We start from the raw sequence: 139,036 nt of genomic DNA, 5'->3' as shown, positions 1-139,036 counted from the left end.
TCATCAAAACCCCAAAAGCACTGTTACAAACCTACTGGGCATGACTCACTTCCCTTGCATGACAGGAGGTCAGGCTTGTAGGCAATGGAGCCCTCAGTCATGGCTGTAGCCCTCGACAAGGTCATTGTAAAAATGCTTGAGAGTGGGTCAGAATTGTGGACATTGCAGCTCTGAGTCATGGCGTTAGCCCTCAACAAGGCTGAACAGATTGGACACACTAACCTTGTTTACGACTCACACAAAATATAAAGAGAGAAAGGGATTGAAAAAAGCAATAAAAACTGACTTTACACACGCTATATGGGTTGTCTTCTGCTAGGTCACACTACAGGGGACTAGTCCACTTTCTTAATGCTCATTCAAGTTCCCATCATTATTGTGTTCATGTAATGTTGCTTGTAGAGACTCTTTGGGTTTTAGGTAGACTGATATGGAAGAGAAATTTGTTATTTTTTTATTAGCATTTAATTCAGTGTTTAACCAAACTTTTTGCATGGAGACACACTTGTTAAAAATGACTAAACATCTCAACCCAATTCACAGTAGGCCTTTACTATAAATCATGTGACCATATAATTATACAGCCATTTATATATATATATATATATATATATATATATATTTCATCAATCACGTATTGTGTAATTGGAAATGTATACACTACACATGTTAAATACTTTATAGATGATAGAGTCAACAAACAGATTCGTTTTAAGCATCTCATAGAAGTAATTTAGGAGAACTCAATGCATCCACCAGTTTTGTTTTGTATTTAGAATTTTCTCTTAAGTACCAACACAATATACAAACATAGAATATTAACTTTATCAATCCATCGAGAACTAATAATTTGTAATAATGCATTATATCCACAACTAAAGCTATATATCTATAGATGTATATCTTATTAGTCATTTTGGACCAGTAAGTCCATGTTTTCACGAAGACGGCAGCCAGGATTTAAATCTCCCAATTGCCGTTCCTCTTCACGCGCCTGCGCACTCTGGAATAATGAGTCGATTTGGCTTCTATTTTATTTTCCTCTTCTTGCTTATCAAAAGCCCGAGTTTAATCCTTGTCTTGTGTTTCGTCATTTATGTTTACATGCATTACAGAATGCGTTAACAAAAAATAATGATAATTCGTATGAGATACGAATTGACAACAGCTCGTGTTATAAGAATGCGGATGTTCAACGTTATCACCGTGGTTTCTTTTCAGTTTACAAACACGTCACGAGATATCTCGTCCTTGTCGCTGCAGTTCTGCCTGGCGTCAAGATGGACTATGCTGTTCCCGTCTCGGAGGTCGGACCAAAAAACTCAACCAAAATACCGGAGAGGGCGTCGCGGTTACGTAACCGAGCCGCGATAAGAGGCGAGAGATGCGTGATAAGAAGCCGCTATAAACACGCATAGGTATAGAGGATGTGTGCAAACAGCCTGCGCTCCACGACCAGAGAGCGGTTCTGCAGAACAGCCGGTAAGATTCAGAGACAGTTTGATTTTAATAACCTGCTGCAACAGGTGACATAACCTAATTAAGACACCTTTAATGTGTGCACGTGGAGACTTTCTATCGTTGGTTACTACGCTACTTATTTATTTTCTCCGCTAACACACCATATCTGTATATGTTACTTTATTCTACTGTGTCTCAGCCAGTGGTGGAAAGTGAGAAGAATGTTGTTACTTATTGATTTCAAGAGATTCAAGATTGTATTTATGTATACTCCAAATACACTAAATTGTAGTGGAAAATATTGCTCCTTTAACTCCAGTGCATTTATTAGACAGCTTGGCCAATATATATTTAAAATCCCTAAACAGTGTATAACATATCTGCTGGCCCAACTACAACGAAAAAATGTTAAAAGTCAATGCATCAATACATTATAACTCTGACAGAGACCATTTTGCCTGAATAGTGGGTGTTTTTAATTGTGTATTTAATTTAGCACTTTCATACTCAATTGCAGTTTTGATACTTATAATGTAGTATTTTCCAAGTGTATACTACTTTTACTTCAGTAGAATATTTGAATACTCCTACCGCCACTGAACTTACATTTTCTGTTATATTTACCTATCCCGTGTTCTGCTGTCCATTATTACACCAGACTTTTATAAAAAATAGATTTATCAACTATGAAATTGATCTTTTCTTTTTATTATATATGGTCAAACTTATATGTAAATGTACCAACTAAATGTCAAGTTTTGTTTTTCTAGTGTACTTTTACCACATTAAGTGACTGGACTTTTTCCCATGTATAAACGAGTGCCTTGTTGTCTTCTCCACAGTTCTTCTCTGACGATACTTCGCAGTGGTCGCCTGTGTGTTCAGCTCAATGGGTGTCTTACTCTCTGTGTGGCTGTGCAATAGGGCCGACAGCTGCCCTCTCTCCTCTTCATCAGCTTTCACCCCTCTGGCTGTCGCGACATCCTCTCGCCTTGCTGTCACTCTGAACTCTTTCCCGGTTTCTCCAGCGGACAGTCGCTCACACTGGAGTTCAGTGCACTGCTCCCCTCACTTTCTGCTGTCTGCCTGCAAACAGGGAGTGACACGTTCACCTGTTGAGCTGAGCAGCGATGGGGTAAGAGCAGAAATGGGGGTGAAGAGTGGGCTTCATGTCTGGGAGTTGCTGTGGAGTCCCAACCACAGAGGTAGCCATGCCGTCATGGGCATTTCCAGGCAAAGCTGCCCCCTGCAGGCCTCAGGCTACAACGTGCTAATTGGCAGAGACTCACAGTCCTGGGGTTGGGAACTCAAAACCAATCAGCTCTGGCATGCTGGGCAGAGTCTGGGACCTTACCCAGGAACGAAGAAGAGATGCCACTCTGAAGCTGTGGAGGATTTTAGGACGCAGTCTTCCACTTCATCCCATCCAAAGACAGCACAGACACCTCTTCCCATCCCTGAGCGGGTCCTGCTGGTCCTGGACGCCGACGCAGGCACTCTGGGATTTGTTGTTGATGGCAGCTTCCTTGCCGTTGCGTTCAAAGACCTCCCTCGTGGAGTGGAGCTGTTCCCAGCTGTGAGCAGCGTGAGAGGAGGATCCAGCATACGACTGCGATACCTGAACGGCGCCACGCGTGAGTATTACGTTTTTACACAGATATGCTTTGGTTTTCATGAATCGTTAAAAAACTAATCTTGTTTTCTTTCCTCCTCCCTCTCAGGTGATCCCCCAGCCTTGAAGGCTCTATGTGGACATTCAATTCGACAGATTTTAGGGCAACAGAGGCAAACTCAAATGGACAAGCTGCCTCTACCCCCTTGCCTCCAGCACTACTTGCTTTCTACTCATTAATGTACAATTATTTATTCACAAAAACAAACAATAGGAAACAGTTTGTTAATTACTGAAGTGTGCCAATAATTTCTAAATGTATATGTAAAAATGATGTGTACACATATTACAGCCATATAAATGTATATCTTATTTATGTTATTTATTAGAACATAATATGCATTTCACTGAAGTTTCAAAGCATTAACAGTGTGCTGGAAGGCTTTCTCTTTCTGTTTCTTTCTATAATAAATTACTCCCATTTGAATTCAACTTTGTCATTATTATTGTTTTACAGTTCAATTCTTTTTTTAACCCTTGTGTTGCCTTCGGGTCATTTTGACCCGATTCAATATTTAATAAGAAAAACGTAAACGACATTCAGTAACAATAACTAAATTACTATGACGAAGAAACGGTGATTCTAAGGTTCCCTACAAACATATGAACCCGCATCTACTTTCACTGACTGGAAACCTGGATACACACGGATGGAACAGGTAATAATAGAGAATAAAAGAGAGTAGTGATTACATCAAACAGGTTAAGAGATGACGAGATAACAGGAAATTAAAATTGTATCCCTCGAAGGTCAGAGAAATGTAAATCTTGACAAAAACTAAATTATGCAACTAAATGAAACCTATGCCTTAAATGACATGACACGGTTGCTTCTTTTATTTATTAAATAATCAAGCTATATTGCAATTATCAAAACAGCACAAATTCAGTTGCAACTTTAAATGAGAATCTGAAATTAAAGATGACTCAGACTGGCTGCTCAACTGCCAAATTAAATAAATAAATAACATTTAAATTACAGTATTACTCATGTTGTTCCCAACAGCCAGGGTTTAAAGGGTGATAAATAGATAGATAGACATACATAGTACACACTCGGTTTAGCAGGAATGAAAAATGACGAAGTGGCAATATGACAAAGAAAGTGAGCTGCACTAGAACACTTTTGTTCTGGAAGTTACGAGCGTCCTGACGCTGTAACGTCAACGCTACTATAACAAGACCCGTATGTAACTATTTGTCAGCTAACTTTCTACAGCTTCGTGATTTACGGTATTTAACGTCGGTGAGGTCGACTCAAGCTAACGGTAACTAACTGCCGTTGCCCCGGCAATGGTAACTAACTAGCTAACTAAAGGGCAACGATAGCTTATAACTAACGGGTAACGTTATCAACGGTAACGAACTAGCGGGAAACGGTAACTAAGCTAGTACTCATCGAGCGAAAATTAAATGGCGGTTAACTATTGTTGGTCAATGTTTTGCCTTCGACTTCTAACTCGCAACAAGTGTTTCAGCAAGTTCAATGTAACAATTGTTTGTTTTATATAAGTAAAATGACTGATTTATGCGCGTTATTTGTACTGTTCTTATCTGGAGTTAAGAGGTTATGGCGGAACTGGAAAGTCTGAGAGGAGGAGGGTTGAATGTTGGACCACCGGGCATAAATGGAGATGAAGAAGAGGAGGAAGACTCGCCTACAGTAAACTCAGACGACACAGTCACACCGGCAGAGTCGTAACAATACAGCAGTCAGAGGCCCACTGTGTGTTTTGTCTTCCCAGGTTTTACTCAGTGTTTTAGCCCAGCATGGACAGATGGGCCTCTGCTTCTATGACAGCAAGGACTCCTCTTTACGCTTCATGAGAGACACTCCGGACACCTCCGAGCTCCGCCTGCTGGCCAGAGGTACACCGCACAGCGCCGGGTTCACGCTGCCAGTCTCTTCATGGTTCTCAAGTGTTTTCAATCATGGTGACTTGAAGCCGACCGTTGTGCTTGACTTACTCTACCGTGTGTATCTCGTACTTCTTTCTTTGGGTTCAGTCATCCAAGAGGTCGGTCCTCATGTCATAATCACGAGTGCAAAGCAGGAGCGCTGCATGACAACCTTCCTGCAACAACTTGGTGAGTGCTGGAAGACATCTCAGCACGGGACAGAAAAATACCACGCACAGAAAATGTTATTTTGGCATGATATGAAACATGTAGATTGTGGGTGAAGGGAATGAAATAAGATTTGGGTTGCTTGACATTGCAGCCAGATAGGAGAAAAGTGATTGTATGGCTGTTATACACAGCTTTAAAGGGCCTTTGCTGATACTGTAGCGACACAATGATGTAATGTGAAACCACTACTTTAACAATTTATTTTTCTTTCAGACAACATCATCATTTTGAACTGCTTTTTAAAAACTTGCCTCTGTTGTATTACAGGTTCAAACCCAGACTACAAACCTGAGGTTGTTACTTATCCATATGTGGATTTTGGTAAACCGACGCGCACCTGTAATATCCAATATCCACACCAATTTTAGACAGGAACACATTTTCTTTTGTCAATTTTGAATGTTGCAGGTCTGGAGGTCGCTAAGCAGAGGTTACTTTCGGCCCATCTGCCTTTCCTTCCTGCCTCCATTTCAGACAGAGACAAAATGTCCTACCTCTCTTCCTGTATCTCCTTTGACTCACCCCTGATGGTGAGTCGGCTGTCTACACGTCATCCTATCCATCATTCCATCTTTGTGCAGGAGCTGATGACAAACTCAAAACACAAAATTGTGTATGTGTGTGTGTGTGTACATCTGTTGGAATAGCTGAGGGCAGTGGGTGCTCTGCTAAAATGTCTGGACAGAAGGAGAGTGGGAGTGGAGCTGGAAGACGACAGTGTTGGAGTTCCTATCCTACAGTTCAACGCCTACACACTGTAAGACACATGTAGCTGAGCACACACACAAACACGTCATGGGGACCTTGAAAGAGTTTTGGCAATGAGAGAATGCTTTTTTAACCACTTTGTATTTAGTTTCACAGATTTTAGTCTGTAAGCGGTATGCATTTTTGGCATTGTGTTTCGTTCCTTGTATATTTATAGTATTATATTTTCTCTATAAAATCTACGAGATGACCCTTCTGAGATCAAGACATTTTCATGAATGAAAATGACGCTTCTCTGAAATGTGCATTGTTTCTTCTCAATACAGTAAAGGTGTTGTTTGCATTGACCAGGATACCTACAGGTAAGATTGTTCTCTATGACATAGATTATCTGTATGCGTGTCCCTTAAAGCTGATGCTGAACTCCGAAATATCTTGTTTATTGTTCCATAACTAAAACCTACAGTGCAGCTGTATCGTACATTTTAATTGGACTATTATTTGTCGAAGATGTATTGCTTACCCAGGAGCTTTCATTTGACCTTTGTTCTGTCGTATATTTGATGCTTTTCTACAAAATCAAAACATATAGAAAGAGAGAATGGGTGGTTTAGAAATCACCATGGACTTTGTATTTGTCTCAGTGTCCTGCAGGTCTTCAAATCAGAACTCCACCCATCGGTGTACAAGCTGCATTCAGGGGAAAAGGAAGGACTCAGTCTTTATGGTATGTGGCCAAGAAAGTGGCAATTCAGGACATCATTACACACTCACTCTCTCTCTCTCTCTCTCTTTCTTATGTCATTATTACAAGAAATAGATGTTCGTATTGTGTGTCGCAGGGATACTGAACCGCTGCAGGTGCAAGTTTGGCTCGAAACTGCTACGGTGAGAAACACCTGTGGTGTTTTTATTATGTCATTTATCACAACAACAAGAAATTATGAAGGGGCCTTTATTTCTTCAAAAGTGAATATAAGTATTTTATGACATAAAGCTGTAGCAAGTTCTCCATATGAAGTTAAACTAAACTTCACCATGCTGTGTACTGTATTGATGTCAGATACCTGTTGTATTGCTGCAGAACCACCACTACTACCACTAGTATTATGCCTATTTATAATAGACAGGGTAGGTTTATAGATAATTTAAAAAAGAGGCTCTGCATCATGTAAAGAAGACAATTGTACTCAATATACAAATTATAAAAACATAACTATCTTTTTAGAATTATCAGGGTTTTGTCTCAGGTTTGCATACCACTACTTGTATCTATGGAAACAATATAAATGTTTCAGCTTCTCCAACATGATGCTTCATGTGGTATGACACAGTTACAAATCTTATTGTGGTTTTGATTCCATGCTATGATTATTGTAGATATGTACATTTATCTAATTCTCCCATTTTTCTTAGCACAACCATTATTTGTATCTGGTTATCTGGTGGCTGAGGCAGACAAAAGATGTAATTTTGACTAGTTTGTACTATTTGCTTTAAAAGCAACTAGAAGTGTTGGTGGGTTCCTCTCCTTTTCAGCCAGTGGTTTCTGCGGCCAACACAGGACTTGGCCGTGTTACACAGGAGACAGGAAGTGATACGTTTCTTCACATCGCCTCGGAACTCCGACGCCCTCAGCACCCTGCAATCCTCGCTACGCAACATCAGTAACATACCAGTAACTACTTTGGCTCAGGATATTCCCCCCCCCACCAAATATGTGATGTTGTATCTCCACCTGAAAGCGCCTGAACAAGCAAAGTATGACTCCGCCTGAAGGTCTGTGTGTGCTTGTGTGTGTTAGACTCTTCTGCGCAGGATGTCTCTCTCTCACACCAAAGTGTCCGACTGGCAGAGTCTCTACAAGGTTGGAGCAAGTTTTACCACACACACCGTATCCGTGTGACAGGGTCTGTTGAATGAGTGTGAACATGTTGTGTTTGTGTGTGTTTGTCAGACAGTGTACAACGTGGTGTGTGTCAGGGACACGGTGCGACACCTGCCTCAGTCCATTCATCTATTTCACGATGTCAGCGAAGGTTTCTCTGATGACCTCCACCATATCGCTTCCCTCATCAGCCGAGTTGTGAGATTCACACAAAATCACACGTTGCTACAAATCTGAGAAGTCTCCTGGCTTTTATTTCCAGTAGTTCACCATTATGTTGCAGTGTTAACAAATGTGACTCCATCGTTGATTTGTAACATGTAGGTGGACTTTGAAACCAGCATAGCTGAGAACCGCTTCACCATCAAACCCAACGTGGACCCAGCAATCGATGAGAGTAAGCGCCTCCATTCTGAACAAGTGAAAAGGCCTGATCAAATCTCACCGTGTGTTTTGATGAGTTTGTGTGGTGGTTGATTTAAAGTCTCAACCATTCTCCCTCCCTCTGTCAGAGAAGAGAAGCATGATGGGGTTGTCTGACTTCCTGACCGATGTGGCCAGAAAAGAACTGGAACACCTGGACGCTCGCATTCCCTCCTGCTGCGTCATCTACATCCCTCTGGTCTGAGCTTCTGAGCTGTGCTCGAGCCCACATTGTTCTGTATAACTGACACTGGTTCAAATGTCATTGTTAAATTCTCCTTACAGATTGGATTCCTGCTCTCTGTCCCTCGCCTGCCCAGCATGGTGGGGAAAGAGGATTTTGAGATAGAGGGGCTTGATTTTATGGTTTGTGTATGATCTTGTCAACATGTTTTTTATGTTTTGTTTGTGATGTTCAAAATCACAAATGCTCATGTGATGTAATATTGTTTCCTTGCATCCATGTGGGCTAGTTTCTGTCAGAGGACCGTCTGCACTACCGCAGCCGGAGAACCAAGGAGCTAGATGACCTCTTAGGAGACCTGCACTGTGTCATTAGAGGTCTCTAACTTCTTCCTAATCGAAAAACGTTCCCCTGATAGCTGTGTACCTGACATTTAACCGTTGAATGCTTTCATGATTGTACACTTTCTGTCTCTCAGATATGGAGACGGCAGTGATGACACAGTTACAGAGCACAATCCTCGAGAGGAGCGACTCGCTTTACAAGGTCAGGTCCCAGTGTTTAAAACATGACTCCTACTCTGATGAAATGATTGTGTGCGTGAAAGTAATTGTTGTTAATGTCTGCAAAAGGAGTTTGTTCTGATGAGCTCACATCTTTTTCTTGGTTGAGTTGTTTTGAACATATGATTATAAAACCGGTCCTGATCCCATTACGAGTTATTTTCAAGTGATGTTTGTCTCATGACAGATGGCCCTGCAACTATTGCAGATTTTATTGTTTTTCTTAAGCAGAATTTGTATTAAAGTTCAGATGATGAATAATTGTGTTTAGAATATTGTAGCTATTGTTAACATATTGTAGCTATTTCTGCATATAGGCAATTAAAACAATGAGTTTCATTAAAACCAGACTGCAGGGTTTTAAATCTTACCTTTGAGAATGTAACACTAGAACTCCCTCATTGTGGTTAGAATGGATTCCCATAACAACATGTATCAAAAACACACATGAAAGGATTGCACCGTTCCTGTAACACTTTCCACTTCTTTGTTGAGTATCTGTCAGTACGTTCCAACTACTCACATTTGTCACCACGATTTGAGTAAATACGCAGCTGCTGTCTCTTTTGTACGCTGACACTCGAGGTGTGAGATCACTTGCTGCTCTCAGGTTGTTAAATGTGTGTGTTGTGTAGGTTCTGGACCTCATTGCCGAGCTGGACTGTCTGATGGCTTTGAGCACCGCCTCTCAAGAGTACGGCTACACCTCGCCCAAACTAGCCAGCCACAGAAAGATAACAGTCACACAGGGCAGGTAGGCACTCACACACGAGATGGAAACACGTATCCAGTTATGCCCGTTTGTCATGTGATGTCAAATGTTTGATGAAAGTACCATGGGAAGTATCATGTCATGTCAGCTAATCTAGCATTGCTTACTTATCACAGACACTGCCCACACACATGAACCTAAAGTTCCTATTTGTAACGACATTGCGGTACGGGACTGATACATGTCTGTATTTTCCGATTCTCTAGACACCCGCTGTTAGAGCTGTGCTCTCCTGTGTTTGTGGCCAACTCCTTCCAGAGCTCAGAGGCGCAGGGCAGAGTCAAGGTCATCACCGGCCCCAACTCATCTGGCAAGAGCATCTACCTCAAACAGGTGGGGCTGTCAGAAAAATAAACATTTGGATCATCTCAGTCACAGGCACCATGATAAACTGCTTCCGCTATTGACATTGACATTGACTTTTACGGGGCGGCTCAGTGGGTGGGGTAAGTGGGGCCTGCAACCGCAGGGGTTGTGGGTTCGATCCCGCTCTCCCCATTAGCTGCAAGTCGATGTGTCCTTGAGCAAGGCACTGAACCCCACTGCTCCTTAATAACTAAGGATGGGTTAAATGCAGAGAACTAATTTCCCCTTGGGGATTAATAAAAGTGTATATTCTATTCTATTCTAGCTTGAATATACTCTCCCTTTGTGAAACCATGTGCTGGCATGTCTTGTTCTGACCCAGTTTTTACATGTTTCAGTTCTCTGTTTGCCTGAAATTTGCTTGTCATTTGATGTTTTGGTACCAAATATGTTTTTTTATTGCTTATCCTTTGCTACATCCTGGGAAACTAATACAGAGTTTCAAGAAACAAAAAGCCCAATGACATGAGGAAAAGTGGCAGAGAGTACTTTTCAAAATGAAAAAAGTCACGAGCATGATTCCACATAATCAGTTTTTTCACCGCCTATAGCTGCAGTAGATAATAGCAACCTCAGCATTTAGTTAGATAATAACATGATGGTCAAGATTTATGTTTTCGCTCCCAAAACTGTCTAACTTATTAATTAGCGTTATCAGAAGAACCCTTGAAGTGGTAATTTACTAATTCATCAGAACACATTTAGAGCGCTGCAATTAAAGGTGACATAACGTTTCTTAGTGAGAACGTCTTCATTTTACACTCTACTAGGAAGAGCTTTGACTTCTGGGCTGATGTGACTCCACTCCCACGTTTACACCACAGCACTGTTCATCCAACCTGACTGGTTCTGATTGGACTTTGCCAGGTGGGTCTGATTGTGTTCATGGCTCTGATTGGCTCCGACGTGCCTGCAAAGGAGGCAGAGATTGGTCTAGTGGATGGGATTTTTACCCGCATGCAGAGCAGAGAGTCTGTGTCTGTTGGCCTCAGCACCTTCATGATAGACCTCAACCAGGTACCTAAAACACACACACACACACACACCTTTATGCACCCAATCTTATGTGTGTGTGTATGTCAGTGGGTGAGGAAAATATGTGAACTTCCAATGCTACTGTCCTCCAGCTCCACTCCCACTCTCCACCTGTCAAGACATTTTTTTAGAGCAACTGCTGCTTGAAGCCAACACACACAGAATAAAGCGAAACGTAGTATAACACATTGTGTCTCCATTCTCCAGATGGCCCAGGCTTTCAACAGCAGTACCGGCAAATCTTTGGTTCTCATCGATGAATTTGGAAAGGGAACTAACACAGTAAGAAAAACGTGTTCCAGGACTTTGTGAACTAAATACATATGTAAACACATAACAAGGACAAACAGTGTCATTATTGTGAGGCACCTGAAACCAATCCAAGGCGGCGTCATCCAGTTTAGAGCTGCAGCACCAACAGACCTTCAGGTCAGCCCAACATGTGCCACCTATCAGCGAGAAAACAGCAGCAGCTGTTCAGACCAGCAGATATTGAGGCGTTAATGTGCACCATCTCCATGCAAAATAAGTTGTGCAACCTGCAGGAAAAGACTGATATTTTTCATTTAAGTTCATAAATACTTCTGTTTTTACATTTAATACTTTGAGAACTGGGTTATGTTTCCTGCTAGGAGAAGTTCAAGTTCCCTCCGAGTAACATTATCTTCGCTGTCCTCCGTCACTGTTGCCAGGTTCCTCTGTTTATTTTGTAGAGCCCAAAATCACAAATGACAAATTTGCCTCAGAGGGCTTTGCAATCTGTACACATACGACATCCTCTGACCATCACATCGGCACAGGAAGAACTCCCCCAAAATAATCCTCAAAGGGGAGAAAGGGGGAAGAAACCTCAGGCGGAGCAACAGAGGAGGATCCCTCTCCCGAATGGACGGAAGTACAATAGATGTCATGTGTACAGGATGAGTAATGTAAAACATATAAAGCACATCAATGAATATGACAGGAATTATTCAAACAATCAGGGTAGTAGGCATGAAAAAGTTACAACTATCAAATAATGCGTCTGATATTTCCCTGAGGAGTAGGGGGAGACCAAACAGACCTAAAAGAGTGAATATAGACTCACATTATGGGTCCTGAAACAAGTGAATGAGAATACTGCAGTGGTCTGTCACTGCTGTCAACTTAAAAGAAGATAATATGTCAATGCTGTGTCCACAACTTGTTTTGCCTGCTCCATTTGGCCAAATAAAGTCAGTTATTGCAGGTTTAATTATAGATTAATGAAAAGAAAGTAAGTAAGTAGCTTTTATTGTCAATTTCTTCACATGTTAGACATACAAAGGAATCGAGAGGACGTTTCCCACTCTCCCACGGTGAAACATATAAAAGTGCACAGGCACAACAGATAAGACAAGACATTTCCTAATACTAAGTAAACATAAAGATAAAGATTCACGTACAGTACAATAAAAGCTACTTACTTACTTACTCTCTCTTTGAAAACATTTATATCTTTCTGTTGTACACTATCAGAAATAAATGCAAAATGCTCCATTAAAAAAAGGTCTCCATCTGCAGATCTAATCGGCTGCTGTTGCTTGCCCTCCCTGTACGTGTTTGTGGAAAATGTGCAACCTATTTGCAAAACCAAACTTTTAGATTTTTCTTTTATGATTAAAATGTAGATACACTATAATTACTTACAGGAATAATTTATATTCTTGTGTGCTTGGATACGTATTTGTCAACACATAAGCATCAGTTAAGGTAACTTTTGTTTTTGTAATACTGTTGCTCAATCATAAAGAAAGAGGACATTTGGTGGGAGGACCTTTTTATCCAGAGAACAATAGACAGGAATGTTCTGTTCATTGGTTTATTTGCAGCACTAACCTCATCTCAGGCCATCAAGGGTTTGTGTAAAGAGCTGAACCCGTATTCGGAAGGTGGAGTTTGACCTACAGGAGCTTCTTCCACTCAGAAACCCGCAGCTGTTTATTGTTCCCCTTCAGGTTGATGGGCTCTCTCTGTTGGCTGCATCGATCTCTCACTGGCTGAGGAAACCTCCGGTGGATGTTCCTCATGTCCTGTTGGCGACTAACTTCCACAGTCTGATGCAGCTGGGCCTGCTGCCCTCCTCTGGCCTGCTGTCTCTTCTGGTACTGACAGAAACTCCACTGAGCTTACATAACGATGACGTGGAGCCTGAAGCATGTTGTGATTGTGTTCAGGGAGGTTTCATGATAATAAACTAATGTGCTGCAGAAAACTGTCTGTGTGTGTGTGTGTGTGTGTGTGTTAGACTCTGGAGACAGCGGTGGACGGGGATGAGTTGGTGTTTTTGTACCAACTGAAGGAAGGAATCTGCCAGTCCAGCTATGCTGCCAACATCGCTACACTGGCAGGCCTGCCAACTAGCATTGTTCAGAGAGGAGTGGAGGTAAACACACACACACACAGGAGTACAGCAGTCTATGTGAGCAGAAGCATGCTCACATGGAGTGTGCGTGTGCGTGTGTTTGATCAGGTGTCTGAACTCTTCAGGACGGGAAGGCTCATCAAGAGTGTTGACAAAGCGTCATCGGACGAGCAAACCAACCGGTTTGTTAAACTCCAGCTCCACAGAATGGCAAAGAAAACCCACCGAAGAGAGACATTTGATATGAAACAGAGATGCTGTATGTGTGTGACCGACAGGTGCAGGTCTTTGGTGGAGGCTTTCCTGAGCCTCGACCTGGAGGACAAAGATTTGGACCTTCAGCACTTCATGAAAGAGGAGCTCCTGCCCTCTGCTGGGGAGCTGCTGAACCGACGCTGATCGCTTCTGCTGCAACATGTTTCTGCAGCTCTGTGGTCAGTCTGTACCTTCACTACTGACCAGCTAGTTCAGGGAGACGGACGGTTTTAACTGATCTTCTGTTCTCAATACATGACAATAATTATATTACAGTATGACCGACATGTATTATACTGCGTGAGCTCTTTGGTTGAGATACCATGTTAAATACAAACAGATTTGCACTTTGGTTGGATTAAAGTCTTTATGAATTCATTTCTTCATGCCATACTTATCTCAGTAGTATGTTCTACTCCAGGAAAACAAATGCTGTCAACATAAACATGACCACATGAATAAGAGCAGCTTGTTTCCTGTGATCCTGTTGAGGCTTCAAAGAGGTGCCAGGTGGTGAGGAACGCCACAGTGAGATACACATGTGTGGCGATTGGAAGTTTGTGCGCTGAGTTGCAGAAAGGAGTGTTGCAGCAGTTTTTGGTCATGACAAAGATGGTGTTGTTAGAGAAAAGTTGCACAGAGGTCTCCACATCACACTCGTCTGCCTTCACACATCCCAAAGTCTTAACCTCCAGAGTATCAACAAGACGTCGTTTTCAGTGTCACATCTCTCGCTAATAAAAGTTTTCCTTGATAACCTTTGAACTCTTTCTAACGCTTGGATGTTAATGAATAGACGTAAACTGATCCAACATCCAGAAACTCTTCATCCTTTTCAAATCCCATTGACTCCATGAGCTGCTCTAGCTGCTCCTCTTCCCCACCTGAGTCCAAGAAACCACACAGAAACAGGGCGGCTTCATACAACTAGTTTAGTTTAAGTGCTGCCAAATGAGAAAGCCACAAAAAGATAATTAAGGGAAAAAAATACTTAATTATTGACGTTATTATCGAATGATGTTGCCATATTGAGTAAAACTGACCAACTTTGTCTCATTGAGATTGTGAACTTGTTGAGCGAGAAACACCAAGATTCAGGATAAAAAGATTTAGAATCAAGCTAAGAACCGAGAGTATGCACTTGTTAACAGTTTGATGGGTGAAGAGCTTTGAATTATTCAGATTTGGAGACATTTACATAATGTGTTGTTGGACACATTCATTATTCAGGGGGTGCTGAATGTGTGAAAGTATTGGAGCGCTGTTGAAGGACATCAAGCCAAAGTGATGAGCCGCATTCTGCCGAATACTTGAGCATCTCACAAATATTTTGTTTGTTCTGCAGCCGTCTGGAATTTGTTTCTCTGAGTGGATGAGTCGTGTTCTTCAGGGTGGGGTCCATGTCTTAAGGCAGCATCATGTTTTTATTAACCACACAGATTCTGGAATTAATAGAAAGAGTTGGCAGCAGAACGTTGTGCCGCACTGGGACAAACTCGTATTTTTCCGAGCGCAATCCCTCAAAATCCCTTAAAATAACATAATTTGTGTCACACATTAACGCTTTAAAATGCAAAGAAGCTTCTTCCTACGATTAATAATTCATTGGCCGTGTGAAATATGCGACAAAGCACACAAAGTTTTCTCACTGCTCATCAAATCCCTTTGTAGTTGAAGACGACGTTTCAAGCTCAAGCTTTGCCGTTTTAGATTCAAATATACTGCAGAGACGCCATATTTGGACAAACCGGGATTATCCACGTAGTTCTGGATGTCAGAGCATCGCTCCGTGAAGCTGTCGGAGCCCAGCGCTGGAAAAGAGCTAATCTCCATCTCTGGTTTCAGTGAGACTCGTAATCCTCATCCCTCATCTTGTTAGTGCTCGCTCAGGTGACCGCGCAGACAGAGAGTCGTGAGGTCGGGGTCATTGCGAGAGAGCTTGAACGTTGTGAATCTGCACTCAGTTGCCAGTTTATCTCCCTGGTGCAGTGCAACCATCCTGCAGTAAATCCGACCCATGTGATCGTGTTATGCTCAGTTTTTGCTGACAGAGGTTTTGATTCAACAGCATATGGGCATTTCGGAGAATAACATGTGTGGTGCTGTTGAACTGTGTTTCTATATTTTCTTCACCACATTTATGAAGCGGGAGTGTGAGGGTCGGTGGTGCAACGGATCGTGATTGCACAGTTCGGCTCGGATCAGCACACGAAAGATAAAAAGGGAGCAAATGTGAACTTTTTGGAGTTCCTTGCTGTTTTCTTGCCGCCGATACTAACTGCCGATCCCTGCTGGTCTGTATCGGCCGATACGATTCCCGTTGTTCTTTGATCATAGCGGCGGGTCTACAAGGCTCCAATTATTTATAATTTTTTTGCCACTAAAAAAATAATTGTAATCGCTCTGAAGTCAGTAAACGATCAGCAATTCTAAATGTTATCCTTTTACTTTGTTACAATAATTTATAGTTGTGTTAGTGGGGTTATGTCTTCATAAAAACACATAATCCAAATGATAAGGAAATAAAAGATTGTAATTCTATGGATTGAAACAAATCGTGTTATTAGTAGTTTAATTGTGTATTATATACTGCTTATAGCTCATAAGACAGCTCTAATATCTATTGATGTTGTGAAAACATCTTCCTCACACAACTGGATTTATTCAAGATTGTCACCAAAAATAAATGTCACCAGATTGCATCATTCTTTTCATAATTCACCTTTGCTCAGTACTCCTTTTCCCTGAACAGAGCCTGAAGGCATCACAATGTAACCGATCAGAACCATTGTGCGCTGATGTCCTGATGGAATATTTGACTGAATATCGGCAGATAACGATCAGCAGTAAAACTTTATTTCACACGGTGACGGTGAACGTTAAACGTGTCATTAATCCGTAGGTCACGTGGAACTGCGTGGGGGGGGATCCGCACCGAACAACAAGGGCCTGTTACACCAGAGGAGGGTAGATTAAGCTGCAGCCGCTAAAACGACTACGCTATTTTAAAGCACAACACTAGAACCTTCATGAATTTAAGATTGATTGCAACCTGCTCAGCTTCATGGATTGATCCACAGAAAATGTAAACGCAACTAATCTGATCAACAAAGAATCTCTTTAGTCATTTTCAAGCAAAAATGCCAACATTGTGATGATTCCAGCTTCTCCAAGGTGAAGATTTGCTGCTTTTCATTGTTGAATATTGTTGTAAACGGAATACTTTTGAGATTTAGATTAAACTCGACATTACAGGCTATCACCGTTGTTTATAGACAGTATGGACATGAGATTAAAATAGACATTGTTGATATGACACAAATCAAGTATCCTATTCATTTCACATTGACATTGTTTAGAAGATCATTCATAATTCTGTGAAAGACGTAATAATCTGTCGCTCTTGAATGGCTCAACCAGAAATAAATAGGATTATTTTAACTTTAAAAGTTCCATATCAACAATGTTGAAGAACAGATAACTCGTCTTACCTTGAGCCGGTCTGAGCATCGTGATGGCCAAAACACAGAATACTAGTCCTTTCATTTGGAGCGGGATGCTTCCTACATGGACTGCACCGCTCTGCTGAGGAGACTTCAAATAGGATTAGATCAGGAATAGACCTGTTCTTTTCCCTCGCCGCTCTGCTGCTAAAAGCCTGAAGTGAAGATGATCGAACAACGTTTTGGGGAGAATAACTGCAAATTAGAAAATCACGAGGATGTGGAGTGTGGCCACCAGAAAGATTTCATACAACATTCAATATCAGAAAATTGTCATTTGGTTTATTAGCGTGTTGAACCAAAAGATACAATATGAATGTAACATAGAAAACCAAGCTGGTAATCCATCCCTTTGTTTTCATGCTGAATGCCAGATGTGGACAAAGGTTCAAACTCCTCCTTTGTGGTGGAAAACATTTCCGTCATCCAGCCGACGCTTCCCACTCTTTTTTTTTTTTTTACAAAGACTTTTTAACTGAATGCCTCTGCCAACTGGAGCAAGTCTGTTTTCAGTTTTTTTTTTTAAACACTTCTTTAAGCCGTAATCTTTCGGTTGGTTGATCCTCAGACTCTTGCATCTTTTAGAAGAGGAAGTGTTGATCATAGCTCCTCTTGATGAACAGAGTGTCCTGAGTCAGCGCAGGGTGAAGCAGCTTACAGCCTTCCTTCCATCTGTATAGATATGTATCAACACACAACACATTCATCTCTCAGGGGGGGTAGTTATGTTCTCAAGGAAGAAGAAAAAACGTGCTAAATTATGTAACAGCACTGTTGGTAACCTCAAGGGCTTCTTGTGTCCTCAGTTGCTGCAGTGCCGTTGTGCACGTGTGTAAAGACAATGAAATGATCTCCGGTCAGTTTAATGTCCGATTCAAGGCGGACCGATGCCGGGAAAATAAACTATATGCTCCATGGATACGAAGATGCGGGAGAAAAATGATTCCTGGGTCTGAACGAACTGAAATGCAGTTGATTAATCAGTGGTGTGTTTCTTCTGAAGCAGTGTGAGGAGTGTGTGTTTTCTCATAGTATTTACTTTGATAGTAAACTCAACTTGAAGGAATTTAAAGACCTGCGATCGCATTCTTTATAATCATTTTGATGGATGTAGTTTGTGTTGGGCATAAACGGAATGGACGAAATATTACAAACGGCGTCAGTATAACACACGACTACAAACTGCAACCTGCCAAATGACCACGAAGTTGAAAGTCTCTGAAACAGTCATCTTCATGAAGATGGGGTCGACTGCAGGCCTGTTGAATTAAGCCGCGTTAGATTAAGGAGGACAAACCTAATAAAGTGGCAGAAGGATTTTGTGGAGATTAATCATCATCACCTTTGGTGGCAGCTCTGACATCCGTGCAGATCTTTCCCTCCAAACGTAAACACACCAGCGAGGACTCCTGCGTGTGTGAACGAGTGTTTCAGAGCGGTGAGTGTGAAGGAGGCTCGTTGAGATTCACCCCGACTCATACCTGCTACGAAAAGCCAGCATCTTAAAACAGCGTTGTGTACCGACACAGAACCTTCAACTGTGTGTGTGTGTGTGTGTGTGTGTGTGTAAGAGATGGGAGCTGTTTCTCGTGAGTGAAATGAATGGTTGCAAATGACTGAACGCTTCGGTGTCAGTCGTCATCTGGACGGCAGCATCGCAGCCCGAGCAACGAGGAACCGCTCTGCAGTCCTGAAGCACCTCTAGACCCCGTCGCACCGATCCCCTGCAATTAGAGGCGAGAGGAGAAAACGCTGGCGCTAATTAAAATCGTACCTCCTTTTCCTCTTAGACGGTTCAAACATGCTCGCTTTCTCTTAACCCTCCTATTACCGTTGGGGTCAATTTGACCCCATTCAATGTTTAACGTCTCTAAAAAAATGATTGACATCATTTTTTTAATTCATATTTCATGACTTTTCCTAATTTATTGGGGATAACTGGGAAAACATAAAATTCACATGATGATATGTTTTCAATGTCCTGTACAACATATAAGAAATATCAACTTTTTTCCTACAAAAGGGCTATTTAGGTAGTCAACAGACAAAACAAACATACCTCACACTTAAACATGGGAAACAATATAAATTCTAATAATTTTCTCTAGGTTTTAATTGCTGGGGTCAAATTAGGGGTAAAAGATGTTAGTAAATTTGAAGGTAACAGGAGGGTTAATTGGACGCGGTAACATTTGTCCCGGCATTGTTTTGCTCTACTTTGCTCTATTTTGGCAGAAGCCAAGAGGACGAGACGGAGGACGGGGGAATTTGAATAACGCGTAGGAATGGGATGATGAAGCGAGAGGACATGAGAGGTTGTGATGGTGGGAGAGCGAGGAGGCTTCAGCTCCACGGCTCACACGACCACTTTTCTCAGCAAAGCTGCGTCAGAAATAACTCGTAGCACCCTCGCCGGATTCAGATTTGTTTTTCTGTCATTGCTCTTTTCTTCCTTTTTTTCTCCACCCTCTGATTCTTTAAGATCTCGCCACGCCACACTCGAGAGCAGCTGTGACTAAATACTCAGAAAATACAAATGAATTACAGGAACACAATGAAAACTCAAGTCCACAGAGCAGCAGCTGGTATTTATAGCCGGGCCGTAGGTGTCGAAGGAGAGGAGTGCGGCCTTGTGCGCTTCCCTTGTTCAAACCGACTCACAATTTCCTCGGATAAAGAGCCGATAACAGTTCGTGTGAGATTAGATAAAGACTCGTTTCAGAGCTTATCTGGCACCAAACTTCTCCAGCGAGGAAACGTAAACACTCTGCGCGTGTGTGTGTGTGTGTGTGTGTGTGCGTGTGTGTGTGTGCGTGTGTGTGTGTCTATCTCCCAGTGCGGCACCCAAATACATTTTCAGCAATCCTCCCCATGTCCAAATATGGGCAAACAAGCGGTGGCTTTGGGGCTTTTGGGCATTGGTGAGTTCAAAGACAACAAGACGGCGAGTTGACGTCAAACATCGTGGCTCCAATCTTTTAAACGTGGGTGAGTCAGAGAACGATGTCGGACGCCCCTCACAGACAGTGACTCAGTGTCGCCGCTCCACTCAGAGGCACTAAAACACCCCCCACAACGCTTCATCTGTTTACTGAGGAACGCAGAGTCTGGCCTGAAGTGTCCGTCGGCACGTGAAACGTCCAAAAGAATCTCATCGCGCATATTTTATGAGACGGGAGAAGATGAGCCGGTGAGAGGTTCAGTGTTGAGGAAAGCCCGTCCGTATGTTGATGTTTATTTCACTGGAGTTGCAAGAGTCTGAGTGGGAGGGGGAGGGGGAGGGGGAGGGGGGGGAAGGGGTTGGCTCCTGGTGGTGCAGAACTTGGGCCAGTAGAGTGGCCCCTCCTTCCTTCTCCTTCTCCCCCTCCTCTTCCTCCTCCTCCTCCTCCTTCTCCTTCTCCCCCTCCACCTCCTTCTCCTCCTCCTCCTTCTCCTCCTCCACCTCCACCTTCACCTCCACCTCTCTATCTCTACCTCCTGCATCTGAAGGAGGCGGCTGTGAAGACCTGCTGCTGATGTTGTGTGTGTTTCTGTGCGACGGAGGAAGAGGAGCGCCACAGTTCTGGCTTGAGGGGGTGTGTGTGTGGGTCGGAACGGCCCAGGATCCCTGCTCTCCGTCTTTACACTCCCACTGCTCCCGACAGCTGAAGCTGGGCTGCTCCTGCGAGTCCTCCCAGCCGTCGCCTCCCTTCAGATCCTCAAGGTCGTCAGGCGTCTCTCGCCGGAGGACTGCCAGATCCCGGTTCTCGTACAACAGCGTTGCGGCACAGATGAAGATGAACAGGCCCAGTCCCATGACCACGGGCCCGGCCATTTTCATCTTCTCGATGTTGGTGCCGCTCAGGGCGAGCTTCGGAGCTGCGGACACGTAGCCCGCCACCGCCACCGCCATCCCCACCAAAACCACCACTGCACCCAGCAGGAGCCACACGCCGGCGCCAGAGCGCAGGGGCAGTTTGGTCTGGAAGGCCTTGCCTTTCATCAGGTGGCCGTTGCATGCTGGGAGGCAAACAAGTGACGACTTGGAAGAGTGGGAGGATGCGGGGCTGCAGGCGGGACCGGCTGCTGTCATCCTCTGGCTTCACGCTGAGCAGAGAGGAGAAGACACAGGGAAGAGGACGAAGAGCAGAATCAGACAGATGAAGTCACAACGTGTGGCACGCGGCACCGGAGGGGGGAGGGGGGGGGGGCACCGGGGGTGTTGGGGAGAAGATAGTTTACTCTGCATGGGGCACACAACAGGAAATAGCTGCTTTAATAAGACATGTGGCTCTGAGTTAATGAGATGCCAGCCTCTCCGCAGCCGCTCTGGCGGAACTGTGATCACGATCCCTCTCAGGACCTGATGATTTCACTTCGCAGTCTCGGGAAAACAGAGTCACATTATTAGGGTAATTATTCCAACGACCCCCCGTGAACGCAACGTGATTCAACAGGGCGCACACGTAGACGATACATTAGAAGTGCACATTTACGCATGCATCTTTAATGGTGTATTTTAACTCATGAGGCTCAGCAGCACTGTTGCAGGTCGGTTATAACGCAGTCATATGAAAGCAGAGCGGACTTGCCTGGTGTTGGACGTTTCTCCGAAGCGGGAAACGGGCTCCTCGGCATCCTCAGACGAAATTACCCCGAGTTGCGGTATTCCTCCCACTCCTCCGCGTGTTGAATCCAGACTTTACGACGTCTTCCTAGAAACATGAAGACGTCTTTTTTTCCTTCCTGTTCCGGACTGTGTGAGCCAGCGTGGCGCGCAACAGCGGCGGGCACTGCGCAGCCCGAGATGAAGCTTTCTGGAGAGACGCGGTCTCTCTCAAAGTGGTGCGAAGCTGCGCTCCCTCTGCGGGTCCTCGCTGCTTGTGCGCCTCTGCAGCCCGATGTGTTCATGTGTCTCCGTGTGAGGAGAGGAGGGGTCGTGGGAATCTGGCTGCTGCAGGCCAGTCCCACGGGGAGCGCAGTGAGGCGGAGAGGACGTGGATCATCACAATGACAGGCTTCACTGGAACCACGATAATGGGTTATACATGACCCTCACAAATGTATATTTATATATGTCTGTATATATATATATATATCATATATATATATATTTTAGATATATGAATTTTCAATCCAGTCATATATAAAAAAGTTCTATATATATACATGACTTTTCAATTACATGATATAGGTCTACAATTGAGTTTCTGTATGGTATGAAAACCAATTGGCAGATGCTTGGATTTTTCTTAAAGAGAAACTTCAAGGGGAGCATTTTTTTAAAGACTAGATTAGATATTCCTTTATTAGTCACACGGTAAAAAGTCTTTAAGTCTGTTTAAAGTATTGGGGAGTTTTGCTCAACTGAAAAAAGGGTTGCATAAAACCTTTTATGGCTCCAGAGGGAGCTGCATGCTGAAGGTCTGGTGAATCGCCTCAAGTGATGTCACTAGAGTCCGTGTTTTCGGTTGGGTCTGAATATTTAAAGTTAGTAATACAAAGTTCAAGTAACTCCACAATTCAATTTTTTTAAAGTTAGTCAAATGCCTGAGTTTCCAACGTCAATTAGTATTTGTGCTCAATAAATCAGAAGAAAAAGAAGCTCCACTACATACATATGTACTTTATTTTTTTACTTTTCTCTAATCTTTGCTTTTTCTTGTGTAAAGTTTCATTTAACTCCTTCTTAGGCCTCAAACTGTTATTTAAATGAACCCATGTGAGAAGTTTACAAGATGAATTACTCTTTGCTAACTGCTGACAACTCGTACTCTGAAAACTGACATGGAGCTTCATCTTAAATCTTAGTGCATCAATAAAGAAAATTACACAATTAAAATGCACCTCAAGACTGTAAGTGCAGTACTGGAGTAGTTGCACAATTCTTTCCAGCCTTCACTTTGATGCTTAACTTTTACGCCAACACAGACAAGATGTACTAAAAGTGCTTACAATTAAATTGTAATAGCTCCTGAGCTCGCACGTCAACAGATCTTCAAGTAAACGGAGGGAACTCCGTCCGCTGGTGAAGACCCACGATGCAGCTCAAAGCTCCCGAACAAAAGCTCGTAGGGGGAAACTACTGCACCTCAAAGTGTGGCTGTGTTTTCCACGACTGTAGGGAAGTAAACAAAAGCAGAGAAAGACCCCAGTTCAGACGATCTGTGTGTGGGGAACTGGGGTTGAATGAGGACAGCAGACAATGTGCATCTCATTTATTTTCACCCATTCACACACTTTCCATCAAACAGCCACAGCTTTCCCCAGAACCCAAAACCCTTTAAATTAGAACATAAATAAAAGCCGTTTGCATATAAACAGTTGCTGAAGTACACATTCCAACTTGCTGAAGTACACGCTGATTTACAAAGACGCTGACAATGTTTGTTTTATTTATTTTTTCTCTCAAAATCTTTGTCTGAATTGAGGCTCTTCTTTTTCAGTTAATTGCCACAAAGTTCTTCCCCGTGGACAGATGTCAAGCCTTTGCATAACCAAGCAGGATTAATCTCTGAGGGACCGCTCGTTTGTAGCTGTATACTATTTACAATGGGAATGAACCAAACTAAACATATCAACTCAATAAAAGCTGTGTTTTAACATTCATGTTCATGTGCCGTTCCCAAAAACAACAAAGCAGATGAAGGACGGAGCTCGTCTGTTGTCTCCTTCCACCTTAAAAGACTGCAAGTCTCCTTGATTTAGCATGTAGCCCTGAGCCCTGCTCGTCACAAAACTATCAGAAACACATCACACGGGCTGGTGGGAAACCACATCCCCGTTTCTCAAACAAACAAACACACACACACACGCGTCTCTACCATCCCCCATTCAATCTAAGCTTCAGCCATCTCAAATCAAACTCTCTTCTGCCTTCAGGCCTGTGGAGCGGCCCACTTCCTCCATCTAGAGGAGGAAGGCTGAACTACATAGTGCTTTTATTCCACTGGGTTTCACATTTTCTTAAACTCCCGCCACCCCACGATTGTATTTTGCAGATAAAAAAAGGAAAGTCAAATGCAACATAGCACAAACATGCTTGTTCCATCTGCTCTGAGCCCAATTTACAGTTCAAATAAAACAGGAAATGCAACAGAACCGTGACCCTAAATCCAATTAATAAACTGTACAATATTAAGGAGCATTAAAAAGGTGCCTGTAGTTCGTTTCTTTTTTTATGATTTCGTAAACAAACACGATATAATGGTATCATGTAAAACTCGCCCTCAGGTTGATCAGTTCTGTCCACAATGGAGAGGAAGGAGTCGGGGCGGGCCGGAGGGTTTTCTGTGACGACGTGAGCTCGACAGAAGAAACTCGTCTGGATGATTTGATCAAACGTCTTCTAGCGGAGCGTTGATGAAGCCGGAGCTCCGGGGCCAAGGGGAGGGAGGGGGGGATTCCTCGTCAGTCTTTGGGGTCAGGTCTTACTCCTCATCCGCGTTCTTCAACATGAGGATGGAGTTGTAGATCTTCAGGGCCGGTCCCAACTTGATGGACAGGATCTTGACGATGTCCGCCTGGGTGAGCAGCAGGAAGGCCTCGCCGTCGATTTGCTGAGAACAAAACCAAAACGATGTGCTCCATATCATTTTGTTTTAGACGAGTTCTGATTATTTAACGAAGGTCGATCCGCGTGGAGCGCTGCAGGGGCGATGTGTTCCTGGATGTGTTCCTGGAGGCCAACCCAGAACGTTAGCGTCACTGTGGCAAACTAATCTTTAGGATCCCTACACAATGTGTTCAGCCTGGTTTTTTTCACCCACCGAACACCATTTTCATGACGTTTGAAGCGTGGACGCCGTGGCCGGAAGTAAAAAGCAAACGTGAGGCTGTCAACAAACGACACCACGGTCGCGCGAGTGAGAGTAAACACAACAAGGCGGACGAGTCAGACACGGAAAAGCTTCTGTGGAGCTTTAAAAAAATGATTAGTGTAGGACAAAATGTCTTAAGCTTAAGCTTGTGTTTAACCACAAAACTTATTTCAGTCATCTCACCAAATTACATCTCAAGCCCCCCCCCCCCCATTAACCTGGAGAAGGAACTAGAAATGCAGTTTTGCTGAGTCATCTACGGGCTTTAAGACTCATTCCTGCACCACTCACCTAGTTACCCTCATCAAACAGCTGAGGCTACATGGGAACGCAGCATCGCCGTATCAACTGGTATTTTCTTCACAAACAACTGCTTCTTTAGACATCCACACATTATGGAGCAATATCAATATATGTAGAGTTGTGGTTCTGGTAAATCTCCAATATTCCCTCTGCAGAAGGAAGTGTCTGAATCTTCCACTGCGTTCACCAGCTAGTTGCAACTGTGTTATTAATATGTGTGTATCACAGACTACACAGAGTTGGCAGCAATACACACACACACATTGAATGTATTAAGTCAGTGACAATTAATCGATTGGTTGACTGACAGACAACAACTTAAACCTACAAAACGGGCAATTTGAAGTCAGTTTCAGACGAAAACGTTCATCAAGCATTCCAAAAACATTGCGTGTCAGTAGGTTGGGATGTAAATAAGAATGACCGGAGTGCTTACCTCCGTTTTAAACGTAGCAGCATGTTCTTTACATCCTGGAAGTCCTTTGACAAAAGTGGCCACCTGATGAAAACAAGAGAACAACTTACAGCTAAAAGCAACCAAGAGGCTGACCAACACAACATGTGTCATCAATAAATGTTGATCTAATCAAAGTGGTTATTGAGCCGACGGGCGGAAAGAGAAGCTCAGTTGCAGGTTCCCCGAACAGCTGCACGCCTTCATGGTGGATGTGAACGAGGAGCACGTCGGCTTCTCGGTGGCAGTGTGGACGCATGTCTGACCTCCTCAGCGCTCCAAGTGGCCACTCTCTTGGCAGTCAGCCCCAGGACCTCGGGCAGCAGCTGGCAGTGTTTGTCCCAGCAGAGAGCCACCCGGTGGGGGGGGGAGGCAGAGAGGCCGGGGGGAAACACAGACTCGTGGAGGGCCTGCTGGAGGGAGATGGCGTCTGCAGAGGCTACGGCGAGGGAGGAAGAGGAGGGACGGCAGCGGTCAGTGGGAGCGAGTTGGTGGCTCAGGTGCTTCCTCGCGTGTCATTTTACTCACATTCACACGCACCTTGACTGTCATCAATCTCCTCTTTGACGTAGTGCATTTTCAGGTATTTGGGAACTGGAGCAGTCCTGAACACACAAACAAGTTCGAAGTCATTCTTTAGTGCGAGAGAACATCTTCTGCATCAACTGCAGCCGCACAGCTGGCTGTGATGCTTCACCACGGTACCGTTTAGGCCTCGTTCCGTTGTGGCTCTGCTCACTGGCTCCACCCGGTGGCTCTGGCTGAGTGTTACGTCCTAAACGCTCAGCCTCCATCGTCAACGGTTTCCTAGCAACACAGACAACACGCTCAGAAACAAACCAATGAAAAGAGTTAAAGGAGTTCCCTTGGGAGTGTTAGTGACTTTAAAATATACAATGTGTGAGATCTGGCCAGAATCGTTTAAAACGTTCAACAAATGAACTAACACAATAAACAGAACGTGAAGAGGTCACATGGTTCACGTTATCCTCACAAAGTGGATGCTTTGAATTGCAGAGCTATCGACTGCAATGAGGATGCTAAACAGCAGCTCCCAGTCTTCCACTTGTAGCTCGAGAGGTGATAGTGAGTCACTGCAAGTAGCGCTGTGAGGGCTTTTCTGAAATGAATCCATAGTAAGTGTGCTTTTTGATAGTTTGTTTATCAGACTTAAACCCAAAGTGGTCTTGTCCTGGGGACCAGCAACACAGGTTGGACCCCCCGGATCCATCAGGCCGCAGTGACTCTTGGCGCCGAGGCGTTTGCTGGCAAACCTCTAGTTGCTGCGCTGCTAACTAAAGGTTCTTCTCACGGGGCTGTAAGTGCTGACCACTGACCACAAAACAAAAATAGAGTTGTTTCTTGTTTCTGCAACTATCAAAAAGGTATATGGAACGTACAGCCCACCTCACGGCACCTCCACACGAGTGGCGAACGTAAACACCGAGGAGCAGCGGTGCCTCTTGTGTCTTTGGAGCATCTGACCAGGCATTACACATGGCGCCTTTAAAGCGTGTTCAGCGACAGCTGCAGACCTGTTCTGGGAGTCTTCAGCTCCTTCCGGCGGGTCCGCTGCTGAGGAGGCCTGTGTTGTGGTGTTTGTTTGAGGATCGGGGCGGCGCCCCCGTGGATGAGGCCCACTGAGGGCGAGAGGGCGTTCTCCACTGAGGCGGTCCGGCGGCAAGCCCTCCTTGTTCAGATTCATCTCCGAATAGGGACAGCTCACCTGACTGCACACACACAACACACACACACACTTTACCCAGGCCCAAAACAAACTGCCGCATTTTACATTTGATGCTTTGCAAATTAGCAGGCTACAACAAATCAGACCAGAAACGCCACTAGAATTTAGCTTAAAGACTCAGAACTCCCACACAAACAAGCAACACATTTACACTGCGGCCCACACGTATCATTTACATTTAAGAACATCGACTCTTCCTGCTCCTCCTGTACCGAATACATACTGTTCTCAAATATTGTTCAAATGAGACTTAACTATCAATATGCTGTTGAATCAAAAAGCTGCAGCATAATATACAAATAATAATAAATACAAATAAACTGAAGTTTTCCTTCACTTTGACAGTCACAGACTGTAGGAATTCTGAATATATAGGATATAACAATTAAACAATACTTAATATATTTAACAATCAAAAAAGGATTTGGAAAATAATCTTAAATGTACCATACGACATTAGGAGTGAAAAACAATTGGAAACACAGAAAGAGCAACAGTATGTTTAACTAACGTGTAGTGGGTCCCATAGCGAGGTCCTCGAATATGGCCAACCCCGTTGCATCCTGGGGTGGGACAACCTTGTCCTGGGGCAGTTACTAAATCACTGGAGCCTGAAAAACACACACACACACACACACACAAAGTTCATAAAACTTCAAAAACATCTGTAAGAAGACCATTTCCATGTTCAATTCATTATAGATTCCTCCAGAGGTTAAATGAAGCAGAGACAAACTCTGCTTACTTATCTGTTGAAATTACAATTTTGATCCTTCCCTTTAAAAACTTTGACTAACCTCTCTGAATATCAGGCAGAACAGAAGAGTGAGAGTGTGTGTGTGTAGGTGTGTGTGTGTGTAGGTGTGTGTGTGTGTGTGTGTGTGTGTGTGTGTCTCACCGTTAGGGTATTGTAGCGGGTGTCCGGTTTTCAGACACCACCCTGCAGGGTGTAAATCAGGGTAGTCGGTCTCCACCCAATAGTCATATTCTGAGCTCCAGCCATCAAAATGAATCTAGGTGAGCATTAAACTAAATTAGACAGAAGCGGAGCAGAGAAGCTATCGACCCACGTGGAGACAAGGAGACCCGGCGTACCTTTAGCCGGTGGTCCTCTGTGTCTGCTATTGTTGACACACGGATGAGCATGGGGTTCCTCTTATCCACAGCTTCCACTTTCATCCCCAGCTGGAAGCCGTGTGGAGGTCGCTACGAACACAGAGCACAACAACAATCCCATGACTATGCTCCTAGCATACATACTCTGAAGCTGCGTGTACTTGTATATCTGTGTGTGTGTGTGTGAGACAGAATCACACCGGTTTAAAAGCGCGGGCAGGAGCAGCCTGTGTGCCCGTCTCTTCCAGGTATTTCTCCCACGAGAAGCTCTTGGGTTGCTTATATTCTGGGGAGAGGGAATTAGATCCATTAGTTTCAGTCTTTTGACTCTTGCCCTGTAGATCAAAAGTAATTCTAACAATCTGAAAATCCACAGGAACAGACAGCAGCATGCATTTCAGCATGAATGTACTTAATGATCTGTAATATATTTACACTTAACAAGTGTTCAAGTCATTATTTCTTACAGGAGCAACAATATTTAAGAAATACCACAAATGTGTGAAATACTTTCACGTAAAAAAATACATTGATTACACAAGTAAACAAGCATTGAATCAGCAGAATATACATTTGTATAACTTAGAGAATATTAAAATAATGTATACTGACCCACGTGTGTCTTGGTCTGGGTCTTACCAGCTGGAGTGGTCAGAGTGAGCTCAGCCTCTTCACAATATCCTACAGGATGGATGTATGGACTGCTAGCGTCACACCTTGACAAAAAACAACTACTAGTAAACTACGTAGAGTTCGCTTGGATTTAAAGCCTCCAAGAAGACTGGCGGATATCTTTCATACCCCTTCCTTCAGTCTTAAACAAGGCTCTTACCAATAATCATATGTGTCATCCCAGTTGTCAAAATGGATGAGCAGCCGGTTGTCAACAACAGCAGCAATGGTTGCTACACAGATCAAAGATGGGTTCTTCCGGTCAATCGCCTCCAGCTTCATCCCGGCTCTAAATCCAGACGGAGTAACAGACTGAAATAGAAAAAATAAACAAACATTTACCGAATATAAATCCATGAAATGAATACAACCAAATGGCTTTAGAGGACGCAGGTGGTGTGTGCTTCATACTCACTGTGTTGAGACTCTTGAAAAGGTGTTTGGGGGCCAGCTGACCCCGACAGTTCTTCACATACATGCTCCAGTTAAACTCTCCGTCCTTACAACCTGCGAGACAAACCCACTTAGAACATGCGTTTATAAAAGCATGGATAGACGGCTCCATTTCTGTGTATCTGAGACTACCTTTAGGCAACAATAACTTATGCCCATTCTTCTCACACCAGCCGGCTGGTTTCATATCCCACGAGTCGGCGTTGGCCCAGAAGTCATAGCATTCTTGGTAACCGTCAAAGTGGAGCCTTACCCTATAGCCTTGTATCTGAGAATAAAAAGGGACAGTCAAGTTCTGATTCACAAACGGCGATGAAGATGGATGTGGTCTCGTGACAAACAACTATGAGCACACGCACCTCTGCAACAGTGAGTACACAGAACAGGGACGGGTGAGACGGGTCCAGCCCCTCCAGCTTCATTCCCACTTTAAAACTGTTCCTGCTTTGAGGAAGTGACTGGTGCTGCAAGGCAAATGAACATTATCGCACCGTCCGAGACCCAACACACAAACATCTGGTTGTACTTGTGACGAAAGCATATGAAATTGGCCGGCGTATATGGGGGGGAAATACCTCTTTGAATAGTTTAACCGGAGCAGCGATGGCCTTCTCTTCTTCTAAGTAAGAAGGCCAGCTCCATGCCCGTTTCTTATTGGCTGGGGCGGTCCCTGAAAGTTGGGAAAAAACATGAAGTATTATGTCCTGAGCTTGATGCATAAGGACCACCATCAGATTCATGAACAACACAGATGCAGATACACCTCATCCCCCGTTTGAGGATAACTTAATTCAGATTGGCTCAGTTTCCGTGACAATTCTCTTAAATTCTGATAGTTTAGTACAATAAAAAAATATTTGACCTTTTAATGCATACGAAAAAGTCAAAAATCAGAGGACAATCTTCAAAGGGTTTAATTAAATTGTGTAGTAAACAGTGAGTCTGCAAATGCCTTTGATTGAGTTAACCATGGCAGTCAGTTGAAGACTCTTCCTACAGCGGCGGCAGTCTTACGTACCCAGTTTGGCAATTTTGGCACCTCTCCTGCCTTTGGTAGTTTTGGCCTTTTCCTACAAAAGGTGAAACAAAAGAATGTGTCAATAATCAGAGCAATCAACTTTCTCAACTTAGAGACGAAGAGATAAAATATCAGTGTAGAAAAATAAGTATACTTTGTTGCACAATCTATGACAGCAAGACGCCACTGAACACGTGTAGCTCTGAAGGAAAACAACACTAGAGAACAACGTAAGAGTATACTCCCTACCTCTGGTTCCTCTTGGTTGTCTTCCTCTTCATCACCAGAATCCATATAGATCTTCCTCTTTTTGCGCACACGCTTACCCAGCTTCTCCCCATCCACTGCTTGACTCTCCCTCGCTTCCCCTGGGGACGATCTGCCACTGGAGGGCTGCGCACAAATGGAGCTACAGAATTTGCCCTGAAGGAGGGCGTCTCGGAGAACACGGCCGCCACAGGCCCGGCACCTGGACAACTCTCCATTTTGGGCCCCGTCTGCGCTAGAGCCAACCTCAACACTGGGACCAACTTCCACACTAGGGCCCTCCGTACTAGGACCCTCTTCTAAAGACAGAAGCACAGGACCGGGGCCTGGAGGACAAAGTACAGAGAAGGGCTGGAACTGACGTTTGGAGCATTGAAAGTAAAAACACTGCCATTCTTTTACAATAACCATGTTAGAGAGATTACAAATGTGCTGTCCTACCTTTACCTTTAGAGGATCCTGGCTCACTCTGATTGGCTGGAGCTGTGTCCTTGCCAGTCTGCAATTGGCTCTCTGGTGGAGGGGTAGGAGTGTGCGACTGAGCTGGGTCCAAGGTCTCAGGCTCTGCCTTCTGCCCTTTGACCTCTAGGTCTGTGACGATCTCAAGAGTCCCGAACTCTGTCATGCGAAACTGAAAGACAAAAGTAAGGTAGAGACAGATTTGCTCATCAGGGTGTCTCACAGGAAATTGTAAAGCAGTAGTGGTACGTCACCCTAATTCATGTCGACACCTGAAGAATGTAGTGAGTAGAAAGCATTCTATATAATAGTCACTGTAAGAGCCACAAGTGTACATATTGGTTTTTGTTGATTTAATGATGTCATGACGGCGGCAGGTACAAAACAAAGAGCTGCATGGGAGCATATAGTTGTACCGTGTGATAGAGTTTATTATTTGTGTATTTAGTTAATGCTTTGCTGCATCAAATAAAGACAAAAGAAAAAGAGTTAAACGATCTCTTGTCATTTGCGTTAAAAAAAAAAAATTCACTGTGTCTGCAGCTTTTTAGCAGCTTAACAATGAACTATGTCGACGGAACGCCGCTATAGTTATTCTTTAAATATATGGCATACCATGTGTGAAATAGTTTTTTTGGTGGTTCTAATTTAAGGCAAGTGTCTATTGAACACAACAGGGAACCCTGCTATCACAAATCTGTGCAGGGTCAGAGACTTGTGCACAAACATTCCCACAATCAGAGATGCTACAGGGCAGGAACACAACTCTCTCGTACCCTGATGTCACTGCCTGGCAGCGTGGCAATACCGTCCTTCCAGTCCAGAGCACCCATCATATCAAACTCAGCACCCTTGGAGGGACCATCACTGGGTGGTGTGTCGGTCATTCCCACTCCTATGATATCCCCAACCTGCATGGACACAATAACAGTCACATCAAAGACATTGTCATATACTGACACAAAAACATAATGGTACCAGTGTATAAATGGGTTGAGCAGAAAGATTCAGACCACATCTCTGATTTAAATTATGACATTGATCTCTATCCATTGGGCCGACTATGCTTGATTATTACAGTGAAGCACGAATGTATGGTGTTGCCTACAAAGTGCTCCCAACGATAAATGCAGCGTCTCCCTGCACTTGTAAACAATACTACCCAACACCACCGCTAGATGGCGACTGTGTGCTGGCTTGCAGGATACACCATGCACTTCGATTTCAGACAAAACACTCAATAATAATATTGTTTTGCTGGTCATCTAACGGGGCTATCCGTTCACAAACGGTCCCAATGGGATGAACCTTTATTTGGACCATTGACAAACATGAGGAAAGATGTCTCAACTTGAAGTTAACCACACAAGTTCATCTTTTCCTTGTTTTAACAGTATCTCCTAAAACCGGCCGTTTGCCTTGCTATGAACAAGTGAGAGGGTCATTTGATTATCAATTTTAAAGGAAACACTGTTTCCTGCACTGACTGGCCAAACTTAAAAGCGTTTTAATCTGACTAATATTACGACATAACGTTTTCGTCTTGACGCATGTTCAACACCGAATTAAGGAGATATTTTCTGTTTGCATGGCGGTCATAACCATGGGGAAAGTAAATAACAGCCCGAGCTCGTGGATCTGGATTAAGTTTGACTTTGCACATAATACCTCAATTTTATTCTCGCCATAAATAAAGTGTGTAGGAGCGCCCATGATTAGCATTCGTCTTATACAAAATGGCGGAGCATAGGAAGAGGCCACCAACACGTTTAAACTATGTAAATTACTCAAGTTACCCATTTAAACAAATCCTGCAAAGGCGCTACGCGTCGAACAGAGGCGCGTGTTTGCCGTGTAATTTCCTGCCGGAGTGTTTTCCGTGCCTCGAGTTATTTTCTTTACTTTCCCCTTGTCACGGAATGTCAGCTGCTAGCTAGCGCTGCCGTGCAGCTAGCAGCCAGCTAGCTCCCCCCGTCCATCTGAACGGAGGGCTGGAGCCGTAGCATTGGGACTGGATGCAGCCAGCTAAGGACGATCAGTAATAAATAAGTTTCCAGGTTAATAACAATAGGAAAACGCATTCTACAAATCGCCAATATTTCGCACAACCCCGCACAACACTCACAGTTACAGCGCGACGCTGTTTCCAGCTTCAACAATGTTGCTTGATTTATTTCTTCAATAGAAACTTGAAAAAAGAAAAAAAAACGATTTCTTTTCGCCGTTTTAAATCAGAGTGTAAATAATGTGAACTCACGCTAATTAGCCACACGAAGGCCGCTTTTTCAAATTGTGCCACTGTTCACCGCAATAAATGAGTATTAACGCCCGTATTGTTTAAAAACGTAGAACTCACCTCGTTTCTGTTTTAACTCTTATTTAGAGCTGGATAGAAGGATGCGCATGCGTGCAAGATGCGCTGCCTGACAACTTTGGGTCTCGGAAAAGTTCAGTTTACTATCGGTGGTCAATACTCGGCCTGTTTACACTTATAGCACGCCCTAAACTCAGTTCAGTGCCGATATAACGAGTCGCACCGATAGTGTGGAGCTCACGTTGCCCCTTTCCGCTCACAAGTACCCCCCCTCAGAAGTACGGCTGTGTGTCACCGGAGCGCAGTGTCTCCGTGACCGTTGGCGAGCGGTTGGTCGGTTCTGTTGTCCAACGGGAGGTTTTTCGCCCCAGTTACTCGTCAAACTGCTCATTTGTGTGCCACATCAGATGCGATGCGAGCACAGGCGATTATCAGTTTGTACACGCCGGTGCTAACTGTGGGATTTAAATACCCTGTACAAGGCCTGTACAAAAACACACAATTATATATTAGTTGTTTTCACCCCAAAAACGGCCCAAATACGAGGCTGGGCTGATGAGTCCGTTAAAACGTCTCTGCTCTTGTGTCGGCTGCTCTGTACGAGTGATTCTCTTCCCCAGTGACGTTGAATGAAGTCGCACAGGAATGGTTGAGTTTAGCCGACTCAAACCTGGGCAGAAACACTGCGTTTTACACGCTAAATCACTGCTGCGGGGTCACATTTGGCAGAAATTCAACATTCAGGCAGTCGGTGTGTCGGACTGCGTGGTGTCACATGGAGGTGTGCTTTATGGCTTTAATGTGACAGCCAATCCATGTAATGTAACAGTGGGGCTACTGCGGGCGCTTTATTCCTTCCTGGTGTTCTCCGGTTGAGTTGAAGTCTTAGGAGAGTCGCTAATAGTCCAAACACTCACGTTGAACCACATCATCTCTCCAGCTGTCTGGCCGGACTCTCTCCCTCCCACATTGGGCGGTTATGCTTTCTCCCGTATAATAAAGCTCCTGATTCTATTGGCCGTTCTCGCCATCGTATTTGATGAAATGCACCGGATTTAAAACCCACCGCCGTCGTATGAATGGCTACGTATTCAGACGCTGCAGCTAACAGGTACACAGAGAGAAAGTATATATTCCAGTCAACAAAGGCCGTCCTGATACGAGTTGAAATGAGTTCAGGGGACGACGGTGGAAGCGGCGGCGCTGCTTTGCGTCCGGAGTTGGTCGCTAGATGGCAGAATAAATCCAGTTTTCACGGGGATTAACGGGCTCGTGCGTCGTGCTGCAGCCTGCCATTATTTAGTAATATAACAAGTACGAACCATGAGATGGCATTCAAAGGCAAAGCGGTCGACTCGAAGGTGAGAGATCAGTACGTGTGTGTCATGCGTAACGTCTGCGTGAAGTGTCATTCCGGTGGGGGATCGATTGATTGTGGAAATCATGTGCGATTATCAAATGAATAGACTACGACAAAGCTGTGTTGTGTGTTTTTTGTAACATGCGGATTATAATCCTAACTGTAAAAGCAGGTTTTGCAGCAGATAGAGCGGCTGTCCGCCTCCCGCTGCAGCCTGTTAGCATGTAGGACCGCATCGCTTCAGGTTGGTGTTCACGCGGAAGATGTGCGCGTCGCCTGCTCCAACACATCATATGCTGTGTTGTGATGTTGTTCCGTTGCTCTGTTGTTCTGTTGTTCTGTCTCAACTCCGCAGACCGTGCTGTCCAATCTGCTGCTATGTCTGGTGATGTTTTACTCTCTTTTCTACATGATTGGGAGCGTGTGCTTCGGTGCCTTCAGGTGAGGATCTCTTACACGCATGCGCGCGGGTGGTATGCTTCTTTTTGTTTTTTTACTGGTTTTGTAGGCAACATATGTCACGTGTAGTCTGTAGTTATTTGGGGGGGGGGGGGGGCAATATGTACACAATACACAGACAGCAGGAAGTCAAGGGGGTCGATAGGGACCAACCTGTTTATATCATGGCGGAATCATTTGTTTGTGGATCCACCTTTGCAGCAAGTGAGATTTACAGTAGTCACTTTATCCACACCATGCGACCCATATCTGGAGCATATAATAATAATATTTCGAATTTCTATCGCGCTTTTCTAGACACTCAAAGTAGACAACATATAAGGCTGGATATGTAAACACTTTAGAGTGGTTTAACACACTTTCTTTCAATTTCTTACAAGAGTTTTTTTTATTTTTTTAAATAAATTTTATTTGTCAGGGACAAAGCAGCGCACATTATTACACAAAGTGTACATGTGATACAGAAGGTTTCTAGCCAATTGGCTAATTCCTGGTCAGGCCTTTCTAACAAAACAAAACAGAAACAAGAAACATGTCTAGATCTAAAACTAATCTAAAAGTGGTGTATGTGTGCAGACAGCTCTCCATACATAGAGAAGACCTGACAAAACATCCATGCATAGACTGAGTGTTCATACACCTAACCATACACATCATAAAATAATAAGATATATACAAGAGCAACACAGGTAGTAGATCCTCTAAACTAAACACAGTTAATACAATACAATAAAAATACAATAAAAACCCATTAAATTGAGTGTGTGCTAGGCGCGTGTGTTTCAGTGTTGACATCCCTGGTTTACTTTTAGCCAGAGTTTTACCTTGCTATTAAATGTTTTCAGTTCAGTTTGTGTTTTTAGTTCCGTTGGTAAGTCGTTCCAGAATCGGGTCCCTTCTTATTGTACATGTAATCTCGTTCTAACTTCTCCTTCAGGTTGGATCACTTTGATGGATTGATTCCATTCGACTTTAAGACCGAACCTGCTGAATCCAACTCTAAATACTTAGGTGAGCACCCTAAATGCAGCCATTTATGATCAACAATGGATGTGAACCTTTTTGAAATGTTCCGTATTTTTCCGCTTTTTATCTTCCTCAGTGAACGTCCTGTCCTTGGAGCTCACCTACTTTTGCAGTGGCATTTGTTTTGCTGCAGTGGTGAGGAGGAGGGTGTGGGACTACGCCCTCACGGTCACACTTCTTCATGTAATGATCACCAGTCTAGGTGAGCGGAAATCTAACGATATGTCTTAGGGACATAAATTGGTTAATATGTTGTGAAACAGCAACTTTTGTTTCCATGTTGCAGTTATGTTGGAGTTTCCCACGGTGTGGCAATGGTGGCTAGCTTTAGGTAAAACAAAAATGACTTAATTAATGATTTTAACTTTAAGAGTTCAATTGTTTTTGATGATCTCCATTTTTTCTGCTCCACAGGTAGCGGCTTGTTTCTGATGATATGTAACGGTCAGCTGATAGCTTACTTCACTTGCCAGAGTGACCAGAGCTACGCCTCCTTCAGCCTTTACTGACACGCAGGAAGCCACTGCTATGAACTGTATGAACTGCTTCTTAAATAGTCTCGTGAAGTGCTGTAAAAGGATCAGACCAGATGCTCTCATCCTGGAGACACTCATTAGGTTCTCAACAGTGATTGGCTTTTTGTGTTTGTCACTAAAAGTCAGAATTGGGTCCAATTTGTGTTCAAGTGTTTGAACCCACTGGCATCCTGAGGTTTTATGTAATACCAATACTCTCTGCATATTGTTTGTGCACAATGCCTCCGTTACTGTGCATGATTTTAAGGCAGCCTGTGAAGTATTTTCAAAATTTGGAATGGGAAAGTTGCAATACATGTTTGTATTATATTTTTAAAAATGAATATGTCAAGTGTTAAAAAATAAAGCTGCTTCAGATTGAGTGTTTATTCTTCCAGTTTTTTTTACACATTAATGGAACTAGGACTTGAGAAATAGTGACCAGAATATTTTACAGTATGAACTGATGCTTAAAATAACTTATTACATGGAATATTCTGTAATTTAGTGGGAAATCAATGAGAAATGCAGTGTTAGTGCAATCATTCTTTTTGTGTTAAAAAATAGACTTTTATTTAATAATTTCTGACATAACACAATAAATATTTGAACTAAAATTCTCCCAGAGGAATTGTTGTTATGAAACTGTCTCTGCTGCCACCTACTCCGCCGGGTTCATGAAAGAGAATCCTGGGAAGGCCTCGCTGGTCCTGCCCGCCTGACACCGCTCACTCACAGATGCATGGACAGTTCTTAGCATGAACTCTGGGTCAATGTAGCTGATATCACAGGGACCCGTCTTTGTGTGTACTTACAAGGTCATGGCTCCCACCTTATCAATTGGAGACATCTCTTTCCAGCAATCCCTCTGAGAGTAAGCGTCCGGAAAAAAAACCCGACGCAACATCAGAGGAGCATGAAGTATGTTGTCAAACGTCTCTGCTTTGCTCCGGCTGTAAGATGGAGGCTGAGAGAAAAGACAGGGAGATAGAGGAAGGAGAAGATGCTACAAAAGGTGATAAGATGGAAAGATTGTTTCACCTCAACTCACCAGTCCATACAGCATCTCAAACAGTACAGTGCCGAGGCCCCACCAGTCCACTGCTGCATTGTATGGGTGCTCTGGAGTGAGGGACTCAGGAGTCCCACAGAATGTATGTGTAATCCCACAAATGGCAACACCTTCTTTACAAAGCACAAAGTCAGTAAACATACATGACTGCTGTCCAGCAGGATGTTTTCTGGTTTGAGGTCTCTGGTAGACAGATGGGACTAAAGTGTTATTTAGTCTACAGATTCCTGAAAAAAAAGTATTCCAACTGATATTGCTGTTTTTGCTTCAGTTTCCTCAGTTTTCACCTGGATTTCTCTTTACTGTTTTAATATGGTCTTGGAGGACATGGTGTTTTTTGTGTAAACATCGGTAAATGTCCTTGACTTAGGGAAGTGTTCAATTACGGCTTTTTTTTCTGTCATCAGGTGGTAAAATTACTAATTGTGAGGTCTATGTTCAATGAGCTCTGAGGAGAGAAAAGACACATGGACGGAAAGGTCAGGAGGTCAGATTTAGTTTCTTTAAAAAACAAAGTCCCTGTACTCACTAGTGTGCCTCTCTCATCTTTCTCTCTTCTCATTCTGTTGTGTCTACGCAGGGTTTTCAGTGCCCAGAGTTCAATCAAGGTAAAAAACAGTGGTTACATGGTGTTGTTCTTTTAACAATAACCACTTTATCCCAAACGTAAAAAGCTCTAAACATTGTACTTACTGTTGGCAGAAGAATTGACTGGAAACATATGTATGTAGAAAGTCGGTGAAACCAACTGTCTTCGCCTTGAGCAGAGCGTTAAGCCAAGCAGGAGGTTAGCTAGCTAGCTAGTAACTAATAGCTAATAACTAAACCTAGTCCCTGACAGAAGAGGTCAAAAGCTGAATCGATATTTAGCGTAAAATACTCATTTAACGCCGTTAATCTGACATAGCGTTACTCTAATAAAGATACAGTTTCAACCTAAATATGACTTGAACATAATATTATTAATTCCGTTTTCTAATTCCTCCTATAGCGTTAGTTAATCGTTACTTTTGACTATTAACCTACATGAACTAACGCTAACTTCACGTAAAGACTTTACGTAAGGCTTTTACGTAAAGACTTTACGTAAACACTTTACGTAAGAACGCCGGTAAACAAGATATCCTTTATTTACCTGAGAAAAATGACACAATCCTCGGAGACAGCCTGGCTAGGAGGTGTTTTATAAACGGCCAGAGGAGAGGAGTCTGGTTGATAGTGAAGGAGCGCCGCCTTAATTGTCACAAACTTTTAACGTGTGGCTGCTCTGTTTAAAGAGCGTTGACGTAGGAGACGCAGTTACATCCACAGTGCTGCGTTAAAGTGCCCTCGGAGATCTCGGAAACGATGACGCGTGCGCACAAGAGAGGCTTAAGGGGAATCCTATCGGTTTGTCTTTTGTTTCTGATCTTCAAAGCATTATAAACTCCTAATACATCCATTAATTACAGCGTATAAACCCTTAACAAACGGTTTCCTTTTTAAAAGGGCCACCAAATTAATAGGCATATATACTCCCAACCATGTACAATATAGTACTCATTTACTTGTCAATAATACCACAGCGTATCACATGGTGAGTATAATTCATATTACAAAGAGGGCAACAAAAACAAAGAGAAAAGTAGGCTTCAGGTCTTGAGGAAACAAGGTGTCAACACGTGAAGGCAGACTTAGCTCAGTGCCTTGTACCCACATGGTCGGGGAAGGGACACAAATGATTTTGATCATTTGAGCATCTTTCTCCTCTTTATTTGTTAGAGTTATGGGAACAATGTATACCCCTGTAAGTCTAAGAGTGGGTGGCAACACTCATAGGCTACTGAAGTAATGTGTGTGTGTGATAGCCAACTTGTAGAAAAAGATCAACACTGCACAACACATTTTATTTTAATATGACCAGAGATTTGCAGCACACAGTGTTCCTTTGAACCTTAGTTTAGTTGATTGGTTTTGGATACTACATGCCATAAAGTAATGAGAGCATTCCAGCACATGACAGCTCTGTATCTGTCCTCCTGTCTCATGTGGCTGCTGCACACTTGAGTAAGAACAGGGCCTGTCCACGCCATCATAGGCCCAATTTCATGCTTGTAATATATGAATAAAACAGAGTAGAATCTTACGTGGGTTACGCTGGTTGTTGCATATCACAGCAGTTTATCTGCACTCAAGACATTCAGGTACAATTACATACAAATAATCCAGTTGTTGAATGAATAACTTTATTTTAACATGTGATTATTTCATTGGAAAATACAGAGGAAATATCTGGAGTCTGGCACAAAGTAATTATTGAGAGACGGGGAGAAGATGCTTCTCTTTCATCAGTTAAAGCAAAATAAGTTAGAGACAATACACTCTTTTCAGAGATGAAACTTGGCTTTGTCAATATGAGCGCAACAGTTTAAATACAAGTATCGTCTTGAACTGGATGTAAAAGTAATGGATGACTTTATTATGAAAATAAGAGACTGTGAATCAGATACATTAAACATGAAGTGCAGAAACTGAAATAACATCAAGATTGTTCCTGTCGGTTTCTAAATTAGGAGCAGCTCTGGATCAGAGTTGGTACAGGGTGTCTTGTCTCTGTGACGGAAAGATGATCCTTGCACAGCAGCAGTGGGAGTATCCTCTTTGTTACAGTCAGCGCCGCCGCTCCCATAACGCGCACTACACTCAAAGAAATGACTCATTGGATGAACTCAATTAAATTGTTGGCAGGTTTTCCATCCAATAATTATATGCAACTCAAACTCAAATTTAGCACATCAGTTCAATAAAATGTAATTAAGTTAGTCCAACTCATTTGTATCAAATACATCGAAAATAAAATAACGATATTCATTAAATTAAATTAATTTATGTTTGTCCAACTCAAAATATAAACTAACTAACAAAATATGAAAACTCCACACAGAAGGAACGCCCCGACTGGGAATTTAACCCACGTACCTGTGGCTTTGAGGCAACGGTGCGAGCCACTGCACCACCGTACAGCCCTGAAAGTGTCTTCACCTCATGCAAACAACTGATTTTCAGAAGGCGCATGCGCAAAGGGTAGTCCTCAATGAAACACATTTATTTTTAGTTGATATGCACACCATCTAACCTAAATAAATCGAATAAATGAAAGTATTCATACATTTTGTGTTACACCCATTAAATATAAAAATCTATTTTTGTAATTGATTTATTTAAATGTATCAAACAATATTTAAATGTGTCACCTCGAAGAAGGGCTTGAATCGTTTTTGTGAGTGTAACCTAAATAAATCTAATAAATGAAAGTATTCATACATTTTGTGTTACACCCATTCAATATAAATATCTTCGTTTTGTAATTGATTTATTTAAATGTATCAAACAATATTTAAATGTATCACCTCTAAGAAGGGCTTGAATCGGTTTTTTTGAGTGTATACGCGCTGTGCGTATAGGGCACCAAGTCCTGAGGGGGCACCCCCGCCCCCTGTCGACGCCGCTCGCCGTGGGTCCATTTCCTATCTCAGGGGGGGCATCATGAAGGAGTTATGCTTAGGGCACCAACATGGCTAGCGGCAGCACTGGTTACAGTGCTATAGTTTCTCCTTGTCACCCCAAATAAACTAGTCTCTGCCGGTCTGACTTCTCACTCCAACGGCACTGGAACTAGCTGGGGCTGTTTTTTGCATCTCCAAACATGAAACAGGCGACACTGAACACAGCGCATACATCTCTGCAGTCTAACAGCATTCCCACAAGAGAGGAAACCCAGCAGATCAGTCAATGCCACCAGAGAGAACTGACTCGCTGCTTCAGCCTCAAGCCTAACAGAATCAGAATCATCAGAATCAGAATCAGTTTTATTGGCCAAGTAAGTTTGCACAAACAAGGAATTTGACTAAAGGTAACAGGAGGGGAATGTTGAAGCACATTCAAAATATGCCTGCAGATTGACACCTAATACGCCGTGTAACTTCTGGTCTCAATGGCAGCTCCATTATCTTCAGCCTTCACTGTCCCTTTCGTGCATTATCTCATTCAAGAATCAAAATTAAATTGAAAAAAATAGAAATTAATAAATGCCGTCCATAAATGCCGTCAACATCTTTTCTGAGGGTGTTACAGATTATATGATTTATTGGGTGTGTTTTATTCGTCAAGTTATTTTTTCAGTGTACAGTAGGAAGCGTATATGAACTTTCAAATTGTTCATGCTGAACACATGTGACAGCACTACTTATTCTGTCCTGTAGATGGAGACAGGAAAGCAGATAATGTCTTGTAGTAGACTTACTTTATTTTTCAATGGGTATTTGTTAAGACAACAACAAAATGTCCATTAGTTCAGCATTAGACATGTACACACTGTTCTTTGGCTTCTCTTGGTTTGAAGCTAAAAGTACTTTTCTGAACTTTGAAGTGTGCCACCCAAGAGAAGAACGCAGGATCCAACACCTCATACTTTCCCTTGAGAGGAACAACAGAATAATAGTTAATGGTGATTGCAACTATTTGTGATAATGACCGTCTCAGGTTCCAGCATCTCAATTGTGAGTGTTTACAAGTTCACTCAATTGAACATCATAATAAATAGAGCATCTTTGGGATTTGCACTGTTTCACTGTACAATTAGAGCAATTTGGCGACGTCACCTTGATCTGTGAGAACAAGTGCTCAGCTTTTTTCTCTTCATAGACAAAATGATGAAAATAATAGTTTGATTTATACCTTTAATGCATGTCAACATTGTATGATAAAGTAGTCATTATTAGAATAAAAATAACAGCAATAATCATTAAAGTACATTTACTCAAGTACTGTGTACAAATGTGTGATATTCGTACTTCTCTTAAAAAAAATTATTTCACTCTCACGTTACACTTCTACACTATTAGCAGGCAAATAGTGCGATTTTACTCCAATAATTATTACAACTTTAAATATAATTACTTACAAGTTAAGATTTTAGCATATACATATCAAACATAAAATATAGTTGTTATTATAGATTAAAAAACAGAACATTATCTACAATTAATGCTGAACAATTCGCTGATTAACCAACAAGTTAAAAATAGAAAAATAATTGGCAACTTATTGTTTCAGAGATTACCTTTGCAACAATGATTCCGGTTTCTCAAATATGAGAGTTTGTTCTTTTACCGTAAGCCTATTGTATTAACTTGAATTTATTCTTAATGGGTTTGAGTTTTTGACTGTTGGTTGGACCAAACAAGCATTTTGAAGGGTTCATTCTATGTTTTGGTTGTGTATCGCTCTGCATATTTTTCCTTTGCTTTGCGCGCGCCCCTATATCGGTAGCGCGCACGGTGAAGGGGCGGGGCCGCGCGAAGTCAGCGCAGCCAGGGATGAGAAACTTGTCCCGGATATTTACCGAACTATACCTGGCTCTTCCGACGCGCCCCGTCCCGAGGAATATGATCCGTCTCTGAAACGGGACGACTGAGGTACACAAATCTTTTTTTGGGTCTTTTAAATATTCTCTTCCCAAAAAGCAGTTACTCGGCCAAATTGTTGTTACGAGGATCGCTGTGGTTGGAGGAAAGTTGGCCAGTGAAGTGTCCCTCCTTTTGGGTGGAGGTTAGCTGTCGAAAACTTCAGGTTGTCAACAGGTTCCTTGTTAGCGCGGTGGGTCAAAGTACAGCGAGGTCGCAGCAGAGTTCATTATCGACAGCCGGACAATATAAATATGTGCCGATTACACATAGGCCCTGTTGGTTTATTGGTATGTGGACATGTTGGTGAAGCAGTGGGCCATCAATGCTCGGTGTATACATGTCCTACAGTATGCACGTTTGACTTGTGCAGACAATGTGTGTAAAAGTATTTTAACGTCAGATAACCCGTTTATGTCTTAATCTGTATATATCTGCATGATATCAAACATAGATGCCGAAACACCCAGTGAGGTCATACTTCTCCACACCACGGTGATGTTTTTAAATGTAGCATTCACTTGTAAGTTCATTAGAGGCCTGCCTGTGAGAGGGGTTATAATGGAAAACAAGTCACCGAACTGGGAACAGCTCTCTTTTAACATATGCAGAGTGTGTCACTTTGTTCAAACATTAACCCAAACACTGCGTCTTTTCAGAATCAGTGTGAGACAGGCTCGTCTGGTGCCATTAATCATTCACCTGCAAACCAAGACCGGACACATGTACGGACACACACTTGCATGCACATATATGCACTCACCCGCACCCATACACACACACGCACACAAACACACGCACACACACGCACAATTAGATATTGTCAAAGCCGAGGTACCTTATTAGCTTTGAGTATGTATTACTCGTGCATGTAAGTGTTGGTCCTGCTGTGTCCTTTTCTCCTAGAAGCTGGTCTGAGATCAGTCTTAGTGTAGATGGGCGTGTTCAACTGCGAACATGTTTAACATTCTTATCATTCAGCTGCCTGTGTCAGGAGCAGGAGACACAGCAGGGAGAGCAGCAGGGAGAGGGAAGAGACATGTTCAGACCCAGGCCAAAATAATAAGGAATTACACACACACACACACACACACACACACACAAACAAACAGTCACTCCTTCGCATTCACGCTGCATTACTCACTGGTGATCCATACAGCACATATATCACTCATCACACAATGCCATCCTGAGGGAGGTGCATTTGAAGACAACAGCCTGGAAACATCTCACACTGTTTTGGTGGTTGTTGGTGTGTGTGTGTGTGTGTGTGTTTCCAGGTCCCCGGTCAGTGACGAGCTGAGGGCAGGGTTTTGGTCTTGAGGCAGAGTTACCGTGGGAACAGACATGCCAAAACCGGACTTGCTTTGCCTAGTTCAGCTACTGGATGGCACTATCGAGACCTTCAGAGTCAGCGTGCGTAACACACACACACACTCACACACACACACACACCCATACACACACATGCACTGTTTCCTGTCTGTCGTTGAAGAGATCATATGTTATTCCAATCTGTCTCGGTGCTCTGCTAATAATCCTAACGTCAGTGTGTGTCTCTTGTGTAACTCTGTGACCTTGATTTTAAGTCACGCTCACCAATCGCTACTTCCAGAGCTCGTCACACAGCCTTTAAAATCATCATCGTACATGTCATACGCCGCTTCACCGCAGTATACCCACACACATTGACAAGCATAAACACAAACACATGCAGGCAATCACAAATACTGCTTCCTAGGACGGAAGCTGTGCAGAGAACGTTGCGGTTGTTTCCGATATTAATATTTTAAATAAAAAAAGATTAACAGATTAAATCAAAAGTATCCTATCTATATATGAGGCCCAACTGCAACATCTGGCACAGTGTTTATACATGTACTAATAAGCAACGGGGAAATGTCAGTCAAAGATTTGGCTGATATTAATGTCTGTTTGTTGTTTCCATCCTTCAGAAGCAGGATGAAGGTGTGGTTCTGTTGGACCAAGTATGCAACCACCTGGGCCTGCAGGAGAGGCAGCTCTTCAGCCTGCAGATCAGAGAATCCAGCTCAGCCATCACCTCAGTCGCAGCCAACACACACTCTCCTGTGAGCTCACTGTTCATCTGCTGAGCATTTGGGATGGGAATGTAACGTATTTCACTCCCTGATTGCTGTTTAGACGATGATAACCACAGGGTATGCTTCCATGAATGCTTTTTTTGAGCCCGTTCGTCATTATGCTTAATTAATTTCTTTCTCTCAGAGATGGTTGGAGCCTGAGAAACCCTTGAAGAAGCAGATAAAAGGTATCTGTCCTTTTCTCGCTCCAGTGTTTTTTTAATGGTTATTTCAAGTATATTTTTGTTTTGAAATATATATTACAATACATTTATAGATTGGGGGTCTAGAAGAGAAGAGTATTAAGGTGGACCTGCAACTATAGATATCTACTGTTTCTCTACAGGTCTTGCATCTCCTTTTTATCTGAACTTCAGAGTACGATTCTTCATGTCTGATCCTAACTCGCTGCAGCATGAACAGACAAGGTTAGTATATGTGCCTCTGAGTTATGTTTGTTTTTGCAACAGTCATATATCACTAGATATTGATCCGGAGAAGTTTTTTGACTCACAAAGGTCCTTTTCGGTATGGGAATATGAATACAAATGAAGGTGTCGGTTTGTAAAGTTCCTCTTGTCTCGTACCTGCAGGCACCTGTACTTCCTCCAGATCAGGAGTGACATTAGAGAAGGACGGTTAGTAACGCACAAACTCAGCCAATCCTCCCCCATCTGCACAGAACGTGTTTAGCCAATACAATGTGTAATCATGGAGTGTGATTGTAGGTTGCAGTGCCCGCTGAGTGCAGCTGTAGTGTTGGCCTCTTACGCCGTGCAGTGTAAGTCCTATCTTTCCTCCGAGAAACAAATGATTAATGGCTTAATAATAACTGAGTGAGTAATTAGTCATGTTGAGGATGCTCAACACATAGCAGCAGCTCTCTTACAGTACCCCAGATGTCACTGGTGAATGTGTGCATCTGGTGATTAGTCAATGCTCAGTGTCTCTTTCCATCGCCTGCAGCGGAGATGGGGGATCACTGTCCAGCTCGCCTCCCCGGTTACCTCTCCAAATGCCACTTCATTCCTGAGCAGGATGAAGACTTCCTGTCTAAAGTGGAGGATCTTCATCCACAGCACAAGTAATACAGGCAGTTTCATTACATCTAGCTTCCACCGACAAAAAACAAGTTTGTTGTGCAGTTGGTTCCTGGTGATGTACATGACTCTGTGTATGTGACTCTGTGTATGTGACTCTGTGTTTGTGACTCTGTGTATGTGACTCTGTGTTTGTGACTCTGTGTTTGTGACTCTGTGTATGTGACTCTGTGTATGTGACTCTGTGTTTGTGACTCTGTGTATGTGACTCTGTGTATGTGACTCTGTGTTTGTGACTCTGTGTATGTGACTCTGTGTATGTGACTCTGTGTTTGTGACTCTGTGTATGTGACTCTGTGTTTGTGACTCTGTGTATGTGACTCTGTGTATGTGACTCTGTGTTTGTGACTCTGTGTATGTGACTCTGTGTATGTGACTCTGTGTTTGTGACTCTGTGTATGTGACTCTGTGTTTGTGACTCTGTGTATGTGACTCTGTGTATGTGACTCTGTGTTTGTGACTCTGTGTATGTGACTCTGTGTTTGTGACTCTGTGTATGTGACTCTGTGTATGTGACTCTGTGTATGTGACACTGTGTTTGTGACTCTGTGTATGTGACTCTGTGTATGTGACTCTGTGTTTGTGACTCTGTGTTTGTGACTCTGTGTATGTGACTCTGTGTTTGTGACTCTGTGTATGTGACTCTGTGTATGTGACTGTGTTTGTGACTATGTGACTCTGTGTATGTGACTCTGTGCATATGACTCTGTGTATATGACTATTTATGTGGCTCTGTGTTTGTGACTCTGTATGTGACTCTGTGTATGTGACTCTGTGCATGTGACTCTGTGCATGTGACTCTGTGTTTGTGACTCTGTGTTTGTGACTCTGTATGTGACTCTGTGTTTGTGACTCTGTGCATGTGACTCTGTGCATGTGACTCTGTGTTTGTGACTGTGCATGTGACTCTGTGTTTGTGACTCTGTGTTTGTGACTCTGTGTTTGTGACTCTGTGTTTGTGACTCTGTGTATGTGACTCTGTGCATGTGACTCTGTGCATGTGACTCTGTGCATGTGACTCTGTGTTTGTGACTCTGCATGTGACTCTGTGTTTGTGACTCTGTGTTTGTGACTCTGTATGTGACTCTGTGTTTGTGACTCTGTATGTGACTCTGTGTATGTGACTCTGTGCATGTGACTCTGTGCATGTGACTCTGTGTTTGTGACTCTGTGCATGTGACTCTGTGTTTGTGACTCTGTGTTTGTGACTGTGTTTGTGACTCTGTATGTGACTCTGTGTTTGTGACTCTGTGTTTGTGACTCTGTGTATGTGACTCTGTGCATGTGACTCTGTGTTTGTGACTGTGTTTGTGACTCTGTGTATGTGACTGTGCATGTGACTCTGTGTTTGTAACTCTGTGACTCTGTGTTTGTGACTCTGTGTATGTGACTCTGTGCATTTGACTGTGCATATGACTATTTATGTGGCTCTGTGTATGTGACTCTGTGTGTCTGACTCTGTGTTTGACTCTGTGACACTGTGTATGTGACTCTGTGTTTGTGACTCTGTGTTTGTGACTCTGTGACTCTGTGTTTGTGACTCTGTGTATGTGACTCTGTGCATGTGACTCTGTGTTTGTGACTCTGTGTTTGTGACTCTGTGTATGTGACTCTATGCATGTGACTCTGTGTATGTGACTCTGTGTATGTGACTCTGTGCATGTGACTGTGTTTGTGACTCTGTATGTGACTATGTGTTTGTGACTCTGTGTTTGTGACTCTGTGACTCTGTGTATGTGACTCTGTGCATGTGACTCTGTGTTTGTGACTGTGTTTGTAACTCTGTGACTCTGTATAAGTGACTCTGTGTTTGTGACTCTGTGTATGTGACTCTGTGCATTTGACTGTGCATATGACTATTTATGTGGCTCTGTGTATGTGACTCTCTGTGTCTGACTCTGTGTGTCTGACTCTGTGTTTGACTCTGTGACTCTGTGTATGTGACTGTGTGTATGTGACTCTGTGTATGTGACTCTGTGCATGTGACTCTGTGTTTGTGACTCTGTGTTTGTGACTCTGTGACTCTGTATAAGTGACTCTGTGTTTGTGACTGTGTATGTGACTGTGCATTTGACTGTGCATATGACTATTTATGTGACTCTGTGTATGTGACTCTGTGTATGTGACTCTGTGCATGCGACTCTGTGTTTGTGACTCTGTGTTTGTGACTGTGTTTGTGACTCTGTGTATGTGACTCTGTGTTTGTGACTCTGTGCATGCGACTCTGTGTTTGTGACTCTGTGTATGTGACTCTGTGTATGTGACTCTGTGTTTGTGACTCTGTGTTTGTGACTCTGTGTGTGTGTGTGTTCCCAGGGGGCTGAAGCAGAGCGAGGCAGAGCTGTGTTTCCTCAACACAGCACGGACGCTGGAGCTGTATGGGGTGGAGCTGCATGCTGCCATGGTAGAGAGACTCCCTCACACAGACATTCATGTAATTCCTCTTTATACCCCTCTTTTATAACTTCTGTTGTCATCCCCTCATCGTCTCCCAGGACACCAATGACGCCCCTCTGAAGGTGGGTTTGGCCTCCAGTGGTGTTGCAATATTCTGCAATATGATTTGCTCCAGTTTCTTCCCCTGGTGAGTGACGACAACGTCAATTACATTTCTTTGTTCTTGTATTTCGTTTTTTCCTTCAACCAATTGCATTCTTCACATGTAGGGGAAACATCATCAAGATTTCATTCAAGAGGAAACGCTTTCTTATACATCTGAAACGTAAACACGTGAGTCACTCTATCATTGATTTATTCTTTATAGATTGGAACAAAATGATGCTTTTTATTGCTCTATACAATTGTTCAATTGCTTGTATGTTGAGTTGAAATTATAGCAAAATCTAGAACATAACAATTTATACACTTTCCTTTTTAACAACATTTCACAGGCTTGTCATGGTCTACATAGTGTTTGAATGGTTCAGATCCACACTTTATATGTAGCACCATTGATTATTAATAGCACCATTGATTATATCTAAATATTGAATTATATCTGAGAACTAGTGGTTTAACATATGGCCTGTTTTATTAATTAAGGATCATAGTGTCCTGTAAAAAAACACTAATAGTCGTAGCAGTTGTGTGAAAAGGCTGTGATGGCCATGACGGGGCAAGGCTGCTTGGGCTGTGACAGAAGGAGTGGGCTGCGCTGGGCGCAACAGACGAAGTCTTTCAACTCCCACGAGAAATATGTTATGAAAAAGCTGACTGACAAACTTGTCCATGCATACAACCATGCAAACATCCCTCACACCCACATGGCAGGGAAAGTCACACACTGTGATATACTGGGTTGAAGACAAACATTTTGAAGTATCCGGGAAAAAGTAGAAGAGTAAATCCTGTAACATTGCACTCTGTTTGATGCCAGTTCTTCAAAGATCATCATGACACCAATAGGTGTTGAGTATAGAATAAGAATAGCGTTGTAGCAAGAGTTTAGACTTCATCAACCGGCCCAGTCTGAACTTCTATCCGACATGACAAGTAATAAATCATTCATACAAAATGTGAGAAGAAGAGAAGAGATGTGACCTTGAATAAAGCATTATTTAAAAGATCTCTGTATATTGCAGGGGGAGACCCAGGATTGTGAGGTGTCTCTGGTTGTGCCCTGTCCCAAGACCTGTAAGAACCTGTGGAGGTCCAGTGTGGATCATCACTCCTTCTTCTGCTCCAACCGGACGGTCCGGAGCCCCAAACACAACAACAGTACAGTTCAGTCCTACAAAGAGTTGATAACGCAACACTTGGGACTTGGCCACAGTAAAACTGAGAGGTGAGTATTGCCTGTACGTACATATTTGCGTGCATATTTTTGTCACGAACACTGAAACGATTATTTTGCCTTCCTTTTCGCAGTGGTCCAGTGTGCCAGCGTGTTGTGGGGGGGATGGTGTGGAACCCAGTCCTGCGGAGGTCGATTTCATCCGAGTACCTCGAAACCAAGAGCCTGCCCTCTAGATCGCCCCCAAACACCCCCAACTGGTACGATGTGCAGGATTAACCATGACGTTGTGTTCTCAGCTGCAGTCAAACATCCATCCAGTCCCTCTTTTCTTTTTTTTAAACTCTGTATCATTCGATAAAATCTTACACGTACCGGGTTTTTCTGGTTTATCTCTTCGACAGGCGAAGTCCTCGAGTTCGCCACGGCATCCGTAAACCTCGCCCGTCCTCAGTCGAGCTGACCAATGACATGAAGGACATGTCGGAGGGGGAGGACGTCTTCTACACATACAGGGCGTCTGTGAGCAGCAGCAAGGACAGTGAGGGAGACACTTCACCGCGTCAGTGAGTATGAGTTAGAGAAATGTGTCTTCTTCTGAGACACTCTTAAACTCTCTCTCAATCCTTTCGGCTACGAGGATATAGTCGGAGTGAAAGTGTAATAATTTAAACCGACAATGTAATCGGATGAAGTGCAATTTTTGTATCGTGAGATGCAATTGTAAATACAGAATTAGTGGAAGCTGTTGATATCAAATGTAGCTAGTTAACGTGATATTCAGTAGGCCAGACATTTTTTTCAAGAGAAAAGAAGCTCCTCCTTGTACGATTTTAAATATCTGCATGTTATGAAAGCTAGAAAGTTGTTACATTTCTGATAAGTGGTTCTTAATTTATCATGTAGAACACCAAATAGTCAAAATGTATCAATCAAGCAGGTCAAATGTGTGTGGGTGTGTACAAATATTATGTTATGAAATTAGTCAGAACTGCATCACATCTGAAAGTCATCTGTTAACCTGCAAATCAGGATGAAAAAACTACATTTCAACTCTTTCTCTTCCAGCCAGGTGACAGACGAGGCTTTGTTACGAATTGATGACAGCATAGGGGAGGAGGACGGTGACCACAGCTCACAGCACTACGATAAGGTCCGTTCTGTCCCCATCAACTCTAAACTAGTGTATGACTGTGTATCCATCACTGTCTCCATTGATTCTGAGTACTGTGTTTGCAGGGAGCTCTCGGCGATGGCGACTTGATGCTCATATGTATCGCCCCCGACCATGACGGCAAGTTTGGCTTCAACGTTAAAGTGGGTCTCTCTCTTACGCTCTTTGTGTGTCTCTTGCCTTCATGTGTGGCAGGCAATGTTTGATATTATTTACACACGTTATGTTTGAGGTGTCACTCCATTTCATTTCCCAACTCCTCCTAGGGTGGAGTGGACCAGAAGATGCCTCTGGCCATATCCCACATTAAACCCGACTCTCCGGTAAGAACCGACTTGTTTGTGTTTCGAAAGCGTGGCGTCTCCAGGTGGTGATGAAATAACTCTGTGATGAAATGTAAACACAGTAATGATTGATGAAAAGAGACGTAACAATGAGTCAGTTCATTGATCGCTTCATTGGTCGCTCACCAGAAATATTAATTGTTAATTACCTCCACAAGGAGGCCATGTTTAAGGTAAACCATTTAGTTTTGAACTGTCGATTGGACAAAACGTCACTTTTGGCTTTACGATATCGTAAACATTTCCCACTATTTTTGACGATAAGTCGATTAATTTGTACAACAAATGGTAAAAAAACTTGGTGTAGCCTGAACACACTCACTTTGTAAGGCCTATACATATTTAAAAGTTTAAGGATACTATAACCATATATCGGCCAATGGTAATTAGAAATCAAGAATAAACAAAATATCTCTCTTCGCAAGTACTAGATTTTTTGGGGGATAAATCCTGAGCAGACATTTTTTGACAGTGCTTTCTGGTGGACAAGCTATGTATGATCACACTGTTTCTAAAGTACATGTTGTCGTTTCTGGACTACAATGTCTTATCTGCCAACCTAGAGACTGATGTATAATAAACTCATATCAGCCGATATATCGGTTTAGCTCGAAGCCCGAGACTAAAAGACAGATTTGGAGTGGAGATGTCAGCTGTGTGTTGTTTGTAGGCAGGTCGGTGTGAGCCCAAACTCCTGGAGGGAGATCTGTTGGTGCTCATCAACGGCCGAGACATTTCTGAACACACACATGATCAGGTTGTCATGTTCATACGAGCCAGCAGAGAGTCGCACTCCAGAGAGCTGGCCTTGCTCATCAGACGTAAAGGTGTGTTTTGTGGGTGTTTGTGTGTGTGTGTGCGTGTGTGTCTGTCTGTCTCTCTGTCTGTCTGTCTGTGTGTGTGTGTGGGGGGGGGGGTGCTTGCTCATCAGATGTAAACGTGTGTGTGTGTATGTGTGTGTGAGTGTGTGAGATACACAACTGCTGAAGCAGCATATGGTATCACAGTGCACACTCTTATTTCTATGAATATTTATTACAGCCTTGAACCGTCCTTGTATTCCAGGTCCTGGCCGGGTGGCCCCCCTCCTACAGTTGCATCCCGCCCTCACGCTCACCAGCCAATCACAGGGAGACAAGCTGTCAACTGGCCAGTCGGAGCGGGTCACGACAGTGGAGGAATCGATGAGACAGCTGGAGAGAGGAATACAGTCCGGCACACTCTGTTTCCATTTTGAGGTATTTAAAAGGAGAGGGGAGCTAAAAGTGACTACTGTTCAATAATAATAAGCCAAACTACACCAAATGCATCATTTCTTTTAAGCAGTCTTTCACCTGTCTCACAAACACAGTCATTTTAGATCAAACTGAGCCGGTTTTAGAGCCCTAATCTTAAACAAATGCAGTCACCGGCTTGGAATTTGCATTCTTTGTTTGTGTATATTTCTGTGTGTGTTTACGGGCAAAGCGTGTGTTTGTATGCTTGTAATTCGTAGAATTTATACAGGAGGAAGCCTGGTCTGTTACTAAACTGTGCTCGGCTCCCCGAGAACATGGACAAGAATCGATATAAGGATGTTTTACCTTGTAAGTGCTGCTTATTCTTATTATCTGTGTGTCTGTGCAATGCTACTCGCCCCCTCCCGCTGCTCTTAGTTACCTTTCTAACCTTGTTCTGAAATCTCACAGCTGTAGCACCTTAATTGGTTGACCCTGTCGTGCTTCTCAGGCTCTATCGTGACGCTCACACACTGCTGCGCTGCTCTCCTTTCAGATGATGCCACCAGAGTGGTGCTCCAGGGCCCGGAGGACTACATCAACGGCAGCCACATCACGGTGCGCATCACTTACATGAAATGTCTCTTCCCTGGATGACATTTAATGTAACCGTCTGTGTGGCATGTGTGTATCTGTGTGTGTGTGTTTATTTGTCTGTCTCGCAGGTGGTGCCTCCAGTGTCTGGTGTTTGCTTACGTTATGTTGCGGCTCAGGGCCCATTGCCACAGACCTGCGCTCACTTTTGGCAGACTGTGTGGGAGCAACAGATACACACCATCATCATGCTCACAACTCTGACAGAGAGGGGACGGGTAAACACGCGTTCATACGTTTACACCTTAAACAGCCACATTAACGTTGCATTGACAGTGATTACTGCAGCACTACTATTACATTATTACATGATGTTTTATTTGCTCTGGGATTACTGTAATTATAAGGTTCAGTGGCAATGTTTGCTCACAAAAAGGATAAATTGGCACATTTGTGAGTAATTACAGGGTTTCATAGTGTAGAGAGCAGCTAAATGTAAAGCATGAGCAGGATGGCAAGAAGAGGAATGATTTGAGGGCGAGGAAACATTCACACAGACAGAGGCAGCGAGATATCAAGGTCTTGTTGAATGAAAATGTCTTTGTCTCAGCTGTTGCTTGGTAACCAAATGCTTTCATTAATTGTCAATTTCCTGATGTTCGTCTAGTGCCATGAGTTTCGATCCACTTGGCGATCTCACACACACACACACGCACACACACACACACACACACACATTGGCAATCAGTTCACATCCTGCACCTGATGAATCAGACTGCTGGGTTGAACATACGATGCTGTTGAATATGAGTTTGATTTCATGAGAGCAGAGCACAGCTGATGCCGTCGTACACTGTATGCTGACTGACGACTCGCGTCACATGTTATGTAATTTGTCGGTGATGTCATACACTTACAGACCAAGTGCCACCAGTACTGGCCGCATCCGCCAGAAGTGAAGGATTACGGACACATGCGGGTGAAGTGTCACTCTGAGGAGTGTAACCTGGCGTACGTGACGCGGCAATTCACTCTGACACACACCAAGGTACAGGAGCAAATGATTCGCCGATTGACAGAGAATTAATTGGCAACTATGTTGACGATCAAAAAATAATTTCCGTTACTTTTAAAGTACAAAATCACTTGTTTATTCGTCTCAAATGTGGAAATGTGCTGCTTTTAATTGCTTTAACATCATTTGTCAGACAAAACAAGACCAGCTTGAGCTTTTACACAAGTGACTATGATGGGCTCTTTAAATTGTTTTATTTTTGAACAGTTTGTAGCATTTGGAAGGATATATTGGCAGAAATGGAATATAATATTAATAAATATGTTTCAAGAAGTTTCAGCCAGATCCCCCAGTCTGCAAAAATAATTAGTACCAACTCAACTGTGGTTCCCCTGAAGTTCAAACCTGCTTCCAAATCCACTTGAAACCTGAGCAAAGCATGATCACGGTCCCACAACACAGAGATTTTCTATTTGTATGTTTGCATATGTGCCATATTTGTCCCGTATGTTACATGACAGAGCGCACCACAGGCAGCAAACTATCCACAGCCAAGCATACAGTCCCCTCCGTATGGGTGGCATGGTCTGTATGTGTGTGTGGGTGGGCCTGTGCATGTAGGTGTGTATTAACTGTGTGTAGGTGGGCAGGTCCTTCTGAGAGGTTGATTAAAACAAGTTTAAAACATTTAATAAAATGGTAGATAATCTGATTAAATTACCTGTTTTCCAAACTGACTTCTGTGGCAAATTGGTAAATATGCAGATAATGCTCAAGGAGGCATGAAGTATGAAGTCACACACATGCTCACACAGATACTCCTGTGTGAGCCCATCTGCTCCTCTGGCGGAGCGAGTTAATCCCTGCATGGAGTCAGAGGCCACATGACGATTATAAACTCTAAATTCAGCCATTCTCCCCGCCACCTGTTTTCGTCTTTCTGTGTCCCACTCCACTTCCTAATCTCAGTGTCGCCTCCTGGTCACGTGCAGGTTTGTTCTCCTGATCGGCTCTCAGCTTCCACTTCGTTTTCTCTTATGCTGAATATTGTGAATTAATAGTGTTTAAGCCTGTAAAGCTGCAGAGTTTGTCTCATGTAGGTGATATATTTCCCAATGGTTACATGTCTCTGATTATCTTCCTTTGTGTGTGTGTGTGTGTGTGTGTCAGCGGGGTGAGGAACGTGCAGTCACACACCTGCAGTATGTCGCGTGGCCCGACCATGGCGTACCCGATGATCCTTCAGACTTCCTGCTCTTCATCAGCTCGGTCAGGGAGAGGAGGAGAGGGGACGAGCCACTTATGGTACACTGCAGGTAACTCTCTCTCACACACACACACACACACACACACACACACACACACACACACACACACACATGTACTGTACCTGCTTCTACTATATGCTTTATGATTTGTTTGTTTTTCATTTCAGTGCTGGGATTGGACGGACAGGTGTTCTGATCACCATGGAAACGGCTCTGACTTTGTTGGATGAGGATCGGCCGGTGTTCCCGCTGGACATTGTCAAAACATTGCGAGACCAGCGAGCCATGATGATTCAGACAACGGTACGGAGAAGCAGGACAAGGATTTCTGCCACAGTGATTGTTCTCTCCTGAAGGAGAGGAGGCTTCACTTCACTGTGCCCAGAATTAGTGTACAGTGAAGTCGACAATGTATTTGATAACTGCAGGATCCTGTCATCTTTAAGCTTCATTAATTCACAGAAACGTGGCTGTAACCGTTTTATACTGACAAGCTGAGGTTTGAAGCCTTGTTCTGTGGCACCTCAGCGGTATATGTCGAGGGAGAGGAAAGTGTTACTCATTGCTCTGATGGGAGGTAATGCTGGAAATATGACAACCCTTCAGTCACAAGCCTGCTTCAAGGCCAATGCTACCACCACTACAACCCTTATTTTGAAAGGCAATCCAGTCCCAGAGGCTTCTTCAAATGGAAAGCTTCCTCAGGTTTCCCCTCATATCACGTTTTGTGATGGAAACACTCAGTCAGAGGACAAACCTACAAGTGAAGACATATGTTTAAAGATAAGGATGGCGTTATTCTACAACGTGTTAGTCTCCCTTCCGTACTCTCGGCCACACGGCTGTTGGTTCCTACTGAAAATGTAAAACACTGAAAATGGGTCACAAACACACAGTTGACAAGTCTCATCACTCAGTAGCTGTTCTGGAGCTTCCAGTCGTATCATACAATCTTCCTGAACAGAGGGGGTTAGTTCCAGCAGCATGCTTGTGTGGATGGAAGTGTCGGTCTGTGGGTCAACCACTTTGGTTCAGACTGAAATATTTCAACAACTGATTTCTCATGAAATATTGGACAGATGTTCAAGGTCACTAGTCCTGCTGTCTTTTGTAATTCTCTGACTTTTCCTCTATTAAGTTCACATTTTCGAGTGAAATGTTGGAAAAACTGTTGGATGGATGACTGTGACATTTGGCTGAGGCATTTATGTCCTCCTCAAGACAAATTGACTTTTATATATAGGGCCATCATCAGGTCAAATATTTAGTTTTTCAATACTTTGGTTTTTTAGAGTATCTGCAAAATCAAAGACATTCCCATCAGCCCCAGCTGTGCTCTGTGTTTAGTGCTAATTATCAAATGCTAACATGCTCAACTAAGATATTGATAATTGTGAACATCATACATGCTAAATAACAGCTGGGTGCTGCAGCTTTTAGAAAATGCTTCTCGAACTGAACTAAAAAGTACAGTACAGAAAAACAAGTGTTTCCCAGGCTCCTGGTTTCATAGACAACACGTGTTCGTAGGATCAGTTCATCGTTGATCTTGTTCTTTTCCTGGAGTTTAATGACAAGAGAATGTAAAATATAATCAGTGCTGCTCTTGTTGTATCACAGCTAGTAACACTTTGTTTGTTGTGTGTTTCAGTGTCAGTTCCAGTTTGTGTGTAAGGCCACTCTGCGAGTCTACAAAGGGGAACAAGAGGGATCTACAGCGCCGTAGCCCACATCAGCAACAGGACCAGAACAGACTCACTTAGCCTCATCTCATTGCAGGCGACTGCCACAGAGGGACTATAACAGATTAACCTCTGCCGCTGCTGTGGGACTGGTGCGCAGACTGGATAATGAGAGTATAACCAGCTTCCGAGCACAGCGGTCTGTGATCTGTGTCGCCTAGATTCAATGTCAGAGTATGAATCGTACGCCTAGTCGGCCTTAGGGTTTGCTGATAGTTCATTAACCATGTAGAGGCTGTGGTCTCCATAGAGACTGATGTCAAACTCATCCGGGCTGCTAACTTCTGTTCAAGAGGCCTCGCGGGAATGTTGCCTCTACTTATTTAGCCGTGCGTGCCTTAGACTGACGCCGCCCAGTCGATGGATCGAACTGGGCGGCAAAGGCAGACCAGGATCAATATAATCTGTAGTTTACATGTGTCCAAAGACGAAGAGCGAGGCCGACTTTAGATCAAGGCAGCAGATACCGTAAGGTCACGATGGTGCAGCATCAGAAGAGCACCGAACCCGACTGTTCAACACTCTTAAATTATTAAGACATGAAATAAACACACTGATTTATTCTCACGTGTCAGCGCTGGCTTTTTCTATGATAGTGAATGTCATGATTTAGATCATTTAACGAGGAACATTTTATGTGTAGGCGCTTGAGACTGCGGAGTGTAATGAAGCTGCTCACTGAAGTGAAGAGCAGTCTGCTCATTTAACCTTCTGCTGACTTCCTCTGAAGCTGGCGTCATGTCGGTGAAACTATCTCAGCGTCACAAATCAGCCCTAAGTGCGTCTGGCTGGGACAACATATTGTTTTTAAAGAATAGCACCACAACCAAATGTAATGTGAGGATTTCAGTTTCTCTGCAGGTTCTAAAATAATGTATAATTATATTATTTACGTACAGTATAATGCAGGTATGAAGAGTTGGTTTGTAATTTTCAAAGTACTAACTAAATATCAAAAAGTATGATATCATCATTTCCCCTCTATGTTCAGAAGTGACTGATGCTCAACAATCTTCATACATTTTGTCCAACAGATGCACATCTGCAGGTGTGTGTAGTTTTTTTGTAAATGTATACAAAAATAAGGATGAGGTGGAAGTCAGTGGTGAGGTTATGGTTTTGTACTTTTTCACAATTGAATAGTTTATTTTTCTCTTCATTTATTTATGTGTGTCTTTGTAAGGTGGGGAAATGGGACATTTCGGAAAGGTACTGCCTTAATATTTCAAAATGAAAACAAATTCAGTCATAAACAAATATGCTGATTTAAATATTTTTAAGGTGCAATAAAATGAAATTAATATTTTTAACCCGATTAAAAATAAATAAGCTTTTTCGACACAGCTTTTTGTATAAAGCTTAGTAAGTTCATGATGATACATGTGTGTGGTTTTGACTCATGAGTTCAGTATTTCTCCAGTCCTGGTTCCAGCTTTGACAAATATAATGACACAAGTCACTAGCATTATGTTCGGGGCCCCTTGAGGCCCCTTGGACCCCACCCTGGGAACCAATAAGGACCCACTGCTGAGTGCGCCCTCGTCAGGCGCAAACGTGACCGACAGGTGGCGCAGCTTCACCGGCACCGATCGGTCAGCCTGTCGCGAGGAACTGAAGTTTGTTCTGCGTTGTGTTTGTGCGCACGCGCAGACCACACTGTTTGTCCAGTTTCGTTGGTTGACTTTTACCTGTGAGGTAGACTAGTTTCGATTCGCCGGTGGAACAGCGAACAACAACCACCGGGGTCCGGTTCAGAGGTCACTCGACTCCCCGTCGCTCTCCCGGCCCCGCGCGGCTCCCACTGCGGGGCGTCGGACGGGTTTTCGCCGGTATTTTAGAGCCGGTGCGCAACATCGAGCAAAGCAAGAGGCAGGTGCACGGGAGAGGACAGGGCGGCGGGAGGAGGAGGAGGAGGCGGCAGCTGGTATTTCCGTGAGAGTCCCGCACCGGGCGGAATGGTTGAATTCAACTGGTTGGTCTGTGTTAGTTTCATTAGTATGCGGCTGGAGTCCTCCTGCCGCCGGAGCACCGATCGGCAGCCCTGAAGTCACCTCCGTGCCTGCTAAGTGACTCCTCGCCCCGTGGAGGAGGAGGAGGAGAAGGAGGAGGAGGAGGCGGCGGCGGCGGCAGCAGCAGCAGGAGGACCACGGCTCCGCCGACTGTTGCGTGGAGCAGCTTTCACGGACAGCACGCGGACCTCCTCGCCGTGTGGCTCAGGAAGATGATGGGCTTTCTGCGCCGGACGTTCAGCCGCCGCTTCCAGACGAGAGAGAGGGACGAGCGGGACGGTAAAGGGGGAGGAGGAGGAGGCGGAGGGGGGGCCGGAGGGGGGGCCGGAGGGGTGACCGGGAACCCCCTGCTCCTGGCCCATCAGCAGCAGGTCGTGCATGTGCCCGCCGTGGTCAGCGGGGGAGCGTCGGTCCACATCCCGGCGGCCGGGACCTCGAGGACCACCATCACCTGCCGCGTGCTGCTGCTGGACGGCTCCGACGTCAACGTGGACTTGCCTGTGAGTGTTTTGCTGGTGGCTCTGAGTGTGAATAGAGCTCACGGCGCAGGACGAGGTGGGAGACCAGGTCAGAGGGGGTCAAAGGGCGGCGCGGGGACCCCGGAGGGACCCTGAGAGGGTTCCTGGTGGAGTGGTGGTTTACTGCGATGACATGTATGATATTTAGCCTGGAGTCAGACCTGTTGTCAATTTACTTTAAAACTTTTTACATTTAAAATGTAAGAAGAAACTGAGGCTAAGGTTGATTTTAATAATTACAACTTAAAGTTGAATACTCTCCTCGTTAGATAATATGATACAACTGAATATGATGCCCTATTCCTGCTTTTTATTTTCACATTCATCCAGCAGACATGCAGCTTAAATTAAGGCTCAAACTATTTTGAACGTTAATCAACTGTTCAAGGAAAAGGGATTTGCTTCCTTTCTCCGTTTTTATTATAACTAACATTAAATTAAATATGTTTAAGTTGAGGACTGATGGCCAAACAAAATGAACTTCAACAACGTGAAGACCGTATCTCTGGATAGTTTTGTGTGAATAACGTGTTATTTTATATTTATTTGGCTAGACAATTATAAACTGAGTCATCAATTATGCAAATCACTCGTAGTCCAAGTTCAAGTTGTGTGTGTGCCTCTTCCTGTATGGTGAGAGGAGCAGCTCCAGATGGTGTTATGATCGGCCAAGTCATCACATTACTTCCCCATATCTGACTAAGATAGACCTGAAGCTGCCCAATCCTGTTTGCTCTTTTCCAACATCTTCCTTTCACTTTGTTGTTTTCTCTCTCTCTCTCTTTGTCTATTTGCTTTGATCTTCCTCAAGCAATCACTGCTCCCTCACAACCTCCCCTGTGCCATTTCGCCAGTCGATCTTCTCGTACACTTCCTCTGCGGCCTGCGGCCTGCTCCCTTGCTCATCGTCTTACTCTTTCACACTCTGCTTCATCACCCTCCCCTTTCTTCTTCTCCTTCTCCTTATTCCACCTGTTCTCCATCCATCTCCCTCTATTCCCTGACTCCCCGATCTGATTTATAACTGTGGGAACTCTGTGTCACGGACCGGTGCTGAGAGTGTGTGAGGGGTAGGTGGGATGATGAGTGGGCATTGGTGCGCAGAGTGGCTTCTCGTAAGATGTTTTCATGTTGAAGGTTGTGTGTGTCACCGAAGCTACTGCGTGCATGAGTCACCTCTGAAAGGCTCGGACGGTGTATAATAGGTTATCAGAGGAGACATTATTTCTCTTCTAGACCAACGGGGAGATTACAGCAGTAACGCTAAGCCACAGCGCCAACAACAAAAGAACACAGGGCTTGTCGAGCTGGTAGCTTTTGTCAAAGGTGTGCTGAAACAAGTTCGTACATGCCATGTGTGCTGAGCAGAGCTGAAATCTTGCCAATTAAAGCTTATTAGCCTGTCACTTCAGGCTGAATGCAGCCGTCATACACGGTGGAATAGGAACAGTAAAGATTTCAAGTGTCTGATATTTTTGGCACACACACCCCCCCCCATGATTCTCGACAACTACATGCTGCAGAATGAGCAAGTGTGTGATCCCCCCCCCCCCATCCCTTAATACCACTGATTTCCTCACACATGCATAGGGCGCACCAGGAAGTTCAGACTCGTTATCAGGATCCAAAGTACAAGGATGTCATCTTTCTACACGCCCACTGCGTGTTATGTGGGTCGCACTGGGGTCAGGGCTTCATGCTGGGGGATGAGGCACATCTGCTCGTGAATTGTCCTCAGGAAGTTTGGATCAGAATGTGGCCCGTTGTGCTTAAGTGCATTGACTTGTGTGTTATTAACCAATGCCTGGGTAAAGGCCTCTCCCTCATTGGGTTGTCCTTCTCTTTTTGACACACAAACAGAGCCACCTTCATATCCACTTTTTGACTATTATTGTCTTTCATGCCTAAATTACTGGATGGGGAAACTCAAGTTTGAAGACTCAATTTATCTTGAGAAGATTAGGTTACGACAGCCCAGGAGATAACAATAAATACCCATAAAGCTCAGCTGAAAAATATTTGACCTTTTGTTCTTCCTTTGTAGTGCAAGTCTAAAGGGCAGGACCTTTTTGACCAGATCATGTATCATATAGATCTGGTGGAGACCGAATACTTTGGACTGCAGTACATGGACACAGAGCAAGTCTCAGTGAGTAACCAGCTCTTACTTCTCACAGTCGACCACTCGCTCATAAAACATATTTACACCTTCTTCTTATTGTCTTTGCTCCAGCATTGGCTCGATATGTCCAAGCTTATAAAGAAAGAGATCCGAGGTAAGTTCTCTCTGTCTGTCTGTCTGTGTGTGTGTGTGTGTGTTGGAAAATGTTTGCATGTGGAAGCAGGTAGGTGGGGAGCAGGTGGCGTATTATCCGATGTTGACCTGGTGATTAGCATGTGGAGCCGTACCCTTGTTTACCTCTCCAGCCTGTAACAGAGGGATGAATGGAACAGGAGAGACTGACGTTGTCCTTTTGTAGTTCAAGAGCCTCAAAAGAAAAAGTCTGAGCGATGTTAAAGTTAAACAGGAACTAAATAATAAAGTAGGTTACACATAAATGCAGTTGAATACAGATTCGTGGCCTATCTGACAGTGACGGGTGAGGTGCAACGGATAAAATAAATCAAAAGACGATTTGATTTGATTGTATACATTTCCGATAAATGACGACTTCATCTCCTCTTTCTCTCTCTCTCACTCACACACCTCCACAGACCGTATTGCATGACACTCTGCTCTCTCTCATGTCTTTTAGAAGGGCCTCCATACAGGCTGTTTTTCCGAGTGAAATTTTACTCTTCGGAGCCAAATAACCTGCGTGAGGAATTTACAAGGTAAGAATCTCACACACAAATCAGACACTCACACACATGGTGTTCTCAAGAGCCCGGTGCAGAGGTCCAAAGGGGACGGGTGGCTAATTACTTAGCTGCCGTGGGTAGATTCCAATCAAGGCCAAACGGACAGGGACTTGTTAAAACAAATGATGTGTCAGAGTTATGAGGAGAAGCCTGTGATGCATCATGTATGTCCAGTGAGCCTCACTCTGAGTGTTGTTGTTTTGCACCAACAGGTATCTGTTCGTGTTGCAGCTTCGACAAGATATTCTGTCTGGCAAGTAAGTTCCTTTGACGCTGTGACAAGCAAATCTAACAATGACATATGATATACCCAGAGAACGATAGACATGTACACATAAACACAAGTAACTCCATTTAACATATTAATAACATGTCATATTACATATTTTGTGCACATTGGAAACACATTTAGTGGCTCTCAGTGAGAACTTGGTGCTGTATAAGTCAGCTCGACATGTGTGTTCACTCCGTTGCCCTGTTCCTGAAAAAGTAACTTAATTACTTAGAAATGATAAGGAAAGGAAGAGAACATGACTTCCTATCATAATTATTCATTATGAAAATCAACGTGGTCATTAGGAGGTCAGGTAACAGATGTATGTTTGATATGCTCATGAACCCAGACGTAACAGCTGCCAGTGGTTTAGTCATGACAAACGCATGGTGTACAACCATTTATTAAAAATTCTAATGGAGAGCCAAAAGTTTGCAACAATACTTAATATGCTAATGAATTCTCAGGAATGTGTTTCAAAATGATGCCAAAGACTGGAGAGCTGTAGCAATACAACACATTGTGTCAGAGTCTTGGCTTTTGATATTCTATTACTACACATTAATACATAATATATACATGTGATGGTGTGAGACAATTAACATTCTAACAATCGTAAAGCTACTTGAGGGTAAACGTAAGAATAAAAACTCATGTTAATGAGGTTTAATGTTAAGCTGATAAAGTGAAAATGAGTCGAATGGAAGATAAAGATGCTTGAACTCCAAAAGGAAATTTAATAAAAACAATTTCTGAAAAGACTTGTGAACAGAAGAAAACATTGCCCTAAAATAAAGTAGTGTGTGTATCTATATATTAGTCGTCAAGAATCATTTTCAGGTAATTTCTCTTTATCTGTCAAGTCTGGTTCTCAAAAGTAGCGTTAAACACACTCAGCTGTGGAAGCGTACACACGGGTCACCTACATTAGAGTTTGGGGCACTTATGTACCGTGGGGCCTGCTTTCTTACACACAAACACAAACCTGCATGCTCAAACACACACTCAGACAGCGTGTTCCCCCTCTCCCTCCTCCTGAGTATCTGGGCCACGCATCCCCAGAGTCCAGCTCTATTATGAAGCTCAAGATCAGGAACAGCAGAGGGCTGCTTATTTTAGGAAAAGGGTTGCTCTTCTTCTCCTTGACACACGCACATACACACACACACACACACACACACACAGTGTAGGCCGTAGGGCAGTGGTCACCAACCTTTTTGAGCCCAAGATCCCTGACCTCCGCCTTCATGACCGGCAAGATCTACCTATTGAGGCGTTGAGAGAAAACGACTGTCCAGACTGGACTTACAACTTTTTATTTGGCCTAATTGTCATTTTGGTCCAGCGTTCAAATTGATGTGACCAGGAACACAGAATTTAAGTGTAATATAACAAGTAAGATATTTGTTAACCGCACACAATATGTACAAGAAAAAACACATTTGCAATGAGCAGCTGGATGAACTACCAATATAAATGTTGTATTTATTTACATTTCGTTGCCTCTGTACCTGTACTCTAGCAATGACAATAAATTGAATCCAATCCAATTACAACATGACACTGACAACATGATCAGTCAGTGGAACTCATGTAAGTTCAGCTCTCATCATAATGCCATCAAGCCATGTGACTCCAGTCAGTGCATGGCTGTGACTGAACTCTGTCTGTGAGCTTGTAGTTAGTTCATAATCACAGACAGCCAGTCTGAGGCCGTCTGTCAGCTGTGTCAGTAATCCAGCTCCTGGTCTTTGATTTGGTGATTTTCTCAACTCCACTGATGAGTTTTTCGGGGCAAATTTGGTATTCATGAACGTTTTCTCATCTGGGACTGGTTCTGAACTCAGACCGTTGGTGATTACGTTCACATCAGCTCAACAGACATCCTCAGATTTAAATAATTATCATAATAATAAATATGAGAATCACCATTTGTGACTCCTGCATCTGTCCCTTTTCAAATAATAGAATAAATTCAATTGCTATCACTTTCAAGTAAACCAGATTGCTCTATCGGAGAACAACAAAAAAGCTCAATGTTGAGATTTTGTTTTGAAGGACAACAGCAGAAAAGCCGAACTCACGGAGGTAAGACCTGGCAAGTCGCCAAGAATCTCGGCTATCGCGCATGCGCAGGCGTAACCTGTTAATGCCATAACGTAAACATTTACACGAAGGTACAGGCATTTCAACATTTATTTATTGATGACTTAGTTTTATGTCGGTGTACTTTGAGCTTGTGTAATATGTGAAGTTATCAATAAAGGTCTTTCTGCATTTCCCCTGCGCCCCACCTGTCGTGGTACGTTCCCCTCTTTCAGGGAGCACAGCTGAGAACACGGCTGTGTAAGCGAACCCGTTTTCAGGCATTCATGAATCAGGCGGAGATCTTTTCTGATGTCAATCTTCCAGTCAGAAAGAAAACATTTCAGAAGACACTTTAGAAAATGTTCGAAAACAAGGAACAATGTGTTTCTGAATTTATTTTCATTTTATTTTGGAGATCGACAGAACGTCTCCGCGATCGACCGGTCGATCGCGATCGACGGGTTGGCGACCACTGCCGTAGGGCATTCAGATGCTTTTATGTTTATCCAACACATGAAACATGTATGCTTTGAATGCACTTCCACTAAAAACAGCTCATGAGCAGTGTCTCTTTTTCTCTGGTCAGATTGAAATGTCCGTACGATGTCTCAGTGGAGCTGGCGGCATTTTGTTTACAAAGTAAGTCGACTTTTCCAATGATGTTTCATGTTTTGGGAGGCCATTAATCTCCATTCATTTCACTGTGATATGAAAATTAGCTTGCAAAATTCCGTCCACTCTTATAGTTGATATTTTTTATATTCATTGTCTAATTCATCACTTGGTGGTAAAGGTTCTCAGTGGTGCATTTACTTCATCTAAGCAAGATATTTATGCACGCTAGCCAAACTTTATTTATAGAGCTCATTTCATTACAGGTGGGAGCACAACGTGCGAGCTGGCACGGAAGTTGAAGCCACAAACACTATATTGATATTTTAAAGATAAACCATTTATAGACATAAATATAGTCCATGCTATCTTAAAATCAAATGCAGAGGTCAAGCAGTAAGCTCAGATGGAAAAGAACTTTATGAAAAGTACAATTTAAGTATGATGGTTCCTTGCATTAAAATAACCTTTGATGCAGCGTGAACCCAGGGTTTTTCCTGCATAGAGAAAATTTGGGCGAGCGCTTAAGCCGTTTTCCCGAACGCCTATGACAAATCCCGAGCACCTAAGGCAAAAAAAAGTCTGCGATGGGGAAGAAAAAAAAGAAGAAAAAACCTGTGTTCATCACGTGCATGTCAGCGAATATGTTCTCAATAGTATGTTTCAAGGAGGCTACAGCCGAACCCTCGTTCTGTTTTGATCAATAGTAATCGAGTTGATAAGCGTGTCTTCTCGTCTGATCAATACGCAACTGTGAGGTGCGCGAATGGACAGAGCGGCCAGCTGCTGATCACTCAACAGCCCGACGTGCACGAATACACCTGGACTATTGTCAATCTATTAGCCTATCTATTTGAATCTGAAGTGGAAGTAAAATGATTTCCTCAAGCATAGCCTCCATTATTTATGGAGAGAGAAAAAAATACATAGATGTCTGCTAATTACGGTGACATGGCAACACAGACCGTGTTTATACATACAAAAAAATGTTTTGGGAGCACCGAAGACCCATTTTGACCCAGGAAAAACCCTGGAACCTGCAGAGAGGTTATGACATTGTGGTCATGAGGGACAACGACAGGATAATGAGAACACGTAGAGTAGAGTAGAGTCTGCTGCTCTCCCTCAACTGTCTGTACTTGACATCTCTTTGTGTCCACGTCCAGGTGAGATGGGAGACTGTGACCCCTTGGAGCACTCTCCTGAGCTGGTGTCCGAGTTTCGTTTCAATCCCAAACAGAGCGAGCCCATGGAGGCGGACATCTTTGGCATGTGGTTGGACCTCCGGTGAGTTTAATCATGAATTCAGTGACAGACTTGTTGTGGAAAACGGGACTTTTTCAACCACATTTCTACACGTACAAAATGCAACTGTGTCAAAGCAACGTATTGGAGGGCGTCCTGTGACCGGAGCAAGTTTATCTCCTCATTGAACAAAACTACTGGCGCAAGAAGCTGAGCACTGAGCAGCAAAGTAAGACATTGTGCTGCTGCCTTTCAGCGCCAGCGTTTCTACAGATGGGGGCGTCTACATTTCACACACACACACACACACACACACCCTCAGCCTCGATCTCACTGGTTTGTATGAAGGATTAAATGGTTAATCTCTGGAGGTTCCTGATTGATTCTGGGCAGTGATTAACCCAGCCACGGTCTGATTGCTCCCATCTCGGGTTAGATTACATATGTTTCACCAAGCCGACTGAGACGCACAAGGACAAACTCCCTGAGTTCACAGTCCTTCTTACGCACAACACCGAGACTCAGGGACTCAGAGGGTTACCCACTCTGAGTTTACACCAATTACCAGTAGAGGTCGTGTAGCAATTGGCGTTATTGACAGTTTTCTTGTGTCAGAACTGATGTGATGGACAAAGTAATATTTATGTTGTGAAAACTTAATACGGTGTGTGATTTTTAATCCACAGGGGGAAGAGTCCGTCAGAAGCAGAGATTTCTTTTCTCAACAAATGCAAGTGGCTGGAACTTTACGGAGTAGATATGCACTTTGTCAAGGTGTGTGAGTGTATTTTACTTTCACAAGTGTCGCTTAATTACAAGTGTGTTTGCCAATTTAAGGTGTGTGTGTGTACTGTTTCTTTAGGGCAGAGATGGAGGGGAGTATGCTCTTGGTCTCACTCCGACTGGCATCTTAGTATTTGAAGGCCCAAACAAAATTGGCCTCTTCTTTTGGTAAGTACATCTGCAAACCAGTAATGCCCACTTCAAAAATGTTTTTACATTATGTTTAAACGCATCACGTTTTTTTAATGAACTTTAAACACTAGAATTTCTTAATTGAAGCATTTGCAGTTATGTTGCAGCGATGACATGACAGCATGACACTAACTTGACATGCTTTCTGACTCCTGACTTTTCATCGCAGTAAAAGTCTCAATGGATATTTCAATATTCATCAGTTAGTCTGCAGAGCAGCATAACTCTGGACCTTTTGTTGTTGTTGAGTGAATGAGAAAAGGCCGACTGTATATACATGATCTTGATATTGGTTTTATTGTACCTGTTGAAGGTGCTATGGTTTCCACTGCTCTAATCATCTTAAGCTTCTGAAATAAGAAACGAGCCTGCGGTACTAATGTAGAGCCATTGGTTGTGTTGTTCATGTGTGTGTCTCTGTGTGTTGTCCAGGCCCAAAATCACTCGGCTGGATTTCAAAAGGAGTCGACTCACGTTGGTTGTGGTGGAGGACGACGATCAGGTTTGTTTTCCTGCCACAAACTCTAACAAACACCTTGCATCCAAACAGTCACAAGCACACGCACACACACAAGGAGGCTAACACTATATGTTTGTTTTCCGACCTCAGTGTCGAGAGCAGGAGCACACGTTTGTGTTCCAGCTGGACAACTCCAAGAACTGTAAACACCTGTGGAAGAGTGCCGTGGAGAGCCACGCCTTCTTCCGGCTACGCCAACCGACCGCGGGCAAGGCCAGCAACAGCGACTTCTCACGACTCGGCTCTCGCTTCAGATTCAGGTAGAGCTCAGAGATGGACTCGTCATTCTCCATTCCATTCTCCAAACCTCTTAACCCTTTTAGGGTTGCGGGGAGCTAGAGCCGATCCCAGCCGAAGGCAGGGTCGACCCTGGACAGGTCGTCAGTTTATCTCAGGGCACATATAGAGACAGACAACCATTCACGGGGTCTCCAATTAACCTGAGCCGCATGTCTTTGGACTGTGGGAGAACAGAGTACCCGGAGGGAACCCACGCTACCACAGGGAGAGCATGCAAACTCCACACAGAAGGACCGCCCGGGTTCAAACTCGATCGTGATCGGGGTTCGAACCCGGGCCCCTCTCGCTGTGAGGTGACACCGCCGTGCAGCCCCACTCCTCATTACGTTTATTATTGACAGCTGAAACGGCTCTGAAGGAGAATACAAGTTGTCTCACTCAGGTAGTTATGGCCATCACTAGTCCCAACACATGGGAGATAGCGTGTCACATAAAACAGAGCCTGTATCTATGGTTACAGTGTATCTATGGTTACATGGACCTGTTCCTATGGCGACTGAAAGGTTCCCTTCAGATTGTTTGTTTTCTTCTGACTATTATCAGAGATGGTCAAAGCAAATTCTCACACTTGAAGGGCACTTCTGACATTTGTTTGAGCAGCGAAACAAAGCAAAGACTGTGTTACATCAGGGTCGATGGGTTTAGGGCTCAGGTGGTGGAACTAAAAACAGGAACACCTGTAGCTTGTAACATAATCAGTGTGATAAACACACTATCTGTGGTGTTTTGTTGAGTGACAGTTTTGTTTTTATTTAGAGTAATTTCATGAAGAAAGTGAATGAGCATTTAGATGTACTTAATAACATATTTTAAGAGAAAAAAAGAAATATATTTTTTAAATCATGGTTTGCTGTCTTTTTTCAACTTTTAGAATGATAATCTCATCAAAGACTATGCTCATGAAACAATTTAAGGAGCAGTTTTCCTGATAGTGCATCAATAACACCTGACTTTTTTTCTCTGGTGAATTGTGAACACATGATCTGAGGTCTGACTGCAGTGTGGTGGCTGTATAATAACGGCGTTCATTCTTTTCACCCTCTTCCGTGTGTTGCTCTCAGCGGTAAGACGGAGTATCAGGCCACTCATGGAGGCAGAATGAGGAGAGCCAGCACTTTCGAGAGAAGGCCCAGCAAGAGATACCCCTCCCGCGCACATTCACTGGGCAAAGGTGAGTCTTATACAGCACATGCACAAGTTGATGACTAACAGCACCTATTTCGTCCTTTATGTGCCTTCACGTGTTATCATAAAGGTCACATACTGTTTTAACTCTTTGTGATTCAGTACAGCTTGGTTTTCTCAGAGAAAGGGAAAAACTGCAGCATGTAAAATATTCAGCCCTTCAGAAAATGTGTAAATTGAAGTGCTAATTCAACAGGTTCCTTATTGGATTTTGGATTGGATTGGATTCAATTTATTGTCATTGCTAGAGTACAGGTACAGAGGCAACACAATGGCAAGAAAGGATGAAAGATTACAGCATAACATGAGGGGAGAGAGCACATAAGCACATACATTTTAAACATGACTTGCAACATGGAGGAGGGGGGTGGGGGGTAAGCCAAAGACTGGGTGATCTTAGCCCAGCCATTGGGGGGCAGAAGGTAACCAGCATAGACATATTCTAAAGCAAGTTTGTATTTCTCACTTTCTGTGAGCTACAGTAGCGTTAGAAGCCATTAGGAGTATCCCATAAATTGATGATCAGGTGCAGACTGCAAACTGTGTTTACTTTTATTTCTCTGACTTTAAAAGTCATTCAGCCCTGCGAGACAACAATAAATTTAAATTCAAGTGTTGATAACACATTGATAGCGACATATATGCAAAGAGACTGGAGTGAAAAACAGACTTGCACAAGATAAAAGTTCAGATAAAGAGGATAAAGTGACCAATACTCATATTTCCAGCTGCTCTATTTTTCTTCTCTCTCTCCGTTAGCTTCCGTTTCCCCAGCTAAGCCGTCACACATCAGGTAAAATACACAAAACAACCACAAATACACACGGCACCACATGCACATTCATGTTACTGTGTTTTTGAGGACATTCCATTTATTACATTAATTCCTTGTCCTCAAACATTGATCTTAATTCACATAACGGCCTGGATAGTCTTAACACCAACACAAAAATAGCCCTTTGTAAAAAGAAAGTAAAAAGGCCGTCACTTCGTCGGGTCTTCCTCACCTTGTAAGGATACTTGGCTTGGACACATAAAGAAGTTTATGTTTTCAGTTGGTTTGATAATCTGCTAACAGTGATTGTTGTCCATATTTTACAGCTCTCACGCCAGCCCTGATCCCAGCCTACATCCAGTGAGTGACCTCAGACAACCTACTTTTACACACACACACACACACACACACACACACACACACACACACACACACACACACACACACACGCAGCAGCCACTGATCTGGCTTCGCTCTTGTGACATCATTTAATTTCAACGACTCCAATCCGTCTCTCCAATCCGTCTCTTCTTCTCCCCTGCAGTACCAACACAACATTCCTATTGGCCACGAGCCGTGGCACCCGTCCCACCCGGCTCTCACACCTCCAGTTTACCTGCACCCTTCCGGACACACACCACCACACAGGTAAGACACCCACCCACAGAGAGCAGGGTTTAGACATACTCTCAGACAATGATTTTTCAATCTCTTCAGGAATGTCCTCGAGGGTATATTTATATCTTTAGACAAAGTCACTCATCTCACGTTCCAAATGATCTGTTTTCACCACACTTCACCACACTTCATGTCACTCATGAACCTCACGTGAGTGTGTGTTTGTGTGTTTGTGTGTGTGTGTTCCTCCATTATCCTGTGACGTTCAGGCCTTCTGCCCAGTTTGCGAGTCCCGTGTCCAGTCATCCTCCCGTCCCACAGCGAACCAGCGGCACCTTCCCAGGATCGATCAGTGTGGTTTACAGGGATAAGGTCATGACCGCACTTTGACCTCTGTTTGAACTGGAAATCCGTTTCCAACCCAGACTCTGAACAATGAGAATTACACAGACTGGTATCCCAGAGAAAGAGGCTCATTTGATGGATTCACCGGGAGAAGTTGACCCCATAATCTTCATCCGCCGTGTCATCATCCATTTGTCACATCCCCTCATGTGTTTTAGTGTACACCTTCATGAGATATACCTGAAAGGAGCAATGGGAGAGACGCCAGGTGAAAGGGACAGGTGTAACAGAAAGTTAGTTATTGTGGCGCTCTTAACAACACACGCAACAGTTGCATCCACAGCTGTGGCTGTGACACACAGTTTATGGAGGCGATTTAATGTGCTTTAATTAAAGCTGAACACCTTTGTAATGATTGCTGCAATTTGCTTTAAAAAAGCTTCTTTCATGGGTTCATCAATCAGTCAAATCTGAACACAGAAATGATACGATAAATGAAATGCAATACAAAAAGTGTGACTTTCATCCCCCAATAAAATAAAACTTCCTTTCATCCACATAGAAATCATAGAGAAAATATGCACCTTATAGCTCCAGAACTTGTAGAGAATCATCACATGTTTATGTTAAGTGATGCAGTGATGTCTGTATATTCATGGGTGCAAGATCCCAAATCCACCAAATTGCTGATCTACAAATTAGAGCATGATTATCCTGTTGAGTAGGAATTTTAAAATAAAAGTGACAAAATAAATGAATACTTATTTTCTTCGGGTTGTACCGAATATTAGCAGTTTTTTTTCTTCTTTTTTTTCCCACATGACTAAGGCTTAGAATGTCTCCTCAACATGGTTAATTTACAGATATAAAGTGTCCGACTTTTAAAACCTTTGAAATAGAGCAAAACACACCACTAATACACAGATTGAATTAGGAAAGGATGGAGTTTAATAGCTTCATGCTTTGCTTTATTTGTGGACCCTTTCATGTCGTCGTGGTTGGTTTTAATCCCTCAACGTTGTTTACTGCAGGATCACACATCTGCCTTCAAGATAAAATCTGTCTTCATGCCTGAGAAATCGCATGACGCTAGTTTATCAATGTCACTTTAATTTGAGTACGATAAAGTGATGCGAGTTCCGAATGAGGTCATTCTCAACAGGTGGACGCGTTAATTACATACTGCATGCTGGTTTAGGGATTGAGCTGCTTTAAAATATATGTTTTAGTTCAGTGTGAAAAAAAGCATGAAATATAGTCCTGTATTATGTGTTGTTGTGCTTTCAAAAAGAGGTTTTTAAATAAACTTTACATTATTATAGCAGGTTATGAATTTGCTGATTTAACCAACCAATTGTTTACATAAAAATGTGGCCAATGTTTTGCATTATAGTGTGTTGACTTAGTCTACTTTTCAAATAAACAAAATGTTTATAATTGCAAAAAAGGAGTACACATCTGCAAAGAGCTGTCCTTCATTTTTTTTAAATAACTTAAGCCGACTTGTAAAAGTAATATCAAAACCTCCTATCTGAAAAATGCACTTTCTTGAGAAAAAGACTGAATGCTATTTGTTAAGGATATCTATTACGTTTAACAAAATACAATGAAATACCCAACAATTTGCAGATGGAAGGTTCCCCACACTTTTCCTGGATCGTTTTGCAGATAGGAGGTTATGCACTTCGATAAACTCAATTCAGTTTTCTGTGTTTCTTTTCTTTAAAAGCTGAAGTCAGACAGTTTGAATGATTAGATGATCACAGTTTGTGGAAAAGAAAACCCTTTGATTGCACTCGTTGTCTTTAGTTTCCCTCTGAGTGGTCCTGCCTCAGACCATCAGTTCAGCATTGAAGAGAATGAGACTTCGTATTCTGGCAAAATCCACCACCATCACCGCCACACACACAGCCAGGAGACGCTCTGTCACACACACTCCAAGAACAGTGAGTACTCTCCGCCTGAGGGAGAGCCGGTGAATCTGTAATAAGTCAATACACTGCTGAATGAATAGCACAGAAAACATGACTTTTCCACTTTGAGGATAGATTCTGCTCCACAAAGAGTAACTATAGAAGATACCCAGTTGCTTTGATAAATCCCACTGCTTCAGCCTCCAACAGGCTTCAGGTGAACGGAACATGATTTTGCACAGAGGACTGCAGATTGTGGCCCCATCTCTTACACTTAAAGTGAATTCTGAAGGTATCTCTTATTGTTCATGGCCAGTAGGAACAAAGGAATGATTACAGCCAGACAAAAGCAGCTGACGATCGTTTTTGGGTGAACTGCCCCTTTTAAACACAATTCATTGATTTCTTTTCTTTTTATGTACAAAAGCTTCTATAAAAATGTTCCACTGTGGATGTAAATCCCTAATGTAAAGCATTTATACAACTATTCAGACACTGATTTTATCAGGTATTTCCTAAATAACCAAATTAGCCTGTTCATGTTAAACAATCAGAAATGACCTAAACATAGCATTTCTACACAATTACTATTGTTGCCTAGAGTTCATTGTCTCAATAAAGTGTGTGTGCTTCAGAACGTCGAGCTCCTCACTGCCCTGCAGAGGAGTTGGATACCTCTTCGTCTCTGCTCAATGCTCTCGAGTCAGACAGTGAATCTCTCCCGTGGCCTTCGCTGCACGTCAACATGGACAACAAGGTCAGGGACTGTCCCCAGCAACACTAACTGACTGTTGAAATGAGGAAGATTCTGCTACACAATAAGATCACACTTTTCTTTACTGCCTGTTCCCCTGCCAGGGAGAGGAGAAGCAGCTGTCTGAAAAGTCTCTACATCCTCCTCACTCCCCAGCGATGCTCCCTGATCATCTGAAGTGTAACATCCTCAAAGCCCAGATGGAGGCGGCCTTCAGGGTGAGTACCGAAGCAGACTCCCACCGACCCATCAGCGCCGTGTGTCCTGTGCTGTGTAGCTAACAACAGTGTCCTCTTTCCCTCCACGATGAAGAAGGACGCTCCAACAACGCCGAGAGGGAAGAACTCAAATGAGACCTTTAATGACAGGCCGGTGCCCTCATCCTTTCGTGACATGCCTAAATATGTTTCTGCACGTGTGTGTTTAATACTGACTCTCTGGTCCTCAGGTATCAGAGCTCATCCCAAGACTCTGCTGCATCCAGTCTGACGGCAGAGAAGACGCCATATTGGCAAGACCGCAACCCAACGCCGGAGAGGCTGCAGCCTGCAGCCAACACATGCACCAACCGCAGAAAGCGACTGGTCAGGCAGTTCAGCTTGTGAGTACACATCACCTTTGAGTACCGCCTCCCAACTTGAGCTTTCACAAGAGGAACATTGCACTCTGGAAGACGATACTTGAAGCAAAAGCAAAACCGTCTCCGCTTTAAAAAAATTGTTATTGAGATCAATCTGCAGGTCATGTAAGTGATTTAGTCTCTCGCAACTTGTTTCTTACACAGTAACCACGAAGATGAAGATAATCTCCCAGAAGCACTTGCAGCAATCTCCTCCCAGAGTGCAGGAAGGTCAGGGTCGACCAGCTCATTGGACCAACAGATACAGCCGTCCATTTACCCACAGGTGCCCTCACACATGCACACACACGAACCTCAGAAATCCAGAGTGCATGTTTGTTGAAAACCTCTCAGCATTACATGTAAGTGATCTAAGGAATGTATCCCTCTTGCTCTGTGTGTGTGTGTGTGTGTGTGTGCGCATTGATGCTTATTCCAGGTGGATAGTATGCCAGCACTGGAGCTGGGTAGTCCATGCTGTCCCTCTCCTTCGCCTTCTCCCCATCTCTCCCCTTCTTATTACCATAGCTCTATTCCTCGCCTCTCCCCTTACCTTTCTGCCCATAACGTCAGGTAACACACCTCAATTTGTAACACATCAACATGTAAATATTTGTCATTTGTGCTTTAAAAAATAAATTACTACTGTACACTACTGTCACTGTCCATAAAGGTTTTAAAGCTTCTTTATATGTTAGTTAACTTAACTTTTTCTGTAGTTACTTCTCTTTCCGCCTTTGTGATGCAGAGTTGTCTTACCTTGTGAATATCGTTTGTATCGTTTTGTATCTTTCTATGTTTGCAGTGGAGAGGGAATGCGGTTGGACAGAGAGAAACTACTCAGAGCCCTCCTGATGACGGAGCTCTGAGACCTTGACCCTTGACCCCTGTGACATCATCACCATGCGCAGCAGACCTGGCATCTAGTGAGGAAAGTGGGAATAGAGGACCCAAAGTCGCTGGCTACAATCAACATTTGTATATTTGCATAATACATTCAGCAGTTAAAAATATATATTTCCATAAAAGGCAATTGTAATATACAGTGTTAGCTTAATTGTTTATTTTAGAAGGATTGTTCTTTTTATCCATCAAAATGAAACTGTTAAATCTATAAGTGAGATAAAACTAAATTCTCGCTCTCTCTCTCTCTCTTTCTCTCTCTCTCTCTCTCTCTCACACATCACAGAGAAGCTACTGATGTGACTGGTGCTGCCTGCATGATAAATACGTTACATGATGAAATATTTACGTGACTTACTTTGGGGTTATGTTTAACTTGTATGTCATCCTCATGTCAACACTGTGTCCATGTTCAGGCCTAAACTGTGTTTCAGACAGCGACTGTTGAAGCATTGATCTCTGCACTTTAAATTACAGAGGCTGAAGTGAAAGTCAATTTCAAATCAATTTTTTCAAAATGTAAAGAGACGTACTTAATATGCTGAGAACTGAGCAGGCTAGAGTTGTTGTTGTTGTGTATTTTTATTCAGTCAATCATTGAAATACAATATAATATTATTCTATATAATATAAAAAGATGAGATGAGAGTGAATTAAACATGAACGGCATCGAGACTCAGGAAAGTGGATGGTGAGACCGGATTGTCCTGCAGCTGCAGTCTCAGTTCCCCCTCTAGAAGGAGACATATCAACAGTCATACCTGAGGACATGGATCCTGCACTACAGGTTGTCACCAGGAACAGATTGTGGAGCACAACTCTAGTTTTCATCACAGGTCCAAATACCAAAAGAAGTCATGTGTGATCTTTTGTTTAAGCATAACCCTGCTGCTTCCCCACCTTATTCATGCTCTGGTTTTGTCTCAACCGCCCGTGAGGTGACTGAGGATCTGCTGCTGTACTGTATGTGCTGATCGTGTTATTCCTGCCCACGGTTGGATTTTAATAAAGGTCACATATTCTGCTTGACAGCTCTGTAGCAGCATCTCTGGTCTCTGCACTGCACTGACGAGGGAATGTGAATCGGCCTCACCTTGAATGCCTTTGTGGTTTTTGTGTGTGTGTGTGTGTGTGTGTGTGTTGGCCTCACCCACCTAGTGAGGGAATGTTGTTATTAAGGATATTACTGATCCATCGGCCTTTACACAACTACAGTCTCAGGTGAAGTACAGTGAGTCAGTCTATAATTGCACTTCTGTTATTTCTCTCTTTGGAGCGCATAATGTGAGAAAATATCTGAAGGCAAGGTGCAGCGGAGAGACTCTGGTATGAGTTGAGGAATGAAACCACTTTGTTATGTATGTATTATCTCAAAAGTAAAAAAAAAAATGAAAACTATCTTTTCATTTACAGTAAACCTCTCAAAACAAATTTTAAAATTAATGATACTGTTCCCCCCCACCGCCAAAGTAAATATATACATCTGACTATCTTCCCTTTAGCACAGCAATGACATTCTTCTCCTTAGAGCAACGTTCAAACAATCCCAAATATGAGGATTATATTTAAGCATAGATCCAAATTACTTTAATTTACCCTTCTTGGACAAAAGGGATGTAGTCTTTAGTTAAATTACCTTCAGTGATATTTATGTATTTGAACTGTGTGAAAAGTAAAACTCGGGTTGTGCTTTAGCCTTTTGAAAACCACCCGATTTTTGAGGTTTCTGCTCGAAATAACATACCTAAACTAAAAAGGGTGTAGCTCTGCAACCACAAAAGCTATTTGAATAATGTTGGTGTTATAATAAAGGCAACACGTGTGAGCTGTTGTTCAAATGTATAAATATTAGTATATATGTTACTGGTTAAGAGAAAATAAAGATGAAAAACAAAAAAAATAGAATTTCAGGTTTGCAGAGGAAAAAAAAGCACTTTCAGGATGATTATCTTTTGGAAGGATGCACAGCAAAGGCCTACAATCCCCCATATAATAGCACAACTTGTGAATAGTCTCTCTGCAAAGTTTGACTTTGAAAAAATAAAGCAGAACAATAGTTAGAGAGTTTTTAGTAAAGAGAATTTAGGCGAGGTCTCTAAAATGTGCATTTGGGCACATTTGAGCACCATCTGTGTGTCACTGTCATTTGACTTTTCTCATATACCAGACCATTTATTTTTACTTGTATATTACTTATGGTGTTCAATACATCCAAATACATCAGTCTTTGGCTTTACAACAGTAAACCAAAGATGAAAGAAAGATAAAACAAAGTGGTGCTGTGCGCATGCATCCTCTGGGTAATTCTGATTTTTCTCAGTCACTCCGAGCTGTTGCGCACGCAGAGATGTCCGCCGGGGAAGGGCGGGATTTAAAAAACGACACCTCCTTGGAATCAGTAGAGCCAATAGAATCGATTGGTACCAATAAAGATAGATAGATAGATAGATATATACTTTATTAAGGGAAAATCCCCATCAAGTAGTGCAACACACAGTAGCAAAAAAAAAAAAAAAAAAAAAAAAAAAAGAAAAAGGTTAGGATCTGAAGAGAGAAGATGAACTGTTGTGAGCCCTCTCGTAGCCGCACATCTGAATGTTCTCTCCTTGTGGCAGCTGTGGGAGGCGAGACGTCGTCTGGAGAGACTCCTCTCCTCCTAGGAGGTGGTGTGTGGTGGAGGGGGGGGGTTGTCCAATATGGACACCAGTTTCTTCAACGACCTCCTCTCCACCACCTGTTCCAGGTGCTCCAGCTGGCAGCCGATGATGGAGCCAGCCTTCCTAACCAGTTTGTTAAGACGGCTGGTTGACAGCACTGCGAGCCAATAGGATGCAGAAAGTCTTTTACACCCATGAGGGATGGGCACGGTATGTGCCTGACACAAATATGAAGAATTCAATCATATTCTTGAAATCCGTAATATATTGAGAACTAATTTGTGCAAATTGTAATTTTAAACTTCTTTTTTTTTAAACTATAAGCTAAAACAGTGTCAGGGTTAAAACACTGATACATAATGAAATTATATTTTTTATATAATCACACTGCATTTATCCAACAGTAGATTTCCTACCAAACTCCATCATGGAGGTGATAAAAGTTAAAGAGACAAAAGGTATTTGGGTCTTTGTTGCATAGAAACAAATGGTGTTGCTATGCTGGTTGAGGCAGTGTGTTTGTCAGTGGGAGAATGAGTGAGTGTGTTTTAAAAGGGATCAAGTTGGGTGGGGTGCACAGGATTGTATTACACAATGCCAAATCTGCCCTGAGGGGGTCTGGCTTGGTTTTCAATGCCTACCTTCTCTCTTCCCCCTTCCTGCACTCTATTCTTCACTTTTTCACCCTATTAAAAAAGGACCATCCTCTCACATAATGTTTAGTGTGTCTGAGTGACAATAGTTCCTTTACTGTGTGTGTGTGTGTGTGTGTGTCGCAGATGTAATCACTGAGCACAGCGAGGGAGTTCCCACAGTTTTGCCTTCAGCAACATTCTGTCATCAGACAACTCCACCTGTGTGTTTGTGCTCCTTCACCAACCCTCCCACAAGAAGTACACAGTAAAGTAAAGTGAAAGAAAATAGTGAAATTAAACACCTGAAAGCGGGCAGACTTCACATGTTGTGTTTATTGTTGGTTCAGCATTGCTCAGGACAAGCAGGAGTTTAAATTCCCACTTTAGGAAGTGTGTGCAGCAACATGGAGCCCAAACAGCAACTTTGCAGGTCACAAGTGGCAATTAAATTCACAAGATACATGTCAGAGTTGTCCTTCATGTCCTTTCCTTTTCAACTTTCCGTCTACTCTCCAAATGATTTCGTTACCAAGAGAAATTGCGAAGGGTTTTCTGCAGGGAAACCTGTTTGCTACGTTACATCCCCCAACATCAGCGTAGATAGTGGAAAGAAGACAAGGGAAGTGTGATGGACTGATGCATCCTTGCTGTCTTTTCTGAGTAAAGCCTGTTTTCAAAATCTTCAGAAACCACCTCTGACTTCTGATATTCACTCAGTAAGATGAGAGCTTGTGACATGAGTCCTCTTGAAGAACGCAGCCCTGTGGTTATGTTACAGAGAAGTGGGAATGTCCTCTGTTCAAATGTGAGTCCAAAGCAAAGGGCAAGACAACATTGGCATAACCCAACATGAGACAGACCCAAACCGGGTACATAGGAAGGAAATGAGGGGGTTAATGAGTGTGAGATGTCACATTTTTGTAAGAGGCCTGGTGCAAGGATCAGACAATCTGACAAGCTCACAGTGTAACATGAATGTTATCATTCAAAGATACTGCTATTATATTCATTTGTCGTCTAATTGATTAGCAGTGCATTGATATTTGGCATTATGTAAACATCTTAAAGTTTTACTACTAACTTCTTCATGCACTAAAGCTTCCAATACAATAACTGTGTACTGCATCAAACATGTATAAACATATAAAATGTATTGCATTAACAGATGGAGTATTAAGACGAATCAACACAGCCATGCATAATACTCATTTTCATCTCTTTCACACCAAAACACACTCACACATACTTTCATTCTTCACAGTCATTCTTCTCTAGTTTGGCTAGCAAATATATCATAGCGATTATAATATCATAACATGTAAAAAAAAAAGAACAAAAAAGAAAACTCTATAAAGCTTTTAAAATACACAATGTGCAATATAAAACAAAAAAAATGCTATTTTGGCTAAGGCCACAATGATTTGGGTATAAAATACATTAATTTATATTCTTAAAGATATAAATAACAGATCTAAAAGACTATTTAAAAACCTAACAATACATTACAAATCTTTGACATTTATCAAATTGTCACATGACCTTTGTAAATTTGTGACATTAGAGCAGGGCCAGGTCCAGGTACGACCCCGCCGGCTTGGTCATAAGAGCGGGGAGGGACATGAGAGCAGCATTACCTCCGCTGGACTGACCAATCAGAAGGCTGCTCAGGAGAGACACTGAATCCGTGGGACTCTGGAGGGGGAGAGGAAGAAAAGCTTGTAAGGAGTCAGGAAGAGAGAGATGGATATTATTACAGCGTAACAGCATCAAACACAGGAGTCAGGACCCTTCCACCAGCACCCTCGATTACCCATCACCTTCTCAGCCACCTTAAGGCTGCAGCTGTTGTTCCCTTTTATTCAACTACACCACCTATTCACCGCTTGCCAAGCCCCGCCCCCTTACTTAATGTTGCTACACCTGTCAAGCTTTCCATTATGATAACTGCGGCAACTTTACCACTTAAAGTTACAACCTCTTCTTTGTGATCTCTTTAGCAGTACCTATGTACCTATGACACTGCAGGTGTGTTTTTGGATTCAGACTGTTTAAAAAAAAATTCATTAACGTCTGTCGTCGCTCTTGTTTGTTCGGCGATAGTAACCGTTTACTCACAACTCGAGCATAGACTGGGAATACAGCTACAGGGTGCAGCTTTTATTAGCGATCTATTCCCACCCTTATGGCATGTGGAAAAATCTAAAGCTTGACAGTCCGGCTTTTTCTTTGTTTTACGTTTGCTAAACTACGATGGGACCATCACTTATCAGAGTTGGGGGGGGGGGGCTTAGGGAACGGTCAACCAGCCCACTTGGCTATTGCTGTAGCCCATAAACACATTTTTGAGCGGATCAAAATGTAGTAGCCGATATTAGATAAAGGACACTGCCATACAAAGGCAAACAATTAAATAGAAAACCCCAGGGTCGATTAAGATCCAAGAAGTTTCCTCTAACCACTCAAACAAATCAAAAGTGTATCCATTGTTGCCGATGTGTGTGGTTAGTGGAAAATTCCCTGTCTACAGAAGAAATGTTGCTGTTGTGTTGAGCGCTGTAACCCCTGATGACCAGTCAAGACCCAAGCCATAGCTACAACCACCATCTGAACTCAATCCCCTCACTGAACCCTCAGCCAATCCTTACCTGCCACCTGCCTCAGACACCTTAAATACACACCCATTCTTTGGGCTGCGTAAGCAATGTCCCGGTCGGGTCGTGTGCGTGCATAGGCCCATGGGCGCGCATGAGAGCATCCTCGGGGGCATACTGTGGTGCGATGAAGGGGGAGGAATGACAGAGACAGGGAGCTGAGTGACAAGCAACTATAGACACTAACCTAGAGGCCACATGTACCTGTAAACTCTAGCATGGGGGTGAAAGAGGAGTTTGTTAATGGGGGGAAAATACTGCACATTCAGTGAGAACAAACTTTGAGGGACCAAGTTTGTCTCTTAATCTAGTCTAAACTATCGTTGATCATATCCCTGGGATTCTTCACTCTCCTCCAGGTTTAAATACGACCCGAGTTCCTCCAATTCAAGTCTAAGCAAGCAGCAGAGCACGTGTGACCGAACAGGGAGAGGAGACAGGATAAACTAGTTTGATGGCCTCTGGGCAAACAGTGGATGCCTGAGAATACACACCCACAACAGAAGGATATTTGAATACTGAACTCGGAAAGGCACACAGGATTTGTATGTATTATTAACAGTATTGATAAAGATTAAGAAGCATTGAGGTATATTTATAGAGAAATATTTCTTACCTGGTATCCCTGCATTGCATTGATGAGCTCTTTAACTCCATTGCCATTGTAGGTCAGACCTGGCATGCGCATCAACCCCCCTGGGGAGGAAAGGGAGGCGGGGGAGGGGAAGAAACCTATGGTGGTAGGTGAGCCAGGTGGACTGGAGAAACCCAAGAGAAAAGGTACAGACAGACTGTTATCGCAAAAATGTATCGTAAAAAAACATATCAAAAGAAGGATTTGAAGGCTGTGTGTTTCTCAGCAAACAAAGCGAACACGTATCACAAGAGTGAGTAACTTTGGGCGTCGCCTATATAAGTTTTCTCAACGACAGGGCTGGCCAAGGAGAAACAGGTCACTAAAGTTTATAAAGTCCTCTGATACCACCGTGCTCAGTTATTAACTACCCTTGTCCCAGCCTTTTGTCCTTGCAGAGAAGCATTTTAAACTAACCTGCTTCTCCTTTTCCACATTAAGCGAGAGTATATTTCAGTGTCCATGAACACATATGAAACTAAACTAGCATAATAAATGTAGTTATTGCATTCAAAACTAATGGTTTTGCAAAGCAGCTTGTGACAAAATGTGTGTTTTTTCAGTAAATTTCAGACAGCACCAACGCGTAATATGTAATTAGATACGATTTCTTGAAACTTTAATGCACTTCTGTTCTTCAAGTTACCATAAACATACCTCTGCAAACAGAAGGTTCAGAAAATGTAAACAATACCGGTTATTATTTGCTTACTCAGCAGCACACAGCCTGGAAGTAAACATCGCCTGACAGGCTTCGGGCTAGAAGCCACTTAGCTCCTGAATCTATCTATAATAGTCCTGACGTGGTTCCTTTCATGTGTGATTACCATGCTAAGTGAATTTTCAAGGATGTCTGGTTTGAAAGTTTCATTTGACATCTTTGTGGTGTCATTATTTGAGCATAATTATGGTTACAATATTTAGCTTTTTAACTTTTGAACCAAATCCTCTTATTTCCAATACATCTATATTATAAATGTTCCATCCAATGCCGTGATCTTGGTAAAAATGTGTCTTATCATTCATTCATTCATGTTGGAAAACTTTGAATCACAGTTTTATCATGATATAATTCTACAGAAAGACAATAAACAATAGTATTGAATGTGTCACAGCATGTGGCTGTTTTTTGTTCATCTGTAACCATAGAAACTATATATATATATATATGTATATACCTGGGATAGTAGGCCGCGTAGTTCATGAACAGCTGCGCTGAGGCGGGGTAGTAGGCATGTCCTGGTGGCAGGTGGCGTGGCGCCAGCAACATCTGACCAATGGGAGGGTAGAGGGCAGCAGCTGCCTCTGCAGACATGACCGGTGGAACAGGGCCGAAGGAGTACGATGGTGGAGATAAACCTGGAGAGGAAAGTACAGAAAGAGAGACGAAATACTTACAAAAAGGCAGAAATAGAGAGCCATGATGGTGAAGTCTGGTCATTGTTTGTTTCTGAGAGAGGCGCTCATGCAAATGTGAAAACAATGACCAGCATAACTCAGCACCTGTGTCAACTTGACATGTTCTGCTCAAGAATCATAAAAAAAAGTCTTATCATTTCCTCACTACCAACCGAACAGGTCTTGACTTGAAGCGATGTATTAATATCGGATCATTTCACATAAAAAATAATTCATAAACATTTATTTTTTGAAAATTAGGGTAGCACACCAATTAACATTAATAGTGAAGGACTACAGACACGGAGAACAAAGAACATTTCTATGCACCAGCGGTCAGCTCTGCACACCTTCCCAACAGCTCCACTGATTGGACAAGCACAGCAGGCACACACACCTGAGGTGCACAGGTCTACTGAGGCTAAATCCCACAAACACCACTACCAATCTGATAAGGCTGGAGAGTTGTAAGCCGTTTTGACAAATTGTAGACTAGATGAGTTGCTTACACTTTTCCAACCCTGTCAGTTCTTCATGATCAAGAAGTGGTAAAATGGTAAAATTAGGAATGAGTAACAAACATGCCGTTGACAAAGGATAAACGACAACCACAATATGTGAACACAGGTGAAAGGGGTTGATTAAACAGTGAACACGTAGTGTTTCTCAGTGCATGCAGATCATTTAAATCACACTAAATTACAAGGAGGTACCACACACACACACATCTACATACACACACACACACAAACAGACATACACACGAACAGACACACAACCAGACACACACACCGTTTTTAATCTTCCTGGTCAGATTAGATGTCCCCATACCTCTCACAGTACTAGATTGGAGAAAACCCAGAAACCCTGCCCCCACGGCAGGAGCCCGCCTACCCTGCAGTCCCGAAGCACCCCCAGCTCCCAGCAGCACTTACGTCTGGACTTACATGGCGGCGGGCTGAGCCCTGTCCCACTCCTGCTCCGGATGTGTGCATGTGTATGTGTGTGTGAGAGCGAGCCTCCCATCAGCACCAGGCCCATCTCCTCTGTGCTGCAGGGGAACACCTCCACATAGCGGCTGTTGGCCCCGCGCTGGCTGGACATGATATGCTTGTGGAGCCGCTGTGAGGCCTGAATAGCCCGCTCTGCTGAGGTCAGCTGGATGAAGCAGTCACCTGATGGACGAGCCTGGAAGCAGACGGAAAATTACTCTGCAGCTATTTTTTCAGAAAGCATGCAAGTCCATGGGTGTGTCAGTGCGGTTGTTGCCTGTACCTGCTGGTTGAGGACCATGTGCACACCATGTGGTCTGATATCGTGTGTAAACTCGCCCAAGAAGGTGAGAATGTCCTCTATGCTCGCTGTATATGGCAGTCCCCTTAACCTCAGGCAGTCCCGCACACTACCAGGAGGAGGCAGGAGAGACACTGAGGGCAGCATTGACACCAGGGGGGCAGGGGCCACTGAGATCAGAGGAGCCGAAGAGTACCGGTTCAACACCTAAAACACACACACAGTGACACACACAAATGACATGCCATGCCTGCAGCAGACAGTCAAGGACGCAGAACAGATTCAAACTGAGTCTCATTCAGGAAAGACTTTCTCCCCTTTTTGATAATAATTTGAAGAAGAAAAAAATTACTACTTTGTAGCAATACTTATGATAACTAATTAAAATTAAATAATAAAGACAGTGTATACAGAATAAGACACAAGCAGCAAATGCCAACTTTTTGCACACATCTTGAAATGTGTGTTGAAACAGTTTACAACATGTTTGTTTATTTTTTCCCAGGAGGGCCAATACAACTCTTTAGTCTGTCATACATAAGAGCATCTGTATCGATATGCTGGAGGGCCGAGAGCTTATCAGTCCGCAAAGATAAGAAAATGAGTACGCATGTTCCTCTCACAAGAAGAAGATGAAGACCAACAAAAAAATGACAAGTAATGTTTCACATTTGTGTTTTTGGAAACAAGTTGCTATGCAGGTCCCCACCCATAAACCCTACAACTACCTGAGGAGAAAGAAACACACCCACACACTCACACCGTCTGTGTGCACACATAAACAAACACATCATTCAACAAATATGCACTTCATTTAAAATAAATGAACACATATAGAAGATGAACACACACACACACATATGCACTTTGCAAAGTACACACTGCATAAAGAAGCACACCCACATGCAGACAGACACCCCAAAGTACCTGTTGGACCTCTGCTGCTGTACTTTTGAACAGCTCAATATATCGTCTCCCAAGGATTTCTTTGTGTTTCCTCAGTGCACACTGGGCGTGTTCCTCACAGGCAAATAAAACAAAAGCATCGCCAGTGGGACGGCCGTCTGGATAGCGAACAAATAGGATGCCATCTTTCCCTCCGCTGACCGGACATGTCTCTTTGAGCTCCTCCTCCGGGGAGAAGAAGGTGAGCACCTGCTCGTGTGTGGCGGTGAAAGGAAGACCTCGCATCCTCACTATGATCTGGTCCTCACGGGACAGGAACATTGCTACCTCATTGGAGGTACCTGGCACACATAAGGACAGACACACACCTAGTTCATCACAAGTATATAAATAAAGAAATGATCACACTGCAGATTAAGAAAACATTAAGTTTTCCTTCCTTGAGCAGCACCATCGATGGACTTTTTTCATTGGCCGTCATGGTCTATATTTAATATACATTTTTATCATGATAAACGTCTGCAGCTAAAGAGATAATCTCCAACTTTTGTGAGGGCTTCTGCATATGAGGAACATCTTAACTATGCATTGTTGAGAAACTTGTTTCTTAAATGTTATCAATGAGGTTTGGTCATAACTGCTAAATTATTCTCTGCGTTTTTTATGATTTTGCCCTTGAGATGACGAATGGGCTGAAAATAATGTGACGGAAATAAAATGTCCACATTTTTTTGTTATTTTAGAAATGTATTTAGGGCTCTGGAATATGTTCAGATCCCGTACAATCCAGAAAAACACCAATACAAACACTTGCACAAGAACAAAGAACAAGACATGGTTGTGTTTCTAATCATTGTTTTTCAATAATTAATTGTTGGTTTATTATTGTAACAGAAAACTCTCCCTCAAGTCAGAGCAACACCACCAAAGAGCCTCTGGACTTAATGTGATCAATTTATATTGGGAAAAAACATCAAACTTAATTTGACTTAAAGCCTAATTTTACTGCTGATGAGGTCAAATACGATACAGCACACATGGTTATATCTGCTCACCTCCTGCTATCTTCAGGAAGTCCTCTCCTGAAGCTTTGTAAACCTGCCGTTAGAAGAGAACAAGACAGAAACAAGGAATTATTGTCACTTCAGGTGTCGCTGCAATGAAATATTGAAAACACATAAGTCATTAGAATAGGTTCCGGCAGTGAGGCAGATTCCCTTATCTAATAACAAGGAGTCGGTTCAGACGGGTTACCTCTATGTATCTGTTGCCCATGTGGTGTTTGTGTCTCTGCAGCGCCAGGTCTCGGTGCTCTTCACTGACAAAACGAACAAGAGCTTCTCCGTTCCGTCTTCCCTGAGCATTGAGACACAATGCTGCTCCTCCTCTATACAACACAATGTACACAGAATTACAGAGGACGTTAATCCTCATGTCAACCACAGGTTACAGTATTTATCATCTTGACCGATCAATATAATCCTTCATGAGTGAGAGTGCTGTTAATATAGCTACAACATACTTGGCAATGTTGAGTCCTCTGAAGAATCGAGCAATGTCCTGGTCAGAAGACTGCCATGGCAACCCTCTAGCTCTGATGACTGAGTTGTCACACACTTTCTCCATCTTACTGCTACACACACACACACACACACACACACACCGTTATTAGCACAGCAGGAGTGGAGGACTGAGTTCATTTCAGAGGCAGAAAACAAAAAGAGTGTTTATCTTGAGCAAACTTCACTTACCAAGTGCCAGTCTCAAACTTCTCACTAACTCTTTCCTGGGTAGAAAATGCGTGGCCTAATGGGAAAGCATTACAAGCATCACAAAACAGGCCACATAACTTAAACTAATCATAGTACTTTGTAAGCAACATGATAAAGGCCTTAAGTATCTATGAATTTAGGGTTCCTTTTTACAGAAATCAACATAAACAGCAAACCACTTCAGGGCGGCAACTCACAGCTAATCTCATCGTGGATGACTTAGCCAATCATTATCTATATCTATTGATTGATTGTTTGGCATAGAACAAGTCATAAAATGGGGGAAACTGCAGTAAACCGAAAGCAAAATATGTCTTGGTTTGGCCAACCAATAGGAAATAATCCAAAGATATTCAGTTTACAATTATATAAGTCAAACAAAGCAGCGCGTCCTAACATTGGAGAAGCGGAGACCATCAAGTAATTGCCATATTTGGTTGAGAAATTACTCGTAATAATTAATTACCAAAATACTTGCTGATTAATTTGCTCTTTCAGCTCTATTTAGTTGGAATGCTTCAGCAGTCCAACTCTTGTTCTTGTCATCTTTATTAAACTTCTCTTTTTTATTATTCTATTTCTTCCGTACCTTTTTTGTCCCTCTTCTTCTCCTTCATATATTCAGCTATTTAAACAATTCAAATATTAAAAAATTCAGCTTCTTCAGGATTAGATTGGAATGACTTTTCATATTTCAAATGTTTTAAATTTTTGTATATTTAAATACTTTTATGCTATTTTTAATTCATCAGTTCCTATGGAGAAAATCTTCAACTTTAAAAAGCTTACAGTATCTTCATATTTTCAGCAAATTCAGCTATTTAATTCTTTTAATGTTCAGATAGCCTTCAGCTATTACTGTATATTTTCAAATATTTTTTATCTTTTCAAACTTTCAAATTATTAATTTTTTTATGGAATAAATAATGAATGGGATCCAATGGGGGAAATCTTCAAATCCGCTTCACCTTGTTCAACTTTAAAAGCTTACAATATCAGCATACATTCAGCTAAATACACAATTCCACCTTTAAAATGTTGACAAAAGTGTTAGCTATAACTTTATAAATAAGCTTCTTTTCATATCTCGTATAGTTATTTAATTGTAACCATTTTAGTTTTATGTGTTTTTCTGCTCCTCCTGGACTTTACAATGGGTGTGTGTGGGACCTTAGAGCTGTGACGTCGTCGTTAGAGTGCAGTGCTGCTTCAGAATCGTGCGAAAAAAAGATTTGTATATCGTCACTACGGCCACAATTATTACTCTTTAGGCATAATTTTTTGATAAAGTAGTAGGGAATCTTGTGCTTGTCGTAGACATGTGACTATGGAATCCAACAGTTTCCCCGATTTTTCTAGAGAAGCCTTAAAGAGGGAGGAAGTCCACCTTTCTCCTCAGTCATCTCCATTGTAATTCTGAGCACCTTTCAACTTTTTTGAAGCAAGCAGGAACATTTTCTGAACTGCGATTAAACTCTCATTTCTTAACCTAAAAAATATTTAAGGACATGTAAACGTTCACACAAGCCTTGAGCATCTCCTAATGTAGACTTCTTTAGGATCGGAGTTATGGTTCTCTCTCAAATCCAAATGTTCTGACAGGCTGCTTTCCTCAGAATCTGAGCTGTCTCTCAGTCACACAGGTGTTTCACGTTAGGCTAATCAGTGGCAGATCTCACACACAATCTTGTTTATCATACATTTTGAACCCCCCCCCCACACACACACACACACAGACTAACGTTTGTGCGTGCGTGTGTGGCCGCGTGCGTGTGTCTATATGTGGAGAGATATTAGAAGAGCACCAACATTTGAATTTCTCAGGTCTCATTTAACCCACAAAAATAACAAACATATCTGCGCGTTCGGCTCAATCTTTCCTCTCTATTGATTCTACCATGTTGGTGATTTGATCGTGGTTTTTTTGACAGTGTTTAACAAATGCTTTGTAGACAATCCACTCAGTGTTTAGATGTTTCTCCCTCTCTTTTTTCATTTATTTTTCTCCTGTCTCTCAATTTATTTAGTTATTTTTCTCTCTGGTTCTCATGTCTGACTTTCCCCCTCTCTTATTTCTTGGTTTGTGATTCATATCTTTGAATATTTAGAAGATAAAGTGTTGCTTATCTTTTCCAGTTATACATTTCCACCCAATATGTTTGTGCTTCAACATTTTCAGCAGGAAGTTTCCCTTTTTGATATGTTTAAGCTATGTTCAGCCTATTATCTGTTGGCAGCTATTTTAAGCTATGTTCAGCTTTAAAAATATATATATATCTCAGCTAATTTCAGACATGTTTAGCTATTTCCAGACATTTTCAGTTATTCATTTCATATGTCAGCTATTTTCAGTTATTAATTTCATATTTCCAGACATTTTCACTTATTCATTTCATATTTCAGCTATTTCCAGACATTTTCAGTTATTCATTTCATATTTCAGCTATTTTCAGACATTTTCAGTTATTCATTTCATATTTCAGCTATTTTCAAACCTTTTTCAGCAATTTATTTTTCAGCTTCAAGCTTTCAGATGTTTAGCATTCCAACGCATTTTCAGAAGGAAATGCATTTTCTAGTTTCCTTAATTATCATTTTAGGAGTGCTTTTGAAGTTGCATACTTTTCTTACCTGCCCTGTAAACACAGAGACATCATTTATGTTGAACTAACTGACACATCCCTAATGTTTCACTGTCGTGTAAAATCATACATGGTACTCACTAAATGGCTCAGAAAGCAGTGCAAGGACAATGCTGCCCATGATCTGGACCTGCTGCGCTGCTATTTCTGCAGGCAACGCGGCCGACGGATCCAGTGTGGCTGAGGGGTCCCACATAGCGGGCACATCAACAGGTATAGTTAGAGCTGAGGAGGCAGTCAAGGAAAGCAAACAAGGAACATCCAACAAGTACATTAAACAGTCTGAACACTAGGGAGAGAGAGACAAGTTGATTGTATATACGAGGGTGTAAGAATGGAGGAAAAAGGAGGCACAAAAAGTATCAAGCAAGGCAAGAGTAACTCATACAGAGACATTAGTTATCCTGTTCGAGTGGGTGGGTGGGGTTTGTCCTGTTGGCTGAACACACACTCGTTCACTGAGCGCTGAGCAAGGTGCCTCCATTGTTTCCTTATTTGCATTTCAAAACCTCTAGTCTTGCAGCCAACACCCCGTGGCTTATAAACTTATAATATGTGTGTTATGTGTTTCTGAGCGATGTTTGCTCAAGAGATCAAGTTGAGCATGCAGATAATTAACCATCAAGTGTCCAAATACCACTTAAACATGAAGTGCATTACATGTAAAGTATATCAATGAATTCACTGGCACACCCGATGCAAACCGCTGACATATTAAAGGATACACTCTGCCATGGTGTGTACATTCAAAGCCTTGAGGTCAGATGTGGGGAAGTGCTTCTTGAACTCTTTCCGAAGGTCAAAGAAAGAGTAGAAATCGTCTGGGACCAGGATGTTCTGGAGGGGGAAGAAGTTAAAAGAACGGATGTGAACACGACAGCTGTCGTTTTATTGCCATCATATTGGTGTTTGCTCGGGTCAGGAGACTAATCTCTGTGCAACTCTGAAGACCGCCTCATCAGCTCCACTGTGCAGGTGTTTCATGTGCACAAGTATGTGCATGGGCGTAGGTCATTAGACAGGTTTGCGTCTCTTTCACCGTAACAATAAATCCAACCGGGAGCGCAGTGCTGACAGAACATCCCTGTGTGAATATGTGAGCAATGAAGGTTCCTGCAGCACAGAGGGCGCATCCGCCCTGGCTGCGAGGCGTTCACCCATCCAGCTCACTCACCTTGCTCGCGGCCTCGGGGTGAATCACTTGGCGGATGTGAAGGGGCCCGTCTGTACACAAACACATCGACGTGCCTGCGCCCGCGCTGTTCACCTCGTTCGTCAGTTGTAGATGAAACTGCAAAAACAGACGGCAAATATTTAGGAAAGAAATTAAAACATTCACAATCAGGAGATCAGCAGTGGTAATAACAATGTAATAAACATGCTGATATCCACTGACCAAGTTTAATGCTGTCTCAAGACTTGTAGCTGTCGAGACATTATCTGCTCGAGAGCTATCCTCCTCTTCAATGCTCTCCTCCACCCCATCCTCCTCCTCTTTTTCCTCAGTCAAGTCTGAGAGGTCCGGCTTAATGAGGAGCTCATTCACCTTGCCCAACTGGTTCAGAGAAAGAAAAAAACACGTCAGTCCTGAAACAAAAGCCTCCATAGAAACTCACAAGATGTAAGCTGCTACAAGAGCATTACATGTCAGTAACATCGACCTTTACGACATAACAATCATCACATAGAAGAACAACACATCTGTTTAAACACCTTACAATGGAGACATCATGAGGAGAATGTATGTCCTCTAATTATAGTGAACAACTTCAACCTATTTGAAGCTTATAGATATGAGTCGCAGAATTATTATAAATGCCTGTTGTTTATATTTAAATCCATTTCTGACTAGATTCGCCCTGTTTACCTGTCCACTCCTTTAGTTACCACCACAACACCTGCTTTAGAATAACTAAGGAATAAGAAGTCGGATAATGTGTTTTACCTTTTTGTTCTTTACATCCACCAGCTGCCAAACCAACTGCTCGAGCTCCTTCTCGTCAGATCCCAGCAGCTCTCCGCTCGCGCCAGATGTGGCGGTGAAAACCACCACCAGGTAGTCTACCTGCGCCGTCATCTGAACACGAACACAGCTACAAAAAAAAACTACTCTAGTGGTGCACAAAAGTAGGCTAAAAAACAATAACTAAAGATGCGCCGGATAGGAGACACATGCGGGAGCCACGAGGTAAAAACACCTTTACTTTGACACCTGAGCGCAAAGGTGAGGTCCGTAAATCCAAGTTTTGTCGCGTATTGAATTTTTCGTGAAGCCTCCCGCAGTCACCATCGCGGAGTAATGGCTGAACGTTCATCGTTTTTGTAGAGCATCTACCTGTGTGACCACGTGACTCTCTACCTGCCCCCTCCCTCTTCGAGGTGGTTTACTGATTACGACGTGGCAGACCATGGAGTATATCTGTACATTCTTATGCATAATGCTTTTCAGTATTTTAAGTATCTTACTGTAGGACAATTTGCGGAGCCGGAAGGTATCAAGGATAAAATGGTTCCGGCCTTTATTAGGACAATACAAGTAATGATACATCTCGTTGAAAGGTTAAAGTACATTGACAATAAGGGGCGCCCAAACAAAATATAACACAGTATTTATAAAAATGTAATTAAATCCACACAACAATATTGCATGCGTGAACTGTTACCATATGAATACAACGATCAAGTGCTGGAATATTTATGTCGCCTGAAGTGTAAATACACGTTTACAATGTTTAATTTCAACATTTGAAAAAACTATAACTAAACGATTACGACGGTCAATGCAACTTCCATTTTCACCCTTGTTTCATAGTTAAACCTGAACACGTTATTATAGTATACACAATTATGTTATAACGATACAACTCCTAAAGTTATTACTCTTGTAGACTTTTACTTCCCCTCACTTTAACAACAAACATATTACAATTATCCAGAGGCTCATTACTGATTATAATATAAATAAATCAATTAATCAGGTAAAATAATTCAGACATAATTGTTTGTTTTATTTTCTCTTTAGAGTAGGCTAATATAAACATGTACATTTGTTTCGTTTGTGTCGGAGCGCTCGCGCTTGATCATACTCCGGAAGTGATCGCGAACCCGGAAGTGTACCCTTGGCCCGATGGAGAGCAAGAAAGCGATGGCGGGGGACACTACAACGGAGCTTCTTTTTATAGATACGTTTAAGCACCAGAGTGCAGAGGTAATTTATCTGATGCATAATCACCCTCTCACTACTAACCACAGAGCGGTCTGCATTAAATCCTCACATCACGTTTATTTACAAGGTTTAAAGATTGATGCTAAACTTCAAGCTAACGATGTCAACATCGCTAACACGGGCGGTTGTGTCGCGATAACATTCAAATTCACAGCTTTTATTCTTGACTGAATGTACACATTGTTATATTTAATATATTGGGTAAATGTCAGTGTGTTTACCTCATCACAAAACGACACGCCGATTTTTTTTTTGCACACTTGCGCATTTGGTTTATTCGTCAGCTTCATGGCTAATGCTAACCGTAACCATCGTTACCATCTAGTCTGTTGTCGTAGTTTTAGTGTGTGTATTTAGTGAAGACGTTTACGATGTATTAACGATGATGTTCAATGCACTTCAGTTAACCAACGTGGATGTGGTGCGGTTTCCTTGCGGGGTTCTGATCACAGAAGTGAGGGTCATTCCTCCAGGGATCAAAGCACACAGCAACATACCAGACAGCAGAGCATTTGGGTAAGAGCAGTCTTGCAATCTCAAACTAATACGGTAAATTGACAGATTTTTTTAGATCCACCTACAGCCATCAAATTGGATTGGATTGGATTCAATCTATTGTCATTGCACAGAGTACAGGTAAACATGCAACGAAATGTGTTCTCGGCATTTAACCCATCCTTAGTTATCAAGGAGCAGTGGGCTGCAGTGATGAGCCTGGGAAGCAACTGGTGGTTCAGTGCCTTGCTCAACGACACTTCGACTTGCAACTAATGGGGAGAGCGGGGATCGAACCGACAGCCTTGGGGTTGCAGGACGACCCCCTGACCCCACTGAGCTACAGCCGCTCCATTAAATGGAGTTTAATAAGGACACCGTGCAATAAATCGTTCCTTCCACTCAGTATAATTTCTTTTTAACTATATTAGATTATAACATGACCTATTCAAAATAAATACAGATACCCACACTTGAGGTATCAGAGACAGAGAGTAGTTGGATGTATCATCCCTTGTTGCAGGAAATCCTTAACCTCGTTGCCAATGATAGATCGCCTCCGGAGATGTGTGTGTTTGCAACAGATACCTGAGCTGTAAGTGTGTGCCTGTAGAAAAGTAGTTTGAAACCTGAGCTCCATTGTTGTGGAGCTCTGATTCCCACTGAGCCTGTTCAGTATGTGTGACATAATTTATCTAAACGAATGGGCTTAGGGCTATGTGTAGAGGTGTACCATGTGAATAAAATCATCTATGAGGGTTTCTGTCATATGTCGCAGTATTAATATACAGTTCTAATCAAGTGAATTGAGTCAAAATCGGCTGTGAAGCTGATTATGTCTGTTTTGTCTAATTTAAATAAACAAATATTTTATCATAATAGACATGTTTGTTGTGCTAGTTATTGGGTACACCTGTACACTCCAATGCAGACAAATACAACTGTTTGGCCAAAAAGTATTCTGAGTCTTTTAAGATACCTGTATGTGTTAGCCTTTTGTTGACACTGCCATAGAGGTCGTAGTTAGTGCTGCTCATATTCTTCCCCCTCTTTTGTGAATCAGGACAAAACAATTTAAACTGCTCTCTCAGTGATGCAGTCTAGTACAACATCACCCATAGGATCACAATAAGAAACATAAACTGCAGTCTCCAAATGTTCAGTAGTATCAAGAAATCCTGAACATTATGAATAAAAGATAGGATTTATGGCAGAGCCGTTGGAGTTGCATTGCAGTAGATTAGACAGGTGTACCTAATAACGTGGCCACTCGCTCAATATTGTCAAAACAGTTGACGACCCCTATGTTGATGTTTAACTTAATACTCTGAACATTCTCTGGATAAAAGGGGACTGAGTCATGATTGCAACATTAATGTGTGTGTTTCTGTGTTTCCAGAGAGACGTCGCCCCATGCCTTCCAGTTAGAGCTCTTCTTTAATAATGTCACCAAACCCAACAACGCCGCATTCCATAGACTGGGCAGGTCAGAATGAATTTTACTCTAACCCTTTTGTTTCTGTGTTACTTCCAACCTCTCCTCCATCTCTGTATTTCCTGATGAAGTCCTAAATGAGCTCACGGTGCAGATGTCTATCTCACCTGTAGAACCAGTCATGGTAGCGTCTGAGCCCGGTTCTCACACAGTGGTGAGTGCGTGTGTGCACCTGCACCCACACAGTCGTGTCTCTTTGTTCCCGTGCTGGCAAACTGGTCTCTCCAGAAACTCAACCTCACCCATAAAGTAGCTGAAACTGACACACAACTTTTACGTGGAATGATTGAGTCCAACATTTTTATTCTACCTTTTATAATGAGCGGTGTGAACAGTAGCACCAGAGCATTCACTTGTATTGAGAGGTGTCTATTGCGTAAGATTTTTTGAACACTGTAAATACGACACACCCAGGTTATTATCTCTGCTGGGTTAACTGGTCTGGTTGCTATTTTAAGTGTCTTCCAAATGTCAAAAAAAAATTACTGAAATGTTTGTGGACAAGAATCCTTCTTGTCAGTATAAGTGATCATCAGGATATAAATGATCTAGACAACCATGATAAGGCAGGTTTGCTTTTTAACATTTTGAAGATACATTTTTCATGGCGTTTTGCCTTCTGGTGACACAAAGTCACAGAGTGTGGGTGTTTTTGTATGACCTGACAGTGGCTCCTAGCCCTAGTTTATGATAACTCAATTTGCTGGATGATATTTGGTCCCAGAAATAATTATCTATGACCAGTTCAACCAAAGATGTAATCCATTTTCAAGTTGTTTAATCTAAATATTATTTGCAGAAGTTTGAAAATGCCTGGTAACTCACAAGAAAAAAGAATGTCGCACAGCACAACTGTGTTTTTTTGGCATATATTTAGATTTAACTTTATTGTCATTGCAAAGAGTACAAGTAATAGGACAACGATATGTACACCCCTTTTCAGGGTACTGGTAGGGCTCAACAACTCTTAGATTCAACTGGGTGACATGGCAGATTATTCAGTTATCTGATTGCTCCTAAACCGTTCAAGAATTTCTCTCGTGTATATTTACACTGATGTTTTTAATCTTCCCTGTGTTGCTTTCTGCCATCAGTCTGGAGTATGATGAGAACAAGTCCATTGTGTTCAGACCCAGTGGAAAGGTAAATAAATGTCCGTCCAGAAAGAAGATGATTTCTGTTTTTGTTGTTGATTTGTGAATAACTAAATCACTATTTTGCATGCAGGTGAACACAGACGGCCTGGTGCTTCGTGGCTGGTACACCAGCCTGACTATAGCAGTTTACGGGACAGCAGAGCGTTCACATGGACATGACCAATCCTCGCCCCCTCCTCCTCCACCCCCACCACCACAACAGCCAAGCGGGCCCAAGCGGGTCGTTAAACAAGGTGCTCTTTATTAAACAAAAACTACCTGGTGCTGTGGTCACTTTCTGAAACCTAAACAAGTAACATGCTCTGTTGTTTCATCTTATGTGCTTGTTAACATTTCAATCTACTGTTTGTTTTTAGAGTGGGAAAAAGATGACCAGTACAATGGTAGCCCACCCAGACCAGCCCCCAGAGGGCCTCGCACTCCACCTGGGCCTCCGCCCCCGGATGATGATGATGAAGAGCAGGTCCAAGTGACGGGTAAGAACCGCACACATCGGTCACATTATATCTGCCATTGTTGATCCACAATAACAGAGACACTGCTGTTGTTTAAGCATATATCAGGTTAATACTTTTATCATTTTGGATGTTTGATCCCATTTCTCTTCAATCTGTTTACACTAGAATTGGTTTATAATCAAGGTTATTAGTATTTTTGATCAAATCAAGTACCTCTTTGTTGCATGGTATTATGATTTTTGGTGTATTTGAAAATGCTGACGAAGTGTTCTTATACAGGTAAAGGGCACAACATGGTCACTGTGTTGCATGCTGATAGGCTGGCATTGTGTTAAACATATAAAAACACAGGTGTGATCCTGAAGCTGTTTTTCATAAGCAGGCTTTTACTTATCGAGATATTTTTCATGTTCGTATGTGACCTGTGGGTATAAAAGGTGAAATGTGTGCCGGTGTCCTTTGTGCCATTTACAGTCGGAGTGGTCAAAGATGAGCCAAGCGAGGGCCGGGAAGACTACCTGGAGGCTGTGTCCCCTGAGAGGTCCCTGCCTGCTGAGGAAACATACTCGGATGCTGAACAAGAGGAGGAAGGGGATGAGGAGGAAGAGGAGGAGGAGCAAGAGGTGGAAGAAGATGCACGGACCGAGGGAAGTGTTCCGGAAGAGGACGAAGAAGTGGAGGAGGAAGATGAGGGTGAGGAGGAGGAGATGGAGGAAGGTAGGGGAGTTATTTTGTGAGAGTAGGATGATCTGCAATCCCAAATGGATGCCCGGCCCTGAACCCCTTGGTACTGCAAACTCATCAGACTCCCTCGGGGCCACGGGTGCAGGGTCCATTTGGGACAGAGTGACAGTTGGAGAGCGGGCGTGGGCTCTGGCATGCTGCCTCCATCTTCATCCGCTGGGTGCTACAAACTCTTAGTTAGACCCCCCCCCCCCCCCCCATACTGTGGGGGTTTATGATCAACATTCATAAGCTGCCATGTGAAGGTCTACCAACACATCCTCACAGCCAGGGCTGATGCTTGTGCTGTGGTCACATCCTGCCTGTCAAACGAACCGAGCATGTTTGGAGTGATGCCGCTATGTGCGAGTAAGTTTGGCTGTGAATTTATAAATTAGCAAGAGAATATACATATATTTATATCGCTGGCCTCATTGTTATTCATTTCTACACAGACATTTTATGAATTGTTGAAGACTCATAAGTATCTTGTCCATAATAGATTTCTCCTCCCTCTCAGGTGATGACGGTTATGAGCAGATTTCCAGCGATGAGGACGATCTGGATAATGGTAGCTTCAAGTTGCCCACATTTGACATGGACTACACTCCTGAGGACCTGGCATCAGTCCCACCTGTCCAGTTTGACCCGTATGAGAGAGAACTCAGGCCCCTGCTCTACTTCATCCCTCCATACAAGACCCGCTTCGATACCCAGTTTGAGAAAGCCAGTGTGGAGGAGCCCAGGGACCCTGGTGGAACGGAAGCACCCGCAGGTGGAGAGGAGGCTGAGGCTGTCCGCCAGCTGAAAGAACTACTCGCTAGTATTGGCGATGACAGAGATGCCCGCTGGGTTACTGCTCTGGAACAGGCACCTGCACTTCTGGCCAAAGGGCTGGCATATTTAATCAAACGAGGAGAAGGCGAGATAGAGGAACATGTTGGAGTTTTAGTCAAATGGGCGCTCCAAGCTCTGAGTATGGAGATTGCTCTCACACAACCCATTGCCCTTAATCTCAGACAATTGAAAGCCGGTGCCAAGCTAGCATCACACATTGCAGAGTGTCCACAGGGCCTCTCAGTGCTGCTGCGTGAAGGGGCCTTGGGTGTGATGCTGGAGTTAGTCCAAGCTGACCATGTCTCCTCCACACTGAAGCTGAATATCCTGAGAGCTCTTGGGGCTCTGACCAGCGCTCCTGCCGGCGCCGAGGCTTTCCTCCATACGGGAGGGTCAGAGAAGAGTGGCTATCAGGTCAGCATCACAAAGTATACTAACTTAAACATTTTCTCTTCATCAACACTTTTGATATTATATACAGATTCTCTTCTATATTTCTGCTCTCGAGAATAGGAATAGTTACAGTCTGCCTCACAGACTCTCACTGATCTGCCTACCCTTTACCTTCACATAAAACACTGACTAGTTAAGATAAGATAATCCTTTTTTAGTCCCGCAGTGAGGACATTTACCGCATTACAGCAGCAAAGTTGAGTAACATGATATTTTTTTCCCTTCTTAATATCTGACTATCTGTATGTCTTTTACAGCGTTTAGTCCAGCTGTTCCTGCGTGAAGAAACAGTGAGGGTCATAACAGCTGGGAACACCATATTGCAGAAAAGCCACATGTACGAGATTCTGGTTGACCTGCAACGTGCAGCAGCAGCGTGGAGTGAACCCCAGCAGGTACACACACTCATTCTCTCACACATGATACTAACTGAATTCTGTCTGATTATCACGACTGACTCATTCTCAGGAGGAGATGGATGACGCTGACATCCCCATGGAGGAGGAACCATCGCTGAGCTCCTCTCCTGTGAGCGAGGCAGAGCTTGATAGGCTGGCAGGGGTTTTGGAGGAGTTGCATCACCTGCTAGAGACGGCCCCTTACTGCATGGTGCAGCCCCCTGGGAAAGCCTTCCCTACTACTGCTAGAATAACAGGACCACAGGAAAGAGACGATCCTTACCCAACACTGTATCGGTACGCTTAAACACGTATGACCCAAAACCTCACTATATAACACTATGTGTACTTTGGATTTGTAATAATGCATTAATAATGCAATTGTCTTCTTTCCCAGGTATATGCATGCGTGCCACTTCCTGGAGAGCACCGCAGCGGTGTTGTCAGTGGCTGCAGCATCTGGTCACTTAGGTGTCACCCTAGCTGTTCGAGAGCTCCTACGCTTCCTGTCGCTCACCCAGTCCGGTCTGCTCTTCCTCCTCGCCCAGCCCACTCCCACCAACCTGCTGCTGCGTCTCCTGGCATCGATGGCAGAAGCAGAGAGCGAGGAGACCACCTTCACGGTGGGAGAGGGAAGTGTGTCGGGGCCAGGGTTTGGTGAGGAGGGCTTCGGCGTGTGGCTAATGCAGTCGCTGCATGCTCTGCAAGGTGTCTCAGAGCTCATGAGCCATGTGGCTGCAGGAGGAGAGGGGGGAGCTGGGCTCGACGAAGGTGACAATGCAGAAGTGCTGGGAATGCTCCATGCGCTCTACTTAATGACCTTCACACAGACTGGTCGCAGTGCAGTGGCCCACATCCTCAGCCTGGACAACAACCTGTCGTGCCTGATCACTCTGCTCCAGCACCACAGCAGGGACGCACAAGGGTACAACCGTTTTCTTCTTGTCTCTTTCTGTATGGCTTCAGGCCCCTGTGTACTGACGACTTTGTTGTCTTCTTTTCTTTAAGTGAGGCCAAAGCTCGCAAATCAGTGACGTATAATTATGCCTGTATGCTGGTGTTACTGGTAGTGCAGAGCTCTAATGAACTGCGGATGATGGAACAATATGCTGCCCCTCTACTCGCCATCGCCAAGGCTGATGAGACCAATGCCAAGTTACAGGGTAGATACTCTTAGTGTTGCATGAAACCATCATGACATATTCGCCACTTTGTGTTTTTATTATCGTTTTGTTCTTCCTGTGTTCCTCAGAGCTCGGCAAATGGCTTGAACCTCTGGAAAAACTTCGCTTTGAGATTGGCAGCATTCCTACACTCATCGAATACATCAAACAGGTACAGGTCTCGACCTCAATATACAAACTGCTGAAGTGGAGACACATTTCCATACATTTTATTTTCTAATAACGGTTTGAGCTTTCATGTTGCCACATTACCGACAGCCTGTCCTAATAACTCCTGAGTCGTATTCAGTGAGTAATACATCTCTTCAGTTGGCAGTGTTTGGGTGGCTGCCAATGATTTGTCTATAACATTTGATTCAGAGAGTCCATTAATTCTTCAAGGAATCAAGGTCTCTGATCCTTTCTTGCATGCAGGTTCATTTGTTTTATTTAATCAAGAGTATTTGATCTTATTCAATATTATTATCAGAGGAAAACGGTACAATGCTGCCACCACTTATAACCATGCTGGTATATTCTGAAACGTATGTACCAAAACAAGAAGTCTGTCTTTGAGTCACGCACTCCACTATGTGTTTTCATCTACCTTTTGTACCTCGAAGCCAACAGAAATGCAGTATATATCTCTTTGAAATGCAGAGCTTCACCGACAAGTCTGACTGCTCAAACGTATACATGCTGAGTAGCATATTTAAGTCACGCTTTATGCAAATAACAGCGCTATATTTCATTTTAAATATTTCTTCTCTTGACTTCAGAATTTGGAAAATGTGTTGACTGCTGAGGGAACTGGACAAGTCACTGCTCTCAGGGTCCTTTGTCACATCGCCTGCCCCCCACCTGCTGTAGAGGGTAAAGACACCAAATGTGATTTCTGTAATAGTCCAGCTGTTGAATACAAAATACTTTTTCAGTGGTTACATTGACTTCTTTTAACTGGAAAGTTGAAATATATATATTATTATTCATGCTCTCTGGCTTTCTCCTGCAAGCATTTAAAAATTGTTTAGTGTTGCTCACCAAAGTCGACTGTGGTGTCGTTGAGGTCTAATAAAACCTGTTCAATAGGTATTCTTTACCTGTATTGTTTGCATCCATGTTTAGCAGCTTGCAGTCATCCTCTTCTTTGCTGGCACAGCGATAATCTGCCAATAAATGCAGAATATCGCTCCCCTTATAGATTAGTGGAGGGACAATTGGCAGCCATGTGCACTCGTAGCTACTCCTGGTCTTTAAGATGTAAAACTGATCACCATGTTCATTGATTTTTGACTGCAACAGTAACAGAAGAGACAACTGTTTTTCACCATGTTTTCCTCCTCTCTACAGGTCAGCAGAGGGATCTTAAGTGGAGTCTTGCAGGGGTCCAGCTGTTTTCCGGCGAGGGTCTGGATATGTGTGTGCGAGTCTTACAGAAGCTGTGCAGCACGTTGCTGCAGCCATGGCGTGTGCACGGACACATGGGCCCCACGCCACAGCGCTGCATGATCCTTAGTATATGCATCAGCACACTGCGACTGCTGCGCACCATGCTGATGGAGCTGCTACGCGGGGGCGCTTTCCAATTCAGGGACACTCGCGTGGCCAGTGTGTTGGTGACGCTCCACATGATAGTCTGCTCCATCCCTGCATCTGGACGCCTAGACGGAGAGGAGACTCGAGTGCAGGCGCTCATCGTTGACGTGCTGCTCACCTTCACGCAGGGTGTTAATGAAAAGGTGTGTGAGTGAGATAATGTAAAGGCATGTTTTGTTAAGCCAAGAAATATTGAGCAAAAAGTCTCATTCTTCATCAATTTGTGGGTTTTGTTCTAGGTGACTCATACAGAAGAGACTCTGGCCAGTAACACATGGTCTCTGATGCTAAAGGAGGTTTTGGGCTCACTGCTGAAAGCTCCAGAAGGTCTGTTCTCTGGTTTGACGTTGATGTCTGAGCTCCTACCTCTTCCACTGCCCATGCAGAGCACTCAGGTAACTACTGGTCCCCCATCTGCCCTGTACTTAATTTCACCATCTGATGATTGAAAATGATAAACATTCATGGACCTTTGGCTCTGTAGTTGATATCAGTCCAAGATGTGGCTGTAGCCTTAAACACAAGGAAGCTGTGGAGCATGCACATACGGGCTCAGTGGAAAGTGCTTTCCGAGGCGTTGAGGTGTGTGTGCGCCACTAGCTGCCCTCCCCTCCTGGCCATGCTGAGGAGACTGTGTGTTCAGCTGGCGGACCTGTCTTCACCCACAGCACTACTCATCAAGAAGACCCTGTTGGAGCTGCTGCTGGAGGAGCTGCAGCCGTGAGTGAAGAACACAGATACTCGGTTGTTTGTGTTTATGCTCTGAATTGTATTTTAAGTGTATGCGACGTGCCAACTGCAGGGCGGAGGGCAAAGCCGTGTGCTGGGGCCAGGTCCTGCGTCTGCTTTCTTTGACGGATGCTCTGGTGTCACAGAAAGCTTGTAAGAGCGCAGCACTGCACCTTCTGTCCGGGTCCGTGTCCGGAGATGAGCAACTGGCCGACCTGTTCCCCTTGCTGCTTGCTTTGTTGGTTCCTCCAGCTGACCACTCCTTACCGCAGCAGCAATGCAGCGAACTAGTGGGGACAATATTACAGTCACTGTGTGACCAGGTAAGCAGTATATGAAGTCAAACCACATTTGTAAACAAGTCCTGAAGGAAGAAAAGGCAAAGTCTAAAAATATATGAATCTCCATTTTCACCAGGATATTTCTCTGGTGGTTTCTCCACCCGGTGAAAACTGTGGGTCAGAGGCTGAGCAGCTGGCCAATGCACTTCCAGGGCGTGAGATGATGCCCTTGGTGTGCAATGCCTTGTTGGAGGTTTTGGGGAATTCAGAGAGCAGTATCCCACTCCTCCTCACCTGTATCAGGACTTTGACATTCCTCACCGAGCACGACTTTGGACTCTACCACCTCAAAGTGTAAGTGACAACTTATTCTTGTTTCTTGGCATTTACCACTGTCTTTCCTTATAACCTCTTCTTTTTCTACCAGGCATAGGGTCCCCTTCTTCGTCAAACAAGACGTTGACTAAATTACTTAATCTCTGTTTCAGAGCTCTGAAGAAGTATGCCACTGGTCTATGCTCCCTGTTGAAGAGATTGGTGTTGGCCTTCAACAAGGACTCGGCAGATCTGCTGTCGGCTCTTCTTGACTTCCTGAGACAGATCCTCAACACAGAAACTATGGTCAGTACCTGGTTTTATTGGCTGGTTTCACATTGTACATTTGGTACATTTGTACCACGAGTATACATGCTGTCAAACTTTAGAAAATATAAAATGTTTGTTGGAAGCAGTTGGATCTTTAAAGCTTGCTACAGCTGATTTCTCAAGTTTTCATGCTTATGTTTATCCTAAAAAGTGTGTAAAGCCTGAATTCGTAGGGATGTGGGAGGGGCGTCTAAATAACTAACTGTGCAAGACTTTTGAACATTGTATGTGATAGTTGGATTTTATTGTTGGGTCTCTCTGTTGTAATCCAGTGTGTAGATGAGCCACAGGGGTCCGGCGAGGAGCCTGTCTTCGTTCCCCCCCGGTTGCTCACTGGCTTTGAGATGAGAGCTCTACTGCAATGGGAGGAGTCTGAATCCCATCCACTCCCTACTTTAGAGAAACAGATCACGGTACAATTGTTGCACTTGTGTACAGTTTTTGAAAAGTCATTGTTGACGCTGCCTTGGCATTTAACAAACTCTGTAACTCTGTCTGTAGAAACTGTGTAAGGAAGATGATTCATTGGAGACGATGTTGGAGACCGTGATTGTTCTGAGGCAGACGCTGGAGACGGCCACAGACGCACCTCCTGCAGCTGACACTGAGCCCACTCTGCCAGCGCCCGAGGCGCTCGGGGCCCAGTTTAATCACAGGTGCAGTCCTCGGATAAAACCAAATGACTTGCATCACGTTAGTTTTTCTCTAGCAACCTTTTCATCCTCTGTGTAAATTCAGTCATCAATCGCAAGGAAGCACTTACCATTCCAGCCAGGGAAATGTACCAGACAGAAAGATTACCTAATATTCATAACCCAATGTTGTGAACACAAGTTATATGCACTACATATATACGTACTATATGCTCTCTGAACTAGAACTAAACCTATTAAAGATAATGTACTTATATTTTTGATTAATTGTTAAGTGAGAGGAGCCAACTGGATGTGATCATAATATATCATTCCTCTGTAGGACGGTGTTCATTCTGTCTGAATCTCTGGATGAGCAGCTGAAGACTCTGTGGTTCTCTCCCTTACAAACTGATGACATTGAAGCTGACCTTGATATGGTAAGTGTTTATGTGGACATGCACTTTCAAGGCACCCTGGCAAAAGTTAGATTTCAGATTGTAGTATCGGTAGTAATAAGTCAACGTATTGGCAGCAAGAATGTTATAATGTGCTTACTGCAGACTAGAATAACTCCTAGTGAGAGAAACTGGTTTGAACCAGAGGCATTTACAAATGGAAGACACCGATTCATATTTATCTTCCTCTCAACTTCACTGCAACTTAATGGAAGTTTGATGCGTCGTTGATGGGACTTTAAATGTATTTTGATGATTAATTACACACCCATGAAGACAGAAATGTGATTGTTGAATCTTATTACACATAATAATGTGCCATTACAAAGCCCTGTGTCTGTGCATGGGGATGGACAGTATGTCTGTGATTGCCACTTTGTCTGTGTGGCAGATGACGGTGGATCTGGTGGGTCTGGCTCAGGAGTGTTGTCCAGAACTGGACCTGAAGGTAGAGCTGGAGCGCTCCTTCATGTCTGAGCCCTCCTCTCCTGGTGATTCGAAGGCTCCAAAAGGCTTCCGACTGGGCAAACACAAGCATGAGACGTTCATCACGAGGTACAGTCACAGCGTTTCGTGGCATTTTTATGTCATATATTTGTTCTGTATTCATTGCAGAGAACTAACATCTTGATTCTTGTTTTAATCAACCAACTGAATGTCATCCCGTGCCTGTCTCTGCAGCGGTAAATCAGACTACATTGAGCCTGCTAAGAGGGCCCACATAATGGCTGCTCCTCGCGGCCGTGGAGGTCGAGGAGGGTTTGGACAGAATCTCTGTCGACCCCATGATATCTTCCGCCAGCGCAAACAGAACACCTCCCGTCCTCCCAGCATGCACGTTGATGACTTTGTGGCGGCGGAGTTTAAAGACATCACGACCCCTCTTGGACTTTTGCCCCCTAAACGGCCCCCCAAGAGCTCCCCAAAACCCCCAACCAGAGGACTGTTCACTGGTAACCGAGGCAGAGGCGCCTTCCACAGCCAGACTCGCTTTTTCACTCCCCCACAACCTAAAGGTGTACTGCTGTCAGGTACGTACACACAGACACGCCACACTATTGAATTACCACTTGATAAGACCTGTGCTTACCATCCTCCAGGTCAGAGTAGTTAAAGGACTTGGAGCTTCAGCTACAGTCAATACATTATATGTATGAAGAATGCTCAGATTTTCTCTGTTGTTGATGAATATCGTTGCTGGTGCAACTGAAATGTGTGACTGCACGGATAATATAGAACATTAAAGTTCATTCTTGTCCTTGAAAACCTGATGAGAAAATCTTAACCTCTTACTAACTTTATCCAGACCGTAAGCTCTAACTCGTAGTCTTCATCAGTTTGTTCAGTTGTCATCACCTTTAATTTGTAGTTAATTTGACGTTCAAATACAGCAGAAAACGTATATAATGTTGTCAGGAATAACCCGACAAAGTCCGGGACTTATTTCCATCTTGGTCCCTGATGTTCCATCTGTCCACCCTCGCCACCACGAGATGGAAACAGCTGTTGAATGTCAAAAGCAGGAGACGCACAGCCCCAAAATGTCACATCCCATCATAATCCCCCCATACCTTGTATGGATTATTTGTGTATTAAAAGATTCAGTCTTGGGTCAAGTGACAACTGAGCAAACTGGGCACGAGATGTGATGTAACTTCTGAAATAAACTAGTTAGTGAGCCTTGAGTTAAGATGTATGTATGGTGTAAAAGGTGTGTATTATTGGATTTGGGCATACTGCAGTTCAGAGACACTTATTGGCAAGTAGAGGGAGCTAAATCCTGTATTTGGTGCTGTAGGAAACTACCCTCGCAGAGACGGAGGCCGTGGTTCATCATGGAGCGGCCAAGTTCCAGCTGTCACTCACAGAGGAACCTACAGTGAACCGCACGGAGGCCAGAGCAACTTCACACGTGGACCGTTGCCCTCCAGACAACTCCCAGCAAGTATGGAGCGCATACCAACACACACTCTTTGTTGATTTCTAAACACTGAAGAATTTTAAACACTAAGGTTAAAACACTGTGTTTTTGTCTCTGTGTTTTTGTCTCTGTGTTTTCCCTCCGTCTCTGTTTGTCAGGCGCATATCGGATGGCTCCACGGGACAGAGTCCCGAGAGGAAGAGGAGGCGCTGGGCTGTCTTGGCTTAGTGGAGGAGGAGGTGGTGGCAGCGTTGGAGGAGGTGGTGGAGGAGGAGGAGGAGGTGGTGGTGGTGGAGGAGGAGGAGGAGGTGGGGGAGGTGGTGGAGGTGGTGGAGGTGGTGGTGGTGGAGGAGGTGGAGGAGGAGGGGGGAGAGGATCTCAGGCGAGCAAATTCAGTGGTGGTGGTGGGGGAGGGAGTGGAGGTGGGAGGGGCCGACATGTTCGCTCCTTCACCAGGTAAAGTCACCTGGGCAATGACTGCAGCCTCTCACGGCAACATATGGACCAATCAGGATATTATGTATACCGTCTCCATGGAAACATGGTGGATGATGTCGCAATGACTTAAAGACTCTGTTGATGTTTTATGTTTTGTTATCATGAGTTGTATTCAGAGAATAAAGGTCATCGTAACTCTTGCTCACACTTCTGACTTTTAGCAAATAACCGATGAGCTGATGCAGACGGTAACTACGGTAACCTGTCAAACAAGCTTTCTTCAGAGCACTTATTGTGTCAAAAAAGTGCCACGTGAACAAATGTTCAACTGAATATCACTAGAAGGACAAAATGACATGGCACATGCCAAGAATGTTGTGTGAGAAGACGAGTGCAGCCTCAAGTGGCCATTTCAAACATTTAGGGATGGCTCCTTGTGTCTAAGGACGGAAAATGTTAACAGACTAAATATTTGTGAGACAAAGGGGGCATAATGTACAACACAAGTTAACCTCCAAGTACATGCCGTTGACACCTACAACACTTCCAGGGAACCACACTGATGTCATAGATTATATTGTCAGTGCTGTCTGCAGTCCTCTCGTCACGGGGAGACTATTGCAGACAAAACATTTTATTTCCCCCACAAACAGTACGACACAGATAAGATAAAAGCTCAGCCAGCTGGCCTCCAAGACTTTGAGTTGTTTTTCAGGACACTCGACCATTTAACAAACCTTTTCAAAGGACACAATTCTGCATCAGATGGATCACGAATGAGGAAACGTTACTTGAAGTAGTTTTTTTTTTTTTTTAACCTCTGGGATACAAAATCAAAGCGACATTACTCAATGTGTTTGTAGATCTGATCAGTGGAGAGTACAAACGTAATTATTGTTTAGCCACTTTTACATAAGCCTACAGTCAAAAGATTCTTTTAGTTTGTAGCATTACACAAAACACATGGTTTATCTCACGGCAGACTACTTTTCTCTCTTATTCAACAGTTAATTGAAACTGATTTGATGAAAATAAATTAAATCGCATTCCAGAAAATACAGAACAACTGTAAACCCCTTGTTTTCATTATTGAACTGTTAGTCAAATATTACAAAAATAAAGCATGAATCTTTTCTGGTTTGCCTAATCTCCCACTGGTCCGGTCTCGTCAGATGACCGTCACCTCCCGACTCTTCCGCTCGATGCAGTCGAGCGTCAGGCACCTGGTCCCACCCTTGCGCGTCCCCTCTCCCAGCTGAGGTGATGGAGGTGGACCGGATATATTTATGGCATGAGCAGAATGCAGAGACAGACTGGAGGCATACAAAGACGCCTCCCTCTGCTTGTGTCGTGTCGGCTCTGTGTGCAGCTCCCGTCCAGATGTTTGCAGAGCTTCCTGATGCTGGTCCCTGGATGTCTGTTCAACAGGACGATGACTCCTGGTTGGCTGCATGTCTCGAAGGAGCTCCAACAGTTCCCTTTTCTCCAGCTCCGCCTCTGCCAGCTCCTGTCTTCTCAGGCGCTCTGCTCCCAACAAGGCCCGCATGTCACACATCACACAGAACAACTGACCCTGCACAGTCAGAGAGGAGGCGGAGTCACTGAACATGCATCATCATGCTTCACAGCGTAGGCTTTTCTGGACGGATTTTCTCCAACGACTGAAAACACTTTGAAACAGACATTAAGAATAATTACATTTTAAACTTTTAAAAGATTAAAGTCTCTAAAGTTAGACATAAAATATATATTTAAAAGTAGCATTTCCCAGAAAACTGCTGATGAAGATCTTGTGATGAACCTCTAGAATCACAACTGAATCAACTTTTCCTTCAATGTTTTTTTGTTTCTAATGTATTTAAATGTACATATTTTATTGACTAAATCTTACAACGGAAGTTATTTGTTATTTATGAGGTAATCTAATGTTTCGTGTGCTAATTATGCAAATAAATAGCCACTATGAGATTCAAGAAACAAAAGCAGATAACTGGTTTTTTTATGTATTACTAAAGCTCTATTTATATATTACTATACGCACAACTAAATGTCCCAGTACCTTCAATATTTACTTCAGCCCTGTTGTCACCTTAAAAATTGAGAAGTTAAATACACGAGAAGGACTGCAGGTCACCTTGAGCTCCTCCACGACATTCTTCAGCTGCGACTCCTTCTGCACCATGTGTCTCCTCTGAGAGTCCAACCGAGACTCCATCTCTCGCCTCACCTCCTCCAACTTGCACAGCATCTCTGCCCTGCCATAAATATTCAGAGACAAATTTACGATCAAAAAAAATGTCAACTGTAGAAAATCCTCCCTTTCATCAGGATTTAAGAGAGTGGGGACATTTTCACAACCACACAAACACACCTGAGCATCTCCACTTCTGTGCGCAGCTCTGCAACACAGTTATGCTGTGATTGGTCAATGGAGAGGAGGGTGTGGCCACAGCCGTTGGGACACTCCCTGCTGCGGAAGTTACATTCGGACAGGTGAGCCTCCAGACCACGCCTCTCTACCTGCAAGGAACAACCTGATGGGACACAGAAGGACTCAATGTATATGTAAGTGTTTTCAGAAATAGCTTTAAGTAACAAAGTTCGTACAAATGAGTGGAAACAGTTCCAACACACTTGTAGAAGTGCGGTCACTCGACATTACTCATAGGTCTAATTAATCAACCACGGTCACAGATCCAATAGGAAGATGCCCAATTAACCAATTCCTCTTTTATTTAGAGGTGCTTTTCAAAGTTGAGTGTCTTCTTAAGAAAGTTATCTCAGAATTCCTGACAGGATTAAGAGGTCTGACTTCATTTCACATTCGATGGAAGAGACTCATTGTTTTTAATAACTACTGATGATTTGTTTCCACCCTTGAACACTTAGACTATCCCAAATGTTGTAATCACTGCACTCTTTCATATTTGATCAAATTCAGTAACTTTTCACAGTCATAGATATATCAGATTCAATCTTGTGTAAAACTGTATGTTGCTGATGTGCCTGGAGTACGCAACACTGCAAAAAGCCACACTGCATGCACACGCTCTGTAACTACCTACCACAATGGTAACATATGTACTCTCCACCTGCCAATGACAGGTCACAGACACATTGTGAGCACAAGAGCACATGCTTGTAAATGCATACACACTTTTAAATTCTCTGTGTGAGGTCTCTGGGAGCTGAGTAAATCCCATATGGGCAGAGGAGGTAGCCATGACAACAAAAGAGCCACCTGTTGCAGCCACACACAGGTGTCATGTTACCTTTTATACACACATCCACAATGATAACCATTTTAAGAACCGTACGAACACTTCCAATAAACACAACAAATGACACGTCACATTAACTCGATGTTGTACCTGTGGTAGAGCAGACAATGAAGGCAAATTCACACTCGTCCTCGTGTGTGTGCAGGCTCTCCAGGGAGCAGACCACCTCACAACCCTGCCCTGCATTCACACACCGTATCTGCAGGCGGTTCAGGTCATTACGCATGTACCTGTCATCAAAACCAGCGTCAGAGAGCAGGACACGTGTGCATGGGACCACTGGATAGCTGGAACAACTTTGGAGTAAACAGTTACAACGAGGAGATCATAGAAGGCACACATATGCAGAGACAGACCTGTATAGTGGTTTGAGACTGCCCACATCCAGTGGGAGTCTGTCCTCAGGACAGGAGTGGTGATGGACCAGCCAGCTGCTGATGCAGGCGCTGCAGTAGGCATGTTCGCAGGGCGCCTGCAGGGGGCGCTCCAACACGTCCCGACACACACAGCACAGAAGACCCTCATTCACATAGCCCACAAAGCGCTCCAGATCATAGCCCATCCTAACCACACACAGATGAGACAACATTGAGAACAATGCACACACACAGGGTTGTCTCATTGGTTTCTTCTTTTTTTGGGATTATTGACTAACAATATACCAATACCCCTACCTGACAAAATGAATTAATCCACCTATTTCTTCTTCTTCTTCTTCTTCTTCTTCTTCTTCTTCTTCCCTTCTGTTGATTCCCACTTTACTTGTTCCCCCACAGGTGGCCTTTCATCTTACTTCTGAACTACCACTAAGGTCTTTCCTTCTTCATCCTCTCTCTTGACTTGTTGCTCCATCCAGGTGAGGGTCTCCTTTCCTGAAAGCCCTCCCCTACCCTCAGGAGTGCGTCTCCATGGAGAGGTATCCCTGACACCACGGTTCAGGGCACAGGCAGGCAGCTGTCAGACGAGATCAGATCATAGAGACCGAATTACAGGAGAGGAGACATCCACAAAAAACAGATACATTCTGCAGTGTTGATGAAGCTAAAGATTGTGGTGCCTTCACAGATTACCGCTGTCCTACAACTGTTTCTATCTCTGTTAATGACCCACCCAATCCGAGGTTTCTCTCTTGCCCTCTGGATGTGGGATTAACATGGATTACACTCTCTCTCGCTCCCTGATTGGATTACAGAACGTCAGATGACATAAACTATCAGATCACGAATATCAAAGAGTAATTTTAACAACTGGACTCATCCTAGTCCTGTTATAATGTCTGCACTTCAATTAACTCAGTTGTGGAAGAAGTATTCAGACCCGTAACTGCTGTAAATAAAGTAAAGAGCATGTGTGTTTGTGGGGCTTTGTGGGTGTGGGTGACACTTTTTTGTGTGCAAAATGTACTTTGTGTATTAAAAGTATCTTTCACCATATGGTAGTACTGATAATATACACTGTTTAATACTGTGTTGAATGGTCATTATTTTTTATCAAGAAAATGTGCAGTATTTCCCTTTGAAATTAAAGTATGCATATATTTAATACTTACATAATATATATACATTTCTCACAATTTTTCACAGCATCCATTTTTACACGTCGTTGCAGAGTAAACACAGCGCTGTCGCTCCAATAACGCGCACTACACGCTGTGCGTAGGGCACCAAGTCCTGAGGGGGCAACACAAAAAATCATCATAGTTATAATAATTATAATGCCGATATTTTTTCAGTATTGAAATATTAGGCAGCTTTTAGGCATGTATATCACAAAAGAGGCAGAACGAGAGAGATATTTAATTGCTCAAAAACGATGGTCCCCCAGAAATTGAGTAACAACGTACTTCACCAACACTGTTCATTTTACAAATATATATAATATTATCAACATTTCCCATCTAATAATCATATGCAAAACCTCTCCAACATCTAAAGGTTTCACGACGATTTTATTCTTCTTCTGATATTAAAATAGTAAAGTGAGGTCACCACAGTTGTACTAGGTGTGCTTGATTAACAACTCAGAGATTGACGGGGAGCAGGAGTTCAATGGGGATGTGGAAGGTAAACTACTACGACGTAAACCAAATCAAACGCACCCCACTTTTGTTGACTACGCCCACTTCCGGGGTTTCAACCAATCAAGTTCTTCAAAACATTTAGCGGGCGAACTCGAACAGTATCAAGAGTTAAGGAAGAAAATACAAGACTGATTGTTTTGTCTTTAGCTGTTCTTATCAAACTTGTAGTTCAACCGGGTACGTATGACACGTTATCAAACATGACAGCCGAGTTAAAACATCCGTGGTAGCGCTGGTTTGACGTGAGTGAGTTAGCTAGCTTGCCAACATGAAACGCTAAAGCAACAAGTTAACTTCGCTAACCGCTCAGTGGTTTATTGTAAACGTGGTTCCAGGTGTTAGCAGGTCAAGCTCTTTAGGGTGGGGGGTCGTTAGAAAGCTGTCAGATGGCTTGTTGACAGGCATCTAATCCACAGCTTTCTAACGACCCCCTCAATATATGAGACGATGGGGTTGAATTGGTCAGAATTGATTCATCGTCGCTCGAGCCTTAAAGCGCTATTACTGTCACTATTCATTAGTTTGCATTTTGGAGGATGCAGCTAAGACATTTATTGTATATTATTTTGAATTTATATGATATATTATTTATAATCAAATAGTTTATCATGCAATAATATTACATATTCTCTCTAGTCTAAGCTGGTCTGTTTACATTAGTTGCGGTTGTTGAGGACAAAGGATACTAAACTACTAAGACATTGAGTTCTGTGTGGATCAATCATAAAGACAGTAAAACCCACTCATCTTACTCACATACTTGCTTTAACAGATCCATGTGTGTGTGTAAGCCACTGGGTTGATTGACATCATCATCTGCTGACTAGGACCTATAGTTTACACTATTAATGACTGTGTTTATTCATTTCTTTCTGTCTTTAGGATATAGATTATTGAGGGCTGCCAGGAGCACAATGCGGCGCTCAGGAGCTCCCAGCCAGCTCTCGGGTAATGCTTTGAAGAAGCCCCGGTTTATGCCCCCTGGAGCATCTACTTCCTCTCTCGTGGCTGAATCGAAGCCGCTTAGCCCTAAACTTGGTTTAAGCAATGCACTGGAAAAGGTAAATTATTCAAAACGTTTCAGGCTCTGAACACCCACACAGTTGTTTTAAGGGTAGACCTCTTCTCCGGAGTGTGTGGGGCGAGTTTAGACTAATTGATGGACATCTTCCTGAGCCTCCTGTCAGCAGTTTAACCTGTTAAGGTGGGACAAATTACTCCTTTATCTTTCTTTTTGGAAGATGACGTTTTGTGTCCTAATACGTTTCCATCAAAGCTCGAGCTCACGTTCAACCTGAGCGAAGGTCTAGTCAGCCAGAACAACGTAAAACACGAGGCTTAAATCTACACTCGGACCCCTCAGTACTCTTTAGGTTCCCTTCATATTCTTTTCATTGTCCAGTGTAGTTTCAAACATCCTGAGGTTATGAGTTGTCTTTTCTCTTCTTCTCATCTTGCAGGTCCAGAGAAGTCTACCAGCACCAGCGTGTGATGTTCAGCCTAAAGTTGCCCAGCCTGCTCCAGTCTTGTCGAGGGCTCTGGCTCGTGTTCTCAGTGCAGCGGAAAGTAAGGAAAAAGAGGCCGAGTCAGAACATGCCAGCAAAGGTTCAGAAGAGCACAGAGAAGACAACAGACCTGCAGGTAAGACACAACGATGTGTACAGTACCTGTTATGGACAAGAATAGTTTGAATGAATGATTGTGCATCAAAACCACTTTTATGTTTTTTGGGGCCAGCACCTATCCTAGTTTTATTTGTTAAGACAAATATTCACCAGAAAGTTGACGTGTGGGTATATATATATATATATATTAGGGCTGTGAAACGATTAAAAATTTTAATCGGATTAATCACAGGTTTTTGTGGATTAATCATGATTAATCACATATTACCGATATTCTCGGTATATTTTGTGAGAACATAGAGATTTATGACAAAAGACGGATATATACATTTATACATTCTTCTATACAATGGTGCTGCAACTCAGCAGTTATTTAGCAGTTTTCTTCCATATGGAACATTAATACATCTTCATCCTAAACAGAATGTTTAACCCTCCTGTTACCTTTCGGGTCCATTTGACCCCATTCAATGTTTAATGTCGGTGTTCTTTGCAGTAGGGGCGAGATCCCCCTAGCGACGCTGGCACTCAGTGGCACTTGCCAGTAGTTGCCACAGCTACTCAGTGGCACTTGCCAGCACTTGCCAGCAGGTGCCGCAGCTACTCAGTGGCACTTGCCAGCAGTTGCCAGCAGATGCCACTACTAGTCAAAAAGTGCCACTACTAGTCAAAAAGTGCCACTACTAGTCAAAAAGTGCCAGCGGACGGAGGGTCGGCCAGGCGCGTCTGCGGCATGTCTGCGCAGTGACGAGTCTGCGACGACTCAGTGACAAGCTTCACTGAAGTGCCCGTACAGCGGAAGAAATCACTTTCATGATCACAAAATGGAGGAGCTGCGGTTTAGCTAGATAGATAGATAGATAAAATAGCTAGATACACAGATGGATATATATATTATATATATATATATATAATTCGTGTCTTTTTGTAGACTTACTTACAATATGCAATAAGATAGTGCTGTACATTACATATATATATATATATATATATAATTCGTGTCTTTTTGTAGACTTACTTACAATATGCAATAAGATAGTGCTGTACATTACTGCTATACTATATTTAATATTGTTTTGCTTCTATATATTTGTAAGGTGCTGTGATGCTTGAGTTAGGTTTATAAATGCAATTAATGTGATGGTTATTAATTGAATACTAGGCCAACATTAAATTACACATCAAAGCACATATATTTGCTGAATCAATAAAGCTACAGTTGTCATGGGTGTGAACAGAATATGAAAAGAACGAGACGCAGAGAAAGTCAGGAAACAGTATTCACGGAACGTATTTGTAAATATGAAACACATTTAATAAAACAAAACACAACAGGTAAAACAATAAACTCTCATTACGCAACTAATCACAGTGCTTGAATGACCCATCCACCTTGTAACCCTTGTCCATGAATTCCTCAGAAAACCTATTATAATCACTTTGATATTCAAAGTTGAAATCAAAGAGTCTTTCAGCTCCGTCGTCTTCTTCTTCTCCCGCATGTGCTTTTCCGATGGCCAGCTGTTCTGATCGGCCCATTAGCGTCAGTGCGGGTAATGTCACCTTCCCCTTCAAAGGCCATGTCTGGCACCACTTGGCTGCCAACAGAGCATGCTCAATTTTTTGGAATTTTCCAGAATTCTGCATGAGAAGAATATGAACATTACAAAAACACACACCATTTATTTCAAGTACATTTCGTTTTTAAGTCACTTTGACTATACAATATGAAACAATAGCTAAATGTAATTAATTAAGAAAGAAAAGCGATACCTTTTAATTCTAAATCAGCACAGTAATACTGTAGGAGCTATTTATTTTGTGTTAGTATTCAGTTATTCTATTTGTAAGTATTCTTGTTTAATTATTCTAGATGTTTGCCTATTCAGAATATACATATATTTGTTAAATTAAGCCATTTGTCGTTGTTGTCTATGTATACTTAGTCTTTGGTTTGTTCCTTTGTTTATGAATTGGGTAATGCTACTGATTTATCGAACAAATGGCCACTACAAATACTATTTCAAAATGTCTATAGTGATCTGCACTTAATGCTTGTGTACTGTGGCTGGAGTTCCTTGAGCACCATGTATGTTGTTTCAAAACCACAAATGGATGGATGGAGTAGGTGGTAGAAGCAGGATTTCACTGCAGTGTAAATAATATGGTGGTACTCCAATTTGGAGTCCACCAGCAAAGTATGTACAATGTTCCTAGAGTTCTTATATAAAGGAGGGAGACTTTATCCTTTTGTTTAACTGTGTAATTATTTGTTCAGACATGATATATCAGACTTTTAACAATTACCTGTTGGTCTGAAAATATTGGACAACTATGCGCATGCTTTATTGGGTCAAGGACATCATTTACCACAAATAAAAGTAGTAGTAGTAGGCTAGTAGTAGTAGTAGTAGTAAAAGAAGAGGTTTAAATATGAAGTATTACATCTGTAATTATGGCATGAGACTGCCTGGTCCTTTTTGTCTTATTTTTTTTATCAATAAATGTAACAACAATTTTCGTTGGATAAATTATTAACGTAATGTACCGGAAACCATTGACAAGCTCCACTTCTTTGCGTTCAGAATCCAATGGAATTAAGATAATTTCAGATTTGCATGTCACTTCCTGTCGCCGACGGGAGAGTTTTAACAGACATTTGTAAACCACCTTCGTGATAACTATCCTCCATCTGAATAATTTCCATAATATCAGTTACCATCTGATAGCCCGTCACAACCTGGCACGTTGTGGCAATTGTCTAACATCTGATGGCAGTCTGAGATTTTATATATATATATATATATATATATACTTTATTCATCCCCAAGGAGAAATGTGTTGGTCACAGTAGCAGACACAAACTAACATATACACTACCGTTCAAAAGTTTGGGGTCACTTAGAAATGTCCTTATTTTTCAAAGAAAAGCACTGCTTTTTCAATAAAGATAACATTAAATTAATCAGAAATACACACTATACATTGTTAATGTGGTAAATGACTATTCTAGGTGGAAACGTCTTGTTTTTAATGAAATATCTCCATAGGTGTATAGAGGCCCATTTCCAGCAACTATCACTCCAGTGTTCTAATGGTACATTGTGTTTGATAATCGCCTTCGAAGACTAATGGATGATTAGAAAACCCTTGAAAACCCTTGTGCAATTATGTTAGCACAGCTGAAAACAGTTATGCTGGAGATATAAGCTATACAACTGGCCTTCCTTTGAGCTAGTTGATTATCTGGAGCATCACATTTGTGGGTTCGATAAGACTCTCAAAATGGCCAGAAAAAAAGAACTTTCATGTGAAACTCGCCAGTCTATTCTTGTTCTTAGAAATGAAGGCTATTCCATGTGAGAAATTGCAAAGAAACTGAAAATTTCCTACAGCGGTGTGTACTACTCCCTTCAGAGAACAGCACAAACGGGCTCTAACCAGAGCAGAAAGAGAAGTGGGAGGCCCCGGTGCACAACTCAGCAAGAAGACAAGTACATTAGAGTCTCTAGTTTGAGAAATAGACCCCTCACAGGTCCTCAACTGGCAGCTTCTTTAAATGGTACCCGCAAAACGCCAGTGTCAACGTCGACAGTGAAGAGGCGACTCCGGGATGCTGGCCTTCTAGCAGAAACAAGGTGAATGAAAAAGGAATGGCACACTCTGACTCGTGGCAATCATCTGAGAACTACTGGCACTTCTTTGGCGAGTAGTGGCACCTTTCTGACTTCTGCCCCCATCGTGGTGGCATCTGTCTAACTACTGGCTGGTGGCAAGTCTCTGACGCGTCGTGGCACTTCATTGACAACTAGCACTGGCAGCTCGTGGCACCTACCGACACCGAACTAGTGCAATCACTGGCACCGACAACTCAGCGGCAAGTGCCGCTCGGTGCCAGTACTCAGCGACAACTCAGCGGCGTGTTTGCGACGAGTCGCCGGCAGCAACACTCAAGTGGCAGGACAACAGCAAGCGAACGACACTCGCCGAGAAGCTGTGGGTGGAACAACCATTGTTGTTACGACAGATCAGCTGCCGTTAATCAGTTTTATGATCATAGATTGGAGGAGCTCCAGGTTTTTTTATTTACACTTACACTCATATACCATCATATGTATAATATACCCGCCTTTTTAAAATAATAATAATAAAAAAAGATTTGTTTTTTACCATGATCATAGGCCTACTGTTATACCCCCACTATGATACTCTACTCTGAGGAGATGCCACTGTTAGTCTAAAGTTTAATATATTACGAAGTGAAACGTAGTAGAAGCAAAACAATATTAAATATTGTACAGCAGTAATGTACAGCACTATCTTATTGCATATTGTCAGTAAGTGTCTACAAAAAGACAATTATATATATATATCCATCTGTGTATCTAGCTATTTTAGCTATCTATCTATCTGTCTATCTAGCTAAACCGCAGCTCCTCCATTCTGTGATCATGAAAGTGATTTCTTCCGCTGTCCGGGCACTTCAGTGAAGCTTGTCACTAAATCGTCGCAGACTCGTCAATGCGCAGACATGCCGCAGACGCGCCTGGCCGACCCTCCGTCTGCTGGCACTTTTTGACTAGTAGTGGCACTTTTTAACTAGTAGTGGCACTTTTTAACTAGTAGTGGCATCTGCTGGCAAGTGCCGGCAAGTGTCACTGAGTGCCAGTGCTTACACTTTAGACTAACAGTGGCATCTCCTCAAAGTAGAATTTCATGGCGGTATAACAGTATGACATGGTAAAACAATAAATTATATATATATATATATCTTTTTTAAAAATTATTATTTAAGAAAGGCGGGTACATTATACATTTTGTAGCGACCCTGTGAAGTGGCTGTCAATCACAGTGTGGCACCGTGCATGCTGGTCGAGGGGACGTGCCTGTGATTGGCGGAGTAGAGGGGAGGCGGGGTTAACCTGTCGGAAAACGGAAGTTAAGGGTGGTTGACGGGAACCGTTGTTGTTGACGTTCGAGCTGCTAAACTGAGAGGAGCACGCTGTCTGTGTTGGTGGATGCGAGCACGCTGTCTGTGTTGGTGGATGCCTAATAAAGGGAGGATTAATAACGTCGTCCCGTCTCCGTGTCATCAGTGCCATAACGTCCGAGACGTTACTAATATCATGGTATATAAGTGTAATAGATTATGAAGTGAAACGTAGTAGGAGCAAAACAATATTAAATACAGTACAGCAGGAATGTACAGCACTATCTTATTGCATATTGTAAGTAAGTGTCTACAAAAAGACAATATATATATATATATATATATATATATATCCATCTGTGTATCTAGCTATCTATCTATCTATCTATCTAGCTAAACCGCAGCTCCTCCATTCTGTGATCATGAAAGTGATTTCTTCCGCTGTCCGGGCACTTCAGTGGAGCTTGTCACTAAATCGTCGCAGACTCGTCACTGCGGCCGACCCTCCGTCTGCTGGCACTTTTTGACTAGTAGTGGCACTTTTTAACTAGTAGTGGCACTTTTTAACTAGTAGTGGCATTTTTTGACTAGTAGTGGCAACTGCTGGCAACTGCTGGCAACTGCCGGCAACTGCCGGCAAGTGTCACTGAGTGCCAGTGCTTAAACTTTAGACTAACAGTGGCATCTCCTCAAAGGAGAATTTCATGGAGGTATAACAGTATGACATGGTAAAAAATTTAATTATATATTCTTTATTATTAAAGAAAGGCGGGTACATTATACATATCATGGTATATAAGTGTTATATATTACGAAGTGAAACGTAGTAGTAGCAAAAAAATATTCAATATAGTACAGCAGTATTGTACAGCAATATCGTATTGCATATTGTAAGTAAGTCTAAAAAAATACATTATCTATGCAAGTCTGTGGCACTTGCCACTGAGGTGCCAGTGAGGTGCCAGTGAGTTGTCGCTGAGTACTGGCACCGAGCGGCACTTGCCACAGACTTGCCACTGAGGTGCCACTGAGGTGCCAGTGAGTTGCCATTGAGTTGTCGGTGCCAGTGATTGCACTAGCCCTCTCTCGTTCTTTGGGGTCAATTTGACCCCAGGCTGTTTTTCACTGTGTCAAACATATAAGAAATATCAACTTTTTTATTTATTTAAAGGGCTATTTAGGTAGTCAACAAACAAACATAAAGTACCTCACACTTAAACTTGGGAAGCAATATTAATTCTAATAATTTTCTGGAGGTTTTAATTGCTGGGGTCAAATTGACCCCGAGGGTAAAATATGTTCGTAAATGTAAAGGTAACAGGAGGGTTAAACAGAGCATTTTTCTCTTGTTTGTCAACCATTAACTCCACCATGATACAATCTAAAGGTGGACAGATTGACAAGTGACTTTTTTTGCTCGGTCCCGATGCGCGCGCACGGAGCTCTGTGGCGCGCCAGACGGAGATCGATAAGTTTTAACGCAACGCGAAGAGACAGAAATGACATGCTGCTGTGGAGATCGATCAACAACAGACGTTTAGTTTAATAAAAGAAGAAAGACGTGCTATAGAGAACATCTCGCGGCGAGGCAATCTCTTTAATGTGATGCGATCTACCGACACTACGCGCGATCGACTGGCAGGTCGCGATCGACGTGTTGAGACCCTGATCTACAGGAAGTAAAAGTCGTAACAAGGTTTCCGTAGGTGAACCTGCGGAAGGATCATTACCGATGAACAGACCGTCTGCATGAGAGCGGACAGAGTTCAGATTGAAGTGGTGTATTGGAAGCTCATTTTGCAAGTGACTTTTTTTTCGTACCGACGACCAACAACAGACGGATTGGAAGCTCATTCTGCGCATGCGTTAAATGCGTAAAAAAAAAACTAGTTAAACCTGTAATTGAATTAACTGAGTTAACGCGTTATTTTTCACAGCACTAATATATATATATATACAGGACTGTCTCAGAAAATTAGAATATTGTGATAAAGTTCTTTATTTTCTGTAATGCAATTAAAAAAACAAAAATGTCATGCATTCTGGATTCATTACAAATCAACTGAAATATTGCAAGCCTTTTATTCTTTTAATATTGCTGATTATGGCTTACAGCTTAAGAAAACTCAAATATCCTATTTCTAAATATTAGAATATCATGAAAAAGTATACTAGTAGGGTATTAAACAAATCACTTGAATCGTCTAATTAACTCGAAACACCTGGAAACACATTTTCAAATGTTTGATTTTGTTTTGCTGTTATAAATCTTTTTTTTAACTTGGTCTGAGGAAATATTCAAATTTTATGAGATAGGATTTTAGAGTTTTCTTAAGCTGTAAGCCATAATCAGCAATATTAAAAGAATAAAAGGCTTGCAATATTTCAGTTGATTTGTAATGAATCCAGAATGCATGACATTTTTGTTTTTTTAATTGCATTACAGAAAATAAAGAACTTTATCACAATATTCTAATTTTCTGAGACAGTCCTGTATATATATATATATGTGAAAAAAATTACCCATGACATAATTACTTTTGCAATGTTTCTCAGTGTATTCATACCTTATAAGGCTGTATATGTTTTCATGTTTTGGGTTATTTACAATTATTGTGTACTTTAAATGCTTAAGAAACACCGTCATATATATCACTCAGTAAATTCAAACAATTGACTGAGATAATTAAATGCTGCAAGTCTTCATTTTTATAACTAATAGGAAAACATGTCATGAGTTGTAACAGTATTGACATGGTTGCTAAGTTTTTTCTGATAAACTAAATTCATCATGCAGTTGGTTGAGGATATAGTAATAACTTGAATTATATTGATCAGGACCACAATATAGTACTTAAATGCTCCTTGTGGTACCTAACCCACTATTACACATCCGTTATGTGACATAGTCTGCTTTAATAATGACTATAAGAAGTCTGTCTGCAAATCACTGCACTCCATGTTGAGTAATGATTCAGAGATGTGAGAATTAGCTTCACAAATGTTCTGTCTGCAGAAACACTAGTTTATTAAGTCCACACGTTATATAAATGATGGAAACGTGTCATTATTACATATTCTTCATCTCCTGTTCAGATGCTAGTTATGATGAGATAGCTAGTTCCTTATTATACTGGTATACATTTCGGTGGCAAAATCTGTACATGAAGCTTGATGTCTTGTTTTTTAAATTCAGAAACCTTTTTCAGAGGCAGGAGATGCTTTCCCTCTCCTCACAACCTCTGGAGGCTGAAAGACGAATGCCACACAGGTTAATTCCCTGTGTTTACATTCACAAATTCATTGTGAAACATCACCTACAGATTAGCAACCAAAAATAATCGACGACTTTTGCTTTATTTGGCTGCACAATTCTGAACCAGTGTGCACGCAATTTAGCGCGGGCGTGCTCCAGTTTAACGTCCCTCGTGTGTCTCGCGGACGGTATTTTCTTTATTTTGTAATTCAACTATAATAATCCGCGTGACGCCGCGTTAATAATTTAAAGATCTCTTATCTTGCAGCACCCGACTGTCTCTGCGGATACGAATGCAACACACCGCACGTTAAACCAGGCGGGCTGAGTGACAGCAGGTCCAGCATTACGCAAAGGAGCGGGGTAGTGCAGCGGCAGCGCCGGGCAGATTAGGACTGTGCTCGGGATCAGTGAGCCACCGCGTCCCCCTGCACGAGCAACTAGTGCCGCTGGTTTACACCCGAAACACACGCGGTTCCCTCTGCTTCGGTTGCACCACGTATTTCATTGTGTGAACTCGTATGTGTGGTTTATTTTATGCACAAAGGGTATAAGCGCCCCGTCTGCGCGGGTACGCGCAGCGCGCTCTAAAGCCCCTCCCCCACTCGGTTAGTTAAGCCAGCGCTTTATCAAAGCGTCACTCACTAGAGGAAAATAGACCCCTGACCCTAATAACCTGTTATACATTGTTTACAAACTGTTTCCCCCGTTTGTGTCGAGCACAGTGCCGCTGCTGTGTTACAGTGCAGAGGCGGCGTGGCTGCGCGCTGTGCTGTGCTTGGTTTTGGGTTTAGAGAGACCGAGCTGTAAGTAGGTCGGGCTGGGTTTAAGCGGCTTAGCTACGTCAACCTAAGCTGGGAGGAATTCATACAAAGTCCTCCGCGGTAGGCGGGGGCCTAAACGAGGCTGGCCTAGTTAAGCCTGATTCTTATTGTGTGCAGCACAGCCTGTTTTTGTTGTGCAACGTGGCTGAGGGAGAACCAAGGAGTAGTGTGTGAATCCATGCACGTGTTAGACACAGTTTATGTTTGATTTAGAAGGAGAATAGAAGGAAAATGGGAAATGTATGGGAGTAAGACCAGTGTTGGCTTCATCACCGTGGACCAGGAGAAGCCAGGAGCAGGGACCAAAAAAAAGACTGGTGGGAAGAGTGAGGAGACTTAGTATCGAGTGGTTGCTGAGCTGCAACAGCCATAGGCCTGACTCAATCTGTGAGAGTGCGCTATGCTATAAGATGGCAGCCAGCTCTGTGTTTCTGTCTAGTATGGTGGGTAAAGCTCGCTCCTCCAACTTCACCCTATCTGAGAAGCTGGACCTGTTGAAGCTGGTCCGCCCTCACATCCGCATCCTGGAGGAGCACACCAACAAGCATGCGGTCATCGTGGACAAGAACAAGTGCTGGGACACTGTTGCTGAGCAATACAATGCCTTGGGAGGGGACAGACCCCATCGCACCGCTCAGGGCCTCAGGACCCTCTACAAGAGGCTAAAGGAGTCAGCCAAGCAGGAAGTGATGCAGCAGAGACACGCCCAGCCAGAGTACAGATCGAGCATCTCTGAGCCAACCAGGAAAATTATGGAGATGATCCCTCACCTGTTTCATCATGTGCCGATCCATGAAAAGGACCAGGCACTACGCAGGTACAGTGTGAAATTCACCTACGATCACAGGCACACATTTCTATACAAACGCAACTGTTGAGGGAGAGTTCAACAAGCACATGCATCCTTAACGGGATGCAGTCACAATACTGATTCAACCGTTGGAGGAGTGACAGGAGAGGCTGAACTCAAGGTTTCAAAGACCAATTAAATTACAAACTCACAACGCCAGGCTAAAAATTAAAATAGAGTTTGTACTGCTTTTTGTTTTAGTGTTTTAGACAACAATGCTTTTAGTAGTTTGTTTTTTGGTCAGGTACATTCACCCGGAAAATACGTAACTCTTGTTTTTAAATTGACTAGTTTGCCAATTTTTTTTTTTTTCATAAACAAGACGATTACAAATCACAAATTGGACCCAAAAAAGTGATGTTTAGAAACTGGATCAGGTTTTTAGTGCAAAAGAAATAAAGGAGGCCAAGACTGATTATATTCATTAGTTTGGGAAAAGTACATGGTAAACAACAACATCTTTGAATTGTTATTTTAATAGTTGCACCTACCTAAAAATCCCTATCCCAAAACATTTTATTATTTGTAATTCTACAAATCAGCAAGGAAATTATAGTATCTGTGAGGCTGTAATCAGCAATTTTTTATTTATTTTTTACTTCGGTGAATCATTTAATTTTCTCTCGGCTACTCTTAGTCACGGTTCCTTTTGATTGATTAATGAAGTGTACGCCAACAGGTCTGCACACGTACACACCAAATAGACAAAATCTCCATTGTTTGAGCACTTCAGTCTCATATTTGTATCCTTTGTTCCATTTTTAGATTAATATACAGCAAACACAACTCTCCTGTGGAACATCCTGGCAGCAGCTCCTCTCTGGCCGGACTCCAGGATTACTCGGCAGCTGTCCCAAGTATCCCCCACGAGGTGGTCCAGCTGGACCCTGAAGAGGATGTTAAACCACCGCCAGACCTCCCTATGCTCTCCACACACACAGAATCGGTGCTGGACGGTGGCCAGGAGGGGGAGGAGGAGCAGGACATGGGTAGCAGCGTTCATGATTTTGAAGCATCACTGTCTTCCGTCCCGTCCTCCGTTAATCTCCCCCTCTCCCCCTCGCCGCTGCCCTTACGCCACGACCTCTACCCCAATGACATCGACCCTCACCACGAGCCCGACCGGTTTCGCTCTCTGCACAAAGAGGAGCACGAGTTGGTGTTGGCCAATCACAGGAAGGTTGCCATCTACCTGGAGGAGAAGAGGGAGGGGCTGAAGAGGAAACAGGACCTGGAGGAGGAACTTCTGAGAGCCAAGATCAAAGTGGAGAAAATAAAGGCTGCTCGGCTGAGAAACGGACTGCCAATTCCTCTATAAAGAGCATGAATGCGCACAACTGTGTGCAGCGTTAGAAAGGGAGAGGCTCTGAGGAGATTACAGTGTGGAGAAGAGGCTGAGGAGCAATCACACAACAGTTTCATGTTTGAGAACTTTCATTTCTCTTGGAAACATCGTGCCTCATACAGACGCTGAATGCCTATTTGCATATTGCAGGATGAGGCTCACTTGTGTCGCCATCAGTCTGTGTTTATCACTGTTGTGTTGAAGATGTATCCTCATCACTCTTATTGACAGAAGCGGCAACAGACCTTGTAAATGCTCAATTTACAAACACTGTGACTGGCCAAAATAGATTAAATATATATGAACGTCTAGCTATTTGGAAGGGAAAATAATAGGAATAAATGGATTGTACCATGATGGTGCTTCTGCTCAGATCTGCCACCACTTTAAATGTACTACCACCATTTACTGTAATGACTCACTGGAGTGTGAGTCTCCCCAGATTAATCGGGGGCATTATTAGCACTTTTTAAAATTCTTAATGAAAATATTAACGTGATCTGGCATCTGTAAAAATCTGATGTGAGAAACTGAAAAAAATCATTTCCGTTTTGCAATTATAGGGAAACAAACTATGGCGCTACAGCCAAGGTCTGTAGGTAAGAAGTGCTCTAATCAAACGGTTACAATTACATTATTTAGAACTGAGAAATATTCTGAAGCCCAGGATTGAAGTCAAACTGTCGAAGGCCTTAACCACGAGATGCTAATGATTACAAATCCTGTTAATGAATTTACACGGAAGTGAGAGAAATCCTTTCCGGTTGCTGAATCGATCAAAAGAAGGGAGATGTGGACTTGTTTTGTGATGTTATTGTTATTTAATGTGTGTGACTACAACATTTATATATATTTATATACTGTGATGTAAGTTTCTTTTACACTTTGTCCAAATGTAAACTTTTTCTATTAAAAAAAAAAGTAAGTTTAATTAGCATTTCTTTGTGTATTACAAGTCAAACAGGCATCCACTCAAATGTTATTTTTCTTAATTGGGTTCCTCTACATCTTATATCTGTGTTTGTGGTAGACTTGGTGCAGCGGGGCCCTCTGCTGGTGAGGTTTGTATTAGATCTTTGTGTTTGACTGTTGTATGTCTTTGTGTTACAGGAGTGGATGGATACCCTCTGTTGACCTCCGGGTCTACGCAAACCGCTCAGCCTCCAGCGGGCTGCAGTCAGGACGGAGTGCGTTACTTCAGTGTGATGTGGTGTAAAGCCAGTAAGAAGAAACACAAACGCTGGGAGGGCGACGCGGTCATGGTCACAAGAGGACGCACAGCCACACTCAAAGATATGGAGGGCAAGGACATTGGAAAGGGTGAGACCGAGACACCAGAATTTAATACATTTTTATTTTGTCATATCTTAGTCTGGGAGGAGGAGCAGTGTGACTGCAGCCCATGTTGCCTGCGGCAGTTAAGAACATCATCAACATAAGTCCCTCTAAATTATAATAACATATTTACTACCAAGTCATCTTGTAGAGAAGAAGTATTAGGCTCCGCCTCCTCCAGTAATGTAACCATGTGATGTTGGAGTAGTGAGGACACCTTGAGGACACCTGTTTACTTCTGCAGAAAGTGTGAGTGTGTCAGCTGGTGTAAAGTTGTTTAGGCTTAACCTTCAAAAGTGACTGATGGAGCAAATTATTTAATCTGGTTTTACTCATGGATTTTGTAATGCCAAATAGGTTATGTTATTTAAACTGATATTTCAAGGTTTTTCTTAAACCTCCAACCTTTTGTTTTTGAACAGTTGGAGCAACAAACGGGGAACATTTATCATCATGATCTAAATGAGTTTGAAATGTCAAACTCATTTAGATCATTTCTCCCAATACACATAATCATTGTAAGCCAATTGGTTCTGGTTGTGCATGCTTGTTTAGGAAGTGGCTACAAGGTGTCGGAGCTGGCCTCCCTGTCCGAGGGAGAGAGCTTGATGATCGGGGGGAAGGAGGTGGAGGTGATGGGGGTCATATCTGCTGAAGACTTCGCCAGGGGCCGTTGCTTCCAAGAGGTCCAGGTCCAGAACGAGGAGCTGCTCACGCAGTCGGCTCCACCTCCCTCTCGTTGCTCTGTGTCCAAACGTTTCTGCTCCCCGACCCTGTTGGGGACAGCAGATCCTCCTGGATCCAAACTGGTGGTGGAACAGGTCTGCAGACCTCGCCATGACCCACTGGCTCCAGGTATATTTTTGACCCTTTTTGGCATCTTCTGATTTCTGAGAAGATTTGACTTCTCCCATCTTGTTATATACAAATATTGTGTATCTACACACTCTTTTCCAGGTGCACTGGTGATGCCTCGTCCTTCGGCCAATCACCAGTGGCTTAACAACAAGTCTGGTCTTCCTGTGGTTGATGTTGTTGTCGACCCGTTCCTCACTAACCAGCTGCGACCTCACCAGCGAGACGGCCTTCTCTTTCTCTACGAGTGCGTCATGGGCATGAGGTAATGGCGCTTGTTCCCGTAGCATCTTGTCACAGGCTGTTTAAAGACATGAATCTGTGTGCAGAAAAAGCATTAACGCCATTGTTAGGATTCCTAATCCATCTTATTGTGTGTTTTACTGCGTGTGCTTCAGAGCTGTGGGTCACTATGGGGCTATCCTGGCTGACGAGATGGGTCTGGGGAAGACCCTCCAGAGCGTGGCACTGTCCTGGACGTTTCTTAAACAAGGACCGTACGGTGGGAAACCAGTGACTAAGCATGTACTTGTGGTCACTCCTGGCAGCCTCGTGCACAACTGGGCTGCAGAGTTCAACAAGTGGCTGGGCCGTGAGAGGATCAGCGTCTTCACTGTGGACCAGGTGTGCAGGGAGAAGGATATTCTTTTCTTTTGGATTTACTAAGTTTAAGCAGCATAGGTAGAAAGATTTGTATTAAATCAGAAGTTTCAGGTTCAAATGGTCACGCAGCAAAGTCATTTTATTCATGAAATACAATACTCATAAGCTCATTGTTTAAGAGAATTCAGCCCGTTATCAAAGAGAGCAACATGAGTAATAATGGTATATACATATATAATGTATTTAACTTTTCCTGGCCTAATGTCTTTTTGAAAAGAACTTTGAAGTATCCGGTTCACTGACTTACCTTAATGTTAGGTAACGTATGAAGTCATTAATATACATCCTTTGTTGACATAGGACCACAGGATAGAGCAGTTTGTGCTCTCCACTCTGCACAGCGTCCTTGTGATCAGCTATGAAATGCTGCTGCGCTGCCTGGAGCAGGTATGCTCCCCTTCTGTCTCCCTGTCAAGTGTGCCTGGTACAAAATCCCCATCCATCATCTTTTTGTTTTGTTAAAAGTATTTCATCATGCTTTCAGGTTCAGAAAGTGGAGTTTGGCCTTGTGATTTGCGATGAGGGCCACAGACTGAAGAACAGCAGCATCAAAACGTCCTCGGCCCTCAGCAGCCTGCACTGCAGCCGCAGAGTCATACTGACAGGTGCACACTCATTCTGAGAGAGCGACGCAAGAGATGGGCACTCTCTAAGGACTCTCTGATGAACCACATTGTCTTTGTTTTGAAGGCACCCCAGTCCAGAATGACCTGCAGGAGTTCTATGCAATTATAGACTTTGTTAACCCAGGGATTCTCGGGTCGTCCACCGCATACAGAAAAGTATACGAGGAGCCAATTCTACGCTCCAGACAGCCCTCCTGCTCAGAGGTAATGCGACCTCTCGCTTGTGACAACTGACAACTGTCGGGCATTAAACCTGATTTTGAATCTGTCTCCGCCAATAGGAGGAGAGCGCTTTGGGAGAAGAGCGAGCAACAGAGCTCTCTCGCCTGACTGGCATGTTCATCCTGAGACGAACACAGGAGATCATCAACTGCTACCTGCCCCCTCGCCTCGATTGGACGCTGTTCTGCGCACCGTCCCCTCTGCAGCGCGAGCTGTACACACATCTTCTCTGCCACAGAGTCTTCAGAGGCTGCTTTCAGGGCTCCACGCAAACTCACACACACCTGGCCTGCATCACTGCACTGAAGAAGCTCTGCAACCACCCGGGTCTGCTCTACAGCTCTGCCAAGGTTAAGACCTCTGTGAGCGGTGCGGGAACCTGCATCTAGCGTTCAGATATTATAATATAATGATGGTTGAACTTAGACTGAGCATTCACGCTGTGGTCAAAGTAGTCTGCGTTTATGTTGGTGATTTACCAGTCCTAACTGGGTTATGTGTTGCAGGAAAGAGCCGGCAGTGGTTCAGTGGAGAACACTTTATACGAGGGCTTGGTTGAGCTCTTCCCAGAATCCTACTCTTCAAGTGGATTTAACACGGCCGACTCTGGGAAACTTCTGGTTCTGTCGGACATCCTGACTTCAATCAGACAACTCAGCCCTTCAGACAGGTGTGGTCGTGTGCATTTGTGTATTTATTTAGCATTTTTGTGCATATATGTACTGACAAAGAATGTGTTGCTCATGCAGGGTGGTCGTAGTGTCCAACTATACTCAGACGCTTGACCTGCTCCAGGATTTGTGTGTAAATGTGGGCTACACCTTCTGCCGACTCGATGGACACACCCCCACCAACCAGAGACAACGGCTGGTGGATGGTTTTAACAGTCCACACTCTCAGAACTTCCTGTTTCTGCTGAGCTCCAAAGCAGGTGGCGTGGGGCTTAATCTGGTGGGTGCTTCCCACCTGGTGCTGTACGATATCGACTGGAACCCGGCTAATGACATTCAGGTAAGACTTGTGAAACACTCTTGGCTCGTCTGTGAGATTCGCTTGGTTTGCTCTGGTCCACTTCATCATGGCAGATGTGAAATGTTACCATGAATTCTTAAGCTAATCCACTATTAAATCAGCTGCTAAATTAAGCAATGTTATACGTGATCTATATATGAAATGTATGCGCTAGTCATTTAGTAACCGTAGTAACACTTTATCAAATGTAAGTGGGGTGGGAAGTGATAAGGAGTTCTACCAAGGTGTGTTGTACTTGTGTCCTAACTGCTTTTTTATTTATTTAACCTTTTAAGTAACCAGATTTAGTAACCAGATTTTGTTCAAATCAATTGAGAACCAATTCTCAATCCCAGGATGACCTGGGCAGCAGAGACGAGTCAATACGAGACTAAATAAATCGAAAGTTGAGTTGTAGTCTCACCACATATTTCTAATCCATTATTTTTTGGCGGACTTTTAACTATAAAACATAAATATACACCTAAAGAGCTCCATAACTTACTTTCAGTCACCAAAATGTTATTTTACCACTTTGGTCCAACTGCTGATGACACTAACGCTGTTCAGTGAATGTGTTACGGGTCGGTATGCGTGACTTCATGCTTCCAGCTCTGGGTTGTGAAGATGGACTGTGGCTCTTTCTTTCGTTCCTTCATGTTGACCAAATGAACTGAACTGCAGCTGTTACGTGATGCATTTGGATTACATCACGTAACCAGCAGATGGTGCTGTGCACATTTGTGTAATTCCCCCTCTGCTCTGTCCAGGCCATGGCTCGAGTGTGGAGAGATGGACAGAAGAAGACGGTGCACATTTATCGTCTCCTCACTGCAGGTCTGAACACGCGGCCGCACGCGACGAGCAAAGATATGGAACAAAAGATGATCCAGTCTGATGTGAATCTTTACGTCTGTGTGTGTGTGGTCCTTCCTCCCAGGCACCATTGAGGAGCGAATGTTCCAGAGACAGGTGTCCAAACAAGGGCTCTCTGGGACGGTGATCGACCTGGGCAAAAGGGCGGAGCACACCAGCTTCTCCACCAGTGAACTGCGAGATCTTTTTAGCCTGACTGACACGCTCTCTCTAACACACGACCTGCTGAACTGCAGCTGTGTCATGGACGGCTCAGTCCAGCGTAAGCAGACGGGCGACGCGCTTCACACACCAGCTGCCGCTGCCGCTATTTCAGTTAGCTGACACTCAACTTTCTCTTTTTCTCTCATCCTCAGCTGTCTTGGGGGACGAGGAGCCGGTTTCTGATCGGCCGTGCCAGCTCGGTCGTCAAGGTGACCGCGGAGGGGCGCAGCAGAAGCATCTCAGCATGTCCGAGTTGATGCAATGGAGACATTTCTCTGGTGACACGCACACCTTCTCAGACCCTTACCTGGATCAGTCACGAAGCCACATCACCTTCGCCTTCCAGACCACCATCTCTCACACAGCGCTGTAAACCAACACAATCTACATGACACTCGATGTAGATCACACACATGCTACCTATAGATGAATCTCACACACACACACATGCTACATATAAATGAATCTCACACACACATGCTACATATAGATGAATCACACACACACACATGCTATCTATAGCTGAATCACACATATGCTACCTATCGATGAGTCACACACACACACATCTACCTATAGATGAAACACACACATGCTACTCTGCGTGTCTTCAGGCTTGCTGGGCTTTGTTGGCAGCCTGGCTACAACATAAGAATAAACAGTGCTGCAAACAGCAATCTGTGACATTTGTGAGGTCCTGTGCGTTTTCTTTATTTATTCAGACATTTACTAAAACCCTTTTTTCAATTAATGGTATTTAGAAGGAATATTTCTAATAAACTGGCTTTTAATGAGTTAAAACACATTTTTGTTGACTGAAGAATTCTTCTTTGGGAAAACAGTGCATTTTAGATGAAGTTTGTATGTTTTATATCCTTTTACTGCAAAAAAATGAATTAAATAATAATAATAAAGCAAGCAAGAGTTAATCCTGTATCCACCTCGAGTCATATATGCTGCGTGAATTAAAGGATTTATATTGTTATGAGATGTTTAGATGCCAAAGACCCTGGGTGGTATGCAGAGTTTGTGTCAACAACCATCCTTAGAAAACCATCTAGTTTGTGTCTGCAGGGAGTGTGTCCTCTGGAGCTGCATCTTCTGATAGAATGAAGACTAACCAGTTCAAGCCCTAATGTTGGGCTATAATGTCGTTTTATTTGACATAGTGATCATAGTCTGATCTTGTTTGGATAACCCTGGTCTGTTCATGCACTTAAGCACATATATGCTGCATTTACATTTACAGTTATACATGATTGGGTCCTAACCACTCTGCATGATTGTTAAGCAACTTAGTTGTGCTGTAAGTGCGTCTCTGGGATGATCAGCTTTCCGTTATATATATATGGATATGCCAGTTGTAGCTTTGTGGGCGTGGTGTCCTGAGGACAGCGTGGTGCTTATGCAGACCCCTGCTGTTTCTCTGTGGACGCAGTGTGACTTCAAACTGTAAACGTCCAATGCCAGAATGCAAAGTTTACAAATTGCATTTATGAATTAAATATATTCCTCAGTAAGCTTGTGGAGTCTCGTGCAGGCCGCTTGAAGCCCATGAGTTTGGGATATTAAACCGACACTCAGAATCTTCAGTCACGCAACGACCATAGTTGTGTAGGTATTTCAGTCCGGACCGAGCTGGTGGACTGAAACAGGCGGACCTCTCTGGAGCCGGAGACAGAAACCACTGGTGGCATATCAACTGACCCGGCTTTGCTAATGTAATATACCGTCTGTTGAAGAGGAATCCTGTTTTGTGTTGCAGCCTTTTGTTTTGGACACGTGTTTGGCCGACGAGTGCCACTCGTCCACTTGGGATATTGATCCAAATCCCTCCTCCACTCGTCTCAGAGGCCCTGTGCTGCTGAGTCCATGAGTCAGAATGGTTCTGTCGCTCTCTGTAAAGCTCTTACTGGCCGCGTTGCCGATCCCTCTTTTAAACCGTGTGTCCCATCCAGCCAACTCCAGGACCCGGCGTACGGATGGAGTGAATGACTTTCCTGGAAGGGGAGAAAGATGCAGTTGTTGGGACGGAGAGACTGAATCCAACATTTAAAATGTATTCCTCTGTGGGAGATATGAACACACCGTAGAGTTCAGATGGCCACGCCTCTCGTATTGACCCACACCGAGTTCACAACTCTCGTATTTCTTTGGTTTTCGGTCCTAGTCATTGACGTTAAAGCTGCACATGTTTCTAGAGGAGATATTAAGATACTGGTGCGTCAGTACTTCACAGGGTTTGTTTGTGTTTTAGTTTAGTTGTATTCTCCGAGGTTGATGGCACCAGACTGGATACATCTGATAATCAAGACATTTTACATCTGATAATCAAAACATTTTACATCTGATAATCAAGACATTTTACATCTGATAATCGAGACATTTTACATCTGATAATCAAGACATTTATTACTGACAGAGTTCAGATATCCTCAGCAGCTCACTGTCCTTTTTAAAATACAAGTTCAGGCCCAGTTTGCTGGACTGCTCTCCCTTCAGATGAGCTGAGTGATATTAATTACTCTAATTTTGATGTTCTGCTTCACTCTTTGTTATTATGGCCTCTTCTGTACTGCTTCTAGAAGTTTAGAGAGCGATGCCGAGAAGCCAGAACATGTCGACCACATTTACTTTGCCTCTGTTTTTATTTTAAAATCTAAAAAGAAGAGCTTATCCAAGCCGATACATTTCAAATTGGATTGAAATATAATTGAGGTTTGAGGTACACATGCAACCCACCATTAGGATTGTTAGTTTCTCTACTGCTTAGTACAGGCCTATTCAACTAGCGGCCCGCGGGCCGGATACGGCCCGTTTGAGTTTAACTACGGCCCGCAAATCAGTATAGCTTGGTAAGAAAAAATAAAACTGACGGACACGCCTCTTTTATACATTGAGACATCTAACCCAGAGCCATTGAGTTTCACTGTTGCCTCAACCAAACCTGTATGGTTACATCTTTATGTTACGCACCCGTGTTGGTTGCCGGTGTTACACCCCTACTGGTTTTCAAACCTACTGGTTTCCCTGCGCGTGCGTTGTGTTCTCTTAACATCTGCAGCGGGGCTCTGTCTCGCTCACCAGATTCGTCACACATTCACAAACATATTGCTGGAGATCTTTAAGCCACCGTTCATATCCATTTCGGCGATTACGATTGTATAAGTGAGCAGCGCATCACAGCCACGGATGAAGAAATACATTTTCGAAAAAAGAAAAAAAGATCGCCCGACCTGGTTTCGATCCCTTTCACGCAAAAGGAGTCTGCACTCAAAGACATGCAGTCTGTGCGCTGCGCCACCAGATATTAGTTTCAGCTCAAGTAATTTATATATTGATGCATTAAGTCACATTTCTTATGTTTTCATGGGAACAGTTTGGTTGAAGGGATCTGAAACAACTGGTTACCTTGAGCGGATATTTACACTTTGAAACATGTTTATAGTGATGCTTGTTCGCAACACTTTTGCCACACAATACCGACGCATTTTCGTGTGTGACTGTTTACCTGTGGAAATATACATTACTGTTTTTCATTTTTAGCCATTATTTTATCAATATTCTGTGCGGCCCTCACACCCCCCGTGATTTTCTTATTCGGCCCACTTGCTACTGAAGTTGAATAGCCCTGGCTTAGTACAACAGATTTGATGCTTACAGCTGAACAAATTTGAGGATTTGTTGTTCGTTCTTTTTGTAAATCCGTGAACTGAATTGCTTTGAGTTTTGTTCTGTTTGTTGGACACAATAAACTATTCTGAGATGTTTCCATGGCCTCTTTCTTTCATCTTGTTTTATGGACAAAAAATGCATTATTTTAATTACAATCACAATATAATTCATAATCAATCATTTTAATAATTATCTGGAGTTTTTTTGTTGCTTTCCTTTGGTCTTCCGAGGCAGTTTAAGGCTTGATTTTAGGATTCAGGGGTTCAGTTGATTGTTTCATCAATAAGTGCAATATATTTCCTGAAATGTGGGGCAACTTGTAGAACTAGAAAATGCATTTCCTGCCTGTTTTTTGTGACGGGGGCGGAGCCTGTCTTTCGTTACGGGGGGCGGAGCCTTCTTCCCGTAACGGGGGCGGAGCCTGTCTTTCGTTACGGGGGGCGGAGCCTTTTTTTCGTTACGGGGGCGGGGCCTGTTTTTCGTGACGGGGGCGGAGCCTGTCTTTCGTTACGGGGGGCGGAGCCTTTTTTTCGTGACGGGGGCGGAGCCTGTTTTTCGTGACGGGGGCGGAGCCTGTCTTTCGTGACGGGGGAGGAGCCTATCCCATAAATAAATGAATCATTTGAACATTTTAAAATATGAAAAATATTTGAAAATATACAGTAATAGGTGAAGGCTATGTGAACATTAAATGAATTTGCTGAAAATATGAAGATACTGTAAGCTTTTTAAAGTTGAAGATTTTCTCCATAGGATGAATTACAAATAACATTAAAGTATTTAAAAATACAGAAATTTGAAACATAAATATGAAAAGTCTTTCCTCTCTATTCTTGAAGAAGCTGAATTTTTAAATATTTGAATGGTTCAAATAGCTGAATATATGAAGGAATAGAAGAGGGACAAAAAAGGTACGGAATAAATAGAATAATAAGTTTATTAAAGAAGACAAGAACAACAGTTGGACTGCTGAAGCATTCCAACTAATAATGCTGGATAAAGTTTTTTTTAAACAGCTGATGCATTTAGATGAAAAATACAAGTTTATTGTGACGGTTACAGCTTTACAGCAGAAGTAGTTGTGGGTTGAAGTCCGGCTTTGGGTCTATTGTATTGGATTCCTCCACCGTGACCTGGTTTACAGCAGTCTGAGCGATTGTCCTGTGAAAGTGGCTTCTCAAGGCTTGGACTGTGTAGTTTCCTCATTGGCCCACATCTGAACCAAAGGAGGTGAAAGAAAAAAGAAATACAAAAACTAATTTACACTTTTATTTATCCCTTGGAGGGAAATTCTTCTCTGCATTGGACCCATCCTTAGTTATTAAGGAGCAGTGAAGCACGTGGAGTTTAGTGTCTTGCTCAAGGACACTTGGGCATGGGGAGAGCGGGGATCAAACGGGGCACCTTGTGGTTAACGGGACGACAACTCATCCCCATGAGCGGCCGACCCCAAAGAAAGAAGTCTGAACCCAGGCCACTGCAGCGCAAACCTCCCAATGGAATTGACTTCTGCGTCTTCTCGACCATCAACAGCTTCATGTCTTCGGTCAGAAACGGTCCCTTGAACTAAAACGTCTCCGCTATAAGGACGACTGGATTATGAATTCAAAACATTGAGAAATGATGTTCACTTTTAACTCTGTACTAATGAGATCAAATCCATTCATTTAAATGTATTAAGTTCTGTACTCTTGTCAAAGAGGAGCGTCTTGCTCTCTAATGACATTTCAACTGTTGATGGACTGTCTCTGTCGAGCTGCATTCTGAGTTCAGTGTATTGACTCATTCATTGTCCCTGGCCCGATATCACAGACTAGTCCTGACTGACTGAACATTGCTTCAGCAGTTGAGTCTGCAGTAACCGGGTTTGATTGTTAACCCGAACAAATATAATAGTTATATTTGATCATACATTTGATCTTATTCATAGAAGAGCTGTTGTAGTCTTGTTCATCTTTTTTATGTTTACCTTTCTATGTGTTGAGTAAAAATAAAAGTGAACTCTGTCTAATGTTTTCATGATCATCATTCGTCTTTATGAAGGCCCTTCATGGAGACGGTTCTGCCCACATCCCGACTGCCTGCTGACCGTATTCGACTTACCAGGGTTTGTTTTACATCAAGTGAAAGCTGGAAAGAAAGAGGTCACCACACGCTCAGCCATCACCATGACTCTGCCAGTCTGCAGCCAACTCTGATCCTGGTTGAGCTCCAGCACTTAACAAGGATTTACTGTTGCCCAATCATCTGTCAGGCAGACGAGATCAGGGCTGTAATACGCAGCAGCAGGTCTCGGGGATGAAGCCACAACCGGATCCAGAAGTCCCGAAAAACAGCCGGAAAAAAAGCAGCATAATCCCACAATTACTGTCATAACTGTCCTGCTCTCACAAGGAGGGCTTTGGCAAATAGGAATCTGATGATTGCGGGTCGAGAGTTATGTGATGCAGGATGTCTCCGGACAGTTGTGTATGTTGCGAGATGGATCATTAACAAAATACCAACTGGTGGTTTCCAACCATTAACAATATGCTGTGCTACTAGCAGTAGGCCTCCTGCTGATGCGCTCAGCCTCTTCTCAAAGCTGTTATTCATCACGCTTGATGGAAAGCTATGTTTAGAAACTCTGACATGACAACACACCGCAGAAGACATTGTTTTTACTCCCAACAGTCACAGAAATTCACAGGTTTTGTTGTTTAATGTAAAACTCACGTATCAGTTTTGAGACGCATTGTGTTTATTTCACTTTACATCCTGTTGGCATCACTTTCTTCACTTTGGTGCTACTGAGGCTAACTGGAGTATCTTGTTTTCAACCTTTCTGCTCAAGCGTATGTCGAATGTGTTGAAAAGATTCAACCGAGAGAGAGATAGTTTTGTATTAAAATAGCCTCCCGAGTACCATCTCATGATATTTGGCATTTTTATGTCAAAGTAGAGGAAATAGGATCGGAAAATAATTGATGCTTTCTTTATTGGCCCAAGTTGTAATGTTGCATGTTTGTTATCATCAGTCAGGTTGGACAGGCAGCAGCAGAGGTGTGATCAGTTATCCAC

At 43.0% G+C, this 139,036-nt stretch overlaps 11 protein-coding genes across 29 annotated transcripts; 7 read left to right on the top strand and 4 right to left on the bottom strand.

Annotated features, from left to right (window-relative positions):
- Nucleotides 1-1,405: 1,405 nt before the first annotated feature.
- On the top strand, nt 1,406-3,485 carry si:ch1073-228j22.2 (SPRY domain-containing SOCS box protein 4). The gene is made up of 3 exons (XM_056443679.1): nt 1,406-1,482; nt 2,304-3,095; nt 3,183-3,485. The coding sequence occupies exons 2-3, from the start codon at nt 2,351-2,353 to the stop codon at nt 3,311-3,313; spliced, it is 876 nt and encodes a 291-aa protein (XP_056299654.1). The 5' UTR covers nt 1,406-1,482; nt 2,304-2,350; the 3' UTR covers nt 3,314-3,485.
- A 1,218-nt stretch (nt 3,486-4,703) lies between these two features.
- Nucleotides 4,704-13,984, top strand: msh5 (mutS homolog 5). The gene is made up of 25 exons (XM_056444720.1): nt 4,704-4,796; nt 4,879-5,002; nt 5,141-5,221; nt 5,531-5,584; nt 5,672-5,793; nt 5,911-6,020; nt 6,298-6,333; nt 6,616-6,698; nt 6,814-6,859; nt 7,511-7,649; nt 7,776-7,838; nt 7,929-8,057; nt 8,184-8,256; nt 8,372-8,481; nt 8,568-8,648; nt 8,756-8,843; nt 8,945-9,012; nt 9,665-9,783; nt 10,008-10,134; nt 11,035-11,184; nt 11,410-11,484; nt 13,179-13,325; nt 13,469-13,606; nt 13,694-13,767; nt 13,864-13,984. Exons 1-25 carry the CDS (start codon nt 4,704-4,706, stop codon nt 13,982-13,984), a joined length of 2,451 nt encoding a protein of 816 aa, XP_056300695.1.
- Nucleotides 13,985-14,703: 719 nt separating this feature from the next.
- On the bottom strand, nt 14,704-22,172 carry LOC130213242 (uncharacterized). Its single transcript, XM_056444719.1, has 3 exons — nt 21,915-22,172; nt 20,792-21,429; nt 14,704-14,724 (listed from the first exon to the last, which is right to left on the bottom strand). Exons 2-3 carry the CDS (start codon nt 21,413-21,415, stop codon nt 14,704-14,706), a joined length of 645 nt encoding a protein of 214 aa, XP_056300694.1. The 5' UTR covers nt 21,416-21,429; nt 21,915-22,172.
- A 1,353-nt stretch (nt 22,173-23,525) lies between these two features.
- Nucleotides 23,526-34,250, bottom strand: l3mbtl1b (L3MBTL histone methyl-lysine binding protein 1b). Of its 7 annotated transcripts, none has more exons than XM_056444878.1 (21): nt 33,988-34,250; nt 32,408-32,542; nt 31,614-31,803; nt 31,155-31,498; nt 30,906-30,957; nt 30,463-30,557; nt 30,247-30,351; nt 30,020-30,155; nt 29,850-29,941; nt 29,595-29,746; nt 29,375-29,478; nt 28,963-29,048; nt 28,742-28,852; nt 28,545-28,659; nt 28,158-28,257; nt 27,435-27,629; nt 26,605-26,706; nt 26,428-26,504; nt 26,166-26,338; nt 25,882-25,944; nt 23,526-24,881 (listed from the first exon to the last, which is right to left on the bottom strand). In XM_056444878.1, the coding sequence occupies exons 2-21, from the start codon at nt 32,516-32,518 to the stop codon at nt 24,753-24,755; spliced, it is 2,532 nt and encodes an 843-aa protein (XP_056300853.1). In that variant the 5' UTR covers nt 32,519-32,542; nt 33,988-34,250; the 3' UTR covers nt 23,526-24,752. The 7 variants fall into 7 exon arrangements, with proteins under 7 accessions (XP_056300853.1, XP_056300856.1, XP_056300857.1 ...); XM_056444881.1 differs by having other exon boundaries at nt 26,166-26,329; XM_056444882.1 differs by having other exon boundaries at nt 26,440-26,504.
- An 869-nt stretch (nt 34,251-35,119) lies between these two features.
- On the top strand, nt 35,120-37,687 carry LOC130213051 (transmembrane protein 244-like). 3 transcript variants are annotated; one of them, XM_056444436.1, is made up of 7 exons: nt 35,120-35,306; nt 35,475-35,549; nt 35,661-35,746; nt 36,702-36,775; nt 36,867-36,992; nt 37,077-37,121; nt 37,205-37,687. In XM_056444436.1, exons 1-7 carry the CDS (start codon nt 35,274-35,276, stop codon nt 37,297-37,299), a joined length of 534 nt encoding a protein of 177 aa, XP_056300411.1. In that variant the 5' UTR covers nt 35,120-35,273; the 3' UTR covers nt 37,300-37,687. The 3 variants fall into 3 exon arrangements, with proteins under 3 accessions (XP_056300411.1, XP_056300412.1, XP_056300413.1); XM_056444437.1 differs by having other exon boundaries at nt 35,121-35,306; nt 35,478-35,549; XM_056444438.1 differs by lacking the exon at nt 35,475-35,549 and having other exon boundaries at nt 35,126-35,306.
- A 5,940-nt stretch (nt 37,688-43,627) lies between these two features.
- Nucleotides 43,628-58,673, top strand: ptpn3 (protein tyrosine phosphatase non-receptor type 3). 2 transcript variants are annotated; one of them, XM_056444588.1, is made up of 27 exons: nt 43,628-43,833; nt 44,481-44,546; nt 45,102-45,237; nt 45,777-45,911; nt 46,069-46,111; nt 46,270-46,351; nt 46,517-46,561; nt 46,652-46,704; nt 46,890-47,007; nt 49,340-49,427; nt 49,519-49,607; nt 49,690-49,753; nt 50,605-50,807; nt 50,891-51,016; nt 51,161-51,322; nt 51,825-51,909; nt 51,996-52,073; nt 52,197-52,253; nt 52,945-53,101; nt 53,340-53,512; nt 53,770-53,860; nt 54,048-54,109; nt 54,217-54,363; nt 55,005-55,133; nt 56,271-56,416; nt 56,536-56,671; nt 58,020-58,673. In XM_056444588.1, exons 3-27 carry the CDS (start codon nt 45,169-45,171, stop codon nt 58,092-58,094), a joined length of 2,613 nt encoding a protein of 870 aa, XP_056300563.1. In that variant the 5' UTR covers nt 43,628-43,833; nt 44,481-44,546; nt 45,102-45,168; the 3' UTR covers nt 58,095-58,673. The 2 variants fall into 2 exon arrangements, with proteins under 2 accessions (XP_056300563.1, XP_056300564.1); XM_056444589.1 differs by lacking the exon at nt 44,481-44,546.
- Nucleotides 58,674-59,787: 1,114 nt separating this feature from the next.
- On the top strand, nt 59,788-77,654 carry epb41l4b (erythrocyte membrane protein band 4.1 like 4B). The gene is made up of 23 exons (XM_056444891.1): nt 59,788-60,619; nt 62,682-62,786; nt 62,871-62,913; nt 63,394-63,472; nt 63,712-63,756; nt 66,448-66,500; nt 67,640-67,760; nt 68,405-68,492; nt 68,581-68,669; nt 69,126-69,195; nt 69,304-69,473; nt 70,575-70,684; nt 71,458-71,491; nt 71,800-71,833; nt 72,018-72,121; nt 74,246-74,382; nt 74,985-75,106; nt 75,208-75,321; nt 75,416-75,471; nt 75,552-75,704; nt 75,888-76,008; nt 76,162-76,295; nt 76,528-77,654. The coding sequence occupies exons 1-23, from the start codon at nt 60,332-60,334 to the stop codon at nt 76,589-76,591; spliced, it is 2,334 nt and encodes a 777-aa protein (XP_056300866.1). The 5' UTR covers nt 59,788-60,331; the 3' UTR covers nt 76,592-77,654.
- A 2,576-nt stretch (nt 77,655-80,230) lies between these two features.
- Nucleotides 80,231-93,480, bottom strand: esrp1 (epithelial splicing regulatory protein 1). 3 transcript variants are annotated; one of them, XM_056444981.1, is made up of 16 exons: nt 93,159-93,480; nt 92,610-92,768; nt 92,388-92,504; nt 91,939-92,050; nt 91,295-91,438; nt 88,551-88,605; nt 88,322-88,432; nt 88,054-88,186; nt 87,855-87,897; nt 86,821-87,140; nt 85,876-86,100; nt 85,536-85,788; nt 84,381-84,561; nt 83,185-83,326; nt 82,563-82,685; nt 81,522-81,609 (listed from the first exon to the last, which is right to left on the bottom strand). In XM_056444981.1, the coding sequence occupies exons 1-15, from the start codon at nt 93,288-93,290 to the stop codon at nt 82,584-82,586; spliced, it is 2,229 nt and encodes a 742-aa protein (XP_056300956.1). In that variant the 5' UTR covers nt 93,291-93,480; the 3' UTR covers nt 81,522-81,609; nt 82,563-82,583. The 3 variants fall into 3 exon arrangements, with proteins under 3 accessions (XP_056300954.1, XP_056300955.1, XP_056300956.1); XM_056444979.1 differs by lacking the exon at nt 82,563-82,685 and having other exon boundaries at nt 80,231-81,609; XM_056444980.1 differs by lacking the exon at nt 82,563-82,685 and having other exon boundaries at nt 80,231-81,609; nt 85,548-85,788.
- An 856-nt stretch (nt 93,481-94,336) lies between these two features.
- On the top strand, nt 94,337-108,553 carry virma (vir like m6A methyltransferase associated). The gene is made up of 28 exons (XM_056444718.1): nt 94,337-94,421; nt 94,843-94,955; nt 96,334-96,420; nt 97,524-97,572; nt 97,657-97,819; nt 97,943-98,062; nt 98,519-98,737; nt 99,288-100,018; nt 100,315-100,452; nt 100,526-100,752; nt 100,853-101,380; nt 101,464-101,618; nt 101,708-101,790; nt 102,398-102,491; nt 102,969-103,357; nt 103,454-103,609; nt 103,699-103,934; nt 104,017-104,266; nt 104,361-104,578; nt 104,713-104,845; nt 105,142-105,282; nt 105,371-105,525; nt 105,845-105,941; nt 106,351-106,514; nt 106,641-106,990; nt 107,758-107,904; nt 108,039-108,125; nt 108,540-108,553. Exons 1-28 carry the CDS (start codon nt 94,341-94,343, stop codon nt 108,551-108,553), a joined length of 5,325 nt encoding a protein of 1,774 aa, XP_056300693.1. The 5' UTR covers nt 94,337-94,340.
- On the bottom strand, nt 108,274-112,323 carry rnf41l (ring finger protein 41, like). Of its 2 annotated transcripts, XM_056443691.1 has the most exons (6): nt 112,274-112,298; nt 111,956-112,162; nt 111,690-111,829; nt 110,690-110,852; nt 110,453-110,573; nt 108,274-109,891 (listed from the first exon to the last, which is right to left on the bottom strand). In XM_056443691.1, the coding sequence occupies exons 2-6, from the start codon at nt 112,159-112,161 to the stop codon at nt 109,487-109,489; spliced, it is 1,035 nt and encodes a 344-aa protein (XP_056299666.1). In that variant the 5' UTR covers nt 112,162; nt 112,274-112,298; the 3' UTR covers nt 108,274-109,486. The 2 variants fall into 2 exon arrangements, with proteins under 2 accessions (XP_056299666.1, XP_056299665.1); XM_056443690.1 differs by having other exon boundaries at nt 111,956-112,323.
- On the top strand, nt 110,760-136,072 carry rad54b (RAD54 homolog B). 7 transcript variants are annotated; one of them, XM_056443683.1, is made up of 17 exons: nt 110,760-110,883; nt 112,376-112,455; nt 114,562-114,740; nt 115,140-115,320; nt 127,620-127,829; nt 128,400-128,699; nt 128,802-128,964; nt 129,098-129,323; nt 129,663-129,749; nt 129,847-129,967; nt 130,053-130,192; nt 130,270-130,572; nt 130,717-130,880; nt 130,960-131,221; nt 131,992-132,058; nt 132,162-132,359; nt 132,454-136,072. In XM_056443683.1, the coding sequence occupies exons 3-17, from the start codon at nt 114,594-114,596 to the stop codon at nt 132,672-132,674; spliced, it is 2,790 nt and encodes a 929-aa protein (XP_056299658.1). In that variant the 5' UTR covers nt 110,760-110,883; nt 112,376-112,455; nt 114,562-114,593; the 3' UTR covers nt 132,675-136,072. The 7 variants fall into 7 exon arrangements, with proteins under 7 accessions (XP_056299658.1, XP_056299660.1, XP_056299659.1 ...); XM_056443685.1 differs by lacking the exons at nt 110,760-110,883; nt 112,376-112,455 and adding an exon at nt 113,802-113,856 and having other exon boundaries at nt 129,248-129,323; XM_056443684.1 differs by lacking the exons at nt 110,760-110,883; nt 112,376-112,455 and adding an exon at nt 113,802-113,856 and having other exon boundaries at nt 130,270-130,560.
- Nucleotides 136,073-139,036: the final 2,964 nt, after the last annotated feature.

Source organism: Pseudoliparis swirei, chromosome 22 (assembly GCF_029220125.1).
Source record: "Pseudoliparis swirei isolate HS2019 ecotype Mariana Trench chromosome 22, NWPU_hadal_v1, whole genome shotgun sequence".
In the NCBI taxonomy this organism is placed as follows: domain Eukaryota; kingdom Metazoa; phylum Chordata; class Actinopteri; order Perciformes; family Liparidae; genus Pseudoliparis; species Pseudoliparis swirei.
The sequence above is the reverse complement of the archived record's forward strand: the minus strand, read 5'-3'. Positions and strand labels throughout refer to the sequence as shown.

Excerpts from the sequence above, each read along its gene's own strand:
- rnf41l (XM_056443690.1), bottom strand. The coding sequence starts at position 112,221 with ATGAGACAACCCTGTGTGTGTGCATTGTTCTCAATGTTGTCTCATCTG. Across the intron at positions 111,830-111,955 it reads AGTCTCAAACCACTATACAG|GTACATGCGTAATGACCTGA; the intron begins GTCTGTCTCTGC and ends TTTTGATGACAG. Across the intron at positions 110,853-111,689 it reads CATTGTCTGCTCTACCACAG|GTTGTTCCTTGCAGGTAGAG; the intron begins GTACAACATCGA and ends GTGTCCCATCAG.
- esrp1 (XM_056444979.1), bottom strand. The coding sequence starts at position 93,290 with ATGACGGCGCAGGTAGACTACCTGGTGGTGGTTTTCACCGCCACATCT. Across the intron at positions 92,051-92,387 it reads ACCCCGAGGCCGCGAGCAAG|AACATCCTGGTCCCAGACGA; the intron begins GTGAGTGAGCTG and ends TTCCCCCTCCAG. Across the intron at positions 91,439-91,938 it reads TGTACACACCATGGCAGAGT|CTCTAACTATACCTGTTGAT; the intron begins GTATCCTTTAAT and ends CTGCCTCCTCAG.
- msh5 (XM_056444720.1), top strand. The coding sequence starts at position 4,704 with ATGGCGGAACTGGAAAGTCTGAGAGGAGGAGGGTTGAATGTTGGACCA. Across the intron at positions 8,482-8,567 it reads GCGTCATCTACATCCCTCTG|ATTGGATTCCTGCTCTCTGT; the intron begins GTCTGAGCTTCT and ends TTCTCCTTACAG. Across the intron at positions 9,784-10,007 it reads ATAACAGTCACACAGGGCAG|ACACCCGCTGTTAGAGCTGT; the intron begins GTAGGCACTCAC and ends CCGATTCTCTAG.
- si:ch1073-228j22.2 (XM_056443679.1), top strand. The coding sequence starts at position 2,351 with ATGGGTGTCTTACTCTCTGTGTGGCTGTGCAATAGGGCCGACAGCTGC. Across the intron at positions 3,096-3,182 it reads ATACCTGAACGGCGCCACGC|GTGATCCCCCAGCCTTGAAG; the intron begins GTGAGTATTACG and ends CCTCCCTCTCAG.
- virma (XM_056444718.1), top strand. The coding sequence starts at position 94,341 with ATGGAGAGCAAGAAAGCGATGGCGGGGGACACTACAACGGAGCTTCTT. Across the intron at positions 102,492-102,968 it reads CCCCCCACCTGCTGTAGAGG|GTCAGCAGAGGGATCTTAAG; the intron begins GTAAAGACACCA and ends TCCTCTCTACAG. Across the intron at positions 107,905-108,038 it reads CTCCAGACAACTCCCAGCAA|GCGCATATCGGATGGCTCCA; the intron begins GTATGGAGCGCA and ends TCTGTTTGTCAG.
- rad54b (XM_056443683.1), top strand. The coding sequence starts at position 114,594 with ATGCGGCGCTCAGGAGCTCCCAGCCAGCTCTCGGGTAATGCTTTGAAG. Across the intron at positions 129,750-129,846 it reads TGCTGCGCTGCCTGGAGCAG|GTTCAGAAAGTGGAGTTTGG; the intron begins GTATGCTCCCCT and ends TCATGCTTTCAG. Across the intron at positions 129,968-130,052 it reads CCGCAGAGTCATACTGACAG|GCACCCCAGTCCAGAATGAC; the intron begins GTGCACACTCAT and ends TTTGTTTTGAAG.
- LOC130213051 (XM_056444436.1), top strand. The coding sequence starts at position 35,274 with ATGGCATTCAAAGGCAAAGCGGTCGACTCGAAG. Across the intron at positions 36,776-36,866 it reads ATCCAACTCTAAATACTTAG|TGAACGTCCTGTCCTTGGAG; the intron begins GTGAGCACCCTA and ends TATCTTCCTCAG. Across the intron at positions 37,122-37,204 it reads GCAATGGTGGCTAGCTTTAG|GTAGCGGCTTGTTTCTGATG; the intron begins GTAAAACAAAAA and ends TCTGCTCCACAG.
- LOC130213242 (XM_056444719.1), bottom strand. The coding sequence starts at position 21,415 with ATGACAGCAGCCGGTCCCGCCTGCAGCCCCGCATCCTCCCACTCTTCC. Across the intron at positions 14,725-20,791 it reads ATAGAGAGGTGGAGGTGAAG|GTGGGGAAGAGGAGCAGCTA; the intron begins GTGGAGGTGGAG and ends TCTTGGACTCAG.
- ptpn3 (XM_056444589.1), top strand. The coding sequence starts at position 45,169 with ATGCCAAAACCGGACTTGCTTTGCCTAGTTCAGCTACTGGATGGCACT. Across the intron at positions 47,008-49,339 it reads GATCTTCATCCACAGCACAA|GGGGCTGAAGCAGAGCGAGG; the intron begins GTAATACAGGCA and ends GTGTGTTCCCAG. Across the intron at positions 53,861-54,047 it reads ATATAAGGATGTTTTACCTT|ATGATGCCACCAGAGTGGTG; the intron begins GTAAGTGCTGCT and ends CTCTCCTTTCAG.
- l3mbtl1b (XM_056444878.1), bottom strand. The coding sequence starts at position 32,518 with ATGACCGACACACCACCCAGTGATGGTCCCTCCAAGGGTGCTGAGTTT. Across the intron at positions 30,558-30,905 it reads TGCCAAAATTGCCAAACTGG|GGACCGCCCCAGCCAATAAG; the intron begins GTACGTAAGACT and ends CCCAACTTTCAG. Across the intron at positions 27,630-28,157 it reads CGCTATGGGACCCACTACAC|TCAGGTGAGCTGTCCCTATT; the intron begins GTTAGTTAAACA and ends GTGTGTGTGCAG.
- epb41l4b (XM_056444891.1), top strand. The coding sequence starts at position 60,332 with ATGATGGGCTTTCTGCGCCGGACGTTCAGCCGCCGCTTCCAGACGAGA. Across the intron at positions 69,196-69,303 it reads TGGTGGAGGACGACGATCAG|TGTCGAGAGCAGGAGCACAC; the intron begins GTTTGTTTTCCT and ends TTCCGACCTCAG. Across the intron at positions 71,492-71,799 it reads GCTAAGCCGTCACACATCAG|CTCTCACGCCAGCCCTGATC; the intron begins GTAAAATACACA and ends CATATTTTACAG.